The 144,179-nt window shown below is 44.5% G+C and overlaps 3 protein-coding genes across 11 annotated transcripts in view; 2 read left to right on the top strand and 1 right to left on the bottom strand.

Moving 5' to 3' along the window:
* The window catches only part of KIAA0930 (KIAA0930 ortholog), a 36,739-nt gene extending 30,645 nt beyond the window's left edge, over positions 1-6,094 (top strand). For both annotated transcript variants that reach the window (XM_069763319.1, XM_069763318.1), the window contains exons 4-10: positions 1,448-1,525; positions 2,520-2,621; positions 2,870-3,010; positions 3,195-3,389; positions 3,558-3,723; positions 4,411-4,566; positions 5,367-6,094. In XM_069763319.1, coding sequence (XP_069619420.1) covers positions 1,448-1,525; positions 2,520-2,621; positions 2,870-3,010; positions 3,195-3,389; positions 3,558-3,723; positions 4,411-4,566; positions 5,367-5,407 — 879 coding nt within the window. In that variant the 3' untranslated portion in view covers positions 5,408-6,094. The remainder of the gene's footprint in view (positions 1-1,447; positions 1,526-2,519; positions 2,622-2,869; positions 3,011-3,194; positions 3,390-3,557; positions 3,724-4,410; positions 4,567-5,366) is intronic.
* A 16,042-nt stretch (positions 6,095-22,136) lies between these two features.
* NUP50 (nucleoporin 50) lies at positions 22,137-75,248 on the bottom strand. Of its 8 annotated transcripts, none has more exons than XM_069763325.1 (8): positions 75,086-75,244; positions 70,843-70,922; positions 28,879-28,962; positions 28,626-28,800; positions 27,552-28,190; positions 27,045-27,132; positions 25,305-25,423; positions 22,137-24,310 (listed from the first exon to the last, which is right to left on the bottom strand). In XM_069763325.1, the coding sequence occupies exons 2-8, from the start codon at positions 70,909-70,911 to the stop codon at positions 24,108-24,110; spliced, it is 1,377 nt and encodes a 458-aa protein (XP_069619426.1). In that variant the 5' UTR covers positions 70,912-70,922; positions 75,086-75,244; the 3' UTR covers positions 22,137-24,107. The 8 variants fall into 8 exon arrangements, with proteins under 8 accessions (XP_069619426.1, XP_069619430.1, XP_069619423.1 ...); XM_069763329.1 differs by having other exon boundaries at positions 75,046-75,244; XM_069763322.1 differs by lacking the exon at positions 75,086-75,244 and adding an exon at positions 72,566-72,635.
* On the top strand, positions 32,591-37,198 carry LOC138675259 (uncharacterized protein KIAA0930 homolog). Its single transcript, XM_069763320.1, has 7 exons — positions 32,591-32,776; positions 33,772-33,873; positions 34,064-34,204; positions 34,389-34,583; positions 34,752-34,917; positions 35,605-35,760; positions 36,467-37,198. The coding sequence occupies exons 1-7, from the start codon at positions 32,606-32,608 to the stop codon at positions 36,505-36,507; spliced, it is 972 nt and encodes a 323-aa protein (XP_069619421.1). The 5' UTR covers positions 32,591-32,605; the 3' UTR covers positions 36,508-37,198.
* Positions 75,249-144,179: the final 68,931 nt, after the last annotated feature.

A 144,179-nucleotide genomic window follows, 5' to 3' on the forward strand; every position in this document is an offset into this window, starting at 1 on the left:
TGAAAATTGCACTGTGTGACGGTACCCTAAAGGCCCCTTCACATTAAAGGTACCTTCACACATAACGATATTGTTAACGATATCGTTGCTATTTGTGACGTAGCAACGATATCGTTAATGAAATCGTTCTGTGTGACAGCGACCAACGATCAGACCCCTGCTGGGAGATCGTTGGTCGCTGAACAAAGTCCAGAACTTTATTTCGTCGCTGGACTCCCTGGAGACATCGCTGGATCGGCGTGTGTGACACCTATCCAGCGATGTCTTCACTGGTAACCAGGGTAAACATCGGGTAACTAAGCGCAGGGCCGCGCTTAGTAACCCGATGTTTACCCTGGTTACCATCCTAAAAGTAAAAAAAAAAAAACACTAGATACTTACCTACCGCTGTCTGTCCTCCAGCGCTGTGCTCTGCACTCCTCCTGTACTGGCTGTGAGCCGGAAAGCAGAGCGGTGACGTCACCGCTCTGCTTTCCGGCTCACAGACAGTACAGGAGGAGAGCAGAGAAGCAGAGCGCAGCGCTTGAGGACAGACAGCGGTAGGTAAGTATCTAGTGTGTTTTTTTTTTTTTACTTTTAGGATGGTAACCAGGGTAAACATCGGGTTACTAAGCGCGGCCCTGCGCTTAGTTACCCGATGTTTACCCTGGTTACCAGTGAAGACATCGCTGGATCGGTGTCACACACGCCGATCCAGCGATGTCTCCAGGGAGTCCAGCGACGAAATAAAGTTCTGGACTTTATTCAGCGACCAACGATCTCCCAGCAGGGGCCTGATCGTTGGTCGCTGTCACACAGAACGATTTCATTAACGATATCGTTGCTACGTCACAAATAGCAACGATATCGTTAACAATATCGTTATGTGTGAAGATACCTTAAGGCAATACTACACTGTGTGAAAGCTGCTCATCTTTAGTTGGGCAATACTACACTGTGTGGATGCTGCTCATCTTGACTCAGGCAATACTACACTGTGTGAGAGCTGCTTATCTTGACTCGGGCAATATTACACTGTGAAATCTGCTCATATTGATTCTGGCAATACTACACTTTCATATTTGCTCATCTTGATTCTGGCAATACTACACTGTGTGAAAGCTGCTTATCTGGACTTGGGAAATACTAGACTGTGTGAAAGCTTCTCATCTAGAGTTGGGCAGTACTACACTTTGTGAAAGCTGCTTATCTTGACTCAGGCAATACTACACTGTCTGTGAATTTGGATGCTTTTACTGGAGAGGAACCTAACAGTTTGTGTCGCCAATGTAATAACGCTGATATTTCATAACTGATTATTAGGGCTAGATCCCCAAACGATCACCTGAGCTTCCCTACCATTTCCCTAGTAGTTATGACTCAGCTGTTCTTGACTCCAGAAAGGCAGAATATACAGCGATGGCGGATGGATGTATCATCATTTCTGTGTATTTTCTTTTCCCCACAGCTGGACTACATGGTGACATGTGCAGTGTGCACACGTTCTGATGCTGGAGACATCCACATTCATAAGAAGAAATCCCAGGTGGGTGAGCAGTCTACCAAGATGCTGCCTAAATGTTGATTTACTTTGTATTCGCGCATGGGCACTACCCATCTATGCACTGGGCTGTGGATATTTCTTTGTGTGCTATATGTACATGTGTGTAAAATATATACCGTATACACTCGAGTGTAAACCGACCTCCCCCCAAACAAACAAACTGGGAAAACTTAATGACTCATGTATAAGCCTAGTGTGGGAAATGCAGCAGCTACTGTTAAATTTCATAAATAAAAATAGATACCAATAAAAGTAACCTACTGATATCTCAATTAATTTTAAGTGTTTTTGAATATCCATATTGAATCAGGAGCCCCATATAATGCTCCATACAGTTCATTATGGCCCCATAAGATGCTCCATACAAAATACGCCCCATATAATGCTCCATACAGTATGATGGGCCCCATAAGATGCTCCATATTAAAATATGCCCCATGTAATGCTGCACAAAGGTTAATAATGGCCCCATAAGATGCCCCATAGAGATATTTGACCCATATGCTGTTGCTGCGATTAAAAAAAACAAACAAAAAACCATACTCTCCTCTTGTCGCTCAGGCCCCCTGCACTTGCAATATTCACCTGTCCTCATTCCACCGCCGGGTGCCGCTGTGTCTTCAGCGTCCTCTGCACTGACGTTCAGGCAGAGGGCGCGCACTAACCACGTCATCGCGCCCTCTGACCTGAGCGTCACCAAGAGTGTGCAAAGCAGTCATCAAAGCAAAAGGTGGCTCCTTTGAAGAACCTAGAATATAAGACATAATTTCACTTGTTTCACACTTTTTTGTTAAGTATATAATTCCCCATGTGATAATTCATAGTTTTGATGCCTTCAGTGTGAATGTACAATTGTCATAGTCATGAAAATACAGAATAATCTTTAAATGAGAAGGTGTGTCCAAACTTTTGGTCTGTACTGTATATATACATTTTTTTTTTTTTTCCTCTAAAATTAAAATGTTTGTTCTTTCAGCAAGTATTCGCTTCTCCAAGCAAACACCCCATGGACAGTAAGGGAGAAGAGTCGAAGATCAGTTATCCCAATATCTTCTACATGATAGACAACTTTGAGGAGGTACGGTGGGTGTGTATATAGTGAGGGTGTGTGTGTATGTATATGTATGTATGTATATGTATGTATATATATATATATATATATATATATATATATATATATATATATATATATATATATATATATATATATATATATATATATATATATATATATATTATATTTTTTATTTTTTTTTTTTTGAGGGTGTGTGTGTAATACTTATATATGTTACCGCATGGTCACTATGGAGCGTTCTTGTCTTCTAGGTGTTCAGTGACATGGCCGTAGGGGAAGGGGAGATGGTTTGTGTGGAGCTTGTGGCAAGCGACAAGACAAACACTTTTCAGGGAGTCATATTCCAGGGATCCATCCGATACGAGGCTCTAAAGAAAGTGTACGACAATCGGGTAAATATGTGATTAAGAAAAAGCCTGCCAGGGTGGGCTCTCCTCACTCCACAGACCCCCATTTGTGCTGACTTTTTCGCAATCCTTCCTATGAGGAAGCAGATATGTGGAAAACCTCTTTAATAAACATGACTGTCCTGTAATGTAATGGGTAATGAATGGATTTCTCCTATTTCGGGTCCAGGTCAGCGTGGCGGCAAAGATGGCCCAGAAGATGTCGTTCGGCTTCTATAAATACAACAACATGGAATTTGTGCGAATGAAGGGGCCACAGGGTAAAGGCCATGCGGAGATGGCTGTGAGCAGAGTGTCCACCGGGGACACGTCTCCATACGGCACCGAGGAGGATTCCAACCCTGGGTCACCCCTGCTTGAGCGGGTGAGTTACGTTCTGCACCATAACTTTACAAAACTGGAGTATCCTATATGGATCTAAAATATATATATTGTTTTGCGACAATAAGGTTGTTAAGGTCTTGAGACAGTTTATATATATTTTTTGGAGTTTTATTTACATTTACCATTTTAATATCTTCCTCCCCGCCAGGTCACGTCGTTCAGCACTCCCCCCACTCCCGAACGTAACAACCGTCCTTCCTTTTTCTCACCATCCCTGAAAAGGAAAGTGCCGAGGAACCGAATCGCTGAGATGAAGAAATCTCACTCCGCAAATGACAGCGAGGAATTTTTCCGGGACAGCGATGATGGGGGAGGTATGATTGATCAGATATTGAAGTGAGAGGGGGTATTTATTTAGCTGTAAGTTAAAGGGGTTTTCTACTTTTGGCAGCCCTTGTTTGAAAGTCTCATTGAAACTTAGATTTTCACAAAGTGCTTTCCTGCTTGGAGCTCCTCTCATCAGCTGTGATTTGTGGAAACACTTGGTAGCAAGTGTTACATTTTCCTACAGTGCCACCACAGGCGAAATGAAGTATTACACAGAGGCCCATTCTTATCAGTAGTGCAGGATGGGTCCTCCAGAGAGACGCTCTTTATAGCTGATCTCTACTCTGCCTGTCAGATGAGGATCCTGAACAGAGAACCCTCCTTTAATAACCCAATATTCCTTAATAGGATGTATGGAAATGGGCTCTCTAAGCTGGACTACCCCTTTAAAGTGTATCCTACATTTTTTTAGGATTCAAAATCGATGTAACCATACTTGGTTTTCTTTTTATAGAAGTCAGAGCTGTAGAAGTGCGTAGACATAGGGATCAATAATGTAATTCTTTCTGCCTGCAGTCTCCACTAGGTGGAGCTCTCTGCATAGAGATGTATACAGACTCTATTGAAGGCAATAGGAATCTAGCTCTCCTCACATAGTGACTGATTACAGGGGAGGGTCTGTCACAATGAGCTGCCAGCCATTAAAGCAGCTGCTCTTGTGCCCCTCTCTGCAGATATCCATAATGTCACCAACCTGAGGTCGCGCTCGCTGTCTGGGACGGGGAGATCCTTGGTGGGGTCATGGCTGAAACTGAACCGAACTGACGAGAACTTCCTACTCTATGCACACCTGACCTACGTCACTTTGCCGCTGCAGCGCATCTTGTCAGGTGAGTCTTTGGGGTAAAAACTTAAGTATTACACGGTTTCTTCTGTGCCTTCTTTACAATGTGATGTGTACACTCAGTTGGTCACTGCAGCCACAGCGCCACCCTTGTCTACAGATTGTGTCTGGTATTGCAACTTGTGTTCAAGGCTTACTTTTAATTAAATATATAATCTTTTTCCCTGTGTGTGTATGTATGTGTGTGTGTGTATATATATATATATATATATATAGTGTGTGTGTATATGTATATATATGTATATATATATATATAGTGTGTGTGTATATGTGTGTGTATATATATATATATATATATATATATATATATATATATATATATATATATATATATATATATATATATATATATATATATATATATATATATATATATATATATATATATATATATATATAGTGTGTGTGTATATGTATATATAATTTTTTAACTATTTTGGGGGTCATTTTAAAATTTTAATTATTGCTGATTTCCCTGTAACTGGGGCGGGTATATTGGCTCCCAGGTACAAGGCAGATTCCAGCTCTTCACTGTACAGCAGAGCTGATCTGGGGATCTCAGGATCCTGGCACACGGTGATGAGATGATCGCTAACTCTGGAGCTATACAGCGATCAATCCTCCATCCTACAATGACACTAGCGGAGCTTATATATGGACCACCCAAGAGTTATAAACCATTGGTTGGTCTACGAGGAGTTAAAGAATAACTAATTCAGTTCCCTTGAGTGAAGGAAACAATAAAAAAAAAAAAAAAAATCTAATTTTTTTTTTCCCCCCCTGCAGATATTTTGGACGTTCGACAGAAGCCAATCCTGATGTCATAGCAGATAAAGTTGGCGCTGCCTTTGGGAAAACTGCATTTTACACTGCCATAGTGCCTAACCTGACCTGCAGTGTTTTTTGTGAGCAGCACTACCACCTAGTGTCCACCCAGTGTACCTGCACCGAACAAAGACGAGCGAGGGGACAAGCTTGTGCTTCCTACTGCCCACGACCCCGCAGTAGGAAAGAAATACCAGCCAGTCTAAAGTGCCTCTTTTTAATCCTTTCACCCAACCTCGCTGTTGCCATCTAGTGGTCCAAAAAAAAAACTAAACAAAAAAAGTCTTAACTGTGGCCCATCATGCTTTATAAACAATTTGTTATACCTTCTTTTACTGCGTGGGGTGGGGGAGGGGAGAGCAGGCTCGTCGGTATACGTACGCGGGTCCGGTCCGAGATTTTCAATGAATGTGGACACTGGACTGACTCTGTGTTTTGGTGTCTTTCGTCCGCCCTCCTGTTCTGCGAGTGATGTGTGCAGACGTCTGCGTCTGGGGATTTTTTTTTGTGTGTATTTTATATACATTTTTGTGTGTGTAAAAGGGAAAAAAAAAATCGAGCAAAAGGACAAATTTCATTCTGTGACTTTTATTTTTCTTTGTGAATTTGAAAAAAAAAAAATTGTATAGAAGTATTAATGATGTGATTGTTGTACCTTGCACAATACAGACGAGGTCCCACGACTGGAATTTGGTGGCTTTTTTTTTTTTCTTTTGGGGAGAGGCTCCTGCTGCAGTGGGGAGAGGCTACTTCCGTAGCCAGTTGTCTTACAGGGCTGTAAGGAGGAGGAGAGGTAACACAGATTTTTTTTTTTTTTTGTTTTGTTTTTCTTTATATAATTCTGTTTTTACCTCCGCCCACTAAAACACACCAGCCTTTTAAGAGCAAAGGGGATACAGGAAAAAAAACAAATGAAGTGCACATATGGGTTTTGTACAGCAGAGGGCGCTCTTCACTCTAGTAGAATGTTGAGTAACGCGGCTCCTCTGTCTTCCGCAGGTGATCGGTGCCGTCACTTCTACAGATCTGTGCCAGCTCTCACGTGTGAGCCGCAGTCTTTTCTTAGAACGTTGCCCATGTTCCTCCTGGAAAGCATTACCGTATATACCCGAGTATAAGCCGACCCCCCCCCCTAATTTTGCCACAAAAAACTGGGAAAACTTATTGACTCGAGTATAAGCCTAGGGTGGAAAATGGAGCAGCTACCGGTTAATGTCAAAAATAAAAAGATACCAATAAAAGTAAAATTAATTGAGACATCAAGTGTTCTTGAATATCCATATTGAATCAGGAGCCCCATGTAATGCCCCATACAGTTCATTATTGCCCCATAGATGCTCCATATAAAGCTGTGCCCCATATACAATGCTCTGCACCGTTCATTATTGCCCCATAGCTGTGCCATATAGTGCTCTGCACCGTTCATTATTGCCCCATAGCTGTGCCATATAGTGCTCTGCGCCGTTCATTATTGCCCCATAGCTGTGCCATATAGTGCTCTGCGCCGTTCATTATTGCCCCATAGCTGTGCCATATAGTGCTCTGCGCCGTTCATTATTGCCCCATAGCTGTGCCATATAGTGCTCTGCGCCGTTCATTATTGCCCCATAGCTGTGCCATATAGTGCTCTGCGCCGTTCATTATTGCCCCATAGCTGTGCCATATAGTGCTCTGCGCCGTTCATTATTGCCCCATAGCTGTGCCATATAGTGCTCTGCGCCGTTCATTATTGCCCCATAGCTGTGCCATATAGTGCTCTGCGCCGTTCATTATTGCCCCATAGCTGTGCCATTGCTGCTGCTGCAATAAAAAAAAAAAAGCCATACTCGCCTCTCTTGCTTGCAGCTCCCGGCATCTCGTCCCGGCGTCTCTCTGCTCTGACTGATCAGGCAGAGGGCGCCGCGCACACTATATGCGTCATCGCGCCCTCTGACCTGCACAGTCAGTGCGGAGAGACGCCGGGAAGATGGAGAGGCGCCGGGAAGATGGAGCAACGCCTAGCGTGTGGAACGGGGATAGGTGAATATGCGATACTTACCTGCTCCCGGCGTCCCGCTCCTCCCGGACAGCTGGTCTTCGGTGCCGCAGCCTCTTCCTCTATCAGCGGTCACCGGCACCGCTGATTAGAGAAATGAATATGCGGCTCCACCCCTATGGGAGTGGAGTCCATATTCATTTTTCTAATGAGCGGTCCCACGTGACCGCTGAAGAGGGGAAGAGCTGCAGCACCCGAAGACCGTGGGACGGCAGGCGGAGCGCCAGGACCGCCGGGACTAGGTAAGTATGCCTCAGCGCCCTCTCCCGCCGACCCTGCCACCCACCGTGACTCGAGTATAAGCCGAGAGGGGCACTTTCAGCCCCAAAATTTGGGCTGAAAATCTCAGCTTATACTCGAGTATATACGGTAAGTTACTTACCGGTACCAGCATTTTTCTGAGGCCCATGACAGCACCACGAGAGAGGGATCCGCCCTTCGGGAACAGGAAACCTACAGATACAAAAGTGCGGCACCTCTCCCACATATCAGTTCTATTTCAGAGCCTGAGAGGGACTATCGCGGTTAATGGCACACATATATAACCATTATATACAAATATCCTATTTTAACTGTAAACTAATTATCACACGCGATAAAATTCTTTTTTTGTTTTGAGGAAGTGTAGCCCCCACATGAAAAGGGAGGCAACTAACAGTGCTGTCTTGGGCCTCCGAAAAATGCAGTTACCGGTAAGTAACTTAACCCCTTACCGGCATCGGACGTACTATACCGTCCGATGCCGGCTCCCCTGCTTTGATGCAGGGCTCCACGGTGAGCCCGCACCAAAGCCGGGACATGTCAGCTGTTTTGAACAGCTGACATGTGCCCGTAATAGGCGCGGGCAGAATCGCGATCTGCCCGCACCTATAAACTAGTTAAATGCCGCTGTCAAACGCAGACAGCGGCATTTAACTACCGCTTCCGGCCGGGCGGCCGGAAATGACGTCATCGCCGACCCCCGTCACATGATCGGGGGTCGGCGATGCTTGTGAATGGTAACCATAGAGGTCCTTGAGACCTCTATGGTTACTGATTGCCCGTCGCTGTGAGCGCCACCCTGTGGTCAGCGCTCACAGCACACGTGCAATTCTGCTACATAGCAGCGATCAGCAGATCGCTGCTATGTAGCAGAGCCGATCGTGCTATGCCTGCTTCTAGCCTCTCATGGAGGCTATTGAAGCATGGCAAAAGTAAAAAAAAAAAAAGTTTAAAAAAAATGTGAAAAAAATAAAAAAAACATAAGTTTAAATCACCCCCCTTTCGCCCCAATCAAAATAAATCAATAAAAAAATATCAAATCTACGCATATTTGGTATCGCCGCGCTCAGAATCGCCCGATCTATCAATTAAAAAAAAGTATTAACCTGATCGCTAAACAGCGTAGCGGGAAAAAAAATTCAAAACGCCAGAATTACGTTTTTTTTTGTCGCCGCGACATTGCATTAAAATGCAATAACGGGCGTTCAAAAGAACGTATCTGCACCGAAATGCTATCATTAAAAACGTCATCTCGGCACGCAAAAAATAAGCCCTCAACCGACCCCAGATCATGAAAAATGGAGACGCTACGAGTATCGGAAAATGGCGCAATTTTTTTTTTTTAGCAAAGTTTGGAATTTTTTTTCACCACTTAGATAAAAAATAACCTAGTCATGTTAGGTGTCTATGAACTCGTAATGACCTGGAGAATCATAATGGCAGGTCAGTTTTAGCATTTAGTGAACCTAGCAAAAAAGCCAAACAAAAAACAAGTGTGGGACTGCACTTTTTTTGCAATTTCACCGCACTTGGAATTTTTTTCCCGTTTTCTAGTACACGACATGCTAAAACCAATGATGTCGTTCAAAAGTACAACTCGTCCCGCAAAAAATAAGCCCTCACATGGCCAAATTGACGGAAAAATAAAAAAGTTATGGCTCTGGGAAGGAGGGGAGCGAAAAACGAACACGGAAAAATGAAAAATCCCCCGGTCATGAAGGGGTTAATGCTGTATTCGGACTCCCATGACAGCACCACTTGAGAATTAGAGATGTAAGCCACTTTAGGGAGGGACTATAGCCCGAAGGTGAGATCTGAGGAGAACCCCAAGTCCAACCGATAGTGTTTGAAAAAGGTGGAAGGAGATGACCATGTGGCCGCCTTACATATCTGGTCGATTGACACTCCCGATCTTTCTGCCCAGGATGAAGCCATGGCCCGGGTGGAATGCGCCCTCAGATTCTGCGGAGCCGGACCCCACCTGCTGTATAATCTAGAGAGAGCCTCCCTAATCCATTTGGCTAGCACGCATTTAGATACCCTAAGCCCCTTCCTAGGACCTTGGAAGGATAAAAATAATGCATTATCCTTCTTCCAAGTATTAGTAGCCGAGATGTATTCTAGAAGGCATCTTTTAACATCTAATGTATGGAGTTTTTTCTTCCTTAGGGTTAGGGTGAAAGGATGGCAAGACTATTTCCTGCGACCTGTGGAAGTGGGATGCTACTTTAGGCAAGTAGGCTAGGTCCGGTCTCAGGACTACCCCTGTCCTGCAAGAATTCTGTATAAGGGGGAAGTCTGGAAAGTGCCTGGATGTCTCCTACTCTACGAGCAGATGTTATCGCTACCAGGAAAGCCGTTTTAAGGGCTAGCATTTTTTATTGAGGCTGACTGTAGGGGTTCAAACGGGGCCTTTGTCATGGCTGAAAGGACTAGGTTGAGATACCATGGTATGCTTTTACTTTTGTGTATGGGTCTAGCTCTACCAGCTGCCTTAATAAACCTAGAAACCCAATAGTTATTGGCAATGTTACAAGAGAACAGGGCCCCCAAGGCTGAGACCTGTACCTTTAGTGTACTGGTGGAAAGACTTAACTACACTACATACACTATAGTAACGCACAGCGCAGGCCCTATTTAACAGTATTTTTATCTCAATCTGAAAAAACGGGGTGACCGGTTCCCATTAAGGGTCTCCATATCCTCAAATTGTAGTGAGGCCTTCTTTGATGCTTTAGCCACTGCAGCATCCAATTTAAGGGCCTTGTCCCAGGTGTTAACAGCTGGATAGTCAAAGGCGTATATACGCTTAAGCGCTGGTGGTAAAGAACCCTTTTTTTTTCCAGGTTTTTTCCATTCCCGGAAAATTAGTTCCTGGATTTTTTCGTTCAATGGGAAAGACCTTTGATCCAGCCCGCTGAACGTCATCTCTCATTTGGATAGCTGCGGTTTAGGTTCCGCTATGCCCATCGTTCCTCTGACTGATTTTACTAGCTTATCTATTTGATCCAGGGCAGACAGAAACGGCGAGTCTTCTTCTGATGAAGAGGACTGAATCGTAGGAGCCCTCATCTCTTCCCCCCTCTGCTGAAGAATCAGAGTCCAAAGGGGCCTTGCATTTTGAGCTTCCTGCTTGGGATGGGACCTCAGGGTTTCCCTTACTTCCGCTCTGACCATCTCTTTCAGGCTGATTCTTCTGCTACCTGGGGGAGGACAGTAAAGGTGATATAGTCTATCTGGACCTAATGTCACTCCAGCCCTTCCATGAGACCTCACCGTCTGCTGGATACAGGGGGTGCATAGTTTTTGGGGGCATGAATCTTGTAAGGGGACTTCAGAGGGCGCACTCCTGGTTTCGCCTTACCCACACACTTTTTCACCTAAAATAAGAAAGTATAAGGGGGGGGGGGGGGACTGTGTCACTGAGTAAACATTCACATAGATCACTTACCGGTGCCTGCAGTGAAAGGGTACCGGGTTTTCAGTCGATGCTCCCGATTCCTGCCTGGAGGAGCTTTTACGACTGGACTGGTCACTCCTTCTGTCACGCTCCTTCTCCTTGTAGTACTTCTTCCAGCAGCTGAGGCTGCTGCTCACGATCACTCTCCATTATGACAATGAGGCCGGAAGCATGGGTCTGAATCTAGAGCCTGCTTAAATCCCCTTTATTCCGGTCAGCAGACGGCCATGCGCTGAACGGTCAGAGGGCCCGCGTGAATCCGGCGGGCGCCGCCATCTTGGAATCACTGCACATGTGCAGCAACTCTGGCGACCTGGAAGCGCTTGCCGGCCCTGCCTCCGACGTCACCACGGCCCAGCAACGCCTTCCAGCCTGAGTTCAGAGACCGGACGCCAGGCTGGCCAGCAGTGCTTCGAAACAGCGCCCACCATCATGTCACTGACACCACACAACCCTGCTGCACCGCACACCCGCTGGAACAGGAACTTGTGGGGCATACTCACCTAGAGCTGGCCTCCATGGAGACGGAAATCCATCGGACTCCGCTCTCTACTGCGAACGTCACCGCTGTGCAGCCCAACCAGGACCACCGTGACGTCTCCAGGAACCCTGCACCGACCGAGGTAGGAGACCACCTCACTACCGGATTCGGCCAGCCTGGGATCCATAGGAATCTTCTGTAGGATCCTGTCCATACAGGAACCCAACTGATACGTGGGAGAGGTGCCGCCCCTTTTTTTTTTGTATCTGTAGGTTTCCTGTTCCTGAAGGGCGGATTCCCTCTCTCGTGGTGCTGTCATGGGAGTCTGAATAAATGTATATTGACAATTGGGTGTTACCATTTCCCTCGTCATTCAGTTGTGTTTCTCCAATCAGAGCGTGCCATACAGACCACGCCCCACCGATGAGGGAATCCATTTAGTGGAGGAGTAATTGAGGAGCAGCCACGGACCACAGAAGGATCAATATATACTGCCTGTCCCCATTGTATGATGCTGCAGGCACAGATTTATTGCTGTGTGGTTGAATCTCCCGGGACAGGGAGGCCTCTGACTGCAGACATCTTGTTACATTAGGAATGGCGCAGTGTCTAGTCACTAACGAGGCACCAAACCTTCTCCTTCACCGTGTTGCCATTTCACCCTATATGTAGATTTCCAGTGTCAGGAACAGATCCATCAGAGACTGGAGTCTAAACACTGCCGGGTAACATAACGGGAATCTCCATGTAACAGCACTGTGTACATAAAGAGACGCCACTGTACACACATCATGTTACCTCCTGTATTATACCCCAGAGCTGCACTCACTATTCTGCTGGTGCAGTCACTGTGTACATACATTACATTACTGATCCTGAGTTATATCCTGTATTATACCCCAGAGCTGCGCTCACTATTCTGCTGGTGCAGTCACTGTGTACATACATTACATTACTGATCCTGAGTTATATCCTGTATTATACCCCAGAGCTGCGCTCACTATTCTGCTGGTACAGTCACTGTGTACATACATTACTGATCCTGAGTTATATCCTGTATTATACCCCAGAGCTGCACTCACTATTCTGCTGGTGCAGTCACTGTGTACATACATTACATTACTGATCCTGAGTTACCTCCTGTATTATACCCCAGAGCTGCGCTCACTATTCTGCTGGTGCAGTCACTGTGTACATACATTACATTACTGATCCTGAGTTATATCCTGTATTATACCCCAGAGCTGCGCTCACTATTCTGCTGGTGCAGTCACTGTGTACATACATTACATTACTGATCCTGAGTTATATCCTGTATTATACCCCAGAGCTGCGCTCACTATTCTGCTGGTACAGTCACTGTGTACGTACATTACATTACTGATCCTGAGTCACATCCTGTATTATACTCCAGAGCTGCGCTCACTATTCTGCTGGTGCAGTCACTGTGTACATACATTACATTACTGATCCTGAGTTACATCCTGTATTATACCCCAGAGCTGCACTCACTATTCTGCTGGTGCAGTCACTGTGTACATACATTACATTACTGATCCTGAGTTACATCCTGTATTATACCCCAGAGCTGCACTCACTATTCTGCTGGTGCAGTCACTGTGTACATACATTACATTACTGATCCTGAGTTATATCCTGTATTATACCCCAGAGCTGCACTCACTATTCTGCTGGTGCAGTCACTGTGTACATACATTACATTACTGATCCTGAGTCACATCCTGTATTATACCCCAGAGCTGCACTCACTATTCTGCTGGTGCAGTCACTGTGTACATACATTACATTACTGATCCTGAGTTATATCCTGTATTATACCCCAGAGCTGCGCTCACTATTCTGCTGGTACAGTCACTGTGTACGTACATTACATTACTGATCCTGAGTCACATCCTGTATTATACTCCAGAGCTGCGCTCACTATTCTGCTGGTGCAGTCACTGTGTACATACATTACATTACTGATCCTGAGTTACATCCTGTATTATACCCCAGAGCTGCACTCACTATTCTGCTGGTGCAGTCACTGTGTACATACATTACATTACTGATCCTGAGTTACATCCTGTATTATACCCCAGAGCTGCACTCACTATTCTGCTGGTGCAGTCACTGTGTACATACATTACATTACTGATCCTGAGTTATATCCTGTATTATACCCCAGAGCTGCACTCACTATTCTGCTGGTGCAGTCACTGTGTACATACATTACATTACTGATCCTGAGTCACATCCTGTATTATACCCCAGAGCTGCACTCACTATTCTGCTGGTGCAGTCACTGTGTACATACATTACATTACTGATCCTGAGTTACATCCTGTATTATACCCCAGAGCTGCACTCACTATTCTGCTGGTGCAGTCACTGTGTACATACATTACATTACTGATCCTGAGTTACATCCTGTATTATACCCCAGAGCTGCACTCACTATTCTGCTGGTGCAGTCACTGTGTACATACATTACATTACTGATCCTGAGTTACATCCTGTATTATACTCCAGAGCTGCACTCACTATTCTGCTGGTGCAGTCACTGTGTACATACATTACATTACTGATCCTGAGTTACCTCCTGTATTATACTCCAGAGCTGCACTCACTATTCTGCTGGTGCAGTCACTGTGTACATACATTACATTACTGATCCTGAGTTACATCCTGTATTATCCTCCAGAGCTGCACTCACTATTCTGCTGGTGCAGTCACTGTGTACATACATTACATTACTGATCCTGAGTTACATCCTGTATTATACCCCAGAGCTGCACTCACTATTCTGCTGGTGCAGTCACTGTGTACATACATTACTGATCCTGAGTTACATCTTGTATTATCCTCCAGAGCTGCACTCACTATTCTGCTGGTGCAGTCACTGTGTACATACATTACATTACTGATCCTGAGTTACATCCTGTATTATACCCCAGAGCTGCACTCACTATTCTGCTGGTGCAGTCACTGTGTACATACATTACATTACTGATCCTGAGTTACCTCCTGTATTATACCCCAGAGCTGCACTCACTATTCTGCTGGTGCAGTCACTGTGTACATACATTACTGATCCGGAGTTACATCCTGAATTATACCCCAGAGCTGCACTCACTATTCTGCTGGTGCAGTCACTGTGTACATACATTACATTCCTGATCCTGAGTTACCTCTTGTATTATACTCCAGAGCTGCACTCACTATTCTGCTGGTGCAGTCACTGTGTACATACATTACATTACTGATCCTGAGTTACCTCCTGTATTATACCCCAGAGCTGCACTCACTATTCTGCTGGTGCAGTCACTGTGTACATACATTACATTACTGATCCTGAGTTACATCCTGTATTATACCCCAGAGCTGCACTCACTATTCTGCTGGTGCAGTCACTGTGTACATACATTACATTACTGATCCTGCATTACCTCCTGTATTATACCCCAGAGCTGCACTCACTATTCTGCTGGTGCAGTCACTGTGTACATACATTACATTACTGATCCTGAGTTACATCCTGTATTATACTCCAGAGCTGCACTCACTATTCTGCTGGTGCAGTCACTGTGTACATACATTACTGATCCTGAGTTACATCTTGTATTATCCTCCAGAGCTGCACTCACTATTCTGCTGGTGCAGTCACTGTGTACATACATTACATTACTGATCCTGAGTTACATCCTGTATTATACCCCAGAGCTGCACTCACTATTCTGCTGGTGCAGTCACTGTGTACATACATTACATTACTGATCCTGAGTTACCTCCTGTATTATACCCCAGAGCTGCACTCACTATTCTGCTGGTGCAGTCACTGTGTACATACATTACATTACTGATCCTGAGTTACATCCTGTATTATACCCCAGAGCTGCACTCACTATTCTGCTGGTGCAGTCACTGTGTACATACATTACATTACTGATCCTGAGTTACATCCTGTATTATACCCCAGAGCTGCACTCACTATTCTGCTGGTGCAGTCACTGTGTACATACATTACATTACTGATCCTGAGTTACATCCTGTATTATACTCCAGAGCTGCACTCACTATTCTGCTGGTGCAGTCACCGTGTACATACATTACATTACTGATCCTGAGTTACATCCTGTATTATACCCCAGAGCTGCACTCACTATTCTGCTGGTGCAGTCACTGTGTACATACATTACATTACTGATCCTGAGTTACCTCCTGTATTATACTCCAGAGCTGCACTCACTATTCTGCTGGTGCAGTCACTGTGTACATACATTACATTACTGATCCTGAGTTACATCCTGTATTATACCCCAGAGCTGCACTCACTATTCTGCTGGTGCAGTCACTGTGTACATACATTACTGATCCGGAGTTACATCCTGAATTATACCCCAGAGCTGCACTCACTATTCTGCTGGTGCAGTCACTGTGTACATACATTACTGATCCTGAGTTACCTCCTGTATTATACCCCAGAGCTGCACTCACTATTCTGCTGGTGCAGTCACTGTGTACATACATTACATTACTGATCCTGAGTTACCTCCTGTATTATACCCCAGAGCTGCACTCACTATTCTGCTGGTGCAGTCACTGTGTACATACATTACATTACTGATCCTGAGTTACATCCTGTATTATACCCCAGAGCTGCACTCACTATTCTGCTGGTACAGTCATTGTGTACATACATTACTGATCCTGAGTTACCTCCTGTATTTATACTCCAGGGCTGCGCTCACTATTCTGCTGGTGCAGTCACTGTGTACATACATTACATTACTGATCCTGAGTTACCTCCTGTATTATACTCCAGAGCTGCACTCACTATTCTGCTGGTGCAGTCACTGTGTACATACATTACATTACTGATCCTGAGTTACATCCTGTATTATACCCCAGAGCTGCACTCACTATTCTGCTGGTGCAGTCACTGTGTACATACATTACATTACTGATCCTGAGTTACATCCTGTATTATACTCCAGAGCTGCACTCACTATTCTGCTGGTGCAGTCACTGTGTACATACATTATATTACTGATCCTGAGTTGCATCCTGTATTATACTCCAGATCAGCACTCACTATTCTGCTGGTGCAGTCACTGTGTACATACATTACATTACTGATCCTGAGTTACATCCTGTATTATACTCCAGAGCTGCACTCACTATTCTGCTGGTGCAGTCACTGTGTACATACATTACATTACTGATCCTGAGTTACCTCCTGTATTATACCCCAGAGCTGCACTCACTATTCTGCTGGTGCAGTCACTATGTACATACATTACATTACTGATCCTGAGTTACATCGTGTATTATACTCCAGAGCTGCACTCACTATTCTGCTGGTGCAGTCACTGTGTACATACATTACATTACTGATCCGGAGTTACCTCCTGTATTATACCCCAGAGCTGCACTCACTATTCTGCTGGTGCAGTCACTGTGTACATACATTACATTACTGCTCCTGAGTTACATCCTGTATTATACCCCAGAGCTGCACTCACTATTCTGCTGGTGCAGTCACTGTGTACATACATTATATCACTGATCCTACGTACACAGTGACTGCAGCAGCAGATTAGTGAGTGCAGCTCTGGAGTATAATACAGGATGTCACTGGGTGGCTACCAGTCCTGTCCTTGTGCACCCTTTGTATCGGAGTACTGTTGCTGCATGTTCTGATAATCTGTAACATATGGGATAGCTGACGCACCACTGCAATATGCAGATATATAGAGGGGGTGCAAGACTGATGGCTAATAATGCAAACTGACAAAAGCACAAGAAACAAGAGCCATCAAAATATCTGCACACCACCAAAGTTATGATAAAAATAATATAAGCTTTATTGGGAACATAATTAAAAACATCTAAAATCACACATAACCTCCGTGCAGATGCCCCTGTGAACACTGTATGCCAAAATATACATAGATATATAAACGTATGAAATCTTACAGACGTGTCCCTGCCCTCTGCACTTAATATTATTAATGTAACTATATATAGTCAAAATTTGGAATGAACACGCTGTATACAACCATATAACAACAATTATGCACACAGTCAAGTATAATACAAGCCACACAGCATGCAAATAGCATGCAACACCCCACCACAATATGCAGCTTCCAGCAAAAAACCCCTATGGACCCAGAGGAGCAGATAAAATAAACTGCCCTAGATATCCAGAGAAAGGGACAGGGGGGGATGTCCAAATATATACCCTGAAACACCCTGCATAGTCTGATCCTAGGAGTGGTCAAAAGGTGAAGGTAGTGCTGGAGAAAGCACCATAGGATAAATCCTGCTGCAGGAGGCTGTGAGGCTGAATAGTCACAGGGCAAATGCGACCGGAGGAGAAGCCCAACGCGTGTCGCTGTTCTAGGACAGCTTCGTCAGGGGAAGTCACTTCCCCTTCGTCACTTCCCCTGACGAAGCTGTCCTAGAACAGCGACACGCGTTGGGCTTCTCCTCCGGTCGCATTTGCCCTGTGACTATTCAGCCTCACAGCCTCCTGCAGCAGGATTTATCCTATGGTGCTTTCTCCAGCACTACCTTCACCTTTTGACCACTCCTAGGATCAGACTATGCAGGGTGTTTCAGGGTATATATTTGGACATCCCCCCCTGTCCCTTTCTCTGGATATCTAGGGCAGTTTATTTTATCTGCTCCTCTGGGTCCATAGGGGTTTTTTGCTGGAAGCTGCATATTGTGGTGGGGTGTTGCATGCTATTTGCATGCTGTGTGGCTTGTATTATACTTGACTGTGTGCATAATTGTTGTTATATGGTTGTATACAGCGTGTTCATTCCAAATTTTGACTATATATAGTTACATTAATAATATTAAGTGCAGAGGGCAGGGACACGTCTGTAAGATTTCATACGTTTATATATCTATGTATATTTTGGCATACAGTGTTCACAGGGGCATCTGCACGGAGGTTATGTGTGATTTTAGATGTTTTTAATTATGTTCCCAATAAAGCTTATATTATTTTTATCATAACTTTGGTGGTGTGCAGATATTTTGATGGCTCTTGTTTCTTGTGCTTTTGTCATGTTCTGATAATCTTGGACTGTTTATCTCCTCACTCATTTCTTCAGCGCCCACACTCGTAACTCCACTGATTGTGCAGCGGTTTTAGCCCTAGAACTCGTCAGTGTCTCTGCTCCTCGTGTACAGGGGGATGAATGATCGCAGTAACAATCATGTCTACATCGACCAGTGTATTAGGCCGTATCAATACGGGCCGAGTGGGGCTTGATCAAGCTGAAAATTTGCAAATATCAATGCTGCAAGGTAACGATGACTTCCTATGGGGAAAAGTAGTTATTTAACGGTGTTTGGGATGGAATTTATTTATTTTACATAATTACTTGGGGCTAAAAATCAGTTTTGCAATTTGATTTCATTAAACATGTTGCACACTTTGCCTATTTATAGGCTCTTTGTTTTACAGAACATTCAACTTGGATGTTGTCTGTGGTCATAAATCGGATAAAACAAGCTCAGAAAAAAAACAATTAGCGTTATAAACTCCCAGTCAGATTAAGAAAAGCAGCTCACTGATGGATTTTCAGTTTGCTCTGTCTAGTACTAGCTGCAGAATGAGCAACCACCCACCCACCGCCAGAGCCCAACTCAAAGCAGGGGGATACTGCCAGCTGACGTACTATTCCATCAGCTGGCAGAAAGGGGTTAAAGATTAACTTTTTTTTTTTTTTTTTTTTAAATAATCCCCCCTTCTTCCAAGAAGGACCAAAATGGTGGTGACTGGATCCCAGTTACAAAAGTAACCCATGTGCGTGAGTGCCAGAATGGACACCTCACTTAATAGCAGAAATTGGAGCCAGCTCGGATTGCTGCTGTCCTACCTAAACCCTACTGCGGTTAAAGCAGTTTCTGCTGGATAATCTGGTATCAGGTTATGACCTGGACCAATCAGTGGCTGCATTGGGTAACAATTCCTCGGTCACTTTGCCCTCACGACCATGTACTATATATCCACACAGATTAGTAGAATGGGGGGGGGGGGAAGGATCAAAACATAGAGACCTTCATAAGTTGCCAGATCGAGGGCAAAACTTTGCATAGTGCAGGCAAATAGAAGAAACTTTGTAAAATCAGCTCTTTCCTCACTTATGAGCCACTTCTTTATCCGTCAATGTTATCATTCGTGCTGTAAAAAAAATCTCATTAGTCGTTTCTGAGCAACTCAACTCCATCTGCCAAAACCTATAATCCTGTAGAAAGAGGGAACAGAGGATCAGAGAGAAAACAGACAGAGTGAGATCAGGCCGAGCTTTCTGACAAGTCTCTTACCTCCTCTCAGAGCTGGATTCATATCGCCACCTATCAGTACTACTGCGTACTTTCCTCCATCTTGTGGCTGGTCTCCAGGTAGGGGAAACATCATGCCAGTCGCTCTATACGCATCAACTCAGAGTCAAGTGCAAATTAGAGAGTCTGTAAAACCACAAGTCTGGAGCTGCTGCAGACCACGGTGTGCTCTTAGGCTACTTTCACACTTCCGTCTGTTCAGAGCCGTCACAATCTGTCTAATTTTGATAATGCAGGATCCTGCATTTTCCCATAGACTTGTATTAGCGACGGATAGCTATCCGTTGTGCACTGGATCCATCGTAAAATAGCGGTCCGTTGTGCAGAGAAAACGTTCATTGTAACGTTTTTTGTGCACGTTGGGGGGGGGGGGGGGAAAATCGGTCAGCGACACATCCTGCGCTGCCCGTCGTCGGCTACAATGGAAACCTATGGACGCAGGATCTGTCGCTGACCGTCACACAACGGAATCCAGCGACGGATCCACTTTTTCCCTTCTGAGCAAAACTCATTTAATAGCTCGGTTGAACAAATAATGCGGCCATTTCTCCAAAATGTACCAAGAGCAATTTTTCAACATGCCAGGCTGCATGTTGCCACTATGAGTGGCCCGTGGCTTAAGCATCCACCATGGCTGCAGCATCTCCAGACTTGTCTCCCATGGAGCACATCCAGGAAGTCATGAGGGCCAGTGATAACACAGGAGCTGCCAGCAGAGGATCTTGATGATTTGCCTAGAACCTTTCCTCAGACGACCATTAATATCCAAGGCTGCAAGTGCCAGGATTTCTCTATACTGAATTGTTTGTTTTTCATCATTTGCAAATCATGTGAAAGAAAGCACATGATGTCCAACATCAACGACAGTGTACAGTCTTCTGCAGGGTCCATCTGTTAGAACTTTACAGCTTCCACCCTCAATCAAAACTTGTACAAATATCTGCCCTCCCCAAGATTTCACCATAATGGAGTTGGGATGATAAGATTTGATTCTTTTTTTTTTTATTAATTAGATATTTTAGTATATTCCTGTGCAATCTGACAAAGGTGTAAAATACAAGGAGGGGGAAGAGGAAAAAAAAATAATTGTCAAGTAGTTGTACAAAGATGTCCATTGCTCACAGAATATAAAAGATGGTACAGGGGACGACGCGGATGTTACACCAGGAGGTCGGTATCCGCAGGCGGCTTCTCGTTTCCTACACAGATGATGTGACTAATTTCCTAATAGGCAGCAATGGTCTCTGCCAAACTACAAGTTCCAGAAGGTCAACACAACAGACTAGTCCGTCAACTCAGATGTAAGGCATGGAGAAATAAGGGGGAAAAAAAACCCTGATCCCTCAAAAGGCGCTTTATAGCTGTGGCTTTTATTTGTGGAATCCCCCCACTGGCTTACAATGTGGCTGTTATTTGTGAGGAGAGCTCTAAATGACCCTTAGTAAATACAGCCATAAGGACAACGTCCATCAGACAGTTACACGACAATCATATGTCCAAGGGCAGCCATTTCTGCAATACGTAGCTCCGGAGCACTAATGAAACTACAACTTCCAGCATGCATCAACATCCCAAGCGGTGGGCACGGACCACCGCACTAAGACACGTGATAGGGAAGGACACCCCAGACCATGAGGGTGCTCATATCATTGCTGGACCTTTTATATGAGTTTACCCCCCCTACAAGCCCCTTAAATGATTAGCCATATTTCCTAAAACTGTAAATACACCTTTCAGCACAAAGAATGGGGGGAAAAAAAAAAAAAAAATTTGAATTAGCCCATGTAGTTCCCAAAAATTAGGGAAGCACAGTGGCTCAGTTGTTAGCACTGAAGCGCTGGGGTCCTGGGTTCTAATCCCACCTTGGACAACATCTGCAAGGAGTTTGTATGTTCTCCCCGTGTTTGCGTGGGTTTCCTCCGGGTACTCCGGTTTCCTCCCACACTCCAAAGACATACTGATAGGGAATCTAGATTGTGAGCCCCATCGGGGACAGCGATGATAATGTGTGCAAACTGTAAAGCGCTGCGGAATAGGTTAGCGCTATATAAAAATAAAGATTATTTTATTATTATTAAGACTCTGGGTGTGCAGACAAACACCAAAAACCACTCTGCACCGCCGGGACCTGACAAGCGCCATTTATTTCACTGCCACTTACTCACCGTCCACTCTGGAAACCATCCAATCCCAAAAACACATTTAATCAGCACAATATTAACATGTACAAAATAGATTTAAGAGGGAAAGGTCACCAAGTTTGGAGCCACTAAAGCACCCGTCATATCAGTAAGTAAACGAGCTTATGAAATTAGTCCAGATCTCTCCTTTTCAGCACCGCCGATGAGTCCTGTGTGGGCCCGTCACCCCGCAAGAAGAGTCCCGGACTCATGGAAAGTAACCACTTCCAACCCAATACTGGAATGACACAGTTATGACAGGAAAACCAGAATCCCAAATGATGGCATCATAACCCAAAACCTAGCCACGGGTTGACTTGCAACGCTTACTTATGCTTGACAACCCCTTGGAAAAAAAAACATATCAGCCCTCATCCATTAACAAAGCAGACATAGTTGATGTCAGAATTGACAGCTTTTGCTCCTCAGATACATCCAGTTCAGACTTGTGTGTCAGTAAAAGAGGTCTGAAAATCTGAGATTTGGGGGACGGGTATGAAAACGGATCACAAATAATTTATATAAACGGAAAAAGGTACCCCCCTATCAGCGAGATTTATCCCTGGTATCGAGCACCAATGCAGTTTTAGCCTCCTCAGAAGCTTTCAAACACTCTTGCCAAAATAAAAATATATATATCATGTAATATGATGCAGCTTGTATTCATTAACTCAGCTAGTCACCCACAGGATAATCTGGGAAAAGTTGCACTAAGGGTATGTGCACACGTCAGGATTTCTTGCAGAAATTTTCCTGACAAAAACTGGACATTTCTACCAGAAATCCACATGCGTTTTTTTTTGCGTTTTTCCCAAATGCATAGAATAGCGGGAAAAACGCAGAAAATCAGCAAAAGTAATGAACATGCTACTTTTTACCGCGATGCGTTTTTTTCACACACAAAAAAACGCATCATGTGCACAAAACATGCAGAATGCGTTCTAAATGATAGGATGCATAATGTATGCGTTTTTAATGAGTTTTTAATTAGTTTTTACCGCGAAAAAACGCAAAAAAAACTGAATGTGTGCACATAGCCTAAATCTGCATTAATTGCACCCAAACAAGTGGTGACTCCAACCTTCGGCTTTGGAACAGTCCAAAACATCAATTCCTGGTACCTGGGGGCGATATGTAACGGTTTCCACATGACAATTATATTTTTTTTTTGCAAGACTGTCTTTGCTATGAAAAGGGGAAAACCAGTAGGGTTTCCCAGGAGGCTTATCCAACACTAGGGGTGGATTACTGGGGTAAATCTTTCCTCCTATAAGGGGGTATATAGTTATGGCATCACATAATTAGGGGATCCTTAACAATCCTGACAAGTGCTGGTTTAGCAACGTGTGCCAATTGGTTTCTCCTCCCCCATTGACAGGGACATTACCTTTCATCTGAGGACAGACCCCCATCGATCGTTGGGAATACCCCTTGTCATAACATTGGTCTTGTGAAGGGAGTCAGGACCAATGTAAAATAGACATTTTTGTGATTTAATGCAGAAATTGTCCACAATAAGTAAAGTGAACATCAGTCACAACGGCGTTCAGAGCGCAAACGCCGAGCGGGAAGAAGGCAACACGAGTCCTTGATCGCCGCACGATGCTTCCCATTTCCTCACAGAGCGGTTGTATGTGAGGATTGACTAAGGCTTTGGCTGTGATAATCAGCCATTCACATTGACAGCAGGCAGATTCCTTTCTTACTTGACACCTTTCCTTCCTTAAAGCTTTGTTACCATCTAAATCTTTCCTGACCCCCCAAAAAATTAAAACTTTGAAAAAAATGTTTTCAATCTTTCCGTATTGACTAAAACCAGGAGCTTGAAGAATGGCAACCCTTAAAGTGTGGTAAATGAGCAGCAACTTGGCAAAAAAAAAAAAAAAATTCCATAAAGGCATTCGGGGTGGGGTGTATATTAGGCCCCTTTTTTCTCCATTAGAATTTTGTGCAGCTCGTCAGCGTCCTCTGTGGTTTTTACTCGGATTAGCATGGTGACGGGGACGGACCGGTTCTTCTCGTCGATGGGAGGGTTGGGGACGCAGACGATCATCACATTGTTCTTTCCCATTCTTGAACACGGCAGCGAGGGCTGGACCAAAATGTTCAACAAGATGTTTCCTGAAATTATAAAAAGGGACATCTGTATTAGAAAATACAAAAAAAAATAAAAAAATTCCAGCCTCCCATTAGTGAGCGCTTCTGTATTACCCTACAAGAAAAAGCAGTCTGGAATAAATGGAGGAATACAAGGAGCCGAGTGTTACCGCAGCATCGGGCTTGGTGATCCACGTCCACAGTGATGGAAGCCATCCATTATTCTCCCCAGCGGAGAAACGCTGCAGCTGAGGTGAGGATTTTTTCAGAAGTGGTTTCTAGTGATGAGCAAACGTGCTCTGATAACATCTTATCTAAGCATGCTCGGGTGGTATACGAGCACGCCCAGACGCTCACATATGTCTGAGTCCCTGTGGCCATTAGTGAATCTATACATGTGTTCAGGTTGTCTAACAGCAGCAAATCATAGACTGACATAATATACGAGCACGGCCAGATGCTCTGATAACACCCGAGCATGCTCTGATAAGACATTACCCGAGCGCGTACACTCATCTCTAGTGGCTTGGTCTTTATTTGCCCGCCTGTCACAGCTATGTACATCCTCAGGATGCAGACATCAGTGAATACTTTGGTGGAGGACAGAGCTTCCAGCTCCTTCATCCACCAATCGGCGAGTGCAACTGAGAAAGTGGATGTGATTACGTCACTCCATCCCTCCACAGCAGTCACAGTTTCTAACGCGGCCCCTCGGGAAAGTGAATTGCCCAGTCTGCTCTCCTGAGGACTCAAGTGATTTTAGGCTGCACAGCGGGGACACCTACAGGTAAGAGTAACATCGTGAAAGACTTGCTGCACTGACACTCGAGAAATTACAGAAAATTTTTATAAAGCAATTAATGCCCTGATCTGTCATCAGAATGGAAAGTTTCACAGTAACCGAGACCTAGATCAGATCTACGTGGCATTTTCCCATATTGATATTCGGAGTATTTGACAGCACCAACGACAGGTGTGATTAAGAGCTTATATGATGTATCGAGGATCTGGTACTCACCTAGGTTGGTATCGGCACGGATCAGCAGCTGCACCTTTTTATCTCCTAACGTTTTTAGATGAAGGGTGCCGACTCCTTTCTCCTTAAATTCGTTATCTTTTTTGTAGAATAGTTTGCACCTAGAAGGAAAATTAGATTTTGAGTTTGGAGAATGAAATAACGCCGCACATCTGGTCCTCCACTATATCTAGAGGAGAGAGAGTCTGTACAGATTATCAATGAACCTTGTAATCATATGCTGGTGAAGAACCAGATTTTGTGGGTGCGATCTGAACACAAGACAGATATTGGCAGACGGAACAAAAAAATATATATATATTTTAGAGACCCCATCCTCCAAAATAACAGTGTGAGCACTAGATGGAAAACCATGGCACTTTCCATCAGGTGCGACCGTCAATTTTTATTTTTTTTCTCTCCATCTTATCCAATGCCTGTAGTAGGAGGTGATAAGTACATGGCTAGCAAATTTTACACTTACCGTATTTTTCGGACTAAAAGACGCACTTTTTCCCCCCCAAAAAAGGGGGGAAAATGGGGGGTGCGTCTAATAGTCACAATGCAGGCTTACCTAGGTGGCAGAGGTGCGGTGGCAGAGGTGCGGTTGCGGGAGTGTGGCGGCAGAGGAGGCGCAGTAAGCGGGGTCCCTTTCCCCGGTATGGTGATGCAGCAGGCCCGGTATGCAGCAGAGCCGGGTGAATCCTCTTGTTATCGGTGGTGGCGGCCATTTTCCGGAGGCCGCGCGTGCGCAGATGGAGCGCTCTGCTTCCCGGGGCTTCAGGAAAATGGCCGCCGCAATCTCCATCTGCGCACGCGCGGCCTCCCACGGCCATTTTCCTGAAGCCCCGGGAGCAGAGCGCTTCATCTGCACACGCGCGGCCTCAGGAAGATGGCCGCGCCCACCGATAACAAGAGGATTCACCCGGCTCTGCTGCATACCGGGCCTGCTGCATCACCATACCGGGGAAAGGGACCCCGCTTCCTGCGCCTCCTCTGCTGCCACACCCCCGCCACCGGACATCTGCCACCGCACCTCTGCCACCTAGGTAAGCCTGCATGGTACGCCAGGGACCCCTCTCACGCCATACCTCACAGCACCTCCTCATCCCAGCACCTCCTCATCCCAGCACCTCCTCATCCCAGCACCTCCTCATCCCAGCACCTCCTCATCACAGCACCTCCTCATCACAGCACCTCCTCATCACAGCACCTCCTCATCACAGCACCTCCTCATCACAGCACCTCCTCATCACAGCACCTCCTCATCACAGCACCTCCTCATCACAGCACCTCCTCATCACAGCACCTCCTCATCACAGCACCTCCTCATCCCAGCATCACCCCACCTTGCCTCCTGTGACCCTGCTCTGCCACCGCCATAAGATACTGTAAATTCGGACAATAAGACGGACCCCCATGTTATAAAAAAATCTTTTTTTCTGCAATTTTCACCCCAAATTTGGGGTGCGTCTTATGGTCCGGTGCGTCTTATAGTCCGAAAAATACGGTATTTAAAAAGGAGTTTTACACTCGGTGATAAAAGGGATATTTACCCCGAAATCCAGCCGGACTGGAAGTAATGACATCTCGACCACCAGTCACCAGGCCATGCGGCCAATTAGTAGCCAGGTCACTCAAGGTCACATGTCTTATCGGGGTAACATCCCATTATTAACATTTAAAGACTTTGATAACGTGCCAAAAAATTTTGTACGAAAGCCAAGAGCATTTGATACTAACTTTTTGGAATAGAAGGCATCATCTTCTTTCACTTCTTGAATAACAACTTTTGGCGGCTCTTCCACTTCTTCCTCATCACCGCCTTCACCTGAAATATTTAAAAAAAGGTGGAAGCATGAAAACAAAGGGGGAAAAAATCCAGAAAATTTGTATCAGGGTGAAGTATAGCTTTAGCGACAAACTGATTAAAAAAAAAAAAAAATAGTAGCATCTTCAGGGGCTACTTTGTATTGCTGGGACCCCCACAATCCTGAAAAGGAAGAGACGGCAGAGTGGACCGTTTTGGATAGGTCATCAATATCAGAAAGGTAGGGGGACCAAAGCCCAAAATACCAACCGGAGTGGCAGGATTTGGACCCACACCAATCTGACCATGATCAACAATCAGCAAAAAAATCTCAGTAAAAAAAAAACAATAACTGTGTACTATGTATACACAATAACAACCTATGCTCCACTGCGACGTATTCCTCAGACACAATCATTTAGGTGTATGTGCACATTTACCTGATTCTTCGCTTTTCTTGGTGGACGCTGATACAACAGGAGAGGCTCCGACGCTGCTCTTGTTTGTATCTTTACCAAAGAGACTGGCAGCCCCGGCTACAAACGAAAATCCAGCTGCAGACCCAGAGCCAAAGGAAGCAAAGCTACTAGTGTCCGCCTTTTGGCCAAATGAGAAGAGCGAAGCAGACGGCGGAGGCTTTTTTTCTGACAGCGGAGTCTTTTTTTCTGAAGGGGATCGAGCCGGCTGTTCAGATTTATTCTCTTTACAAGTAAAAGTAAAGGATGGTTTGGGCTCCACCTTAGAGGAGGCGAACGATGGAATGGTCTGGATGCCCTTGGAGTTGTCGCTCTCGGACCCACTGTCTGAACTGGTTCCGTATTTCTGCTCGATGGTGGCTATATGTTGTTCATAGTCTTTAAAGATCGGCGACAGATCACAAAGAGGATTGGAGTCCACGTGCTTCACGATCCAGTCACGGACAGAGAAGTTTAGGGACGCCAACTGTTTGTTGTAGTCGCTGGAGCCGATGGACTTGTTTGGACCAGAACCAGAGGTAGATGAAGATTTCTCACCGTTGGTTTTTGCAGCGCTGGACGCTCCAGGGGTGGAAGGTGAGGGACCATTTGCGAAGAGAGACCCTGCGGATGAAAGACGACATGGTAAGGGAACAAGGTATGAATGTACCACACCGGAATATCCCCTAAGTGATCGATAAGGGTGAATTCACCCAAGAACAAAGAGCAGCTGTTTCAAGCAGAGGAGCTGCTGGACGAAAAATATATCTGAACACTTGGCACCGGAGTCCACAGACTACAGCGGACTCCTATGGATGGTCGGGGGTTCCTAGCAGAGACCCAGTTTGTCAGTGAATGTCCAGTGTCAACTCCTGAGCAACTCCTGAGCCATTTATAGATGTGTCCTATCCAGACGACCACCTCTAAGGCTGAATGCACAAGTAGCTTATTAATTGAGCAGAATTTGTAGCGGCAATTCGGCAGCAACACAAGAAAAAACAAAACAACTCATTGGATCTGTAACGACTATTAAACAGAACTGTGACAACTCAAACTCACCGACAGACTGTTTGCTTTCCCCCAGAGGCTTTGAGGTGAACATTGATGGTGTGCGGCTCCCGTTGGTCAGACCATCGAATGATTTTGCAGTAGATTCACTTCCAAATCCACCAAAACTTGCTCCGGATGGGGCGAATAAACCTTTAAATCCTTTAAAAGCTCCACTGCTCTCAGACTAGAGGGGGAAACACAGACGCAGGTTTAGCTTCAAGTAGATGCAGGTGACAAGTTACCGACTTATCGCGGTTATTACCTCACTTCCGAGATTCCTCCTCTTCGCCTTCTTAATTTCTCTGCCCTTCAAAACGTCCTGACTGGCGACACAAAACCTTCCTGCCTGTAAGACGGACAATGAGACGGACATAGGCTATGTGCATACGTAGAAAAAGTGGTGCAGAATTTTCTGCACTAAATCCGCATCCCCTGGCGGAATCCACAGCTGCTGTTTTTATGCATAATTGATGCGGATTTTGCCACTGCGGATTTTTATCATGGAGAGGTGCAGAAACGCTGCAGATCTGCATAAAAGGGACATGCACTTCTTCAAAATCCACAGCAATTCCGCACTGATTTTTCCACACCATCTGCACAGCTATTTTTTTTTATCCCATTGATTTACATTGTACTGTACATCACAGTGCGGATCTGCAGCGTTTCTGCATGGAAAAATCCGCTGCGGATCCGCAGCATGTGCACACAGCCATACAGTATCATGGGGGAAAATTGTGCTCGTTATGCAAAGGCTAAAAGAACAAAGGGAGGAAGAACTTCACAGCATTTGTAAGATATTTCAATCCTGGCAGAACTATTGGGCCACTAAGGCTCCAAACATTGTAGCACAACAGCCTCGATTAACCCCTTTTCAACATTGAGCATAATAGTACGCCCACATCGGACTCCGCGCCGGAGCTAATGAAAAAAATATAAAAGTTCAAATCACCAACCTTCAAAATAAAAAAAAATTCAAACAAAGATATTTGGTATTGCCATGTTCAGAATCATCCAATCTATCTTTTAAAAAATAAAAAAAAGGAATTAACCCAATCGCTAAACGGCATAATGAGAGAAAATTTTTTTTTTTTTTTTTTTTAAAACGCCAGAATTACATTTTTTGGGTCGCATCTACATTGCAACAACAGGCGATCAAAAAAAAAAAAAAGAAATCAAATCTACACCAAAATGGTATCAAAACTCTGCTTGGCACGCAAAAAATAAGCCCTCCCTCAGTCCCAGATCACGAAAAATGAAGACGTTACAGGTCTCGGAAAATGGCTTTTTTTTTTTCTTCCTTTTACAAATTTTTTTAATTTTTGTTAACCACTTAAAAAAAGAACCTAGACATGTTTGGTGTCTGAAATATTAAGGTACAGTCACATTAAGTGACGCTGCAGCGATCTTGACAACGATCCGGATCGCTGCAGCGTCGCCGTTTGGTCGCTGGAGAGCTGTCACACAGACAGCTCTCCAGCGACCAACGATCCCGAAGTCCCCGGGTAACCAGGGTAAACATCGGGTTACTAAGCGCAGGGCCGCGCTTAGTAACCCGATGTTTACCCTGGTTACCATTGTAAAAGTAAAAAAAAAAAAAACTACATACTTACATTCCTGTCGCGTCCCCCGGCGTCAGCTTCCCTGCACTGTGTAAGCGCGCTGGCCGGAAAGCAGAGCGGTGACGTCACCGCTGTGCTCTGCTTTACGGCCGGCCGGCGCTGACACTGGGGGACGCAGGGAAGCTGACGCTGAGGAACGTGACAGGAATGTAAGTATGTAGTGTTTTTTTTTTACTTTTACAATGGTAACCAGGGTAAACATCGGGTTACTAAGCGCGGCCCTGCGCTTAGTAACCCGATGTTTACCCTGGTTACCAGTGAAGACATCGCTGGATCGGTGTCACACACGCCGATTCAGCGATGTCTACGGGGAGTCCAGCGACGAAATAAAGTTCTGGACTTTCTTCCCCGACCAGCGATCTCCCAGCAGGGGCCTGATCGCTGCTGCCTGTCACACTGGACGATATCGCTAGCGAGGACGCTGCAACGTCACGGATCGCTAGCGATATCGTCTAGTGTGACAGTACCTTAAAAGCTGCTTATCTTGACTCGGGCAATACTACACTGTGTGAAAGCTGCTTATCTCTACTTGGGCAATACTACACTCTGAAAGCTGCTCATTTTCAGTTGGGCAATACTACATTGTGTGAAAGCTGCTTATCTTGACTCAAGCAGCTTTCACACAGTGAAGTAATGCCCATCTTGACTCAGGCAATACTACACTGTGTGAAAGCTGCTTATCTTTAGTTGGGCAATGCTACACTTTGAAAGCTGCTCATTTTGACTAAGGGTACCGTCACACAGTGCAATTTTGATCGCTACGACGGCACGATTCGTGACGTTCGAGCGATATAGTTACGAGATCGCAGTGTCTGACACGCTCCTGCGATCAGGGACCCCGCTGAGAATCGTACGTCGTAGCAGATCGTTTGAAACTTTCTTTCGTCGTCTAGTGTCCCGCTGTGGCGGCATGATTGCATGGTGTAACATATATCGTATACGATGTGCGCATAGTAACCAACGGCTTCTACATCGCACATACGTCATGAAATTATCGCTCCAGCGTCGTAGATTGCAAAGTGTGACAGCAGTCTACGACGCTGGAGCGATATTGTTACGACGCTGGAGCGTCACGGATCGTACCGTCGTAGCGATGAAAATTGCACTGTGTGACGGTACCCTAAAGGCCCCTTCACATTAAAGGTACCTTCACACATAACGATATTGTTAACGATATCGTTGCTATTTGTGACGTAGCAACGATATCGTTAATGAAATCGTTCTGTGTGACAGCGACCAACGATCAGGCCCCTGCTGGGAGATCGTTGGTCGCTGAACAAAGTCCAGAACTTTATTTCGTCGCTGGACTCCCTGGAGACATCGCTGGATCGGCGTGTGTGACACCGATCCAGCGATGTCTTCACTGGTAACCAGGGTAAACATCGGGTAACTAAGCGCAGGGCCGCGCTTAGTAACCCGATGTTTACCCTGGTTACCATCCTAAAAGTAAAAAAAAAAAAAAAAAACACTAGATACTTACCTACCGCTGTCTGTCCTCCAGCGCTGTGCTCTGCACTCCTCCTGTACTGTCTGTGAGCCGGAAAGCAGAGCGGTAGGTAAGTATCTAGTGTTTTTTTGTTTTTTTTTTACTTTTAGGATGGTAACCAGGGTAAACATCGGGTTACTAAGCGCGGCCCTGCGCTTAGTTACCCGATGTTTACCCTGGTTACCAGTGAAGACATCGCTGGATCGGTGTCACACACGCCGATCCAGCGATGTCTCCAGGGAGTCCAGCGACGAAATAAAGTTCTGGACTTTGTTCAGCGACCAACGATCTCCCAGCAGGGGCCTGATCGTTGGTCGCTGTCACACATAACGATTTCATTAACGATATCGTTGCTACGTCACAAATAGCAACGATATCGTTAACAATATCGTTATGTGTGAAGATACCTTAAGGCAATACTACACTGTGTGAAAGCTGCTCATCTTTAGTTGGGCAATACTACACTGTGTGGATGCTGCTCATCTTGACTCAGGCAATACTACACTGTGTGAGAGCTGCTTATCTTGACTCGGGCAATATTACACTGTGAAATCTGCTCATATTGATTCTGGCAATACTACACTTTCATATTTGCTCATCTTGATTCTGGCAATACTACACTGTGTGAAAGCTGCTTATCTGGACTTGGGAAATACTAGACTGTGTGAAAGCTTCTCATCTAGAGTTGGGCAGTACTACACTTTGTGAAAGCTGCTTATCTTGACTCAGGCAATACTACACTGTCTGTGAATTTGGATGCTTTTACTGGAGAGGAACCTAACAGTTTGTGTCGCCAATGTAATAACGCTGATATTTCATAACTGATTATTAGGGCTAGATCCCCAAACGATCACCTGAGCTTCCCTACCATTTCCCTAGTAGTTATGACTCAGCTGTTCTTGACTCCAGAAAGGCAGAATATACAGCGATGGCGGATGGATGTATCATCATTTCTGTGTATTTTCTTTTCCCCACAGCTGGACTACATGGTGACATGTGCAGTGTGCACACGTTCTGATGCTGGAGACATCCACATTCATAAGAAGAAATCCCAGGTGGGTGAGCAGTCTACCAAGATGCTGCCTAAATGTTGATTTACTTTGTATTCGCGCATGGGCACTACCCATCTATGCACTGGGCTGTGGATATTTCTTTGTGTGCTATATGTACATGTGTGTAAAATATATACCGTATACACTCGAGTGTAAACTGACCTCCCCCCAAACAAACAAACTGGGAAAACTTAATGACTCATGTATAAGCCTAGTGTGGGAAATGCAGCAGCTACTGTTAAATTTCATAAATGAAAATAGATACCAATAAAAGTAACCTACTGATATCTCAATTAATTTTAAGTGTTTTTGAATATCCATATTGAATCAGGAGCCCCATATAATGCTCCATACAGTTCATTATGGCCCCATAAGATGCTCCATACAAAATACGCCCCATATAATGCTCCATACAGTATGATGGGCCCCATAAGATGCTCCATATTAAAATATGCCCCATATAATGCTGCACAAAGGTTAATAATGGCCCCATAAGATGCCCCATAGAGATATTTGACCCATATGCTGTTGCTGCGATTAAAAAAAACAAACAAAAAACCATACTCTCCTCTTGTCGCTCAGGCCCCCTGCACTTGCAATATTCACCTGTCCTCATTCCACCGCCGGGTGCCGCTGTGTCTTCAGCGTCCTGTGCACTGACGTTCAGGCAGAGGGCGCGCACTAACCACGTCATCGCGCCCTCTGACCTGAGCGTCACCAAGAGTGTGCAAAGCAGTCATCAAAGCAAAAGGTGGCTCCTTTGAAGAACCTAGAATATAAGACATAATTTCACTTGTTTCACACTTTTTTGTTAAGTATATAATTCCCCATGTGATAATTCATAGTTTTGATGCCTTCAGTGTGAATGTACAATTGTCATAGTCATGAAAATACAGAATAATCTTTAAATGAGAAGGTGTCTCCAAACTTTTGGTCTGTACTGTATATATACATTTTTTTTTTTTTTTCCTCTAAAATTAAAATGTTTGTTCTTTCAGCAAGTATTCGCTTCTCCAAGCAAACACCCCATGGACAGTAAGGGAGAAGAGTCGAAGATCAGTTATCCCAATATCTTCTACATGATAGACAACTTTGAGGAGGTACGGTGTGTGTGTGTGTATATAGTGAGGGTGTATATATATATATATATATATATATATATATATATATATATATATATATATATATATATATAATTTTTTTTTTTTTTTTTTTTTTTTTTTTGAGGGTGTGTGTGTAATACTTATATATGTTACCGCATGGTCACTATGGAGCGTTCTTGTCTTCTAGGTGTTCAGTGACATGGCCGTAGGGGAAGGGGAGATGGTTTGTGTGGAGCTTGTGGCAAGCGACAAGACAAACACTTTTCAGGGAGTCATATTCCAGGGATCCATCCGATACGAGGCTCTAAAGAAAGTGTACGACAATCGGGTAAATGTGTGATTAAGAAAAAGCCTGCCAGGGTGGGCTCTCCTCACTCCACAGACCCCCATTTGTGCTGACTTTTTCGCAATCCTTCCTATGAGGAAGCAGATATGTGGAAAACCTCTTTAATAAACATGACTGTCCTGTAATGTAATGGGTAATGAATGGATTTCTCCTATTTCGGGTCCAGGTCAGCGTGGCGGCAAAGATGGCCCAGAAGATGTCGTTCGGCTTCTATAAATACAACAACATGGAATTTGTGCGCATGAAGGGGCCACAGGGTAAAGGCCATGCAGAGATGGCTGTGAGCAGAGTGTCCACCGGGGACACGTCTCCATACGGCACCGAGGAGGATTCCAACCCTGGGTCACCCCTGCTTGAGCGGGTGAGTTACGTTCTGCACCATAACTTTACAAAACTGGAGTATCCTATATGGATCTAAAATATATATATTGTTTTGCGACAATAAGGTTGTTAAGGTCTTGAGACAGTTTATATATATTTTTTGGAGTTTTATTTACATTTACCATTTTAATATCTTCCTCCCCGCCAGGTCACGTCGTTCAGCACTCCCCCCACTCCCGAACGTAACAACCGTCCTTCCTTTTTCTCACCATCCCTGAAAAGGAAAGTGCCGAGGAACCGAATCGCTGAGATGAAGAAATCTCACTCCGCAAATGACAGCGAGGAATTTTTCCGGGACAGCGATGATGGGGGAGGTATGATTGATCAGATATTGAAGTGAGAGGGGGTATTTATTTAGCTGTAAGTTAAAGGGGTTTTCTACTTTTGGCAGCCCTTGTTTGAAAGTCTCATTGAAACTTAGATTTTCACAAAGTGCTTTCCTGCTTGGAGCTCCTCTCATCAGCTGTGATTTGTGGAAACACTTGGTAGCAAGTGTTACATTTTCCTACAGTGCCACCACAGGCGAAATGAAGTATTACACAGAGGCCCATTCTTATCAGTAGTGCAGGATGGGTCCTCCAGAGAGACGCTCTTTATAGCTGATCTCTACTCTGCCTGTCAGATGAGGATCCTGAACAGAGAACCCTCCTTTAATAACCCAATATTCCTTAATAGGATGTATGGAAATGGGCTCTCTAAGCTGGACTACCCCTTTAAAGTGTATCCTACATTTTTTTAGGATTCAAAATCGATGTAACCATACTTGGTTTTCTTTTTATAGAAGTCAGAGCTGTAGAAGTGCGTAGACATAGGGATCAATAATGTAATTCTTTCTGCCTGCAGTCTCCACTAGGTGGAGCTCTCTGCATAGAGATGTATACAGACTCTATTGAAGGCAATAGGAATCTAGCTCTCCTCACATAGTGACTGATTACAGGGGAGGGTCTGTCACAATGAGCTGCCAGCCATTAAAGCAGCTGCTCTTGTGCCCCTCTCTGCAGATATCCATAATGTCACCAACCTGAGGTCGCGCTCGCTGTCTGGGACGGGGAGATCCTTGGTGGGGTCATGGCTGAAACTGAACCGAACTGACGAGAACTTCCTACTCTATGCACACCTGACCTACGTCACTTTGCCGCTGCAGCGCATCTTGTCAGGTGAGTCTTTGGGGTAAAAACTTAAGTATTACACGGTTTCTTCTGTGCCTTCTTTACAATGTGATGTGTACACTCAGTTGGTCACTGCAGCCACAGCGCCACCCTTGTCTACAGATTGTGTCTGGTATTGCAACTTGTGTTCAAGGCTTACTTTTAATTAAATATATAATCTTTTTCCCTGTGTGTGTATGTATGTGTGTGTGTATATATATATATATATATATAGTGTGTGTGTGTATATGTATATATATGTATATATATATATATAGTGTGTGTGTATATGTGTGTGTATATATATATATATATATATATATATAGTGTGTGTGTATATGTATATATAATTTTTTAACTATTTTGGGGGTCATTTTAAAATTTTAATTATTGCTGATTTCCCTGTAACTGGGGCGGGTATATTGGCTCCCAGGTACAAGGCAGATTCCAGCTCTTCACTGTACAGCAGAGCTGATCTGGGGATCTCAGGATCCTGGCACACGGTGATGAGATGATCGCTAACTCTGGAGCTATACAGCGATCAATCCTCCATCCTACAATGACACTAGCGGAGCTTATATATGGACCACCCAAGAGTTATAAACCATTGGTTGGTCTACGAGGAGTTAAAGAATAACTAATTCAGTTCCCTTGAGTGAAGGAAACAATAAAAAAAAAAAAAAAAAAATCTAATTTTTTTTTTCCCCCCCTGCAGATATTTTGGACGTTCGACAGAAGCCAATCCTGATGTCATAGCAGATAAAGTTGGCGCTGCCTTTGGGAAAACTGCATTTTACACTGCCATAGTGCCTAACCTGACCTGCAGTGTTTTTTGTGAGCAGCACTACCACCTAGTGTCCACCCAGTGTACCTGCACCGAACAAAGACGAGCGAGGGGACAAGCTTGTGCTTCCTACTGCCCACGACCCCGCAGTAGGAAAGAAATACCAGCCAGTCTAAAGTGCCTCTTTTTAATCCTTTCACCCAACCTCGCTGTTGCCATCTAGTGGTCCAAAAAAAAAACTAAACAAAAAAAGTCTTAACTGTGGCCCATCATGCTTTATAAACAATTTGTTATACCTTCTTTTACTGCGTGGGGTGGGGGAGGGGAGAGCAGGCTCGTCGGTATACGTACGCGGGTCCAGTCCGAGATTTTCAATGAATGTGGACACTGGACTGACTCTGTGTTTTGGTGTCTTTCGTCCGCCCTCCTGTTCTGCGAGTGATGTGTGCAGACGTCTGCGTCTGGGGATTTTTTTTTTTTTGTGTATTTTATATACATTTTTGTGTGTGTAAAAGGGAAAAAAAAAAATCGAGCAAAAGGACAAATTTCATTCTGTGACTTTTATTTTTCTTTGTGAATTTGAAAAAAAAAAAAATTGTATAGAAGTATTAATGATGTGATTGTTGTACCTTGCGCAATACAGACGAGGTCCCACGACTGGAATTTGGTGGCTTTTTTTTTTTTTTCTTTTGGGGAGAGGCTCCTGCTGCAGTGGGGAGAGGCTACTTCCGTAGCCAGTTGTCTTACAGGGCTGTAAGGAGGAGGAGAGGTAACACAGATTTTTTTTTTTTTGTTTTGTTTTTCTTTATATAATTCTGTTTTTACCTCCGCCCACTAAAACACACCAGCCTTTTAAGAGCAAAGGGGATACAGGAAAAAAAACAAATGAAGTGCACATATGGGTTTTGTACAGCAGAGGGCGCTCTTCACTCTAGTAGAATGTTGAGTAACGCGGCTCCTCTGTCTTCCGCAGGTGATCGGTGCCGTCACTTCTACAGATCTGTGCCAGCTCTCACGTGTGAGCCGCAGTCTTTTCTTAGAACGTTGCCCATGTTCCTCCTGGAAAGCATTACCGTATATACCCGAGTATAAGCCGACCCCCCCCCCTAATTTTGCCACAAAAAACTGGGAAAACTTATTGACTCGAGTATAAGCCTAGGGTGGAAAATGGAGCAGCTACCGGTTAATGTCAAAAATAAAAATAGATACCAATAAAAGTAAAATTAATTGAGACATCAAGTGTTCTTGAATATCCATATTGAATCAGGAGCCCCATATAATGCCCCATACAGTTCATTATTGCCCCATAGATGCTCCATATAAAGCTGTGCCCCATATACAATGCTCTGCACCGTTCATTATTGCCCCATAGCTGTGCCATATAGTGCTCTGCGCCGTTCATTATTGCCCCATAGCTGTGCCATATAGTGCTCTGCGCCGTTCATTATTGCCCCATAGCTGTGCCATATAGTGCTCTGCGCCGTTCATTATTGCCCCATAGCTGTGCCATATAGTGCTCTGCGCCGTTCATTATTGCCCCATAGCTGTGCCATATAGTGCTCTGCGCCGTTCATTATTGCCCCATAGCTGTGCCATATAGTGCTCTGCGCCGTTCATTATTGCCCCATAGCTGTGCCATATAGTGCTCTGCGCCGTTCATTATTGCCCCATAGCTGTGCCATATAGTGCTCTGCGCCGTTCATTATTGCCCCATAGCTGTGCCATATAGTGCTCTGCGCCGTTCATTATTGCCCCATAGCTGTGCCATATAGTGCTCTGCGCCGTTCATTATTGCCCCATAGCTGTGCCATATAGTGCTCTGCGCCGTTCATTATTGCCCCATAGCTGTGCCATATAGTGCTCTGCGCCGTTCATTATTGCCCCATAGCTGTGCCATATAGTGCTCTGCGCCGTTCATTATTGCCCCATAGCTGTGCCATATAGTGCTCTGCGCCGTTCATTATTGCCCCATAGCTGTGCCATATAGTGCTCTGCGCCGTTCATTATTGCCCCATAGCTGTGCCATATAGTGCTCTGCGCCGTTCATTATTGCCCCATAGCTGTGCCATTGCTGCTGCTGCTGCAATAAAAAAAAAAAAAGCCATACTCGCCTCTCTTGCTTGCAGCTCCCGGCATCTCGTCCCGGCGTCTCTCTGCTCTGACTGATCAGGCAGAGGACGCCGCGCACACTATATGCGTCATCGCGCCCTCTGACCTGCACAGTCAGTGCGGAGAGACGCCGGGAAGATGGAGAGGCGCCGGGAAGATGGAGCAACGCCTAGCGTGTGGAACGGGGATAGGTGAATATGCGATACTTACCTGCTCCCGGCGTCCCGCTCCTCCCGGACAGCTGTCTTCGGTGCCGCAGCCTCTTCCTCTATCAGCGGTCACCGGCACCGCTGATTAGAGAAATGAATATGCGGCTCCACCCCTATGGGAGTGGAGTCCATATTCATTTTTCTAATGAGCGGTCCCACGTGACCGCTGAAGAGGGGAAGAGCTGCAGCACCCGAAGACCGTGGGACGGCAGGCGGAGCGCCAGGACCGCCGGGACTAGGTAAGTATGCCTCAGCGCCCTCTCCCGCCGACCCTGCCACCCACCGTGACTCGAGTATAAGCCGAGAGGGGCACTTTCAGCCCAAAAATTTGGGCTGAAAATCTCAGCTTATACTCGAGTATATACGGTAAGTTACTTACCGGTACCAGCATTTTTCTGAGGCCCATGACAGCACCACGAGAGAGGGATCCGCCCTTCGGGAACAGGAAACCTACAGATACAAAAGTGCGGCACCTCTCCCACATATCAGTTCTATTTCAGAGCCTGAGAGGGACTATCGCGGTTAATGGCACACATATATAACCATTATATACAAATATCCTATTTTAACTGTAAACTAATTATCACACGCGATAAAATTCTTTTTTTGTTTTGAGGAAGTGTAGCCCCCACATGAAAAGGGAGGCAACTAACAGTGCTGTCTTGGGCCTCCGAAAAATGCAGTTACCGGTAAGTAACTTAACCCCTTACCGGCATCGGACGTACTATACCGTCCGATGCCGGCTCCCCTGCTTTGATGCAGGGCTCCGCGGTGAGCCCGCACCAAAGCCGGGACATGTCAGCTGTTTTGAACAGCTGACATGTGCCCGTAATAGGCGCGGGCAGAATCGCGATCTGCCCGCACCTATAAACTAGTTAAATGCCGCTGTCAAACGCAGACAGCGGCATTTAACTACCGCTTCCGGCCGGGCGGCCGGAAATGACGTCATCGCCGACCCCCGTCACATGATCGGGGGTCGGCGATGCTTGTGAATGGTAACCATAGAGGTCCTTGAGACCTCTATGGTTACTGATTGCCCGTCGCTGTGAGCGCCATCCTGTGGTCGGCGCTCACAGCACACGTGCAATTCTGCTACATAGCAGCGATCAGCAGATTGCTGCTATGTAGCAGAGCCGATCGTGCTGTCCCTGCTTCTAGCCTCCCATGGAGGCTATTGAAGCATGGCAAAAGTTAAAAAAAAAAAGTTTAAAAAAAATGTGAAAAAAAATAAAAAAAACATAAGTTTAAATCACCCCCCTTTCGCCCCAATCAAAATAAATCAATAAAAAAAATATCAAATCTACGCATATTTGGTATCGCCGCGCTCAGAATCGCCCGATCTATCAATTAAAAAAAAGTATTAACCTGATCGCTAAACAGCGTAGCGGGAAAAAAAATTCGAAACGCCAGAATTACGTTTTTTTTTGTCGCCGCGACATTGCATTAAAATGCAATAACGGGCGATCAAAAGAACGTATCTGCACCGAAATGCTATCATTAAAAACGTCATCTCGGCACGCAAAAAATAAGCCCTCAACCGACCCCAGATCATGAAAAATGGAGACGCTACGAGTATCGGAAAATGGCGCAATTTTTTTTTTTTAGCAAAGTTTGGAATTTTTTTTCACCACTTAGATAAAAAATAACCTGGTCATGTTAGGTGTCTATGAACTCGTAATGACCTGGAGAATCAAAATGGCAGGTCAGTTTTAGCATTTAGTGAACCTAGCAAAAAAGCCAAACAAAAAACAAGTGTGGGACTGCACTTTTTTTGCAATTTCACCGCACTTGGAATTTTTTTCCCGTTTTCTAGTACACGACATGCTAAAACCAATGATGTCGTTCAAAAGTACAACTCGTCCCGCAAAAAATAAGCCCTCACATGGCCAAATTGACGGAAAAATAAAAAAGTTATGGCTCTGGGAAGGAGGGGAGCGAAAAACGAACACGGAAAAACGAAAAATCCCCCGGTCATGAAGGGGTTAATGCTGTATTCGGACTCCCATGACAGCACCACTTGAGAATTAGAGATGTAAGCCACTTTAGGGAGGGACTATAGCCCGAAGGTGAGATCTGAGGAGAACCCCAAGTCCAACCGATAGTGTTTGAAAAAGGTGGAAGGAGATGACCATGTGGCCGCCTTACATATCTGGTCGATTGACACTCCCGATCTTTCTGCCCAGGATGAAGCCATGGCCCGGGTGGAATGCGCCCTCAGATTCTGCGGAGCCGGACCCCACCTGCTGTATAATCTAGAGAGAGCCTCCCTAATCCATTTGGCTAGCACGCATTTAGATACCCTAAGCCCCTTCCTAGGACCTTGGAAGGATAAAAATAATGCATTATCCTTCTTCCAAGTATTAGTAGCCGAGATGTATTCTAGAAGGCATCTTTTAACATCTAATGTATGGAGTTTTTTCTTCCTTAGGGTTAGGGTGAAAGGATGGCAAGACTATTTCCTGCGACCTGTGGAAGTGGGATGCTACTTTAGGCAAGTAGGCTAGGTCCGGTCTCAGGACTACCCCTGTCCTGCAAGAATTCTGTATAAGGGGGAAGTCTGGAAAGTGCCTGGATGTCTCCTACTCTACGAGCAGATGTTATCGCTACCAGGAAAGCCGTTTTAAGGGCTAGCATTTTTATTGAGGCTGACTGTAGGGGTTCAAACGGGGCCTTTGTCATGGCTGAAAGGACTAGGTTGAGATACCATGGTATGCTTTTACTTTTGTGTATGGGTCTAGCTCTACCAGCTGCCTTAATAAACCTAGAAACCCAATAGTTATTGGCAATGTTACAAGAGAACAGGGCCCCCAAGGCTGAGACCTGTACCTTTAGTGTACTGGTGGAAAGACTTAACTCCAAACCCGTCTGCAGACATTCTCTGCCGTATCGGAACCCCCTCTTTGATGTTAAAATCTGAAAAGGCCAGGAACTGCCTCCAGGTCCTAGAGTTGATTTTTGTTGTAATCTGTTTTCTACTCTTCAGAAGGGTATCGACTAAATTTGGGGAGAAGCCTCTATCAACAATGACCTCTCAAACTCCATGTCGTTAAATGAAGTCCCATCACTTGTGGATGGTTGATCGGCCCCTGGTAGAGCAGGTCTGAAAGCACCCAGGGATCGCATACTGACATGGTTCTGAGCCACACGAACCAGGTCCTCCTGGGCCAATTAGTATGACTTTTGCCCGATCTTCCCTGATTTTCCTCACTACCAGAGGTAATAGCGTCAACGGTGGGAATGCGTAGGCTAAGGAGAAATCCCATTTTAGCAAGAGGGTGTCCACTACCAGAGGGTTCTCTCTGGGATTTAGGGAACAGAATTTTCTCACTTTTTTGTTTTCTCTGGTGGCAAAGAGGTCCACCTCTGGTTGACCCGATTTGCGGACAATCTGATTGAAGATGTCTATGTTCAGAGACCACTCTCCTTGCCTTAGAGCAGTGTTCCCCAACTCCGGTCCTCAAGAGCCACCAACAGGCCATGTTTTGAGGATTTCCTTAGTTTTGCACAGGTCATTGAATGATTGCTTGTCCAGGTGATGCAGTTATCACCTGTGCAATACTGAGGTAATCCTCAAAACATGACCTGTTGGTGGCTCTTGAGGACCGGAGTTGGGGAACACTACCTTAGAGTATTGCAGCTTAGAAAGTCTGCTTTTACATTTTCCTTCCCTCGGATATGAAGTGCTGTTAAAGATTGAAAATGTCTCTCTGCTGTTTGGAATAGGCGATCTTCCACTTGCATCAGAGCCTCGGAACGTGTTCCCACGTTGGTGGTTGACATAGGCTACTGCCACCTGGTTGTCCGAAATGATCTTGACATGCTGACCCTGTAGATATACGAGGAGTTTCATAATCGATAATTGAATTGCCATTAACTCCTTCTGGTTGGATGAGGCTCCCACCTGGGAGTCCCATTTTCCCTGAACCACGATGTCACCCATATGGGCCCCCCACCCCAAGAGGCTGGCATCCGTAATTATTACACAAGTTATAGGTGTTACCCAGGGAACTCCTGAAGATAAGTTGTCTTTGCTTAGCTACCATCTAAGAGACGTAAGGGTTAACGAACGTAATACTATCTGACCCTGCAGGAACCCTCCCAAGGCTCTATCCTTAGCTAGAACGTCTTTTTGTAAAGGTCTAGTGTGAAACTGAGCCCACCTGACAGCTGGGATACATGATGTCAGAGACCCTAATAGGGACAAAGCCTAAGGGTCATGGAGGGTCTATCGATTAACGCCTGTTGTTTGATGCGTATTAACTTGTCTGGTGGAACACGACACTGCTGGGCTTCAGAATCTAACAGTAGACCTAGAAATCTCTGAACGTTTAGGGGCCGTAACCGGGATTTTTCATAATTTATTATCCAGCCTAAGTGTTGTAGCCTGGCCCTAGCCGTTCCCACCTGTGATCAGGCAATGATCTACTGAATTCCCCACTATGAGAAAGTCCTCTAAATAGGGAATAATAAGAATATTGGATTCCCAGAAATGCGCCACGACCTCGGAAACTATTTTCGTGAATACCCTAGGGGCAGCTGATAGACCGAAGGGAAGCGCCCTAAACTGAAAATGGCGAACTACTCCTCCCATAAAAACAGCCACCCTTATGAATTGCTGGAAATCTCTCTGGATAGGTACAGTACATAATACGCGTCTTTTAAATCTACGACTACCATGAAACTGTTTTCAAACAGCATCTTTATTGTTGAACTGATCGATTCCATTTTAAAGCTTCGATTGACCAGAAACTCATTAAGGGACTTAAGGTTTATAACCCCTTTACCCCCAAGGGTGGTTTGCACGTCAATGACCGGGCCAATTTTTACAATTCTGACCACTGTCCCTTTATGAGGTTATAACTCCGAAACGCTTCAACGGATCCTGGTGATTCTGACATTGTTTTCTCGTGACATATTGTACTTCATGATAGTGGTAAAATTTCTTTGATAGTACCTGCGTTTATTTGTGAAAAAAACGGAAATTTGGCGAAAATTTTGAAAATTTCGCAATTTTCAAACTTTGAATTTTTATGCAATTAAATCACAGAGATATGTCACACAAAATACTTAATAAGTAACATTTCCCACATGTCTCCTTTACATCAGCACAATTTTGGAACCAATTTTTTTTTTTGTTAGGGAGTTATAAGGGTTAAAAGTTGACCAGCAATTTCTCATTTTTACACCATTTTTTTTTAGGGACCACGTCTCATTTGAAGTCATTTTGAGGGGTCTATATGATAGAAAATGCCCAAGTGTGACACCATTCTAAAAACTGCAGCCCTCAAGGTGCTCAAAACCACATTCAAGAAGTTTATTAACCCTTCAGGTGTTTAATAGGAATTTTTGGAATGTTTAAATAAAAATGAACATTTAACTTTTTTACACAAAAAATTTACTTCAGCTCCAATTTGTTTTATTTTACCAAGGGTAACAGGAGAAATTGGACCCAAAAAGTTGTTGTCCAATTTGTCCTGAGTACGCTGATACCCCATATGTGGCAGTAAACCACTGTTTGGGCGCATGGGAGAGCTCGGAAGGGAAGGAGCGCTATTTGACTTTTCAATGCAAAATTGACAGGAATTGAGATGGGACGCCATGTTGCGTTTGGAGAGCCACTGATGTGCCTAAACATTGAAACCCCCCACAAGTGACACCATTTTGGAAAGTAGACCCCCTAAGGAACTTATCTGGATGTGTGGTGAGCACTTTGACCCACCAAGGGCTTCACAGAAGTTTATAATGCAGAGCCATAAAAATAAAACAAAATTTTTTTTCCCACAAAAATTATTTTTTAGCCCCCAGTTTTGTATTTTCCCAAGGGTAACAGGAGAAATTGGACCCCAAAAGTTGTTGTCCAATTTGTCCTGAGTACGCTGATACCCCATATGTGGGGGGGAACCACCGTTTGGGCGCATGGGAGGGTTCGGAAGGGAAGGAGCGCCATTTGGAATGCAGACTTAGATGGAATGGTCTGCAGGCGTCACATTGCGTTTGCAGAGCCCCTAATGTACCTAAACAGTAGAAACCCCCCACAAGTGACACCATTTTGGAAAGTAGACCCCCTAAGGAACTCATCTTGATGTGTTGTGAGAGCTTTGAACCCCCAAGTATTTCACTACAGTTTATAACGCAGAGCCATGCAAATAAAAAATATTTTTTTTTCCACAAAAATTATATTTTAGCCCCCAGTTTTGTATTTTTCCAAGGTTAGCAGGAGAAATTGGACCCTAAATGTTGTTGTCCAATTTGTCCTGAGTACGCTGATACCCCATATGTGGGCGGGAACCACCGTTTGGGCGCATGGGAGGGCTCGGAAGGGAAGGAGCATCATTTGGAATGCAGACTTAGATGGATTGGTCTGCAGGCGTCACATTGCGTTTGCAGAGCCCCTAATGTACCTAAACAGTAGAAACCCCCCACAAGTGACACCATATTGGAAACTAGACCCCTCAATGAACTTATCTAGATGTGTTGTGAGAACTTTGGACCCCCAAGTGTTTCACTACAGTTTATAACGCAGAGCCGTGAAAATAAAAAATCTTTTTGTTTTCCCACAAAAATTATTTTTTAGCCCCCAGTTTTGTATTTTCCCAAGGGTAACAGGAGAAATTGGTCCACAAAAGTTGTTGTCCAATTTGTTCTGAGTACGCTGATACCCCATATGTTGGGGTAAACCCCTGTTTGGGCACACAGGAGAGCTCGGAAGGGAAGGAGCACTGTTTTACTTTTTCAACGCAGAATTGGCTGGAATTGAGATCGGACGCCATGTCGTGTTTGGAGAGCCCCTGATGTGCCGAAACAGTGGAAACCCCCCAATTATAACAAACCCTAATCTAAACATACCCCTAACCCTAATCCCAACGGTAACCCTAACCACACCTCTAACCCTGACACACCCCTAACCCTAATCCCAACCCTATTCCCAACTGTAAATGTAATCTAAACCCTAACTGTAACTTTAGCCCCAACCCTAACTGTAGCCCCAACCCTAACCCTAATCCTAGCCCTAACCCTAACCCTAGCCCTAGCCCTAACCCTAGCCCTAACCCTAATCCTAGCCCTAACCCTAGCCCTAACCCTAGCCCTAACCCTAATCCTAGCCCTAGCCCTAACCCTAATGGGAAAATGGAAATAAATACATTTTTTTTTATTTTTCCCTAACTAAGGGGGTGATGAAGGGGGGTTTGATTTACTTTTATAGCGAGTTTTTTAGCGGATTTTTATGATTGGCAGCCGTCACACACTGAAAGACCCTTTTTATTGCAAAAAATATTTTTTGCAATACCACATTTTGAGAGCTATAATTTTTCCATATTTTGGTCCACAGAGTCATGTGAGGTCTTGTTTTTTGCGGGACGAGTTGACGTTTTTATTGAAAACATTTTTGGGCACGTGACATTTTTTGATCGCTTTTTATTCCGATTTTTGTGAGGAAGAATGACCAAAAACCAGCTATTCATGAATTTCTTTTGGGGGAGGCGTTTATACCGTTCCGTGTTTGGTAAAATTGATAAATCAGTTTTATTCTTCGGGTCAGTACGATTACAGCGACACCTCATTTATATCATTTTTTTATGGTTTGGCGCTTTTATACGATAAACTATTTTACAGAAAAAATAATAATTTTTGCATCGCTTTATTCTCAGGACTATAACTTTTTTATTTTTTTGCTGATGATGCTGTATGGCGGCTCTTTTTTTGCGGGACAATATGACTCTTTCAGCGGTACCATGGTTATTTATATCTGTCCTTTTGATCGCGTGTTATTCCACTTTTTGTTCGGCGGTATGATAATAAAGCGTTGTTTTTTGCCTCGTTTTTTTTTTTTTTTTCTTACGGTGTTTACTGAAGGGGTTAACTAGTGGGACAGTTTTATAGGTCGGGTCGTTACGGACGCGGCGATACTAAATATGTGTACTTTTATTGTTTTTTTTTTTTATTTAGATGAAGAAATGTATTTATGGGAATAATTTTTTTTTTTTTTTCATTATTTTGGAATTTTTTTTTTATTTTTTTTACACATTTGGAAAAATTTTTTTTTACTTTTTTACTTTGTCCCAGGGGGAGACATCACAGATCAGTGATCTGACAGTTTGCACAGCACTCTGTCAGATCACTGATCTGACATGCAGCGCTGCTTCACAGTGCCTGCTCTAAGCAGGCTCTGTGAAGCCACCTCCCTCTCTGCAGGACCCGGATCCGCGGCCATCTTGGATCAGGGGCTGGAGGGAGCAGGGAGGGAGGTGAGACCCTCGCAGCAACGCGATCACATCGCGTTGCTCCGGGGGTCTCAGGGAAGCCCGCAGGGAGCCCCCTCCCTGCGCGGTGCTTCCCTGCACCGCCGGCACATCGCGATCATCTTTGATCGCGGTGTGCCAGGGGTTAATGTGCCGGGGGCGGTCCGTGACTGATAGTGACGGATGTCAGCTGCGATAAGCAGCTGACACCCGGCCGCGATCGGCCGCGCTCCGCCCGTGAGCGCGGCCGATCGGCTATGACGTACTATCCCGTCCAGGGTCAGATAAGCCCAGGGCACCTCGACGGGATAGTACGTCTAAGGTCACAGAGGGGATAATGGTTCTAAATGACCTGTCTGGTTTCTGAATAAGGAATAGAGGAGACTAGAATCCTCTACCTCTCTGATTCCTGAACCTCAATCAGGACTTTTTTTTTTTAAGACAAGCTCACAACTTCTGCTTCCAATGCCGTTTGTTCAAGGGGAGAAGAGCGCAAGGGAGTCAATTTAAAATTATCTCGTGGAAGGTGACTAAACTCAAGTCTGAGTCCATCCGATATTATGCTCCGCACTCAATCACTATTTTTGACCATGCTGGAAAGAAGGCCGACAATCTCCTTCCCTCACAGGGATTGCTAGGTCATTGGTCAGGTTTTTTACGCTCTCTTGTGGAACGACGGAACATAAAGCATCGAACCTCTTCTACGTTTATTCTCCCAACTAAACCGGTCTCTAGTAGGTGACAAAATGCCCTTCTTCCTTGACCAAATCTCTTCCTGTTGAAGGGACGATGGTAGGACACAGATGATAAGTTAGGGAATCTCTTCTTTTCATCCCCTGCTTTCTCCAGCAACTCATCCAAGGTTGGACCAAAGACATACTCCCCTTTGCATGGAATAGCACAGAGATTGGATGTCCCCCGACCAGCATTTCAACCACCTGGCTCTACGAGCCGCGTTAGAGAGTCCTGCTGCTCTGGCCGTCATTCTGAGAGAGTCAACTGAAGTATCGGATAGTACGGCAGCGGCCTCTTGAATCACTGGTAAGGCACTCAGAATTATATCTCTGGAAGCCCCTTCTTTTAGCTGGAACTCCAACTTTTCTAGCCAGATCATCAAGGATCTGGCCATACAAGTTGCTGCTACCGCTGGTCTTAGGGAATCGGCTGCCATCTCCCAGGTACCCTTGAGGAAGGTGTCTGCCTTTCTATTACGAGGATCTTTAAAGGGAACCTGTCACCCCGTTTTTTCAGATTGAGATAAAAATACTGTTAAATAGGGCCTGCGCAGATGGAGTGCTCTGCTGCACGGGGCTTCAGGAAAATGGCCGCGCGTGCTCAGATGGAGATCGCGGTGGCCATTTTCCCAAAGCCGAGTTTGCATCTCAGCTTCAGGAAAATGGCCGCCGCGATCTCCATCTGCGCACGCGCGGCATCCCGCGGCCATTTTCCTGAAGCCCCGTGCAGCAGAGCACTCCATCTGCGCACGCGTGGTCTCAGGAAGATTGCCGCCCCCACCGATGACAGGGGTAATAGCGCAGATCGCACGTTTTCTTCACCTGCGCGCAGTGGATTCGGCACTTGGACATACGCACACCACTACGCCACCAACGGAAAGCTGGGGAAGAAACAGCGATGTCACCACGCCCACCTGACCTGACCAGCCTGATGCGACTTTGGTAATGTATTTCGCAGCATAGGTGGGGAATCAGGGTACACTACATACACTATAGTAACGCACAGCGCAGGCCCTATTTAACAGTATTTTTATCTCAATCTGAAAAAACGGGGTGACCGGTTCCCATTAAGGGTCTCCATATCCTCAAATTGTAGCGAGGCCTTCTTTGATGCTTTAGCCACTGCAGCATCCAATTTAAGGGCCTTGTCCCAGGTGTTAACAGCTGGATAGTCAAAGGCGTATATACGCTTAAGCGCTGGTGGTAAAGAACCCTTTTTTTTTCCAGGTTTTTTCCATTCCCGGAAAATTAGTTCCTGGATTTTTTCGTTCAATGGGAAAGACCTTTGATCCAGCCCGCTGAACATCATCTCTCATTTGGATAGCTGCGGTTTAGGTTCCGCTATGCCCATCGTTCCTCTGACTGATTTTACTAGCTTATCTATTTGATCCAGGGCAGACAGAAACGGCGAGTCTTCTTCTGATGAAGAGGACTGAATCGTAGGAGCCCTCATCTCTTCCCCCCTCTGCTGAAGAATCAGAGTCCAAAGGGGCCTTGCATTTTGAGCTTCCTGCTTGGGATGGGACCTCAGGGTTTCCCTTACTTCCGCTCTGACCATCTCTTTCAGGCTTGCCGCATCAAGAGATTCTTCTGCTACCTGGGGGAGGACAGTAAAGGTGATCTAGTCTATCTGGACCTAATGTCACTCCAGCCCTTCCATGAGACCTCACCGTCTGCTGGATACAGGGGGTGCATAGTTTTTGGGGGCATGAATCTGGTAAGGGGACTTCAGAGGGCGCACTCCTGGTTTCGCCTTACCCACACACTTTTTCACCTAAAATAAGAAAGTATAAGGGGGGGGGGGGGGACTGTGTCACTGAGTAAACATTAATAATAAATAATAATAATTTTATTTATATAGCGCCAACATATTCCGCAGCGCTTTACAAATTATAGAGGGGACTTGTACAGACAATAGACATTACAGCATAACAGAAATACAGTTCAAAACAGATACCAGGAGGAGTGAGGTCCCTGCTGCTCGCAAGCTACAAACTATGGGGAAAAGGGGAGACACGAGAGGTGGACGGTAACAATTGCTTTAGTTATTCGGACCGGCCATAGTGTAAGGCTCAGGTGTTCATGTAAAGCTGCATGAACCAGTTACCTGCCTAAGTATGTAGCAGTACAGACACAGAGGGCTATTAACTGCCTAAAGTGTATGAGAACATGATGCGAGGAACCTTTTTTTTTTTTTTTTTTTTATTATAAATAGGCCACACAGGGATCGTTAGGTTAATGCATTGAGGCGGTAGGCCAGTCTGAACAAATGAGTTTTTAGGGCATGCTTAAAACTGTGGGGATTGGGGATTAATCGTATTAACCTAGGTAGTGCATTCCAAAGAATCGGCGCAGCACGTGTAAAGTCTTGGAGACGGGAGTGGGAGGTTCTGATTATTGAGGATGCTAACCTGAGGTCATTAGCGGAGCGGAGGGCACGGGTAGGGTGGTAGACTGATACCAGGGAGGAGATGTAGGGTGGTGCAGAGCCATGGAGTGCTTTGTGGATGAGGGTAGTAGTTTTGTACTGGATTCTGGAGTGGACATTCACATAGATCACTTACCGGTGCCTGCAGTGAAAGGGTACCGGGTTTTCAGTCGATGCTCCCGATTCCTGCCTGGAGGAGCTTTTACGACTGGACTGGTCACTCCTTCTGTCACGCTCCTTCTCCTTGTAGTACTTCTTCCAGCAGCTGAGGCTGCTGCTCACGATCACTCTCCATTATGACAATGAGGCCGGAAGCATGGGTCTGAATCTGGAGCCTGCTTAAATCCCCTTTATTCCGGTCAGCAGACGGCCATGCGCTGTCCCCTTAATTGGACCTCTGCTCCAGAATTGCAGCTGAACGGTCAGAGGGCCCGCGTGAATCCGGCGGGCGCCGCCATCTTGGAATCACTGCACATGTGCAGCAACTCTGGCGACCTGGAAGCGCTTGCCGGCCCTGCCTCCGACGTCACCACGGCCCAGCAACGCCTTCCAGCCTGAGTTCAGAGACCGGACGCCAGGCTGGCCAGCAGTGCTTCGAAACAGCGCCCACCATCATGTCACTGACACCACACAACCCTGCTGCACCGCACACCCGCTGGAACAGGAACTTGTGGGGCATACTCACCTAGAGCTGGCCTCCATGGAGACGGAAATCCATCGGACTCCGCTCTCTACTCCGCTGTGCAGCCCAACCAGGACCACCGTGACGTCTCCAGGAACCCTGCACCGACCGAGGTAGGAGACCACCTCACTACCGGATTCGGCCAGCCTGGGATCCATAGGAATCTTCTGTAGGATCCTGTCCATACAGGAACCCAACTGATACGTGGGAGAGGTGCCGCCCCTTTTTTTTTTGTATCTGTAGGTTTCCTGTTCCTGAAGGGCGGATTCCCTCTCTCGTGGTGCTGTCATGGGAGTCTGAATAAATGTATATTGACAATTGGGTGTTACCATTTCCCTCGTCATTCAGTTGTGTTTCTCCAATCAGAGCGTGCCATACAGACCACGCCCCACCGATGAGGGAATCCATTTAGTGGAGGAGTAATTGAGGAGCAGCCACGGACCACAGAAGGATCAATATATACTGCCTGTCCCCATTGTATGATGCTGCAGGCACAGATTTATTGCTGTGTGGTTGAATCTCCCGGGACAGGGAGGCCTCTGACTGCAGACATCTTGTTACATTAGGAATGGCGCAGTGTCTAGTCACTAACGAGGCACCAAACCTTCTCCTTCACCGTGTTGCCATTTCACCCTATATGTAGATTTCCAGTGTCAGGAACAGATCCATCAGAGACTGGAGTCTAAACACTGCCGGGTAACATAACGGGAATCTTCATGTAACAGCACTGTGTACATAAAGAGACGCCACTGTACACACATCATGTTACCTCCTGTATTATACTCCAGAGCTGCACTCACTATTCTGCTGGTGCAGTCACTGTGTACATACATTACTGATCCTCAGTTATATCCTGTATTATACTCCAGAGCTGCGCTCACTATTCTGCTGGTACAGTCACTGTGTACATACATTACATTACTGATCCTGAGTTATATCCTGTATTATACCCCAGAGCTGCACTCACTATTCTGCTGGTGCAGTCACTGTGTACATACATTACATTACTGATCCTGAGTCACATCCTGTATTATACTCCAGAGCTGCACTCACTATTCTGCTGGTGCAGTCACTGTGTACATACATTACATTACTGATCCTGAGTCACATCCTGTATTATACTCCAGAGCTGCACTCACTATTCTGCTGGTGCAGTCACTGTGTACATACATTACTGATCCTCAGTTATATCCTGTATTATACTCCAGAGCTGCGCTCACTATTCTGCTGGTACAGTCACTGTGTACATACATTACATTACTGATCCTGAGTTATATCCTGTATTATACCCCAGAGCTGCACTCACTATTCTGCTGGTGCAGTCACTGTGTACATACATTACATTACTGATCCTGAGTCACATCCTGTATTATACTCCAGAGCTGCACTCACTATTCTGCTGGTGCAGTCACTGTGTACATACATTACATTACTGATCCTGAGTCACATCCTGTATTATACTCCAGAGCTGCACTCACTATTCTGCTGGTGCAGTCACTGTGTACATACATTACATTACTGATCCTGAGTTACATCCTGTATTATACCCCAGAGCTGCACTCACTATTCTGCTGGTGCAGTCACTGTGTACATACAATACATTACTGATCCTGAGTTACATCCTGTATTATACCCCAGAGCTGCACTCACTATTCTGCTGGTGCAGTCACTGTGTACATACATTACATTACTGATCCTGAGTTACATCCTGTATTATACCCCAGAGCTGCACTCACTATTCTGCTGGTGCAGTCACTGTGTACATACATTACATTACTGATCCTGAGTTACCTCCTGTATTATACTCCAGAGCTGCACTCACTATTCTGCTGGTGCAGTCACCGTGTACATACATTACATTACTGATCCTGAGTTACATCCTGTATTATACTCCAGAGCTGCACTCACTATTCTGCTGGTGCAGTCACCGTGTACATACATTACATTACTGATCCTGAGTTACCTCCTGTATTATACCCCAGAGCTGCACTCACTATTCTGCTGGTGCAGTCACTGTGTACATACATTCCTGATCCTGAGTTACCTCTTGTATTATACCCCAGAGCTGCACTCACTATTCTGCTGGTGCAGTCACTGTGTACATACATTACTGATCCGGAGTTACATCCTGAATTATACCCCAGAGCTGCACTCACTATTCTGCTGGTGCAGTCACTGTGTACATACATTACTGATCCTGAGTTACCTCCTGTATTATACCCCAGAGCTGCACTCACTATTCTGCTGGTGCAGTCACTGTGTACATACATTACATTACTGATCCTGAGTTACCTCCTGTATTATACCCCAGAGCTGCACTCACTATTCTGCTGGTGCAGTCACTGTGTACATACATTACATTACTGATCCTGAGTTACATCCTGTATTATACCCCAGAGCTGCACTCACTATTCTGCTGGTACAGTCATTGTGTACATACATTACTGATCCTGAGTTACCTCCTGTATTTATACTCCAGGGCTGCGCTCACTATTCTGCTGGTGCAGTCACTGTGTACATACATTACATTACTGATCCTGAGTTACCTCCTGTATTATACTCCAGAGCTGCACTCACTATTCTGCTGGTGCAGTCACTGTGTACATACATTACATTACTGATCCTGAGTTACATCCTGTATTATACCCCAGAGCTGCACTCACTATTCTGCTGGTGCAGTCACTGTGTACATACATTACATTACTGATCCTGAGTTACATCCTGTATTATACTCCAGAGCTGCACTCACTATTCTGCTGGTGCAGTCACTGTGTACATACATTATATTACTGATCCTGAGTTGCATCCTGTATTATACTCCAGATCAGCACTCACTATTCTGCTGGTGCAGTCACTGTGTACATACATTACATTACTGATCCGGAGTTACCTCCTGTATTATACCCCAGAGCTGCACTCACTATTCTGCTGGTGCAGTCACTGTGTACATACATTATATCACTGATCCTACGTACACAGTGACTGCAGCAGCAGATTAGTGAGTGCAGCTCTGGAGTATAATACAGGATGTCACTGGGTGGCTACCAGTCCTGTCCTTGTGCACCCTTTGTATCGGAGTACTGTTGCTGCATGTTCTGATAATCTGTAACATATGGGATAGCTGACGCACCACTGCAATATGCAGATATATAGAGGGGGTGCAAGACTGATGGCTAATAATGCAAACTGACAAAAGCACAAGAAACAAGAGCCATCAAAATATCTGCACACCACCAAAGTTATGATAAAAATAATATAAGCTTTATTGGGAACATAATTAAAAACATCTAAAATCACACATAACCTCCGTGCAGATGCCCCTGTGAACACTGTATGCCAAAATATACATAGATATATAAACGTATGAAATCTTACAGACGTGTCCCTGCCCTCTGCACTTAATATTATTAATGTAACTATATATAGTCAAAATTTGGAATGAACACGCTGTATACAACCATATAACAACAATTATGCACACAGTCAAGTATAATACAAGCCACACAGCATGCAAATAGCATGCAACACCCCACCACAATATGCAGCTTCCAGCAAAAAACCCCTATGGACCCAGAGGAGCAGATAAAATAAACTGCCCTAGATATCCAGAGAAAGGGACAGGGGAGGATGTCCAAATATATACCCTGAAACACCCTGCATAGTCTGATCCTAGGAGTGGTCAAAAGGTGAAGGTAGTGCTGGAGAAAGCACCATAGGATAAATCCTGCTGCAGGAGGCTGTGAGGCTGAATAGTCACAGGGCAAATGCGACCGGAGGAGAAGCCCAACGCGTGTCGCTGTTCTAGGACAGCTTCGTCAGGGGAAGTGACGAAGGGGAAGTGACTTCCCCTGACGAAGCTGTCCTAGAACAGCGACACGCGTTGGGCTTCTCCTCCGGTCGCATTTGCCCTGTGACTATTCAGCCTCACAGCCTCCTGCAGCAGGATTTATCCTATGGTGCTTTCTCCAGCACTATTTTCACCTTTTGACCACTCCTAGGATCAGACTATGCAGGGCGTTTCAGGGTATATATTTGGACATCCCCCCCTGTCCCTTTCTCTGGATATCTAGGGCAGTTTATTTTATCTGCTCCTCTGGGTCCATAGGGGTTTTTTGCTGGAAGCTGCATATTGTGGTGGGGTGTTGCATGCTATTTGCATGCTGTGTGGCTTGTATTATACTTGACTGTGTGCATAATTGTTGTTATATGGTTGTATACAGCGTGTTCATTCCAAATTTTGACTATATATAGTTACATTAATAATATTAAGTGCAGAGGGCAGGGACACGTCTGTAAGATTTCATACGTTTATATATCTATGTATATTTTGGCATACAGTGTTCACAGGGGCATCTGCACGGAGGTTATGTGTGATTTTAGATGTTTTTAATTATGTTCCCAATAAAGCTTATATTATTTTTATCATAACTTTGGTGGTGTGCAGATATTTTGATGGCTCTTGTTTCTTGTGCTTTTGTCATGTTCTGATAATCTTGGACTGTTTATCTCCTCACTCATTTCTTCAGCGCCCACACTCGTAACTCCACTGATTGTGCAGCGGTTTTAGCCCTAGAACTCGTCAGTGTCTCTGCTCCTCGTGTACAGGGGGATGAATGATCGCAGTAACAATCATGTCTACATCGACCAGTGTATTAGGCCGTATCAATACGGGCCGAGTGGGGCTCGATCAAGCTGAAAATTTGCAAATATCAATGCTGCAAGGTAACGATGACTTCCTATGGGGAAAAGTAGTTATTTAACGGTGTTTGGGATGGAATTTATTTATTTTACATAATTACTTGGGGCTAAAAATCAGTTTTGCAATTTGATTTCATTAAACATGTTGCACACTTTGCCTATTTATAGGCTCTTTGTTTTACAGAACATTCAACTTGGATGTTGTCTGTGGTCATAAATCGGATAAAACAAGCTCAGAAAAAAAACAATTAGCGTTATAAACTCCCAGTCAGATTAAGAAAAGCAGCTCACTGATGGATTTTCAGTTTGCTCTGTCTAGTACTAGCTGCAGAATGAGCAACCACCCACCGCCAGAGCCCACCTCAAAGCAGGGGGATACTGCCAGCTGACGTACTATTCCATCAGCTGGCAGAAAGGGGTTAAAGATTAACTTTTTTTTTTTTTTTTTTTTAAATAATCCCCCCTTCTTCCAAGAAGGACCAAAATGGTGGTGACTGGATCCCAGTTACAAAAGTAACCCATGTGCGTGAGTGCCAGAATGGACACCTCACTTAATAGCAGAAATTGGAGCCAGCTCGGATTGCTGCTGTCCTACCTAAACCCTACTGCGGTTAAAGCAGTTTCTGCTGGATAATCTGGTATCAGGTTATGACCTGGACCAATCAGTGGCTGCATTGGGTAACAATTCCTCGGTCACTTTGCCCTCACGACCATGTACTATATATCCACACAGATTAGTAGAATGGGGGGGGGGGGGGGGAAGGATCAAAACATAGAGACCTTCATAAGTTGCCAGATCGAGGGCAAAACTTTGCATAGTGCAGGCAAATAGAAGAAACTTTGTAAAATCAGCTCTTTCCTCACTTATGAGCCACTTCTTTATCCGTCAATGTTATCATTCGTGCTGTAAAAAAAATCTCATTAGTCGTTTCTGAGCAACTCAACTCCATCTGCCAAAACCTATAATCCTGTAGAAAGAGGGAACAGAGGATCAGAGAGAAAACAGACAGAGTGAGATCAGGCCGAGCTTTCTGACAAGTCTCTTACCTCCTCTCAGAGCTGGATTCATATCGCCACCTATCAGTACTACTGCGTACTTTCCTCCATCTTGTGGCTGGTCTCCAGGTAGGGGAAACATCATGCCAGTCGCTCTATACGCATCAACTCAGAGTCAAGTGCAAATTAGAGAGTCTGTAAAACCACAAGTCTGGAGCTGCTGCAGACCACGGTGTGCTCTTAGGCTACTTTCACACTTCCGTCTGTTCAGAGCCGTCACAATCTGTCTAATTTTGATAATGCAGGATCCTGCATTTTCCCATAGACTTGTATTAGCGACGGATAGCTATCCGTTGTGCACTGGATCCATCGTAAAATAGCGGTCCGTTGTGCAGAGAAAACGTTCATTGTAACGTTTTTTGTGCACGTTGGGGGGGGGGAAATCGGTCAGCGACACATCCTGCGCTGCCCGTCGTCGGCTACAATGGAAACCTATGGACGCAGGATCTGTCGCTGACCGTCACACAACGGAATCCAGCGACGGATCCACTTTTTCCCTTCTGAGCAAAACTCATTTAATAGCTCGGTTGAACAAATAATGCGGCCATTTCTCCAAAATGTACCAAGAGCAATTTTTCAACATGCCAGGCTGCATGTTGCCACTATGAGTGGCCCGTGGCTTAAGCATCCACCATGGCTGCAGCATCTCCAGACTTGTCTCCCATGGAGCACATCCAGGAAGTCATGAGGGCCAGTGATAACACAGGAGCTGCCAGCAGAGGATCTTGATGATTTGCCTAGAACCTTTCCTCAGACGACCATTAATATCCAAGGCTGCAAGTGCCAGGATTTCTCTATACTGAATTGTTTGTTTTTCATCATTTGCAAATCATGTGAAAGAAAGCACATGATGTCCAACATCAACGACAGTGTACAGTCTTCTGCAGGGTCCATCTGTTAGAACTTTACAGCTTCCACCCTCAATCAAAACTTGTACAAATATCTGCCCTCCCCAAGATTTCACCATAATGGAGTTGGGATGATAAGATTTGATTCTTTTTTTTTTATTAATTAGATATTTTAGTATATTCCTGTGCAATCTGACAAAGGTGTAAAATACAAGGAGGGGGAAGAGAAAAAAATAATTGTCAAGTAGTTGTACAAAGATGTCCATTGCTCACAGAATATAAAAGATGGTACAGGGGACGACGCGGATGTTACACCAGGAGGTCGGTATCCGCAGGCGGCTTCTCGTTTCCTACACAGATGATGTGACTAATTTCCTAATAGGCAGCAATGGTCTCTGCCAAACTACAAGTTCCAGAAGGTCAACACAACAGACTAGTCCGTCAACTCAGATGTAAGGCATGGAGAAATAAGGGGGAAAAAAAACCCTGATCCCTCAAAAGGCGCTTTATAGCTGTGGCTTTTATTTGTGGAATCCCCCCACTGGCTTACAATGTGGCTGTTATTTGTGAGGAGAGCTCTAAATGACCCTTAGTAAATACAGCCATAAGGACAACGTCCATCAGACAGTTACACGACAATCATATGTCCAAGGGCAGCCATTTCTGCAATACGTAGCTCCGGAGCACTAATGAAACTACAACTTCCAGCATGCATCAACATCCCAAGCGGTGGGCACGGACCACCGCACTAAGACACGTGATAGGGAAGGACACCCCAGACCATGAGGGTGCTCATATCATTGCTGGACCTTTTATATGAGTTTACCCCCCCTACAAGCCCCTTAAATGATTAGCCATATTTCCTAAAACTGTAAATACACCTTTCAGCACAAAGAATGGGGGGGGGGGAAAAAAAAAAAATTTGAATAATTAGCCCATGTAGTTCCCAAAAATTAGGGAAGCACAGTGGCTCAGTTGTTAGCACTGAAGCGCTGGGGTCCTGGGTTCTAATCCCACCTTGGACAACATCTGCAAGGAGTTTGTATGTTCTCCCCGTGTTTGCGTGGGTTTCCTCCGGGTTCTCCGATTTCCTCCCACACTCCAAAGACATACTGATAGGGAATCTAGATTGTGAGCCCCATCGGGGACAGCGATGATAATGTGTGCAAACTGTAAAGCGCTGCGGAATAGGTTAGCGCTATATAAAAATAAAGATTATTTTATTATTATTAAGACTCTGGGTGTGCAGACAAACACCAAAAACCACTCTGCACCGCCGGGACCTGACAAGCGCCATTTATTTCACTGCCACTTACTCACCGTCCACTCTGGAAACCATCCAATCCCAAAAACACATTTAATCAGCACAATATTAACATGTACAAAATAGATTTAAGAGGGAAAGGTCACTAAGTTTGGAGCCACTAAAGCACCCGTCATATCAGTAAGTAAACGAGCTTATGAAATTAGTCCAGATCTCTCCTTTTCAGCACCGCCGATGAGTCCTGTGTGGGCCCGTCACCCCGCGAGAAGAGTCCCGGACTCATGGAAAGTAACCACTTCCAACCCAATACTGGAATGACACAGTTATGACAGGAAAACCAGAATCCCAAACGATGGCATCATAACCCAAAACCTAGCCACGGGTTGACTTGCAACGCTTACTTATGCTTGACAACCCCTTGGAAAAAAAAACATATCAGCCCTCATCCATTAACAAAGCAGACATAGTTGATGTCAGAATTGACAGCTTTTGCTCCTCAGATACATCCAGTTCAGACTTGTGTGTCAGTAAAAGAGGTCTGAAAATCTGAGATTTGGGGGACGGGTATGAAAACGGATCACAAATAATTTATATAAACGGAAAAAGGTACCCCCCTATCAGCGAGATTTATCCCTGGTATCGAGCACCAATGCAGTTTTAGCCTCCTCAGAAGCTTTCAAACACTCTTGCCAAAATAAAAATATATATATATCATGTAATATGATGCAGCTTGTATTCATTAACTCAGCTAGTCACCCACAGGATAATCTGGGAAAAGTTGCACTAAGGGTATGTGCACACGTCAGGATTTCTTGCAGAAATTTTCCTGACAAAAACTGGACATTTCTACCAGAAACCCACATGCGTTTTTTTTGCGTTTTTCCCAAATGCATAGAATAGCGGGAAAAACGCAGAAAATCAGCAAAAGTAATGAACATGCTACTTTTTACCGCGATGCGTTTTTTTCACACAAAAAAAAAACGCATCATGTGTACAAAACATGCATAATGCGTTCTAAATGATAGGATGCATAATGTATGCGTTTTTAATGAGTTTTTAATTAGTTTTTACCGCGAAAAAACGCAAAAAAAACTGAATGTGTGCACATAGCCTAAATCTGCATTAATTGCACCCAAACAAGTGGTGACTCCAACCTTCGGCTTTGGAACAGTCCAAAACATCAATTCCTGGTACCTGGGGGCGATATGTAACGGTTTCCACATGACAATTATATTTTTTTTTGCAAGACTGTCTTTGCTATGAAAAGGGGAAAACCAGTAGGGTTTCCCAGGAGGCTTATCCAACACTAGGGGTGGATTACTGGGGTAAATCTTTCCTCCTATAAGGGGGTATATAGTTATGGCATCACATAATTAGGGGATCCTTAACAATCCTGACAAGTGCTGGTTTAGCAACGTGTGCCAATTGGTTTCTCCTCCCCCATTGACAGGGACATTACCTTTCATCTGAGGACAGACCCCCATCGATCGTTGGGAATACCCCTTGTCATAACATTGGTCTTGTGAAGGGAGTCAGGACCAATGTAAAATAGACATTTTTGTGATTTAATGCAGAAATTGTCCACAATAAGTAAAGTGAACATCAGTCACAACGGCGTTCAGAGCGCAAACGCCGAGCGGGAAGAAGGCAACACGAGTCCTTGATCGCCGCACGATGCTTCCCATTTCCTCACAGAGCGGTTGTATGTGAGGATTGACTAAGGCTTTGGCTGTGATAATCAGCCATTCACATTGACAGCAGGCAGATTCCTTTCTTACTTGACACCTTTCCTTCCTTAAAGCTTTGTTACCATCTAAATCTTTCCTGACCCCCCAAAAAATTAAAACTTTGAAAAAAATGTTTTCAATCTTTCCGTATTGACTAAAACCAGGAGCTTGAAGAATGGCAACCCTTAAAGTGTGGTAAATGAGCAGCAACTTGGCAAAAAAAAAAAAAAAATTCCATAAAGGCATTCGGGGTGGGGTGTATATTAGGCCCCTTTTTTCTCCATTAGAATTTTGTGCAGCTCGTCAGCGTCCTCTGTGGTTTTTACTCGGATTAGCATGGTGACGGGGACGGACCGGTTCTTCTCGTCGATGGGAGGGTTGGGGACGCAGACGATCATCACATTGTTCTTTCCCATTCTTGAACACGGCAGCGAGGGCTGGACCAAAATGTTCAACAAGATGTTTCCTGAAATTATAAAAAGGGACATCTGTATTAGAAAATACAAAAAAAAATAAAAAAATTCCAGCCTCCCATTAGTGAGCGCTTCTGTATTACCCTACAAGAAAAAGCAGTCTGGAATAAATGGAGGAATACAAGGAGCCGAGTGTTACCGCAGCATCGGGCTTGGTGATCCACGTCCACAGTGATGGAAGCCATCCATTATTCTCCCCAGCGGAGAAACGCTGCAGCTGAGGTGAGGATTTTTTCAGAAGTGGTTTCTAGTGATGAGCAAACGTGCTCTGATAACATCTTATCTAAGCATGCTCGGGTGGTATACGAGCACGCCCAGACGCTCACATATGTCTGAGTCCCTGTGGCCATTAGTGAATCTATACATGTGTTCAGGTTGTCTAACAGCAGCAAATCATGGACTGACATAATATACGAGCACGGCCAGATGCTCTGATAACACCCGAGCATGCTCTGATAAGACATTACCCGAGCGCGTACACTCATCTCTAGTGGCTTGGTCTTTATTTGCCCGCCTGTCACAGCTATGTACATCCTCAGGATGCAGACATCAGTGAATACTTTGGTGGAGGACAGAGCTTCCAGCTCCTTCATCCACCAATCGGCGAGTGCAACTGAGAAAGTGGATGTGATTACGTCACTCCATCCCTCCACAGCAGTCACAGTTTCTAACGCGGCCCCTCGGGAAAGTGAATTGCCCAGTCTGCTCTCCTGAGGACTCAAGTGATTTTAGGCTGCACAGCGGGGACACCTACAGGTAAGAGTAACATCGTGAAAGACTTGCTGCACTGACACTCGAGAAATTACAGAAAATTTTTATAAAGCAATTAATGCCCTGATCTGTCATCAGAATGGAAAGTTTCACAGTAACTGAGACCTAGATCAGATCTACGTGGCATTTTCCCATATTGATATTCGGAGTATTTGACAGCACCAACGACAGGTGTGATTAAGAGCTTATATGATGTATCGAGGATCTGGTACTCACCTAGGTTGGTATCGGCACGGATCAGCAGCTGCACCTTTTTATCTCCTAACGTTTTTAGATGAAGGGTGCCGACTCCTTTCTCCTTAAATTCGTTATCTTTTTTGTAGAATAGTTTGCACCTAGAAGGAAAATTAGATTTTGAGTTTGGAGAATGAAATAACGCCGCACATCTGGTCCTCCACTATATCTAGAGGAGAGAGAGTCTGTACAGATTATCAATGAACCTTGTAATCATATGCTGGTGAAGAACCAGATTTTGTGGGTGCGATCTGAACACAAGACAGATATTGGCAGACGGAACAAAAAAAATATATATATTTTAGAGACCCCATCCTCCAAAATAACAGTGTGAGCACTAGATGGAAAACCATGGCACTTTCCATCAGGTGCGACCGTGAATTTTTATTTTTTTTCTCTCCATCTTATCCAATGCCTGTAGTAGGAGGTGATAAGTACATGGCTAGCAAATTTTACACTTACCGTATTTTTCGGACTAAAAGACGCACTTTTTCCCCCCCAAAAAAGGGGGGAAAATGGGGGGTGCGTCTAATAGTCACAATGCAGGCTTACCTAGGTGGCAGAGGTGCGGTGGCAGAGGTGCGGGTGCGGTTGCGGGGGTGTGGCGGCAGAGGAGGCGCAGTAAGCGGGGTCCCTTTCCCCGGTATGGTGATGCAGCAGGCCCGGTATGCAGCAGAGCCGGGTGAATCCTCTTGTTATCGGTGGTGGCGGCCATTTTCCGGAGGCCGCGCGTGCGCAGATGGAGCGCTCTGCTTCCCGGGGCTTCAGGAAAATGGCCACCGCAATCTCCATCTGCGCACGCGCGGCCTCCCACGGCCATTTTCCTGAAGCCCCGGGAGCAGAGCGCTTCATCTGCACACGCGCGGCCTCAGGAAGATGGCCGCGCCCACCGATAACAAGAGGATTCACCCGGCTCTGCTGCATACCGGGCCTGCTGCATCACCATACCGGGGAAAGGGACCCCGCTTCCTGCGCCTCCTCTGCTGCCACACCCCCGCCACCGCACCTCTGCCACCTAGGTAAGCCTGCATGGTACGCCAGGGACCCCTCTCACGCCATACCTCACAGCACCTCCTCATCCCAGCACCTCCTCATCCCAGCACCTCCTCATCCCAGCACCTCCTCATCCCAGCACCTCCTCATCCCAGCACCTCCTCATCCCAGCACCTCCTCATCCCAGCACCTCCTCATCCCAGCACCTCCTCATCCCAGCACCTCCTCATCCCAGCACCTCCTCATCCCAGCACCTCCTCATCCCAGCACCTCCTCATCCCAGCACCTCCTCATCCCAGCACCTCCTCATCCCAGCACCTCCTCATCCCAGCACCTCCTCATCCCAGCACCTCCTCATCCCAGCACCTCCTCATCCCAGCACCTCCTCATCCCAGCACCTCCTCATCCCAGCACCTCCTCATCCCAGCACCTCCTCATCCCAGCACCTCCTCATCCCAGCACCTCCTCATCCCAGCACCTCCTCATCCCAGCACCTCCTCATCCCAGCACCTCCTCATCCCAGCACCTCCTCATCCCAGCACCTCCTCATCCCAGCACCTCCTCATCCCAGCACCTCCTCATCCCAGCACCTCCTCATCCCAGCACCTCCTCATCCCAGCACCTCCTCATCCCAGCACCACCCCACCTTGCCTCCTGTGACCCTGCTCTGCCACCGCCATAAGATACTGTAAATTCGGACAATAAGACGGACCCCCATGTTATAAAAAAAATCTTTTTTTCTGCAATTTTCACCCCAAATTTGGGGTGCGTCTTATGGTCCGGTGCGTCTTATAGTCCGAAAAATACGGTATTTAAAAAGGAGTTTTACACTCGGTGATAAAAGGGATATTTACCCCGAAATCCAGCCGGACTGGAAGTAATGACATCTCGACCACCAGTCACCAGGCCATGCGGCCAATTAGTAGCCAGGTCACTCAAGGTCACATGTCTTATCAGGGTAACATCCCATTATTAACATTTAAAGACTTTGATAACGTGCCAAAAATTTTTGTACGAAAGCCAAGAGCATTTGATACTAACTTTTTGGAATAGAAGGCATCATCTTCTTTCACTTCTTGAATAACAACTTTTGGCGGCTCTTCCACTTCTTCCTCATCACCGCCTTCACCTGAAATATTTAAAAAAAGGTGGAAGCATGAAAACAAAGGGGGAAAAAATCCAGAAAATTTGTATCAGGGTGAAGTATAGCTTTAGCGACAAACTGATTAAAAAAAAAAAAAATAGTAGCATCTTCAGGGGCTACTTTGTATTGCTGGGACCCCCACAATCCTGAAAAGGAAGAGACGGCAGAGTGGACCGTTTTGGATAGGTCATCAATATCAGAAAGGTAGGGGGACCAAAGCCCAAAATACCAACCGGAGTGGCAGGATTTGGACCCACAATCTGACCATGATCAACAATCAGCAAAAAAAGCTCAGTAAAAAAAAATCAATAACTGTGTACTATGTATACACAATAACAACCTATGCTCCACTGCGACGTATTCCTCAGACACAATCATTTAGGTGTATGTGCACATTTACCTGATTCTTCGCTTTTCTTGGTGGACGCTGATACAACAGGAGAGGCTCCGACGCTGCTCTTGTTTGTATCTTTACCAAAGAGACTGGCAGCCCCGGCTACAAACGAAAATCCAGCTGCAGACCCAGAGCCAAAGGAAGCAAAGCTACTAGTGTCCGCCTTTTGGCCAAATGAGAAGAGCGAAGCAGACGGCGGAGGCTTTTTTTCTGACAGCGGAGTCTTTTTTTCTGAAGGGGATCGAGCCGGCTGTTCAGATTTATTCTCTTTACAAGTAAAAGTAAAGGATGGTTTGGGCTCCACCTTAGAGGAGGCGAACGATGGAATGGTCTGGATGCCCTTGGAGTTGTCGCTCTCGGACCCACTGTCTGAGCTGGTTCCGTATTTCTGCTCGATGGTGGCTATATGTTGTTCATAGTCTTTAAAGATCGGCGACAGATCACAAAGAGGATTGGAGTCCACGTGCTTCACGATCCAGTCACGGACAGAGAAGTTTAGGGACGCCAACTGTTTGTTGTAGTCGCTGGAGCCGATGGACTTGTTTGGACCAGAACCAGAGGTAGATGAAGATTTCTCACCGTTGGTTTTTGCAGCGCTGGACGCTCCAGGGGTGGAAGGTGAGGGACCATTTGCGAAGAGAGACCCTGCGGATGAAAGACGACGTGGTAAGGGAACAAGGTATGAATGTACCACACCGGAATATCCCCTAAGTGATCGATAAGGGTGAATTCACCCAAGAACAAAGAGCAGCTGTTTCAAGCAGAGGAGCTGCTGGACGAAAAATATATCTGAACACTTGGCACCGGAGTCCACAGACTACAGCGGACTCCTATGGATGGTCGGGGGTTCCTAGCAGAGACCCAGTTTGTCAGTGAATGTCCAGTGTCAACTCCTGAGCAACTCCTGAGCCATTTATAGATGTGTCCTATCCAGACGACCACCTCTAAGGCTGAATGCACAAGTAGCTTATTAATTGAGCAGAATTTGTAGCGGCAATTCGGCAGCAACACAAGAAAAAACAAAACAACTCATTGGATCTGTAACGACTATTAAACAGAACTGTGACAACTCAAACTCACCGACAGACTGTTTGCTTTCCCCCAGAGGCTTTGAGGTGAACATTGATGGTGTGCGGCTCCCGTTGGTCAGACCATCGAATGATTTTGCAGTAGATTCACTTCCAAATCCACCAAAACTTGCTCCGGATGGGGCGAATAAACCTTTAAATCCTTTAAAAGCTCCACTGCTCTCAGACTAGAGGGGGAAACACAGACGCAGGTTTAGCTTCAAGTAGATGCAGGTGACAAGTTACCGACTTATCGCGGTTATTACCTCACTTCCGAGATTCCTCCTCTTCGCCTTCTTAATTTCTCTGCCCTTCAAAACGTCCTGACTGGCGACACAAAACCTGCCTGCCTGTAAGACGGACAATGAGACGGACATAGGCTATGTGCATACGTAGAAAAAGTGGTGCAGAATTTTCTGCACAAAATCCGCATCCCCTGGCGGAATCCACAGCTGCGGTTTTTATGCATAATTGATGCGGATTTTGCCACTGCGGATTTTTATCATGGAGAGGTGCAGAAACGCTGCAGATCTGCATAAAAGGGACATGCACTTCTTCAAAATCCACAGCAATTCCGCACTGATTTTTCCACACCATCTGCACAGCTATTTTTTTTTATCCCATTGATTTACATTGTACTGTACATCACAGTGCGGATCTGCAGCGTTTCTGCATGGAAAAATCCGCTGCGGATCCGCAGCATGTGCACACAGCCATACAGTATCATGGGGGAAAATTGTGCTCGTTATGCAAAGGCTAAAAGAACAAAGGGAGGAAGAACTTCACAGCATTTGTAAGATATTTCAATCCTGGCAGAACTATTGGGCCACTAAGGCTCCAAACATTGTAGCACAACAGCCTCGATTAACCCCTTTTCAACATTGAGCATAATAGTACGCCCACATCGGACTCCGCGCCGGAGCTAATGAAAAAAATATAAAAGTTCAAATCACCAACCTTCAAAATAAAAAAAAATTCAAACAAAGATATTTGGTATTGCCATGTTCAGAATCATCCAATCTATCTTTTAAAAAATAAAAAAAAGGAATTAACCCAATCGCTAAACGGCATAATGAGAGAAAAAATTTTTTTTTTTTTTTTTTTTTTTAAAACGCCAGAATTACATTTTTTGGGTCGCATCTACATTGCAACAACAGGCGATCAAAAAAAAAAAAAAAAAAATCAAATTACACCAAAATGGTATCAAAACTCTGCTTGGCACGCAAAAAATAAGCCCTCCCTCAGTCCCAGATCACGAAAAATGAAGACGTTACAGGTCTCGGAAAATGGCTTTTTTTTTTCTTCCTTTTACAAATTTTTTTAATTTTTGTTAACCACTTAAAAAAAGAACCTAGACATGTTTGGTGTCTGAAATATTAAGGTACAGTCACATTAAGCGACGCTGCAGCGATCTTGACAACGATGCCGATCGCTGCAGCGTCGCCGTTTGGTCGCTGGAGAGCTGTCACACAGACAGCTCTCCAGCGACCAACGATCCCGAAGTCCCCGGGTAACCAAGGTAAACATCGGGTTACTAAGCGCAGGGCCGCGCTTAGTAACCCGATATTTACCCTGGTTACCATTGTAAAAGTTAAAAAAAAAAAAAAAACACTACATACTTACATTCCTGTCGCGTCCCCCGGCGTCAGCTTCTCTGCACTGTGTAAGCGCGCTGGCCGGAAAGCAGAGCGGTGACGTCACCGCTGTGCTCTGCTTTACGGCCGGCCGGCGCTGACACTGGGGGACGCAGGGAAGCTGACGCTGAGGAACGTGACAGGAATGTAAGTATGTAGTGTTTTTTTTTTTTACTTTTACAATGGTAACCAGGGTAAACATCGGGTTACTAAGCGCGGCCCTGCGATTAGTAACCCGATGTTTACCCTGGTTACCAGTGAAGACATCGCTGGATCGGTGTCACACACGCCGATTCAGCGATGTCAGCGGGTGATCCAGCGACGAAATAAAGTCCTGATCATTCCCCAGCGACCAACGATCTCCCAGCAGGAGCCTGATCATTGGTCGCTGTCACGCATAACGATTTTGTTAACGATATCGTTGCTACGTAACAAAAAGCAACGATATCGTTATGTGTGACGGTACCTTTAATGACATGGAGAATCATAATGGCAGGTCATTTTTAGCATTTAGTGAACATGGCAAAAAAACAAAACAAAAAAAAAAAACAAGACTGTGGCCTTGCACTTAGAATTTTATTCCAGTTTCCCAGTACACAATATGTTAAAGGGACTGTCGCCCCCTCCAGCCGTTAGAAACTAAAAGCCACCTTGTGCAGCAGTAATGCTGCATTCTCACAAGGTGGCTTTTTTAGTAATTGGTGCAGTCAAAGCAGAAATAAAGCGTTTTATAATTTCGCAAAAATACATGTCTTTAGTCCTGGAGGCAGGTCTTAACCCCCCTGCTGCACACGCCACACTGCCGTCACTCAAGGCTTCTTCGGCGCCGGGCGCCGCCCCCTCCGCGCTGTTTTCAAATCAAATCCGGCACCTGCACTGTTTTGTTCTGCCTGGGGCAGGCGCAGTGAGCGCTGCCCGTCTGACCTCAGATGCAGTCTCGCTGACTGCGCCTGTGCAGCCACCCAGCTTGTGAATCCCAGCCCCGCAGTGTAAATTATGCATAACACACTGCGGGGCTGGGATTCACAATCTGGGTGGCCACACAGGCGCAGTCTGCGAGACTGCATCTGAGGTCAGACGGGCAGCGCTCACTGCGCCTGCCCCAGGCAGAACAAAACAGCGCGGCGCCGAAGAAGCCTTGAGTGACGGCAGTGTGGCGTGTGCAGCAGGGGGGGTTAAGACCTGCCTCCACGACTAAAGACAGGTATTTTTGCGAAATTATAAAACGCTTTATTTCTGCTTTGACTGCACCAATTACTAAAAGAGCCACCTTGTCAGAATGCAGCATTACTGCTGCACAAGGTGGCTCTTTTAGTTTCTAAGGGCTGGAGGGGGTGACAGAGTCCCTTTAAAACTAGTGATGAGCGAATATACCTGACCGCGACGTCATTGAAGGTCCTTCACTCACTGCATTCTTAGGAACGGAGGCAGACGCTTGCAGCGCTGAGAGCCAGGGTCCTTTGGAGGGGTGAGTATATCCATATATTTTTTTATTCTTTATTTTTTACATGAATATGGATCCCAGGGCCTGAAGGAGTCTCCTCTCCTCCAGACCCTGGGAACCATCAAGGATCGCTCCGTGCACCCGGCGTATAAGACGACCCCTGACTTTTGGGACAATTTTTGGGGGTTAAAAAGTTGTCTCTACGCCGGAAAATACGGTACTCGTTACTCGAGATTTCTCGAGCATGCTCAGGTGTCCTCCGAGTATTTTTTTAGTGCTCGGAGATTTAGTTTTTATTGCCTCAGCTGATTGATTTATATCTGTTAGCCAGCATAAGTACATGTGGGGGTTGCCTGGTTGCTAAGGAATCCCCACATGTACTTATGCTGGCTAACAGATATAAATCATTCAGCTGAAGCAATAAAAACTAAATTTCCGAGCACTAAAAAAATACTCGGAGGACACCCAAGTATATTCGCTCATCACTCATTAAAACCCAATGGTTTTGTTCAAAAGTACAACTCATCGCGCAAAAAAACAAACCCTCAAACGGCCATATTGACCAAAAACTGGAAAAAAAAAAAGTTAGGGCTCTGGGAAGAAGGAGAGCAAAAAACAGAAGTTCAAAAACTTAAATACATCTGGTTGTTAAGGGGTTAAAGGGGATTTAAGCTAAATACATTTATTGCTGATACATACCATAAATGATCATTATGATTTTCATTAACCATAAAAAGCACTGAAGTGGGAAAAACCAAAAAAGCCTCAAGTGCAAAAAAAAAAAAAAAAAAAAAAAAACCTCCACAACACGTTGGGAAAGTAATAACATAATAGTTGCCATTTTGAGAGCACCAAGTTTATTTTTCAGTTGATGGAGATTGTGTTTGTTTTTTTTTATAACGTTCTGGGGTCGATACGACTTGCTTATCTTTCTTTATTCTTACTTTTTCTGGGAGGCAAAGTGAGAAACTCCTGCCATATCCATTTTTTGTAAGTTTCGATGTCTACAGGTACGGAATAAATATGACATTTTAGTGGCTTGGAAAGATATTTGATTATTAGGGTCAATTTGAACATGAATAGTGAACATTTGACCTAATCAATATTTTATACACACAGGCACCTGCTAAGCGCTTATACAATACACTAATACTGTAAAAGTTACAATTAAAAGGTTATTCCCTGTCCATATGATAGGGGATGACGTGCTGATAGCTGGGGTCAGATCTCTAGTACTGTCTGCAGTCAGGGTTCTGGAGCAATAAAGAACAAGGGCTTCAGACTCTGATAAAAGTGGACGACTTTTATGGGAGTGCAAACTTCTGCCAGCAGGAAAAAAAAAAAAACACCAACAAAAAAAGAAAAACTAAGATAACCCCCCTCAAAAACAAACAAAACAAACACTAACAAAAAAAAAAACTCCACCCAAAAAAAAGTGGACAACCTCCCAATACTGAGCTTCAGGGTATGTGCACACGTCAGGATTTTTTCCTGACCAAATCCTGAGATTTCTGCCAGAAATCCGCATTTTGTTTTTTTTGCGCGGATTTCTCGCGGAAATTGCGCTTTTTTTTGCGGATTTTTTTTTTCCGGAATGTCATTTTGGCTTAGAAATCCGCAAAAATTCCGGAAAAAGATAGAGCATGTCCGGATTTTTAGCGGTAAGCGTTTTTTTTTGCAGAAAAAAACGCTTACATCTGCACAAAAAATCCGGAATGCATTCTAAATGATAGGATGCATAATTTTAGCGTTTTTAATGCGGAATTATAGCGTTTTTATAGCGAAATTCCGCAAAAAAAAAAAACGCTAAAAATCCTGACGCGTGCACATAGCCTCACTCAACTTCCCCAGGTGAAGCGCTGAGTCTTCACACCTGAGCCAGTCTCTTGTTTGGCTACAAAGTTGATGTCATGTCAACAGCGCTGCAGCCAGTCGCTGAGCTTAGCTAATGATTGAAACTATGGGAAGATGTTTGGAGAAAGTAGACAACCTCCTTAGTGGTGCGACAAGCTCCTTGTACTGGTGTGGCAAAAAGTCCTGACCGATCACAAGGTCGCAGCAACACAACGGGGTAAAAAAAAAAAAAAAAAATTAATTGAAGTGACAATATTTGGTTTCATAGACCGAGAAGAGGACGCAGAGCGGACACAACACTCACATCCTCAGTCTCTTCCTCTTGGTCCCAGTTCCGGTCCGTCAGCTCCTTGTCTGCTACTCTCTTGGCCATTTTCGCCTGCACTGAAAAGACAAGAGGATAAAGTTTATTATTGTGGGTCGTGCAATAAACACATTCAGAGATTCACCGTCCTGTAGAAAACATGAGCTGCTCTCCGGCCGTATCCACATCTGTCAATGTTCTCTCCGGTTTCCAATTTCCCTTACTATAGCAGAAAGCAGAATTTGGAAAGTCCGGGGTGACGATGTGACCACGTGTGATCTGATCAGTACTGAGCGGACGTGTCCAATCTGTGCAAGCAGAAGACGTGCCCGATTCCTGCATAGAGGCAGCCACGCCATTACAGCATTGCTTTTAATGCAAATAAACACCAGCGGCTTTTAGGAAACAATGGTGCTGATTTGCAGCGGATTCGTAAGAAAGAGCACAACAGGGTCACATACACAACGATGCACAAGGGATTTAGTTTCTCTAGCTAGCATGTATCTTCTTAATGGTAAACCACAAGCCTTGACCTGTGGGGGTTATCGGAGGATTGGGAAATCCCACCGTAGATAATGACTTCTATACTGCAGGTATAGTACAGGCTGGAAATTGCGCTACAATCATAAAAACTCTGCATTATTGCATCCATGATATTCAGAGTTCATCAGGGTATTAATAAGAGGGCCGTCCGATATTCACCCCCTATACTATGGCATCAGCGCTGCCACCCATCAGCTGTTAGCGCCTCCAGTGTTGGCAGGATATATGAAGAACGCCGTTCAGTGGCCATTGTCGGGTACTGCAGCTCAGATACCAGTCACTTTAATAGGAGCTGAGCTGCAGTACTTGAGGACGGCCACTACGCGGAGTATGACGCTGAGGTGTTCTGCTCCATATAGCACAAATCTGGCCATCCTAAAGCCACATACAACATCCCGCCGAGCTCGTCTCCTCTATGCGAGTCACCAGATGACAAGTCAGCCAGCAGCTCATCTCTGGGAGAACAATGATCGGCAGTGCAAATTCTAACATGCCCCATCACCATCCCTCCCGACCACTCACACATTAGGTATAGGTGGGATAAGCAGACATTACCCTCCCAACGTGTATTGGGAGGGGACGACAAACCTTATGACTAATGTTCTTATTATCCTTGACGCTGATCTCTCCTTCAAACCACATATCCAAGCCCTTTCCACTTCGTGCCAACTTCAACTCAAAAATATTTCACGGATCCATACATTCCTAACCCAAGAATCTGCAAAAACCGTAGTCCATGCCCTAATCATCTCTCGCCTTGACTACCGCAACCTCCTGCTCTGTGGCCTCCCCTCTAACACTCTCGCACCCCTCCAATCTATTCTAAACTCTGCTGCCCGACTAATCCACCTGTCCCCCCGTTATTCCCCGGCCTCTCCCCTCTGTCAATCCCTTCACTGGCTCCCCATTACCCAGAGACTCCAGTACAAAACCCTAACCATGACATACAAAGCCATCCACAACCTGTATCCTCCATACATGTGACCTCGTCTCCCGGTACCTACCTACACGCAACCTCCGATCCTCACAAGATCTCCTTCTCTACTCCCCTCTTATCTCCTCTTCCCACAATCGCATACAAGATTTCTCTCGTGCATCCAGTCTACTCTGGAACTCTCTACCACAACACATCAGACTCTCGCCTACCATCGAAACCTTCAAAAAGAACCTGAAGACCCACCTCTTCCGACAAGCCTACAACCTGCAGTAACCACCGATCGACCAAACCGCTGCATGACCAGCTCTATCCTCACCTACTGTATCCTCACCCATCCCTTATAATAATTATTAAAGGGATCTCTGACACAAAGTTTAGAAACAATCCCCGCTGGCACACCTGTGAAGGCTGCACCCAGCTGCACCACATGGAGACTAAAGGTCGCCCACAAGTCCCTGCCAACGACAAACATCCTCACAACGATTACATCAGGCCAAGTCTTGCAACATCTCTCCCCCACAGAGAACAGGAGTCACATTGCATCAGATCCCGATGTGCCTGGCGTCTGTATAGCCCCTTATCAGCCTCCGCACCCTTTCTGAAGATCTACTGACCCTGTAGGACGCTGTCCATAACCATAAAATCTGTCCGAACCTGTGGAGAACACCCATCTGTAACGTGTATGTGGGGGCAACCTGACAATACGTTCTGGGACCCCCACTTATTTTGAGACGTGTCCTTGCACAGCTACATCTCCATCCATGAAGGGGACGTGGAAGGACACCAGACCCGACCATAAAGTGATCGTAGTGGTTAGAGTTCCCCTTTAAGCATGATTCTGTAGACCTGAGGGACATCAGGGGATTTGGGTTGTAGGACAGATTGTATCCCAACTCTGTTAGATCCACCTTGGAGTATTGCCCCGAATACCAAGAGGGGAGATAAGTGGCTGCCAGACAGGGTCACCGTCACGGTTCAGATACGGACAAGCGCCAGGGCCACAATGAGGGCGATCATTGCACCAGCACATGCTTTTACCCCAACTCGACAGGTTGAATTACTTTTTGCAGGAAATCCTGGATAGGATTAGGAACCTGTGGTCGGTCCGGTGATCGTCCCTGGTTAAAACAAAAAGGACCTACGGGTGCGTCCTAAGTCGGACGTGTGTATAAAGCTGGCTCGGGAGCAGCGATCAGAGCTGAGCGCCGATTGCTGCTGTTTAACCACTTAAAAAAAAAAAAAAAAAAAAAAAGTGTCAGCAGGATTTATCCCCATGAACTAAGGACCTATAATGACGCCGTGATGCCAATTAATCGGATGTGAACGGTTCTGCTCAATGGCTGATGAATACTCACCTTGTGTGCGGGACGTGGGGGCAGGGTCTTCCTCTGGTTCTTCAGCCCCACCTCTGATTTTTGTACAGGTCACTGATTATTCAGTGACCTGACTTTTTTTTGTTAAAAGACCATTCTCCCATCGAGTCGGTGTCCTGAGCGCAGGACTTCAATAACATGGCGCTGAAATCTCAATCTGCGCATGCGCTGCATCCGGCGCCATTATGGCCTTACATTTATTTCATAGGGCTTAATCCTGCTCTGACAGGTTCTCTTGAAAGGGGCTCTGTCAACTTTGGAAATTATCCCCCCCCCCAAAAAAAAAAAGTGTAGGAGAGAACTACTCAATCACTGGTGGAGCTGTGAACCAGGGCTCTTGTGAATACAGCCAGTGGTCGGTCACGTGCCATTCATTCCTATGGGGGTGCTAAGGGCAGTGGACACAAATGGTCAACCATCAAGTGTCCTAATTATTGGGATGGGGGGGTCAGAGAGATGACATTAACCTCCAAATGTAACACCCTGTTAAATGCCTTAGTGTCCAACGGTGGCATCTAAAGGGAGTCCGAGACCGACACGATACAATCAGAGGGTACTCATGGGCAGCCGTGGCAGCTGAGGACTCTGGGAGGACGGATTTCTCTACCATGCAAAAAAATAAATATAATATATATATATATATATATATATATTATTAAAATCTATAATTATATTCATATATATATTAGTAAAATATATATAATTTTTTAATATAATGCATATATATATATGCATTAAAAAAATTATATATATTTTACTAATATATAAAATTATATAATTATAAATTTTAATCATAAAAATAAATAAAAAATAAATATGATATATATAGTATGCATTATATTAAAAAATTATATATATTTTACTAATATATATTAATATATTATATAATTATAGATTTTAATCATAAAATTATATGAAAAATATATACGTTAAAAAAAAAAATCTGGGTAAAAAAAGGTGATTAAAAAAAATAGACAATTTTTATCGCCGTGATCTGTCAAAATAGAAAAAATTTTTACCCGCTGAATAAATAAATATAAATAAAAATAAACTGCTATTTTTTGGTGACTGAACCTCCGCCCGGCCGACAAGAATATGCAATAAAACGCGATGAAAATGTCGCACGGACCCAAAAGTGACGTCGATAAAAACTACGGTTCGGTGCGGAGAAGTAGAGACGCCGTACGGCTTCCTAGTTGGAAAATAAAAAAATACAAAAAAAAAAAAAAAAGTAACAGCCCTTGGAAGAAGGCGAGAACATTAATGGAGGCAGAAGAGTGAAAAGGGCTCCACAGGAAAGGGTTAATGCACGGCAACACGCGGTATAACGCCCGGCACACGGTCACATACCGGCCCAGGACTCCTCCGTCCCCTCAGCCTCCACATTTACCTCCACAGGACACGAGTGAGGCCCGCTCGCTCCACAGACGCGCACACGACACCCGCCGTCACCGGCTCACACGTACATTCCGCCCGGCAACACGAAGAAGGCGGGAAACGTCTTCAGGCCGCCATTTTGTAAGAGCGCCGACAGGTCCCAGCGCCAGTGCGCAGACTCCGGCAGCAACGGCCGGAAGGAGGTGTTGGAGTGAGGGGAACATGGGCGGAGCCACGGCGGCTCCATTCATGAAAAAAGATAAGTTTCGACTACGCATGCGTTGCCGGAGTGAGAGAAGTCATTGCCCATTGAGCGAAGCGAGGCGCATGCGCGGTTTCTTCTTCGTTCCAAAACAGTGAAACGCTGAAGTCATTCTGCTTTCTGTGGAACTAAAAGTCCCAGCTGTGGGTTTCTGAAGAGATTTTGTAGCTGCTGGATTATTTCACTTGTATGGTTGGAGGAGCCAGCGTTGACCTGCACCCTCCACTAGGTGGAGCTCACTTCCCATTCCTATGTACAGATCACACATGTGCTGAGCTCCCCCTAGTGGTGACTATAAGCAGACAGAATGTTTGTCATTTATCAAGTCACTAAAACCCCCCTGAGTTATTATACAATTAACCCCTTCACTTTCAGGCAGATTTTAATTTTTCGTGTTTTTTACCCTTTTTTTTATTTTTTATTTATTTATTTATTTATTTTTTTGCAGGAACAGTTGTAGTTTCTGAATGACACCGTTCATTTTACCAGATGGGGGAAAAAAAATCAAATTGGTAAAAAAAATATATATTTTTTATTTTTTTTTATTTATTTTTTTTACAGTGTTTATTGTGCGATAAAAGTGACCCGAGAAGGCGATTCTCCCAGTCACTGCCATTACAGCGATACCAACAGCAAGGGTAGTGAGCAAATAACTCAAATTCCATTGTTTCAGTTTTTTGACTATTTTTTTCTCACCAACCCTGTGGGTCGGCACGTTTACGGTAACGCCGAAAGAATAGGTTGTTTTATTACTTTTTGCACAATAAAAATATTTAAAAATAAATATATATATTTTTTGGTTTTCTTCATGAAGAAAAATGCATAAATGGAATAATTTGTTCTTAAGCCTCTGTATCCTGAGATCCATCATTTTTCTTAGATGGAGCCATGCAGTGGACTGACTAGAGTTCGATGGGTCCCAGTGCAAAATTTAGACCTGAGCCCCCACCTGCATAGTCGTCAGATGTATGGGCATTTGTAGTGAGATCCGATGAAGACATTCATGTCCCCCCCACACAATCGTAGCCCCTTCCTGAGTCATGTCCCCATCCTGAGTCCGTTCCTGTCCCCCCATCGTTGTCCCTTTCCTGGTATAATGTCCCCCCATCTTGGGCCTCTTCCAGTAATATCCCCATCCTGGGCCTTTTCTTGGCATAATGTCCTCCATCCTGGCCCCTTCCAGTAATAATGTCCCCCATCCTGGGCCACTTCTTGGTATAATGTCCTCTATCTTGGACCCTTACAGTAATAATGTCCATTACCCTGGTCCCTTCCAGGTATAATGTTCCCTATCCTTTGACCCTTCCAGGTAAAATGTCCCCATCCTGTGTCCCTTCCAGGTATAATGTCCCCATCCTGTGCCCCTTCCAGGTATAATGTCCCCATCCTGTGCCCCTTCAAAGGTATAATGTTCCTCATCCTGTGCCCTTTCCAGGTATAATGTTCTTCATCCTGTGCCCCTTCCAGTAATAATGTCCCCCATTCTGTGCCACTTCCTGGTTTAATGTCCTCTATCTTGGATCCTTCCAGGTATAATGTCCCTCACCCTGGTCTCTTCCAGGTATAATGTTCCCTATCCTTTGACCCTTCCAGGTATAATGTCCCCATCCTGTGTCCCTTCCAGGTATAATGTCCCCATCCAGTGCCCCTTCCAGGTGTAATGTCCCCATCCTGTGCCCCTTCCAGGTATAATGTCCCCCATTCTGTGCCACTTCCTGGTATAATGTCCTCTATCTTGGATCCTTCCAGGTATAATGTCCCTCACCCTGGTCCCTTTCAGGTATAATGTTCCCTATCCTTTGACCCTTCCAGGTATAATGTCCCCATCCTGTGTCCCTTCCAGGTATAATGTCCCCATCCTGTGCCCCTTCCAGATATAATGTCCCCATCCTGTGCCCCTTCAAAGGTATAATGTTCCCCATCCTCGGGCCCCTTCAAGGTTTAATGTTCCCTATCCTTTGACCTTCCAGGTATAATGTCCCCATCCTGTTCCTCTTCAAAGGTATAATGTTCCCCATCCTCGGCCCCTTCCTGGTATAATGTTCCCTATCCTTTGACCCTTCCAGGTATGATGTCCCCATCCTGTGCCCCTTCCAGGTATAATGTCCCCATCCTGTGCTCCTTCCAGGTATAATGTCCCCATCCTGTGCCCCTTCAAAGGTATAATGTTCCCCATCCTCGGGCCCCTTCAAGGTTTAATGTTCCCTATCCTTTGACCCTTCCAGGTATAATGCCCCCATCCTGTTCCTCTTCAAAGGTATAATGTTCCCCATCCTTGGCCCCTTCCTGGTATAATGTTCCCTATCCTTTGACCCTTCCAGGTATGATGTCCCCATCCTGTGCCCCTTCCAGGTATAATGTCCCCATCCTGTGCCCCTTCCAGGTATAATGTCCTCATCCTGGGCCCCTTCCAGGTATAATGTCCCCATTCTGTGCCCCTTCCAGGTATAATGTCCCCATCCTGTGCCCCTTCAAAGGTATAATGTTCCCCATCCTCGGGCCCCTTCAAGGTTTAATGTTCCCTATCCTTTGACACTTCCAGGTATAATGTCCCCATCCTGTTCCTCTTCAAAGGTATAATGTTCCCTATCCTCGGTCCCTTCCTGGCATAATGTTCCCTATCCTTTGACCCTTCCAGGTATGATGTCCCCATCCTGTGCTGCTTTCAGGTATAATGTCTCCATCCTGTTCCCCTTCCAGGTATAATGTCCTCATCCTGTGTCCCTTCCAGGTATAATGTCCCCATCCTGGGCCCCTTCTATGTTCTATCATTATGTCCCTGGAGCTTCTTATTTTTTACAGGAGATGCAGTACTTTCTATTGCAATAGCAAAAAGAACAAATGTGCCAGGACAAAAGTATTAACATGAATTAATTAAAAATGAATAAACTTTATTGAATACAGAATATAAACACATGCAGTTAAAGTCCCAAAATACAAACAATTTTCAACAAAGTTAATTTTTAATTAATTCATGTTATTATTTTTGTCCTGGCACATTTTTTGGTGTTGCTATGGCTGCTAGTGCCTTTCGGGACAGCTTACACCTATCTTTTTAATGGCGAGTCGATGAGGTAATAAATGGAGCCGCTTCTCTCTGTCTAACCGCTTAGATGCCGGTGGCTGTTAATCACAGCGTTTAGGGGTTAACCGCCTGGGATCAGAGTTATCTGGAATATTACAGCTGTGGATGGTGCGGGCTCAGCTCCTACACCTGCGCCATTATTGTGCTGTACATACATACCCCACAGCTACCCATGCCCAGGTACCCCACTGATCTCTTACCTTTCTCTTCCAGTGGGCACCCAGGTATAAGTGGGGCCCGGTTGAGTTAAAGAATCTGTACATTTTGCAGAGCTGTCATTCTGTGTTTAGCAGTGGGGCCCTTATTTCCTGTGTTTGGCCCCGTGATAAAAGCACCACCATTATTGCCAATAAGGCCAACATAGGGAGCTGTCAGACAGCTAATTTTTTGCATCACAAACATCACAAAAAGCAGAGACGGCTGAGTCTACAAGGACTGGACATAAGGATTTAGCATAAATAAAGGAAGCATAAACCATCCCTGTCCTTTCACATAAAAGCTGTAGAAAAGACAGACCTGCTGCCCTCCTCCATCAATCATAATCTATTCTGCCAGCACTATAGGTGTTGGAACTTTCCTTCCCCTCACTTTTCAGTATACATCACACCTATTATTGACAAATTACTTGCCTGCCCTGAACAGAATTATAGACAAAAAGCAAGAGTGGAAAGACAAACACCCTCCTCCACTTCCTGTAGAGAGACAAAGACCCTCCTCCACTTCCTGTAGAGAGACAAAGACCCTTCTCCACTTAATGTAGAGCGACAAAGACCCTTCTCCACTTAATGTAGAGCGACAAAGACCCTCCACCCTCCTCCACTTCCTTTAGAGAGACAAAGACCTTCCTCCACTTCCTGTAGAGAGACAAAGACCTTCCTCCACTTCCTGTAGAGCGACAAAGACCCTTCTCCACTTAATGTAGAGCGACAAAGACCCTTCTCCACTTAATGTAGAGCGACAAAGACCCTCCACCCTCCTCCACTTCCTTTAGAGAGACAAAGACCTTCCTCCACTTCCTGTAGAGAGACAAAGACCTTCCTCCACTTCCTGTAGAGCGACAAAGACCCTTCTCCACTTAATGTAGAGCGACAAAGACCCTTCTCCACTTAATGTAGAGCGACAAAGACCCTCCACCCTCCTCCACTTCCTTTAGAGAGACAAAGACCTTCCTCCACTTCCTGTAGAGAGACAAAGACCTTCCTCCACTTCCTGTAGAGCGACAAAGACCCTTCTCCACTTAATGTAGAGCGACAAAGACCCTTCTCCACTTAATGTAGAGCGACAAAGACCCTCCACCCTCCTCCACTTCCTTTAGAGAGACAAAGACCTTCCTCCACTTCCTGTAGAGAGACAAAGACTTTCCTCCACTTCCTGTAGAGCGACAAAGACCCTTCTCCACTTAATGTAGAGCGACAAACACCCTCCACCTTCCTCCACTTCCTTTAGAGAGACAAAGACCTTCCTCCACTTCCTGTAGAGAGACAAAGACCTTCCTCCACTTCCTGTAGAGAGACAAAGACCATCTCCCACCTCCTGTAGACAGACAAAGGTCCTCTGCAGCTTCCTGTAGACAGACAAAGGTCCTCTCCAGCTTCCTGTAGACAAACAAAGGTCCTCTCCCGCTTCCTGTAGAGAGACGACAAGTCCCCTCTCACTGTATAGAGAAAAAGACCCTCCTCCATTTCCTGTAGGCTTTCTGTCTCTCTAGAGGAAGTAGTAGAGTGTCTCTGTCTCTCAACAGGAAGTGGTAGAGTCCCTCTGTCTCTCTCCAGAAAGTAGGGGCAAATCTTTGTCTCTCTACAGGAAGTCATAGTTTCTCTGTCTCTCTACAGGAAGTTTTGGAGTGTCTGTCTCTCTACAGGAAGTGGGAGCAGATTTTTGTCTCTCTACAGGAAGTAGGGGAGTGTCTCTGTGTCTCTCCAGGAAGTGGAAGCAGATCTTTGTCTCTCTACAAGAAGTGGGGGAGAGTCTCTTTCTCTCTCCAGGAAGTGATTGAATTTCTCTGTCTCTCTACAGGAGGTGATGGAGTGTCTCTGTCTCTCTCCAGGAAGTGGGAGCAGATCTTTGTCTCTTTACAGGAAGTGGGGGAGAGTGTCTCTCTCCAGGAAGTGGTGGAATGTCTCTGTCCCCAGGAAATGGTGGAGTGTCTCTGTCTCTCTCCAGGAAGTGGTGGAATGTCTCTGTCTCCAGGAAATGGTGGAGTGTCTCTGTCTCTCTCCAGGAAGTGGAAACAGATCTTTGTCTCTCTACAGGAAGTGGTGGAGAGTCTCTATCTCTCTATAGGAAGTGGGGGCAGATCTTTATCTCTCTACAGGATGTTGGGGAGGGTTTCTGTCTCTCTACAGGAAGTAACGGAGTGTCTGTCACTCTACAGTAAGTGGGGGCAGATCTTTGTCTCTATACAGGATGTTGGGGAGGGTCTCTGCTACAGGAAGTAATGGAGTTTCTCTGTCTCTCTACAGGAAGTGGTGGAGTGTCTCTGTCTCTCTACAGGAAGTAACGGAGTGTCTCTGTCTCTCTACAGGAAGTAATGGAGTGTCTCTGTCTCTCCTACAGGAAGTAATGGAGTGTCTCTGTCTCTCTACAGGAAGTAATGGAGTTTCTCTGTCTCTGCTACAGGAAGTGGTGGAGTGTCTCTGGATCTCTACAGGAAGTAATGGAGTGTCTCTGTCTCTCTACAGGAAGTAATGGAGTTTCTCTGTCTCTCTACAGGAAGTAATGGAGTGTCTCTGTCTCTGCTACAGGAAGTGGTGGAGTGTCTCTTTCTCTCTACAGGAAGTAATGGAGTTTCACTGTCTCTCTACAGGAAGTAATGGAGTGTCTCTGTCTCTCTACAGGAAGTAATGGAGTTTCTCTGTCTCTCTACAGGATGTAATGGAGTTTCTCTGTCTCTCTACAGGAAGTGGTGGAGTGTCTCTGGCTCTCTACAGGAAGTAATGGAGTGTCTCTGTCTCTCTACAGGAAGTAATGGAGTGTCTCTGTCTCTGCTACAGGAAGTAATGGAGTGTCTCTGTCTCTCTACAAGAAGTAATGGAGTGTCTCTGTCTCTGCTACAGGAAGTGGTGGAGTGTCTTTGTCTCTCTACAGGAAGTAATGGAGTGTCTCTGTCTCTGCTACAGGAAGTGGTGGAGTGTCTCTTTCTCTCTACAGGAAGTAATGGAGTGTCTCTGTCTCTCTACAGGAAGTAATGGAGTGTCTCTGTCTCTCTACAGGAAGTAATGGAGTTTCTCTGTCTCTCTACAGGAAGTAATGGAGTTTCTCTGTCTCTCTACAGGAAGTGGTGGAGTGTCTCTGTCTCTCTACAGGAAGTAATGGAGTGTCTCTGTCTCTCTACAGGAAGTAATGGAGTGTCTCTGTCTCTGCTACAGGAAGTAATGGAGTGTCTCTGTCTCTCTACAAGAAGTAATGGAGTGTCTCTGTCTCTGCTACAGGAAGTGGTGGAGTGTCTTTGTCTCTCTACAGGAAGTAATGGAGTGTCTCTGTCTCTCTACAGGAAGTAATGGAGTGTCTCTGTCTCTCTACAGGAAGTAATGGAGTTTCTCTGTCTCTCTACAGGAAGTAATGGAGTTTCTCTGTCTCTCTACAGGAAGTAATGGAGTTTCTCTGTCTCTCTACAGGAAGTGGTGGAGTTTCTCTGTCTCTCTACAGGAAGTAATGGAGTTTCTCTGTCTCTCTACAGGAAGTAATGGAGTTTCTCTGTCTCTCTACAGGAAGTGGTGGAGTGTCTCTTTCTCTCTACAGGAAGTAATGGAGTTTCTCTGTCTCTCTACAGGAAGTGGTGGAGTGTCTCTTTCTCTCTACAGGAAGTAATTGAGTTTCTCTGTCTCTCTACAGGAAGTAATGGAGTTTCTCTGTCTCTCTACAGGAAGTGGTGGAGTGTCTCTTTCTCTCTACAGGAAGTAATGGAGTTTCTCTGTCTCTCTACAGGAAGTGGTGGAGTGTCTCTGTCTCTCTACAGGAAGTGGTGGAGTGTCTCTTTCTCTCTACAGGAAGTAATGGAGTTTCTCTGTCTCTCTACAGGAAGTAATGGAGTTTCTCTGTCTCTCTACAGGAAGTGGTGGAGTGTCTCTTTCTCTCTACAGGAAGTAATGGAGTTTCTCTGTCTCTACAGGAAGTAATGGAGTTTCTCTGTCTCTCTACAGGAAGTGGTGGAGTGTATCTGTCTCTCTACAGGAAGTAATGGAGTGTCTCTGTCTCTCTACAGGAAGTAATGGAGAGTCTCTGTCTCTCTACAGGAAGTAATGGAGTTTTTCTGTCTCTGCTACAGGAAGTAATGGAGTTTTTCTGTTTCTGCTACAGGAAGTAATGGAGTGCCTCTGTCTCTCTTGAGGAAGTGGTGGAGTGTCTCTGTCTCTCTACAGGAAGTAATGGAGTTTCTCTGTCTCTACAGGAAGTAATGGAGTGTCTCTTTCTCTCTACAGGAAGTAATGGAGTTTCTCTGTCTCTCTACAGGAAGTAATGGAGTTTCTCTGTCTCTCTACAGGAAGTGGTGGAGTGTCTCTTTCTCTCTACAGGAAGTAATTGAGTTTCTCTGTCTCTCTACAGGAAGTAATGGAGTTTCTCTGTCTCTCTACAGGAAGTGGTGGAGTGTCTCTTTCTCTCTACAGGAAGTAATGGAGTTTCTCTGTCTCTACAGGAAGTAATGGAGTTTCTCTGTCTCTCTACAGGAAGTGGTGGAGTGTATATTTCTCTCTACAGGAAGTAATGGAGTGTCTCTGTCTCTCTACAGGAAGTAATGGAGAGTCTCTGTCTCTCTACAGGAAGTAATGGAGTTTTTCTGTTTCTGCTACAGGAAGTAATGGAGTTTCTCTGTCTCTCTACAGGAAGTAATGGAGTTTCTCTGTCTCTCTACAGGAAGTGGTGGAGTGTCTCTTTCTCTCTACAGGAAGTAATGGAGTGTCTCTGTCTCTCCTACAGGAAGTAATGGAGTGTCTCTGTCTCTCTACAGGAAGTAATGGAGTGTCTCTGTCTCTGCTACAGGAAGTGGTGGAGTGTCTCTGGATCTCTACAGGAAGTAATGGAGTGTCTCTGTCTCTCTACAGGAAGTAATGGAGTTTCTCTGTCTCTCTACAGGAAGTAATGGAGTGTCTCTGTCTCTGCTACAGGAAGTGGTGGAGTGTCTCTTTCTCTCTACAGGAAGTAATGGAGTTTCACTGTCTCTCTACAGGAAGTAATGGAGTGTCTCTGTCTCTCTACAGGAAGTAATGGAGTTTCTCTGTCTCTCTACAGGATGTAATGGAGTTTCTCTGTCTCTCTACAGGAAGTGGTGGAGTGTCTCTGTCTCTCTACAGGAAGTAATGGAGTGTCTCTGTCTCTCTACAGGAAGTAATGGAGTGTCTCTGTCTCTGCTACAGGAAGTAATGGAGTGTCTCTGTCTCTCTACAAGAAGTAATGGAGTGTCTCTGTCTCTGCTACAGGAAGTGGTGGAGTGTCTTTGTCTCTCTACAGGAAGTAATGGAGTGTCTCTGTCTCTGCTACAGGAAGTGGTGGAGTGTCTCTTTCTCTCTACAGGAAGTAATGGAGTGTCTCTGTCTCTCTACAGGAAGTAATGGAGTGTCTCTGTCTCTCTACAGGAAGTAATGGAGTTTCTCTGTCTCTCTACAGGAAGTAATGGAGTTTCTCTGTCTCTCTACAGGAAGTGGTGGAGTGTCTCTGTCTCTCTACAGGAAGTAATGGAGTGTCTCTGTCTCTCTACAGGAAGTAATGGAGTGTCTCTGTCTCTGCTACAGGAAGTAATGGAGTGTCTCTGTCTCTCTACAAGAAGTAATGGAGTGTCTCTGTCTCTGCTACAGGAAGTGGTGGAGTGTCTTTGTCTCTCTACAGGAAGTAATGGAGTGTCTCTGTCTCTCTACAGGAAGTAATGGAGTGTCTCTGTCTCTCTACAGGAAGTAATGGAGTTTCTCTGTCTCTCTACAGGAAGTAATGGAGTTTCTCTGTCTCTCTACAGGAAATAATGGAGTTTCTCTGTCTCTCTACAGGAAGTGGTGGAGTTTCTCTGTCTCTCTACAGGAAGTAATGGAGTTTCTCTGTCTCTCTACAGGAAGTAATGGAGTTTCTCTGTCTCTCTACAGGAAGTGGTGGAGTGTCTCTTTCTCTCTACAGGAAGTAATGGAGTTTCTCTGTCTCTCTACAGGAAGTGGTGGAGTGTCTCTTTCTCTCTACAGGAAGTAATTGAGTTTCTCTGTCTCTCTACAGGAAGTAATGGAGTTTCTCTGTCTCTCTACAGGAAGTGGTGGAGTGTCTCTTTCTCTCTACAGGAAGTAATGGAGTTTCTCTGTCTCTCTACAGGAAGTGGTGGAGTGTCTCTGTCTCTCTACAGGAAGTGGTGGAGTGTCTCTTTCTCTCTACAGGAAGTAATGGAGTTTCTCTGTCTCTCTACAGGAAGTAATGGAGTTTCTCTGTCTCTCTACAGGAAGTGGTGGAGTGTCTCTTTCTCTCTACAGGAAGTAATGGAGTTTCTCTGTCTCTACAGGAAGTAATGGAGTTTCTCTGTCTCTCTACAGGAAGTGGTGGAGTGTATCTGTCTCTCTACAGGAAGTAATGGAGTGTCTCTGTCTCTCTACAGGAAGTAATGGAGAGTCTCTGTCTCTCTACAGGAAGTAATGGAGTTTTTCTGTCTCTGCTACAGGAAGTAATGGAGTTTTTCTGTTTCTGCTACAGGAAGTAATGGAGTGCCTCTGTCTCTCTTGAGGAAGTGGTGGAGTGTCTCTGTCTCTCTACAGGAAGTAATGGAGTTTCTCTGTCTCTACAGGAAGTAATGGAGTGTCTCTTTCTCTCTACAGGAAGTAATGGAGTTTCTCTGTCTCTCTACAGGAAGTAATGGAGTTTCTCTGTCTCTCTACAGGAAGTGGTGGAGTGTCTCTTTCTCTCTACAGGAAGTAATTGAGTTTCTCTGTCTCTCTACAGGAAGTAATGGAGTTTCTCTGTCTCTCTACAGGAAGTGGTGGAGTGTCTCTTTCTCTCTACAGGAAGTAATGGAGTTTCTCTGTCTCTACAGGAAGTAATGGAGTTTCTCTGTCTCTCTACAGGAAGTGGTGGAGTGTATCTGTCTCTCTACAGGAAGTAATGGAGTGTCTCTGTCTCTCTACAGGAAGTAATGGAGAGTCTCTGTCTCTCTACAGGAAGTAATGGAGTTTTTCTGTTTCTGCTACAGGAAGTAATGGAGTTTCTCTGTCTCTCTACAGGAAGTAATGGAGTTTCTCTGTCTCTCTACAGGAAGTGGTGGAGTGTCTCTTTCTCTCTACAGGAAGTAATTGAGTTTCTCTGTCTCTCTACAGGAAGTAATGGAGTTTCTCTGTCTCTCTACAGGAAGTGGTGGAGTGTCTCTTTCTCTCTACAGGAAGTAATTGAGTTTCTCTGTCTCTACAGGAAGTAATGGAGTTTCTCTGTCTCTCTACAGGAAGTAATGGAGTTTCTCTGTCTCTCTACAGGAAGTGGTGGAGTGTCTCTTTCTCTCTACAGGAAGTAATGGAGTTTCTCTGTCTCTACAGGAAGTAATGGAGTTTCTCTGTCTCTCTACAGGAAGTGGTGGAGTGTATCTGTCTCTCTACAGGAAGTAATGGAGTGTCTCTGTCTCTCTACAGGAAGTAATGGAGAGTCTCTGTCTCTCTACAGGAAGTAATGGAGTTTTTCTGTTTCTGCTACAGGAAGTAATGGAGTGCCTCTGTCTCTCTTGAGGAAGTGGTGGAGTGTCTCTGTCTCTCTACAGGAAGTAATGGAGTTTCTCTGTCTCTCTACAGGAAGTAATGGAGTGTCTCTGTCTCTCTACAGGAAGTGGGGCAGGTCTCTGTCTATCCAGAGGAAGTTGAGGTGGGTCTTTGTCACTCACTAGGAAGACTGACTTTCCCATTATAATTTTCAACCGCAGAAATATTCTCCTGCTTGCTTAGGTCTCCGTCAGTACTTTACAGCTGATATCGACAATGATAATGAGATGACTTTGCTGATAGTGTCCCAGTCTACACAGCAAAGCTACATATTGTCTAATGTGAGTTATTCTGATTTTCTTTAACAAAAAACCTGTAGTGAGCTATGTTTGTAATAGAAACTTGTCTTTCCTGACATGATTTTCTAAAGTAGAAATGTGCTCAGAGCAGTAGTCACTTCCCCTCCCCCACTAAGCAACGAGGTACGAGAAAGCTCTTTTCTGGCATAAATAGGAATGACCCTAAGCAATGTAATAACTTGAAGCTCATGGGCCCCAATGCAAAATCTCCAAAGGGCCCCCGGGTCCTTAATAGTACTGATCTCTAGGGACCTTTTGGGCTCCATGGCCTGGATGTGACTGTAACTCCGGCACCCTCTATAGTTATAGCCATGATTCCTGGACTGTAATACCCCTTAAAAGTTAGTCTGTCATCAGATATTTGCTATGAAATATGAGAGCAGCATAATGTAGGTGCAGAGACCCTGATTCCAGTGATGTAACACTTACTGGGCTACTTGCTGTAGTTTTGAGAAGATCGCTGTTTTATTTGTCGCAGATCTAGCAGAGCTCGAATGCTGAGGCCTGTATAACCCCGCCTCCAGCACTGATTGGCAGCTTTCTGTGTGCACTGTGCATAGGCAGAAAGCTTCCAATCAGTGGAGGGGCGGAGTTATGGAGAGCAGGAGGACTAGAAGGCATGGGAGTACTGATAATTTCCTGCTGATAAAACACTAATTTTATTGAAATAACAACACACAGCCCAGCAAGTGACACATTGCTGGAATCAGGGTCTCTGCCCCTACATTATGCTGCTATCCGAAACTTGATGACAAATTCCCTTTAAAAATGAGAGCAGAGTCTTTGTGTTTTTTTAAGACCCATACTGTTCACTTTAGTGGCACTACTCTGCAATACCACTCACAGCCTATAGTCAAAGGGGGCACTGTATATGCCAAAGCAATCATGATTAACTAGACACCTGGTCACACACCGTATCCTTCGTGTTGTATCGCCATTATCCCAATTCTGCCATTACAATTATCCCACCTCTCCAGTAGAGGACCCCCGGCTGTGAATAAGAGCTGCCCCCAAAAAAGATAGATTATAATACCGTAGCTTTTTTTTACAAAGAGGTTGTAAAGAATAAAAAAAAACAAGGCTGCTATTGCAGATCAGCCCCACTCACTTCTATGGAGCTGCAATACCAGACACAACCAGCAGACGGGCGTGGCGCTGTTTCTGGAAAAATAAGGCGTCTTTATTTTTTCTTCTAAATTGGAAAATGATATACTGTCTATACCACTGACAACGCCCCTATATATGCATGCTCCATTTCAGGGCTCTATGTCAGGTCCGATGGAGGCTTGGGTGATTACAACTGATCTGTGATAGCGCTGAGGACATGATCTCGGCCTTCTATTAACACGAGGCAGCAGATATAAGTGGCGGCATTAGCGCAGAGCTGTCCGTCATCACATGTTCAGACTGTTAAACCCGTAATGAATGATAGACACTTGATATCCCGGGCAAATCTATAATAGGATCTGCTATAACAGAGGAAGAGACATCGGGAAATATCCAGGAACGGCCCATGAATGAGAATGAAGTCCTCGGGTATTCACGCAGGAGCACAATACGTGCGGAATTGAGAATTGCAGGACTTTTAGCAGAGATGCATAAGGGCGTTCATGATTAAAGGGGCTGTCCAGGCTCGGGGCTCAAGTTCGCAGCCACTTTATGTGACCGTAGACTTGTGAATCCTCATGGCGCGCAGTTTGTGAACCTGTCAGGATTCCCCAGTCCTGGGAGTGGAGCACGCGTAACCGCAAGAATGCGATCTACATACATGCGGTCACATACCGACTAGACGCGTGCAGCAGTGAACTGATCAAGGTCGGACAAGTCTAGTTGGAATGTGGCCGCCCGCTTTATATTAGTTTCTTCAGTGAACTAAAGCTTCATTTTAGTTCACCAGTGTGACTTCTGTGACCAAAATGTGGGTTCAAGATCCAAGATGTCACACTGGTGTTTAGGGTCACTGCTGCGGACTTCGGCCTGTGTGATCCTTGAACAAGCTTTCTCCCATTCATTTGTATGGCAGAGAAATTGCAGGACCTCCTGTGGCCTCTACACCATGTACAGAGCTACGTCACCTATGGTGCGCTGCAGCGCTTTCAGTCAGCTGATGTCTTCTAGGTTCTCGAAAATCCTCTTAACTTTGTGACTCCTGAAGGGAAGCAACAGGAGCAATACAGTATGGGGCCCATAGCAGCATGTAAGGGGTAGCTCCAAAAATCCCTTGCATGCTTCTATGGGCCCCATACTGTATTGCACACCTGTCCCGGATCCGGACTCTGCTCCCTTCTACTCGATCTGCTGAACTCTGTTGCGCTCCACGTTAGGCTTTGCAGATGGCCTGGTGTGATCCCATGTAATCATCTGCCTGGGCCTGAGCCTACCAGATCACACACCTGTGTATTGGCATTAAGACTTCTAAGTGCTCCAGAGTCCTGCCTGCCTGCAGCTTTCAGGTCCTCTGCTGCCTCTTCCCAGTCATTTGTCCACCTGAGGTCTCCTGGATTTCTGCTACCTGTCTGCGGTCTCCATGACCTCTGCCACCTGTTCCCAGTGTCCTGTCCTCCTGCAATCTCCAGGACCTCTTCTACCTGTCTGCAGTCTCCAGGACCTCTGCCACCTGTTCCCAGTGTCCTGTCCTCCTGCAATCTCCAGGACCTCTTCTACCTGTCTGCAGTCTCCAGGACATCTGCCACCTGTTCCCAGTGTCCTGTCCTCCTGCAATCTCCAGGACCTCTTCTACCTGTCTGCGGTCTCCAGGACCTCTGCCACCTGTTCCCAGTGTCCTGTCCTCCTGCAATCTCCAGGACCTCTTCTACCTGTCTGCAGTCTCCAGGACATCTGCCACCTGTTCCCAGTGTCCTGTCCTCCTGCAATCTCCAGGACCTCTTCTACCTGTCTGCAGTCTCCAGGACCTCTGCCACCTGTCCCCAGTGTCCTGTCCTCCTGCAATCCCCAGGACCTCTTCTACCTGTCTGCGGTCTCCAGGACCTCTGCCACCTGTTCCCAGTGTTCCGTCCTCCTACAATCTCCAGGACCTCTTCTACCTGTCTGCAGTCTCCAGGACCTCTGCCACCTGTCCCCAGTGTCCTGTCCTCCTGCAATCTCCAGGACCTCTGCTACCTGTCTGCGGTCTCCAGGACCTCTGCCACCTGTCCCCAGTGTCCTGTCCTCCTGCAATCTCCAGGACCTCTGCTACCTGTCTGCGGTCTCCAGGACCTCTGCCACCTGTTCCCAGTGTCCTGTCCACCTGCAATCTCCAGGACCTCTTCTACCTGTCTGCGGTCTCCAGGACATTTGCCACCTTTGCCACCTGTCCCCAGTGTCCTGTCCTCCTGCAATCTCTAGGACCTCTGCTACCTGTCTGCAGTCTCCAGGACCTCTGCCACCTGTCCCCAGTGTCCTGTCCTCCTGCAATCTCCAGGACCTCTACCGGTCTGCGGTCTCCAGGACCTCTGCTGCCTGTTTCCAGTCTCCTATCCACCCGCTGTCTCCAGGACTTCTCTTACCTCTCTGCGGTCTCCAGGACCTCTGCTATGTTTTCCTGGCTCTCCTGCTCACCTGCGCTCTCCAGGACCTCTGTCACCTGTTCCCAGGGTCCTGTCCACCTGCAATCTCCAGAACCTCTGCTACCTGTGTGCGGTCTCCAGGACTTCCGCTACGTTTTCCCAGTTCTCCTGTCCGCGTGCGGTCTCCAAGTTTCCTGTTTCCTGCACACCTCACCTGCCTGCTGCACCGATGCCCGTGGTCTGTAAGCCCACCTGGACCTTGGGCTTTGAGGATTCACCTCACTAGGCAGCCTAACATTCCCATATTCATTTTTCCTGTTGTTATGTTCCTGTTTTCTTACTTTATGTGCTTGTCTCTTTTTGTGCTGCATACCTTCATTGGTATTTTGGATGCCGATGTCCTGTGGGCCACAGTATATAGTTCTGCATTTATTCCCTTACATGAAAGCAGGGTCTTTGGCTGTTAGTCTGTAGGAGGTGTAGCAAGGGCTGAGGCAAGGCTTGACGCTGATTCAGGGACAGTGTTATGGCACTGTCTGTTCCTGGTAGCCTGGCAGATCTTATCATGGCCTGCTTTGCACAAGGCCATCCATTTCACCGGTCCCAGGGTAACCCAATCCATTTCACCGGTCCCAGGGTAACCCAATCCATCACCCTTTAACCGCTATACAGGGATTTGTACTTATGTAGGGCTCCTTGGGTTACAGCCGTGCAGTGGCTGCTGGACGGTGGAACGAGTTGGCAGAGAAAAGGGTGGTCAAACCTGGTCATAACCAAGAGGTCAAAGTCAAGGACAGAATCAAGAGGACGTCAGCTGTGAAATGGCAGCGGGATTAGACACACACATAGACATGAGAGAGTCCTGTTCTTCTGTCCCTATGTTGCAGATGATCAGAAACAACAGTATCGTGGAAGACATCATATAGCAGTATTTAATAGTGTAGCTGTGATTCCAGAAAGCAACAGCAAGGAGGACATTATACTGCAGTACTGATTAGTGTAGCTGTAAATCCAGCTCTGGGGTTAGAAAAATACTTACTAGAAAACAGTAGCACAATCTGGCCATCTTTCTTTTTCGCTCTTTCCCTTTCCTCTTGATATACCAACGCAGGGCTGCCACCAGGAATTACAGGACCCCATACTGGCAAAAATGTCAGGCCCCCTTGAGATTCCACCCCAGCTCCACTTCCATCGCTCAAATCTTCCACAGTCCCACCACCCACTTTTGAGAAAACTCTACTTATTCACCACATCTTCAGCAATCACACATTAACAGTTCCCATCGAACACCATATCACAGGCGGTACATAGCCATCAGCTTTTGCTTTGCCCAAAAGATTTTTTTAAGCAGCCACCATGACAAGGTAGACCATCACACCATGACCAGAGCACATATTACCACCACACAGTGACTGAATTATACCACATACGAGGAAATAATACCACCATTCCATGACCAGAGCACATATTACCACCACATAGTGACCGAATAATACTACATACAAGGAATAAATACCACCATACCGTGACCAGAGCACATATTACCACCAAATATATTATCATATGTGCCATTATACACAGGAGCTCTGTATATACTGTAAGTGTACTGATAATACAGTGATAACCAGTGACATACACAAGAGCTCTGTATATAGTGTATAGTGTACAGATAATACAGTGATTACCAGAGACATTATACATAGGAGCTCTGTAAATAGTGTCAGTGTACCGGTAATACAGCGATCACCAGTAACATTATACACAAGAGATCTGTATATAGTGTATAAGGTACAGATAATACAGTGATCAACAATGCCATTATACACAGGAACTCTGTATATAGTGTCAGTGTACAGATAATACAGTGATCAACAATGCCATTATACACAGGAGATCTGTATATAGTGTCAGTGTACAGGTAATACAGTGATCACCAGTGACATTATACAAAAGAGCTCTGTATATAGTGTATAGTGTACACAGGTAATACAGTGATCAACAATGCCATTATACACAAGAGCTCTGTATATAGTGTATAGTGTACAGATAATACAGTGACTCACCAGTGACATTATACATAGGAGTTCTGTATAAAGTATACAGTGTATAGTGTAAGTGTACAGGTAATACAGTGACCGCCGGTGACATTATACACAGGACCTCTGTACATAGTATACAGTATATAGTGTCGGTGTACAGGTAATAGACATACTTACCGGTGATGTCTCTAGTTGAAGTCCTTCATCTTCATTTTTCTTCTTCATCCAGCACACACCTCCATCACTTTTTCCAGCCATGTGTCTATATAGGTTCTGCACCTATTGCCGAGCAGGAACCTAATCCCTGCCTGACCCTTATCGATAGGCCTTGGATAGGGAGAGGACAGCGTAAGCACTAGTCAGTCCCCACTACAACTAAATACAGAGAGTGTAGACGAACAAGGGGAACACTTATCTTGAGCAGACTCAGAGAGGCAACACTAGACATCCCCCAACAGCACCAGAGAGGAAGATAGCCGACTGCTATTGCTCCAGGCCTTCACAAGGGAGAAATGTGAATATCACCAGCGAGTCCCAGAAGCAGACTGGGAGTCTATAAACACCCAAGTCCAGGTGTGTCATTTAGAGCCGGAAGGAGTTTGCCGCTGGGTCCAAGAGTAAGAAGGATTAAGAAGACGTCTGCAAAGCCAAACGCAGAGACCTTCTGCAGCAAGATTCAGAGCGACTGTCTGCAGCATCTGACACACCCGTGACACATACGTGGAGAAAGAAGACCATTTTTCTGATTTTTCTGACATTTTTTCATTGCAGTCTGCTTTACGATGGAGCTTCCTTAAATCCTTTCAGACAATGAGCGCTCATTCATTTGTGTTCCCATCTATAGGCGTATAAATAAGGCTGACTTCTCACTTTGCGTATATCTGGAGTACATTTTGCTTTGATTACACCATTGAAGACGTTGTCGCACAGGAGAAGTCATTATCTGTCACATTTATAATCCAGTAATGGCCTGTAAACAGCTCGGTACTGCAGCGCCTTCTCCAATAATCACTATCTGATGGTTATAATCCCCCCACTCACCGCAGCTTTACAGTGCAAACACTTAAAGTCTCGCTCTTGACGTTCTGATCAAATGATCCTTGAAAGATTAAGGGAGGAATGGAAAGAGTAAGGTGTTCGGCCCACATAGACTTCATCATATTCCGTGTGGGATAAAGACCAGCTCTTGTTATGGTCAAGTATTGGAAAGTTGACCCTCTAAACCACAATCCGCTTGGCGCAGGTTAATCCAGGGTGTGTAATCTAAGGAATCCCAAGGTTTTCTTCTTACTCAAGAAGGTGCAGACTTTTTTGCAAGACGTTGAGGTCCATGAGATAGCCACAGATTGGTGGTGGTAACACTACCGGGGCGAAACGGTCTAAGGGTCAACAACCACCTGAATGTGTGTTTCGATGGTGGAAACTGTCTCTTCAAAGAGGAAGAGGACTTGAACTCTAGTGTCATGTATTGGAAGTAGCAATCCTAACAGTCAACATCATCTCGAAACTTGACACATGACTTAGGCCAAACTAGAATCTCAATATGTAGACATGTGTTTCGGTGTGTTCCAACTCATCAGTGTAAAGCATGAGATCTGATTTGGCTGTATTAGAGGTCTCTGACTGGGGTCTAAAGGGTAACTTTTCTCCTTATAAAGAGGGACATGTCTGACATGCCAGGGTGAGGAGGCTTACAGGCTATGCAATGCCTCCTTACCCTGGAATATCAGGCATGTCACTCTCCATAAGGAGGAATGGGATCCCTTTGAAAGGTGGGGAAAAGGAAATCTTCAAGGAGGACTGCTTTCCGAGAAGTTTTGGTATCGCCAAGAGGACTCTCCATCATCCAGTTGCTTCACGGATGTATCGGGAAGTTTAGCAAATATGGTCGATCACCCACCGGTTAGGCCGCCTAGCTGATATTAGGACATGATATTGGTCATGACAACCTGATGCCAAAAATCAGGAGGAGAGCCACTGCCTGGAGCAGGAGGAAGAAGACTAGGCTACCCAACAACCCAATCTAGATGACCCTGTGCTGGAGTGAGGAGTCATAAGTATATTTAATTCTAGATAGCATTTGTTTATAAGGCAAATGCCACCTTATAGCGCCTCCTCATGGTTCTGAAGGTGACTGTCTGGAGTAATGTACCTACCAGGCTACGGCTGAAACAATACCCGAAACAAAACTGTTTTCAGACTACCTGCCTCCACCACTAGGTGGAGCTCACTGTATACAGATTTATGAGGGGGTTTTTTTTATACTGTATGTTTACATCTCCACACAGTTGACTCCCCCTAGTTGTGGCTGCATGTTGCCAAAACTCTATCATTTATCAAGTCTGAGCTTATTTATCAACACAGCTCGTCCGTACAGATATATTACCAAACTATTTTGGACCTAAAAATTAAATATTAGACATTAAATTTAATACTGGAGTATCAAATTTGTCGACGCTTATGGATCCTATGAGTTCTGCGTGGTCTTCATTACTTTAGGCAGAAACTCTAACAGTGAGTCACAGGTTTACTGCTGGTGTTTCTGTCTTCTGTTTCCTGTAGGTCCCTTGTGTAACTGCTCATAAATAATTACATGCATCTGCCACTAGGTGGCGCTCACTGCATGCAAGATTTCCAATATTGGAGGTATCAATACACATACAGATAGCTCCCCCTAGTGTTGACTGCATACTGCTAGAATTAAATAATTTATCATGTATCAACAAAGCTTCCTGATAAATATATCTCATGAATTTAATCACATAATTGTGAACCTAAAAATGGAATAGAGAATATAAACTTTAATACTAGTATAGTGAATTTGTTGGCGCTATGACACTTTATGATTTCTATGTGGTTCACATTTCTTTAGGCAGAAACACTAAGAGTGAGCCACAGGCTTACTGTTAGTGTTTTTGCCTTCCATTTCCCTTAGTGCTTTTTAATATTGGCGTTGCAAATTTGACAATGCTAAGGGATCCTATGATTTTTGTATAGGCCCCATTTCTTTAGGCATTTAGGCAGAGACACCAAGAGCGAACCACAAGATTACTGTTAGTGTTTCTGCCTTCCATTTCCCTTAGGGTTCTGTAATATTGGCATTTGAAATTTCTCAAAGCCAAGGAAGCCTTTGATTTCTGTGTGTGCTTCTCATATCTTTAGTCAGAAACACTAAGAGTGAGCCCCAGGCTTACTGTTAGTTTTTCTGCCTTCGATTTCCCATAGTGCTTTTTAATATTGGCATTGTATATTTCTCAAAGCTAAGAAATCCTATTATTTTTATATGGTCCCTATCAATTTAGGTAGAAACACTAAGAGTGAGCCGCAGGCTTACTATTAGTGTTTCTCCCTTCCATTTCCTTTAGTGCTCTTTAGTCAAAGCTAAGGGATCCCATGACTTTTGTATAGAGCACCTTTTCTTTAGGCAGAAACACTAAGAGTGAGCTACAGGCTTACTGTTAGTGTTTCTCCCTTCCATTCCCTTTAGTGATCTTTAGACATTGCTAAGGGATCTTATGATTTTTCTTTAGACAGAAACGCTAAGAGTGAGCTACAGGCTTACTATTAGTGTTTCTCCCTTCCATTTCCTCCAGTGCTCTTTAGTCATTGGTAAGGGATCCCATGATTTTATATAGGGTACCATTTCTTTAGGCAGAAACACTATGAGTGAGCTACAGGCTTACTGTTACTGTTTATCCCTTCCATTTCCTTTAGTGCTCTTTAATCATAGCTAAGGGATCCTATAATTTTTATTTAGACAGAAACACTAAGAGTGAGCTACCGGCTTACTATTAGTGTTTCTACCTTCCATTCCCTTTAGTTTCTCTTTAGTCATAGCTAAGGGATCCTATGATTTTATATAGGGTACCAGTTCTTTAGGCAGAAACACTAAGAGTGAGCCACAGGCTTACTATTAGTGTTTCTCCCTTCCATTTCCTCCAGTGCTCTTCAGTCATAGCTAAGGGATCCTATGATTTTTATAGAGCACCAATTCTTTAGGCAGAAACACTAAGAGTGAGCTACAGGCCTACTATTAGTGTTTCTACCTTCCATTTCTTCTAGTGTTCTTTAGTCATAGCTAAGGGATCCTATTATTTTATATAGGGCACCAATTCTTTAGGTAGAAACTCTAAGAGTGAGCCCCAGGCTTACTATTAGTGTTTCTGTCTCCTGTTTCCTTTAGGACTTATTTCTACATGGATAATAACATAAATTTAATGCTGATACATGGGTCACCTACAGATTTCTAGAACCGAGGGGTTGCATTTTTTTTTAACTTTGGATGTGAATTGGGAAGAAAAATGAATGAGAAAGAATAAGTGAAAATATAAAGCCTCTACGTGAAGGATCTCCGCAGCTCCTAATAGAGGAGTAATGTCGCGTTGGCGGAGTATACGGTTTATTTTACTAGGCGGTGTGAATTTCATGCACTTTTCATTCGGCGTTCTTTACGCGGCCCATCACAAATAAAACTTTTTTTTCGAATGTTAAACCTTTACCGTCGCCGAGAAGAGATTCACCTTCTCCTGTCGTATCAGACGCAGATAAATATCATTTTATGGACGGCCGACATAAAGTAAGAGGCAGTATCTTTTCCGAGGAGCTCGGCCGGCATCATAAACCATAAGAGGGAGATGTGCCGCTCTAAATGTCACCGCCAGACAGATAGAAACGTTTCCTTTTTTTTTTTTATTTATTTTTTTTTATTTTATCTCTGTCTTTCATATCGGTCGCATTATGTACGGAAAATTTCCAAAAGGAGAAGGAAACTGATAAGGGAAGCAAAGATATGCAAAAATGATGGGATGTCTGGCGAGACGACAGGGAGAAAATATTCGTCCTGTTGTGTGAAGTCTATTACAAAGAGATATAGTCGAATATACCCTTAAAGGGGAGAATCATTTATAATTACTGTATAGAATATGCTAATACCCACCATTCTATATACTTTTATATAGGAATTTTTAATGACTGCCCCCCCCTTTAACTCTATTTTCCATTTGCTGACCAATTTTATATCATTTTTAGGGGGTTTAGAGCTCACTAGAACTGATGAAGGTCAATTTTTGGCTATCTCAAGCCACCACTAGGGGGAGCCGACTGCCATAGAATCAATGGCGTTGCGAACATATACAGTCAGCTCCCCCTAGTGGAAGCTGATGGGAAATCATCGGCAGCATGGGAGTCGTGTCTTTTGTTTTTGAGTGCCGGGGGTCTATAATAGAAATATGGGGACCTGTTTGGTGATAAGGGGACCTGTTTGGGGACTGAATGGTTAAAAAAAGGGCAGATGTAACAGGCTGGGGCCGGGTAAAGACAGTTTTCAATGACACCATTCATTTTACCATATAAAGCAGGATCCATCCCGCAGAGAAGACCCCAGACAACAACAGCCAGGAGACCAGGCATCTCCCCCTGGCCTCCTGCCTGGACAAATCTGTCGAGAGCATCCTGATTTTTAATACCAGTCTTATGAACCGTTGGGGCTTAGCTTAAAACCATGCTCAAAAGTTTTGGTCACGTTTCTGTTGCGTTCCTCAGGACAGGGTCTAAATGTGGCAAATATTGCACTGTAAATGATGGTAGATATGCGTAAGGACTAAACTCAGAGGTCTAGTAACATCCTCCATAATTCCAACCTTCTAATCCAGTCTCGAAAAAAATTTCTCTTGTGCTGCACCATTTCTCTAGAATGCGCTACCCCAGGCAATCAAATTGATTCCTATCATTATTTCCCATCTAAAGGGTTCTAAAAAAACCCACATCATATTTTCTAACACGATTCCTGTCCTTTTAACCCCTTCCACTTTTTCATCATTCCTTTTACAACCTATGAAGGTTCCTTCCCTTCCATACGTCCTGCAATGATAGGAGTCACCCAGTTTTTTTTTTCCGAGCCTTCTCTTCAAAATAGGACAAGAAATTAAGTAAGAAGTGATGTGCAAGTGCTCATAAATTATCCTGTTATCACCACCTGAGAAATACTTATCTCAGTTATTTAATTCCTGGTCTCCCATGCAATATTATTCTAATTTTATTAATTACTTATACTATAACATTTGACAATTATTGTACAGTATTAGCTCCCCCTAGTGGTGACTGCGTCACCCTGAATTTTGTCGCTTACCCCTAAAAGCTGGTGGTGAAGAGGCTTGTATTTAAAAGGGTTGTATAGTATGGCGATTTATTTTTATGGTGCCAGGGGTCTATAATAGAAATATGGGGACCTGTTTGGGGACTGAATGGTTATAAAAAGGGCAGATGTAACAGGCTAGGGCCGGGTAAAGACAGTTTTGAATGACACCATTAATTTTACTATATAAAAAACCCCTGAAATGAATTGTGCCATTGTTTTTATGGAGGGGTTCTGTTTTTCCATCTTCATTTGTGCAGATCAGATATGATTATTCCGATACCATACTTGTATGATCTTTTTTTATTTTAGTACCTCAAAAAAATTCAGAACTTTATAAGAAAAAAAAAATAATAATAATTGGTGTTTCACCATTTTCCAAGATCCAAAATGTTATTACATTTCCACAGATGAAGCTGTTTGAAGTCTTGTATAATAAGTGAGTATACAGAAAAAACAACTGCGGCTTTCTGTGGTAAAACATCTCCCTACTTGTTTTATCACAGGAGCCAGTGTTTCAGCTGCGTCTCCAGTCTTCTGAACTCATCATATAAGTTTCCAGCTGAGCTCCAACTGCCGGTGAGTTTATAAGTCACAGATTTAATTTATGACAAGGGCAGAGGTTTGGAAACGTGGCAGAAACACTCATTCCTATGATAAAACAAACAATCAGGGATATGTGTTCACTCACACAAACAGATGCAAGCCTTTGCTGTTTCTTCTCTTACCCACTTATTATAAGTGACTTATGCTTCCCTCCCTGGACAGGAGCTGCGGTATATGCCGACTATCAACTGGTCAAGGTCACACACAGTCATAGGAGTGGCACATTTATAATATTATTTCAGCACTGGAATATTTTTTTTTTACCACATCTAATTGTGAAACTTATTATTATTCCAAGATCTATTAATTAAAATGTACCGTGTTAGTGGGACAACCCAATTAAATGCCACTGTCAGTAGAGCAGAGATTGGCGCCAACTCCGATCACTGTTGTTAGAACAGGTGCCGTCTGTATAGCACAGCCAGCATTCCATGTACTTGCATGTGCCGTATTTGTAAAGCAAATGTCAAGAAAGGGTCTAATGGAATTAATAGGAAAGAGATACAATACCACGTACAACCTGTGGACAAGTGGGGTGCTGTTTCCGTTTTTTTTTTTTTCTAATCCTTTAAAGCAGTTATCTACATTGAATCACCTCTAGAAAACAAAACAACTTCCGAGTATTCGTAGCGGTGAATTAATTGCTGACTCGGCTGGATGTATCCACAGAACGAGAATCCCCCCTCGTTTCGAAAATCCACAAAGCTCGGAGCCAGCGCCGCACGTACCAAAGTCATTTGTAAATCCTCCAGATAGCTGGCAAGCTGACTTCCATATGGCCGGGAACAGCAGTTGTTAACTACGGGGCGCCGGGATCACGCAGGCAGGCGACACGACAATTATGCCAACCTCTTCTTCAGGGTGTGTGACAAATGAAACAAATTAGATTTGAAGGTTCAATGTGTCTCGCGGAAGTTTCTTTCTGTAATTAACATCGAAGGCTTTAATGTCGCCACTTGCTCTTTTTTCCCAGCGGTGGATAATCAGCCGCCATTCCTCAGGTGCTAAACTTGACCCCGGCGTTCTTGTATTACAAGATTATTTGTGTCGGCGTAGAAAACTGAGACATGGTGAATTCAGACGAGAAACACACAGAGGACACAAGTGCGATGATGTCTGCGTTACTCGGCCATGTGAACTGTAAGCTCTTGGGTCAAGGGGAAAAAGTCACATGGAGGCCGAGCAAAATAATCATATTTTGGTTGTAGAGCAGACAACCGAGTTAATTTAATAATTAAAGACATCCTTGGATATCTACGGTATCTGCACCTGATCCTCCTGTGCATCTACATGCCAGCGCAGCAGGCACAATGATGTGAATAGATGGCGCCGGCTGAGCAGAGTCTCGGTCCACGCAATGCACAGACCATACTGCTCATCAGAGGAATGGGGCTAGGTAAGTAGTTTTTTTTTATTGTCAGACAGTACATCATAATGTGTGTGTGTGGGGGGACTATGGGGACATCACAATGTGTGGGGGGCTGTGGGGCCATCATATTGTGTATGGTGTGGGGCTATGGGAAACTCATGCTGTGAAGGTGGCTTTGGAGATATACCGTGTGGTGGAACTGTGGGGATATCATACTGTGTGGGTGGCTGTGGAAATATAATGCGTGGGGAGATGTGAGGACATCATGCTAGGTGGGGGCAACATGCTAAGTGGGGAGACTGTGGGGGGCTTCATACTGTGGGGGGTGTGGGGCCATCAAACTGTGTGGGGGACTGTAGAGGCATCATACCCTGTGGGAAGCAGGGAGGCCAACATAGTATGTGGGGGGCTGTGGGGCCATAATACTGTGTGGAGATCTGTGCGTCATCAAACTACGTGGGGGTCTGTGGGACGATCATACTAGGTGGAGGGCTGTGAGGAGATAATACTAGGTTGGGGGGCTGTGGGGCCATCACAACGAGTGGTTGGCTGTGGGGCCATCATACTGTGTGAAAGGGCTATGGGGACATCATACTGTGTAGAGGCTGTGGAGGCATCATACTGTGTGGGGGCAGTGGAGGCATCATACTGTGTGGGGGCAGTGGAGGCATCATACTGTGTGGGGGGCTGTGGGGCCATCATACTGTGGGGGGCTGTGGTGACATCATACTGTGTAGAGGCTGTGGAGGCATCATATTGTGTGGGGGCAGTGGAGGCATCATATTGTGTGGGGGCAGTGGAGGCATCATACTGTGTAGAGGCTGTGGGGACATCATACTGTGTGGGGGCTGTGGTGATATCATACTGTGTGGGGGGCTGTAGGACCATCATACTGTGTGGGGGGCTGTGGTGACATCATACTGTGTAGAGGCTGTGGAGGCATCATATTGTGTGGGGGCAGTGGAGGCATCATACTGTGTAGAGGCTGTGGGGACATCATACTGTGTGGGGGGCTGTGGAGGCATCATACTGTGTGGGGGGCTGTGGAGGCATCATACTGTGTGGGGGGCTGTGGAGGCATCATACTGTGTGGGGGGCTGTGGGGATTTCATACTGTGTAGAGGCTGTGGAGGCATCATACTGTGTAGAGGCTGTGGAGGCATCATACTGTGGGGGGAGCTGTGTGACATCATACTTGAACAGAGGGTAGGGTAAGAGGAGGAGAGCCCAATTAGAACTTTTGCTAATGGGTTCTATGATATCTATGTACACTGCTGTCTTTTTGTACTAGGGAACAAATCACAATACATTGGGGAACTAGCAGTTTTTAAAAGGATTGTTCATTTTCATATACCCTGTTCACCATCTCTTGGAGTAGAGAGCACTTATAAAGGTCATGTCCTGCTTTGGAGGACCTATCTTCTTCTACTTTACACAACCTATTAATCTGAATGTAATACTTAATTTCTCCTGTAGGGGAACTGCAGAGAAAGGATGCACTTGCTGCCAGGTTGTTCTGCAGATTGAAATGCATTAAAACACGATCAAAATATCATATGTACCCCAAGATGGCATGAATAAAAACATCAGCTCAGCTTGTAAAAAACAAGCCCTCAATCAGGTCTATAGAAAAAAAAATGCAAGTTTCACAAAATTGAGATAGAAGCCAAAAATATTTTATACAAATTTCAGATTTAATTTTCACCCATATAAAAAAATAAATAAATAGAAAGGCAAGATAATAATAATAATAATAATAATAATAATAATAATAATAATATAATAAAAAAGAAAGGGGTTAATAAAGTCTAATTCGATCCCATTTTAGTCATTGATACTTGTACAAAATATATAAAATAAATATTTAAAATATATATTAAAAGAAATCTGTATGTATTATTTCCTGCCTGCTCTTAATCCTCTGCCTGGCAGTAAGATAACTGACTGCAGCAGGAGCCTCTCCCTTAAGATTCTGATGGAACACCACCTCAAATAAGGCCCGCCCCTTGGCTACCTGTCAGCTAAACATGGGGTCAGTTTATTTAGAATTAACCCTTGTGTACTCTGCAAAATCGACAGAAAATCCTTCAGTCTGAGTAAAGTGATAACAACAACAACAATAATAATAATAATAGGGAAGGAGTTAAAAAAGAACAATTGGATAAACAAAATACACAAAATCTCGTTTGATCCCATTTTATTCACTCATACATGTGTAAAATAAATATATAAAATATATAATTATAAACAATTTCTATATATGTCTCAGCTACTTCCTGCCTGCTCATGTACCTCTGCCTGGCTGTAAGGCAACTGCCTGCAGCAGGAGCCTCTCCTATAATGCTCCATTGGAACACCACCTCAAGTAAGGCCTGCCCCTTTGCTACCTGTCAGCCAAATATGGAGTCAGTGAAAAATTAACCCTTGTGTTCTCTGCAAGATCGACAGAAAATTAATCAGTCTGCAAAAGTAATAACAATTATATTATTAATAATATAAATAATAACGATAATATTACTAATACAAATAATAATAATATCAATAATAATATTGGTAATATATTTTATTTGTATTATTATTGATATCACTATCAACCATAATAATTCTGTGTTCTCTAAGAAAGCAAATATAACAACAACTGATCTTTACGGTCCCATCGAAGAATTCAAGAATCCACATAACCAGGGAGATGGTGAGGGAACACTTAGCTAATTTACATGAATTTAAATCTCCTGGCCCAGATGAATTACATCCTAGGGTACTGAAAGAGTTAGCAGAGGAAATTGCAGAACCACTAACTAGAATCTTTGAAAAATCCTAGAGAACAAGAGAACAAGTTCCAGAAGATTGGAGAAGGGCACATGTTGTCCCTATCTTCAGAAAAGGAAAGAAGATGGAGACAGGAAATTACAGGCCAGTGAGTCTTACTTTTATAGCATAAAAGATCTTTGAACAAATTATTATACAGCGTGTAAGTACCTGGATAAGAATACAGTAAATAACCAAAGCCAGTATAGGTTTGTATCAAACAAGTCATGGCAGACCAATCTAATTTCCTTCTATGATGGAATCACTGACTGGGTGGATCAGGGAAATGCGGTAGATATTGTATATCTTGACTTCAGCAAAGCATTTGATAAAGTATCTCATACTATCCTTATTGAAAAAATGACCAAGTATGTGATTGACAAGGCAACTGTTAGGTTGATTCATGACTGGCTCAGTGATAGTACTGAAAGAGTGGTAATAAATGGTTGCACATCCAGTTGGGAGAATGTTTTAAGTGGGGTACCACAAGGCTCTGTCCTGGCCCCAGTGTTGTTCAACATTTTTATAAATGATCTAGATAAGGGAACTGAAGGTAAACTGATCAAATTTGTAATGATGCAAAGCTAGGAGGGATAGCTAACACTAGAGAAGACAGAGAAAGGATTCACAGAGATCTACAAAAGCTTGAACAATGGGCATCGATTAATACAATGGTATTTAACAGGGAGAAATGCAAGATTCTATATCTCGGCAAGAAAAATAAAAATGATTTCTCTAGAATGGGAGGAATAGAACTAAGCTACAGCAGGTGTGAAAAAGAATTGGGTAAACTAATAAATCACAGACTGCACATGAGTCAACAGTGTGATGCAGCAAAAGGCAATCATTGGTCTAGGATGTATTAAGAGAAGCATAGAGTCTAGATCATGTGAAGTAATTACCCCCCTCTACTCCTCCTTGGTCAGGCCTCATCTGGAATACGGTGTCCAGTTCTGGGCACCACATTTTCAAAAAGACATTGAAAAACTGGAGCAAGTTCAGAGAAGAGCGACCAGAGTGGTGAGCGGACTGCAAAGTTTGCCCTACAAGGAACTGTTAAAGTATCTGGGAATGTTTTGCTTGCAAAAAAGAAAGCAAAGAGGAGACTTAATAGCTGTCTACAAATATCTGAAGGGATGTCACAGTGTAGAGGGATCATCATTGTTCTCATTTGCAGATGGAAACACAAGAAACAATGGAATGAAACCAAAAGGGAGAAGATACAGATTAGAAAAAACTTTTTGACAGTGAGGATGATCAATGAGTGGAACAGGCTGCCACGAGAGGTGGTAAGTTCTCCTTCAATGGAGGTCTTCAAACAGAGGTTGGACAGATATCTGTCTGAGATGGTTTAGTGGATCCTGAATTGAGCAGGGAGTTGGACACGATGACCCTGGAGGTCTCTTCCAACTCTAAAATTCTACGAATTTCAATAATAATTTCAATAATAATGCAAATAATACCACTGATAATAATACCAATACTACTACTACTAATAATATCAATAATAATAATAGTAATGATGATACTAATAATATCGGTATTTTTATTTCTGTTAGTTTATTTTTATTGTTATTGCTATCGTTATTAAAATTATCACTAATAATAATAATACCAATAATAAACTAATAATTGCGATAAAAATAATAATAATGATATTATTATTGCTATTATTACTATAATTTTTATTATTATTGTCAATAATAATATAAATAACAGCAATAATAATAGTATAAATAATAACAATACTTCTAATAACTGGACTAATAATATTATTAATAATAATAATAATAATAATATTGGTATTATTGCTATTTTATTTTAATTATTATTGCTATTATTATTACCAATAATTATTCCAATAACAATAATATTGATATCAATAATAATAAGAATAATACCACTAATAACAAAGCTAATATTTCTACTACTACTAATACCAATAATAATGCTACCACTAATATTGTCAATAATAATAATAATACTACTAATAATAATAATATTGCAATTATTATTGCTATGAATTTATTTTTATTATTATTGATATTATTAATATTAGCACTAGTAATAACAATAATACCAATAATAATAATAATTCCAATAATACTAATAATAATACCATCAATAATAATACTAATAATATCAATAATATAAATAATAATAATAATAGTATAACCCATATAGGCACTAATAATATTAGATCTGCCATTAATTCATGATGACGTTTGTCGCAGTGGCAGAATTATTGCAGCTTCCGACAATATAAAAATTCCTAAATTATCTGCAACGAAAATTCTATTTCATTTTGCTTGCGGTAAACAAGCAATCATCGTATTTGCTGATTTATAGTCGTAGTTGTGTTTTCTGTATTACTATGGAAATATCCGGATTGCAGATCCCTGCCTTTCTGGGTGTTATAAAAGTCTGACAAAGTCCCTGCGAATTAACATACGAGGGAGCGGAATAGGAAAGTGAAGGCTGATCTGAATTGTAAAAAAAACCCAAGAAGATGCCCGGTAACAGCTTGCCGAGCAGATGAGCAGAAAGATTTATCTATCCCACACCAAGGAAAACCTTGCCGCTTCATGCTGTTATTTTATTTCCTGACAAGGACCCTGTATATGTGAGACGCAATCCAACGCCTTGGATCCAAAATCTCTGGTCATTATTACTTTCATTTTTATTAAATGCCTAAAAACATCCTCATCCTTACTACTAATATTTTTGAGGAATAGTGAGTAGGGATGAGCAATCGTGCTCGGTGATACTCGGTTATCAGTTAAGTATCACGGTGCTCGGATGTGCTCATCACTGGGCGAGTAATGGTCGATAAGGCATGTGATCGTGCCGCCGAATTCCCGCTCTCCCTTTAATGTGGGCATAATGCTACTCAGACAACACAGGGTGAAGGTAAAAACAGTGTGCCATTGCTTTTTTGAACCACAAAACAAGACGATAACACGTAGAACAGTCCCGGCTAAGTAACCCAAGATGGTGCACATTACAGAGTCTCACTCTCCCGTTGACTCGCCAGGATAATGGCAACTGTTAAGTCAGAGCTCCCAGGGTCGACTACCCCACCTGAGGCATGCACACAGAGAGGAGGTAACGACAAGCGTAGGAAGATGACAGTCCATTGAGGTACAAGGCCAGTTGACCTGAGGGTCACAACCTGGCTTCTCCGAACATCTCCATGGTTCAGTGATGGTCAATGGAGCGGATCTGAATTCTTCCAACCAGGGCCGAGGTCCCCTAGGTTGTTTTCTGTAGAGTGATAGATCCGTGCCCCTTTTAATGGAGCCATGATATATAGGCAGCTGTTCTGTAGGGTCCTCTGGATGTTTGGATATCTTGGCAGAATCTCTGGCTGTCTCTCTCTCAGAAAAGCATATCATCTCTTTTTTTATGATTGTCCTTCAATCCAGCATCCCAGATAAGGGGAAGATTGGTGCCGACCAAGTCACATTGTTTGATTATGTAATCTATTTGTATAGAGTTTCCTCCTCTGTTATTAAAATCAACAAACTACCTGGCCTAGAGAATGTATAATTAGCATATCAGTACACATCACTAGTCATCCAGGATAGCACAATATGTTATATTAAATGACAACATACAACTCAATATTACAGGCTTATACAAGCAAAAGTCTGTTTTCTTGACCAACACATAAATTCAAAAGCCAACATATAGATAACAATCTATTCTTGGCATGCTAAAAATAATCATCTGAATAATTAAGATACAATGCTGTTTCTCCACATTGTGCTTCGCTGTTTGCATATGATACAATCTGCATTTAGCCTAGGGAGGGAGAGAGGCTTGCAGGAGCAGGGAGAGTGGCTGAATACAGTCTGTTGGCAAAGATTAGAGCTTTGAAGTCCGTTGCTAAATATATAGCTGTGGCAATTTACCAAATTTTTATTTTTTGGGTGAAAAAATTGACTTTATTGTCATCCATAGGTGCTTTGCAGTATATTTCGGTGTTATATAACACTCCCAAAATGTGTTAAAACATTTTTCTGTGTTCAATTATTCAACCATATACTATTACGTGGTCTGTGATAGATTTTGGAGGCATATAACACTCCAAAAAAGCGTAGATACATTTTTGTGGATTCAATTATTCATCCATATGCTACTACATGGTGTGTGTTAAGGGAAGTTGAAGTGCGGATGCTGGTGCACACAGACACTGAGAAGGTGGGGCATGTACGACTACACCTGTTGCTGGGGGAACAAGAAACACGCCCATCCATGAAACATAGCTTCCTGTCCCACTATGCAGGGAGGTACACCACTTTTCAAGCTAGAGCAGTGCGAACAGGTGGCCGGTTGGAAAGTAGATAATGCTTACTGTAGGTTTGCCAGCACCACCCAGTCTTCCACATGGTCCAGTTTCACAAACCAACTTTCTGGATCACTTAATATTCACCCTGATCCTCATTTCTCCCGCCATGTTGAATCACTCCAAGAAGCTCTTTACAACATCAATTCTTGATCGTGGCTTCTCACCCTGCATGTTCCAAGAGGGACAGGAGTAGATGCTGTTTAGTGAAGCACAAAACTTAGAGCAATCATGGCCACAAGAAAATGACAGCGTGGAATAGCAAATTTTTTCAAAGGAGGAAAATGATGATGAAACACAGTTGTCGACAAGTCTTGTTGTTGTTAAGTCACGAAGTTAGGCGGGCAAGAGTGCAGCAGTGGAAGATGAGGTGGTGGATGACAAAGGAAATTACCCAACGTGGGAATCTGGCAGGCAGAGCAAGGCCAGCAGCGTGGAGGAGGAGGGAGCTGCAGCTCCAAAACAGGCAGAAACAGGCAGTGGGGTGACCAGAGGGAGTAGGCAGGAAACTGTTCCACAGAGCACCGAGACTCGTGAGTGCCAAGATCAGCAGGAGCCTGACCACTAAAAGCCTAACCACCACTAGCATGATCAGTCCGTACCCCAGATCTTGGAACGAAAAAGAAAGTTTCCAGCCACCCACCTACAGGCCCAAAGGCTAAACAGTCACATTTCCACGCTGCTTGCCATGGGAATGTTGCCGTTTAGTCTTGTTGACATGGAGGATTTTCGCAGACTCATGGGAGCAGCCGTCCCTTAATACTCGGTCCACAGTCACCACTTTTTCTCATGGTAAGGCATCAAACTAACCCAGCCTCATCTCATGTGCTCAGTGCGAATTGGGTAACAATGAGGAGATGGAGGCTGAGAATAAGGAGGAACAGTAGCTGTTCGCTAGCGCAACAGCAGCTAGTACCCACACAACCTTAATCCTATCTCTCATATGTGGATGGGCTGAGGATGGAAATGAGGAGGAAGAGAGGGAGGAGGAGGAGAGTCGTCATCATGGTGGCGACAAGGAAGTGTTGGCTTTAGGGAACTTGGCACATATGGCCGACTTTATGTACCGCTGCCTTTCCCGTGACCATCCTGTTATATACATCTTGGCCAAAAAAGAGTACTGGTTCTTCACCCTGCAAGACCCACACTACAAGGAGAACTTTGCATCTCTCCTTCCTGATGTTATGGTGTTATACAAGAAGTCCTTTGTGGAAAATATGTTGGAAAAATTTCCGTCAAACAATGATAGCAGCAGGTGGCAAGCTTCCTTTAAGAGTCAATGGTACACTTTCAAAGGCCTGGGCCAATTTCATGACACCACCCTAGCATCTAAGCCATGATGGCCAAGTATTTTTGGCAAGGAGGGAAAAGTTTTAAAATATGGTGAAGCAATAACTGGCTGACATAAACAGGTTACTCCCTAATTCCTCTGCGATCTTCAGCTATTGGCTCGCAAAGCTAAACACCTGGCATGAGCTGTCCCTCTATGCCTTGGAGGTGTTGTGCTGCCCTGCTGCTATTGTCTTGTCTGAATGGGTTTTTAGCACCATCGGTGGGTCATAATAGACAGGCACTTTCACTTGTCATCAGAAAGTGCTGACAGGCTCATTCAGATAAAAATTAACAAAGCTTGGATTATCCCCAACTTTTCCACACCACCAGATGACAGCAGCACATAAAGTGTATTTAATCTTCAACATTTGAATGAGGCCCACCAATTTTGCCTTCAAGGGTCTATGGATGATTGGATGACCATACTTACAATTTTTTCCTGACTTTGCACTTTTTGCAAAGCATTTATGAGTGTAGGAGTACATCAACTACACTTTCAACATATTTTAATGAGGCCCTCCGGTTTTTGCCTTCAATGGTCTATGGATGACCCTACTTGTAATTTTTGGCAGGCTTTGCACTTAATGCATAGCCTGTATGAGTCTAGGAGTACCACTACATGACAATTTGAACAGAATGTGTAAGAGTCCCTCCTTTATGTCTATTACAGGGTGTATCTGAGTTCCTCTTCCATCAAATGTTTGGCATTTCTTGCTTCCTTCATAAATTACATTGAAATTTCCAATTTTGTAATAAAAATTTCAATTTTGGTTTACTTAAATTATAATTTTTTAAAATCCTTTTTAAATGTACCTTTATATACAAGTCATTATACAGGAAATAATGTTTCTTAATACTTTTTTTTTTTACTGTAAACTCCAATGTCTCATTGGAGTAAAAGTGTGACAACATTGATCCCAGCAGCGATCTGAGAGTCAGAGATGCTTCCAGGGGTCTTCCCCATCCTGTTCTCCTTCCATTCAGCACTTTTCCCATCCATTTCAGCATTTTCACTGCCCCCCAGACCACCTTGTATCCTTGTAGGGTCTGCTGGAAAAATACTCGGATTTCCTATTGACTCCCATTATACTCATTACCCGAAATGAGCATCCGAGTATTAGGAATTGCTCAGTTCCAGTAACGATCATTCGAGCATTTTAGTTCTTGCTTATCTCTACTGATGATTCATTTTAGAATTTTTTGGGAAATTTTACATTTGGCCACTAGGTGTCACTGTTTCCAATGGAAAAAATGCAAAGTGTTAGTGGACCAGCAAAAACACCAGTGTACTGTTATGTTGAGTGTGGGGCCTAAAAGGGGCGGTGCATGTCACAAATATAAACATGTCATGTATCATGCTCCGACCCCTCACACTGGGCAGAATACAGTATAATGGTGGCCCCTCCACCATTGATAACGAGCCTCTCTCATCCTTTAAAGAATGCCATATATTAAATAATACTGACATACAATGCATATGTAAAATCTCTATCTATAATAATAGATACAGAAGCAATGCTCTCATACAGTGCCCCTGTATCACTGCCACACATTGCCAACCCAACATAATACTTCCAGTCAATGCCAAAATAATATAGTGGTCTAGAGCCTTAATAGTGCTGCCATACAATGCCTGAAATAATACCCCCATGAAGAATTCATAGAGCTCCACTATACAGTGCCTAAAATAATGTTCCATACAGTTTCTAAATCACCATTATACAATGCCCATAATAATACTTCTATGTACTTTCTAAATTGCAACGCCATGAAATACCTGAAATAATGCTTCCAAATAGTGTCCAAATAGCAGATCCATGCAGCGCCCAAAATAATACTGTGTTCAAATAGCACCGCCACATAATGCTTAATATAATGCTCCCATAATATGTTCATATAGCATTGTATGCAATGCCTAAAATAATACTCCCATACAGTGTCCAAATTGCAGCTCCATACAGTGCTTACAATAATACTCCCAAACAGTGTCCAAATAGCAGCTCCATACAGTGCTTAAAATAATACTCCCATACAGTGTCCACATAGCAACTCCATACAGTGCTTACAATAATACTCCCGTACAGTGTCCAAATAGCAGCTCCATACAGTGCTTACAATAATACTCCCATACAGTGTCCAAATAGCAGCTCCATACAGTGCTTACAATAATTCTCCCGTACAGCGTCCAAATAGCAGCTCCATACAGTGCTTACAATAATACTCCCGCACAGTGTCCAAATAGCAGCTCCATACAGTGCCTACAATAATACTCCCATACAGTGTCCAAATAGCAACTCCATACAGTGCTTACAATAATTCTCCCGTACAGCGTCCAAATAGCAGCTCCATACAGTGCTTACAATAATACTCCCATACAGTGTCCAAATAGCAGCTCCACATAGTGCCTACAATATTACTCCCATACAGTGTCCAAATTGCAGCTCCATACAGTGCCTACAATAATACTCCCATACAGTGTCCAAATAGCAGCTCCATACGGTGCCTACAATAATACTCCCATACAGTGTCCAAATTGCAGCTCCATACAGTGCTTACAATAATACTCCCATACAGTGTCCAAATTGCAGCTCCATATAGTGCCTACAATAATACTCCCATACAGTGTCCACATAGCAGCTCCATAAGCTGCCTACAATAAAACTCCCATACAGTGTCCAAATAGCAGCTCCATACAGTGCTTACAATAATACTCCCATACAGTGTCCACATAGCAACTCCATACAGTGCTTACAATAATACTCCCATACAGTGTCCAAATAGCAGCTCCATTCATTGCTTACAATAATACTCCCATACAGTGTCCAAATAGGAGCTCCACACAGTGCCTACAATATTACTCCCATACAGTGTCCAAATAGCAGCTCCATACAGTGCCTACAATAATACTCCCATACAGTGTCCAAATAGCAGCTCCATACAGTGCTTACAATAATACTCCCATACAGTGTCCAAATTGCAGCTCCATACAGTGCCTACAATAATACTCCCATACAGTGTCCAAATAGCAGCTCCATACAATGCCTACAATAATACTCCCATACAGTGTCCAAATAGCAGCTCCATACAGTGCTTACAATAATACTCCCATACAGCGTCCACATAGCAACTCCATACAGTGCTTACAATAATACTCCCATACAGTGTCCAAATAACAGCTCCATTCATTGCTTACAATAATACTCCCAAACAGTGTCCAAATAGGAGCTCCACACAGTGCCTACAATATTACTCCCATACAGTGTCCAAATAGCAGCTCCATACAGTGCCTACAATAATACTCCCATACAGTGTCCAAATAGCAGCTCCATTCATTGCTTACAATAATACTCCCATACAGTGTCCAAATAGGAGCTCCACACAGTGCCTACAATATTACTCCCATACAGTGTCCAAATAGCAGCTCCATACAGTGCTTACAATAATACTCCCATACAGTGTCCAAATTGCAGCTCCATACAGTGCCTACAATAATACTCCCATACAGTGTCCAAATAGCAGCTCCATACAATGCCTACAATAATACTCCCATACAGTGTCCAAATAGCAGCTCCATACAGTGCTTACAATAATACTCCCATACAGTGTCCACATAGCAACTCCATACAGTGCTTACAATAATACTCCCATACAGTGTCCAAATAACAGCTCCATTCATTGCTTACAATAATACTCCCAAACAGTGTCCAAATAGGAGCTCCACACAGTGCCTACAATATTACTCCCATACAGTGTCCAAATAGCAGCTCCATACAGTGCCTACAATAATACTCCCATACAGTGTCCACATAGCAGCTCCATACGCTGCCTACAATAAAACTCCCATACAGTGTCCAAATAGCAGCTCCATACAGTGCCTACAATATTACTCCCATACAGTGTCCAAATTGCAGCTCCATACAGTGCCTACAATATTACTCCCATACAGTGTCCAAATTGCAACTCCATACAGTGCTTACAATAATACTCCCATACAGTGTCCACATAGCAGCTCCATACGCTGCCTACAATAATACTCCCATACAGTGTCCACATAGCAACTCCATACAGTGCTTACAATAATACTCCCATACAGTGTCCACATAGCAACTCCATACAGTGCTTACAATAATACTCCCATACAGTGTCCACATAGCAACTCCATACAGTGCTTACAATAATACTCCCATACAGTGTCCACATAGCAACTCCATACAATGCTTACAATAATACTCCCGTACAGCGTCCAAATAGGAGCTCCACACAGTGCCTACAATATTACTCCCATACAGTGTCCAAATTGCAGCTCCATACAGTGCCTACAATATTACTCCCATACAGTGTCCAAATTGCAGCTCCATACAGTGCCTACAATATTACTCCCATACAGTGTCCAAATTGCAGCTCCATACAGTGCCTACAATAATACTCCCATACAGTGTCCAAATAGCAGCTCCATACAGTGCCTACAATATTACTCCCATACAGTGTCCAAATTGCAGCTCCATACAGTGCCTACAATATTACTCCCATACAGTGTCCAAATTGCAGCTCCATACAGTGCCTTCAATAATACTCCCATACAGTGTCCAAATAGCAGCTCCATACAGTGCCTACAATATTACTCCCATACAGTGTCCACATAGCAACTCCATACAGTGCTTACAATAATACTCCCATACAGTGTCCACATAGCAACTCCATACAGTGCTTACAATAATACTCCCATACAGTGTCCACATAGCAACTCCATACAGTGCTTACAATAATACTCCCATACAGCGTCCAAATAGGAGCTCCACACAGTGCCTACAATATTACTCCCATACAGTGTCCAAATTGCAGCTCCATACAGTGCCTACAATAATACTCCCATACAGTGTCCACATAGCAGCTCCATACGCTGCCTACAATAATACTCCCATACAGTGTCCACATAGCAACTCCATACAGTGCTTACAATAATACTCCCATACAGTGTCCAAATTGCAGCTCCATACAGTGCCTACAATAATACTCCCATACAGTGTCCACATAGCAACTCCATACAGTGCTTACAATAATACTCCCATACAGTGTCCACATAGCAACTCCATACAGTGCTTACAATAATACTCCCATACAGTGTCCACATAGCAACTCCATACAGTGCTTACAATAATACTCCCATACAGTGTCCACATAGCAACTCCATACAGTGCTTACAATAATACTCCCATACAGTGTCCAAATAGCAGCTCCACATAGTGCCTACAATATTACTCCCATACAGTGTCCACATTGCAGCTCCATACAGTGCCTACAATAATACTCCCATACAGTGTCCAAATAGCAGCTCCATACGCTGCCTACAATAATACTCCCATACAGTGTCCAAATTGCAGCTCCATACAGTGCCTACAATAATACTCCCATACAGTGTCCATATTGCAGCTCCATACAGTGCCTACAATATTACTCCCATACAGTGTCCAAATTGCAACTCCATACAGTGCCTACAATATTACTCCCATACAGTGTCCAAATTGCAGCTCCATACAGTGCCTACAATAATACTCCCATACAGTGTCCACATAGCAGCTCCATACAGTGCTTACAATAATACTCCCACACAGTGTCCAAATAGCAGCTCCATACATTGCTTACAATAATATTCCCATACAGTGTCCAAATTGCAGCTCCATACAGTGCCTATAATAATACTCCCATACAGTGTCCACATAGCAGCTCCATACAGTGCTTACAATAATACTCCCATACAGTGTCCAAATTGCAGCTCCATACAGTGCCTACAATATTACTCCCATACAGTGTCCACATAGCAACTCCATACGCTGCCTACAATAATACTCCCATACAGTGTCCACATAGCAACTCCATACAGTGCTTACAATAATACTCCCATACAGTGTCCACATAGCAACTCCATACAGTGCTTACAATAATACTCCCATACAGTGTCCACATAGCAACTCCATACAGTGCTTACAATAATACTCCCATACAGTGTCCACATAGCAACTCCATACAGTGCTTACAATAATACTCCCATACAGTGTCCACATAGCAACTCCATACAGTGCTTACAATAATACTCCCGTACAGCGTCCAAATAGGAGCTCCACACAGTGCCTACAATATTACTCCCATACAGTGTCCAAATTGCAGCTCCATACAGTGCCTACAATAATACTCCCATACAGTGTCCACATAGCAGCTCCATACGCTGCCTACAATAATACTCCCATACAGTGTCCACATAGCAACTCCATACAGTGCTTACAATAATACTCCCATACAGTGTCCAAATTGCAGCTCCATACAGTGCCTACAATAATACTCCCATACAGTGTCCACATAGCAACTCCATACAGTGCTTACAATAATACTCCCATACAGTGTCCACATAGCAACTCCATACAGTGCTTACAATAATACTCCTATACAGTGTCCACATAGCAACTCCATACAGTGCTTACAATAATACTCCCATACAGTGTCCAAATAGCAGCTCCACATAGTGCCTACAATATTACTCCCATACAGTGTCCACATTGCAGCTCCATACAGTGCCTACAATAATACTCCCATACAGTGTCCAAATTGCAGCTCCATACAGTGCCTACAATAATACTCCCATACAGTGTCCACATAGCAGCTCCATATGCTGCCTACAATAATACTCCCATACAGTGTCCACATAGCAACTCCATACAGTACTTACAATAATACTCCCATACAGTGTCCACATAGCAACTCCATACAGTGCTTACAATAATACTCCCGTACAGCGTCCAAATAGGAGCTCCACACAGTGCCTACAATAATACTCCCATACAGTGTCCAAATTGCAGCTCCATACAGTGCCTACAATATTACTCCCATACAGTGTCCAAATTGCAGCTCCATACAGTGCCTACAATAATACTCCCATACAGTGTCCACATAGCAGCTCCATACGCTGCCTACAATAAAACTCCCATACAGTGTCCAAATAGCAGCTCCATACAGTGCCTACAATATTACTCCCATACAGTGTCCAAATTGCAGCTCCATACAGTGCCTACAATATTACTCCCATACAGTGTCCAAATTGCAACTCCATACAGTGCTTACAATAATACTCCCATACAGTGTCCACATAGCAGCTCCATACGCTGCCTACAATAATACTCCCATACAGTGTCCACATAGCAACTCCATACAGTGCTTACAATAATACTCCCATACAGTGTCCACATAGCAACTCCATACAGTGCTTACAATAATACTCCCATACAGTGTCCACATAGCAACTCCATACAGTGCTTACAATAATACTCCCATACAGTGTCCACATAGCAACTCCATACAATGCTTACAATAATACTCCCGTACAGCGTCCAAATAGGAGCTCCACACAGTGCCTACAATATTACTCCCATACAGTGTCCAAATTGCAGCTCCATACAGTGCCTACAATATTACTCCCATACAGTGTCCAAATTGCAGCTCCATACAGTGCCTACAATATTACTCCCATACAGTGTCCAAATTGCAGCTCCATACAGTGCCTACAATAATACTCCCATACAGTGTCCAAATAGCAGCTCCATACAGTGCCTACAATATTACTCCCATACAGTGTCCAAATTGCAGCTCCATACAGTGCCTACAATATTACTCCCATACAGTGTCCAAATTGCAGCTCCATACAGTGCCTTCAATAATACTCCCATACAGTGTCCAAATAGCAGCTCCATACAGTGCCTACAATATTACTCCCATACAGTGTCCACATAGCAACTCCATACAGTGCTTACAATAATACTCCCATACAGTGTCCACATAGCAACTCCATACAGTGCTTACAATAATACTCCCATACAGTGTCCACATAGCAACTCCATACAGTGCTTACAATAATACTCCCATACAGCGTCCAAATAGGAGCTCCACACAGTGCCTACAATATTACTCCCATACAGTGTCCAAATTGCAGCTCCATACAGTGCCTACAATAATACTCCCATACAGTGTCCACATAGCAGCTCCATACGCTGCCTACAATAATACTCCCATACAGTGTCCACATAGCAACTCCATACAGTGCTTACAATAATACTCCCATACAGTGTCCAAATTGCAGCTCCATACAGTGCCTACAATAATACTCCCATACAGTGTCCACATAGCAACTCCATACAGTGCTTACAATAATACTCCCATACAGTGTCCACATAGCAACTCCATACAGTGCTTACAATAATACTCCCATACAGTGTCCACATAGCAACTCCATACAGTGCTTACAATAATACTCCCATACAGTGTCCACATAGCAACTCCATACAGTGCTTACAATAATACTCCCATACAGTGTCCAAATAGCAGCTCCACATAGTGCCTACAATATTACTCCCATACAGTGTCCACATTGCAGCTCCATACAGTGCCTACAATAATACTCCCATACAGTGTCCAAATAGCAGCTCCATACGCTGCCTACAATAATACTCCCATACAGTGTCCAAATTGCAGCTCCATACAGTGCCTACAATAATACTCCCATACAGTGTCCATATTGCAGCTCCATACAGTGCCTACAATATTACTCCCATACAGTGTCCAAATTGCAACTCCATACAGTGCCTACAATATTACTCCCATACAGTGTCCAAATTGCAGCTCCATACAGTGCCTACAATAATACTCCCATACAGTGTCCACATAGCAGCTCCATACAGTGCTTACAATAATACTCCCACACAGTGTCCAAATAGCAGCTCCATACATTGCTTACAATAATATTCCCATACAGTGTCCAAATTGCAGCTCCATACAGTGCCTATAATAATACTCCCATACAGTGTCCACATAGCAGCTCCATACAGTGCTTACAATAATACTCCCATACAGTGTCCAAATTGCAGCTCCATACAGTGCCTACAATATTACTCCCATACAGTGTCCACATAGCAACTCCATACGCTGCCTACAATAATACTCCCATACAGTGTCCACATAGCAACTCCATACAGTGCTTACAATAATACTCCCATACAGTGTCCACATAGCAACTCCATACAGTGCTTACAATAATACTCCCATACAGTGTCCACATAGCAACTCCATACAGTGCTTACAATAATACTCCCATACAGTGTCCACATAGCAACTCCATACAGTGCTTACAATAATACTCCCATACAGTGTCCACATAGCAACTCCATACAGTGCTTACAATAATACTCCCGTACAGCGTCCAAATAGGAGCTCCACACAGTGCCTACAATATTACTCCCATACAGTGTCCAAATTGCAGCTCCATACAGTGCCTACAATAATACTCCCATACAGTGTCCACATAGCAGCTCCATACGCTGCCTACAATAATACTCCCATACAGTGTCCACATAGCAACTCCATACAGTGCTTACAATAATACTCCCATACAGTGTCCAAATTGCAGCTCCATACAGTGCCTACAATAATACTCCCATACAGTGTCCACATAGCAACTCCATACAGTGCTTACAATAATACTCCCATACAGTGTCCACATAGCAACTCCATACAGTGCTTACAATAATACTCCTATACAGTGTCCACATAGCAACTCCATACAGTGCTTACAATAATACTCCCATACAGTGTCCAAATAGCAGCTCCACATAGTGCCTACAATATTACTCCCATACAGTGTCCACATTGCAGCTCCATACAGTGCCTACAATAATACTCCCATACAGTGTCCAAATTGCAGCTCCATACAGTGCCTACAATAATACTCCCATACAGTGTCCACATAGCAGCTCCATATGCTGCCTACAATAATACTCCCATACAGTGTCCACATAGCAACTCCATACAGTACTTACAATAATACTCCCATACAGTGTCCACATAGCAACTCCATACAGTGCTTACAATAATACTCCCGTACAGCGTCCAAATAGGAGCTCCACACAGTGCCTACAATAATACTCCCATACAGTGTCCAAATTGCAGCTCCATACAGTGCCTACAATATTACTCCCATACAGTGTCCAAATAGCAGCTCCATACGCTGCCTACAATAATACTCCCATACAGTGTCCAAATAGCAGCTCCACACAGTGCTTTCAGTAATGCTCCCATACAGTGTCCAAATAGCAGCACTATACAGTGGTTACAATAATACTCCACTCCCATACAGTGTCCAAATAGCAGCTCCATACAGTGCCTACAATAATACTCCCATACAGTGTCCACATAGCAACTCCATACAGTGCTTACAATAATACTCCCATACAGTGTCCACATAGCAACTCCATACAGTGCTTACAATAATACTCCCGTACAGCATCCAAATAGGAGCTCCATACAGTGCTTACAATAATACTCCCATACAGTGTCCAAATAGGAGCTCCACACAGTGCTTACAATATTACTCCCATACAGTGTCCAAATTGCAGCTCCATACAGTGCTTACAATAATACTCCCATACAGTGTCTAAGTAGCAGCTCCATACAGTGCCTACAATAATACTCCCATACAGTGTCCACATAGCAACTCCATACAGTGCCTACAATAATACTCCCATACAGTGTCCACATAGCAACTCCATACAGTGCTTACAATAATACTCCCATACAGTGTCCAAATTGCAGCTCCACACAGTGCTTACAATATTACTCCCATACAGTGTCCACATAGCAACTCCATACAGTGCTTACAATAATACTCCCATACCGTGTCCAAATTGCAGCTCCATACAGTGCCTACAATAATACTCCCATACAGTGTCCAAGTAGCAGCTCCATACAGTGCCTACAATAATACTCCCATACAGTGTCCACATAGCAACTCCATACAGTGCCTACAATAATACTCCCATACAGTGTCCACATAGCAACTCCATACAGTGCTTACAATAATACTCCCATACAGTGTCCAAATTGCAGCTCCACACAGTGCTTACAATATTACTCCCATACAGTGTCCACATAGCAACTCCATACAGTGCTTACAATATTACTCCCATACAGTGTCCACATAGCAACTCCATACAGTGCCTACAATAATACTCCCATACAGTGTCCAAGTAGCAGCTCCATACAGTGCCTACAATAATACTCCCATACAGTGTCCAAGTAGCAGCTCCATACAGTGCCTACAATAATACTCCCATACAGTGTCCAAATTGCAGCTCCATACAGTGCCTACAATAATACTCCCATACAGTGTCCAAGTAGCAGCTCCATACAGTGCCTACAATAATACTCCCATACAGTGTCCAAATTGCAGCTCCATACAGTGCCTACAATAATACTCCCATACAGTGTCCAAATTGCAGCTCCATACAGTGCCTACAATAATACTCCCATACAGTGTCCACATAGCAACTCCATACAGTGCCTACAATAATACTCCCATACAGTGTCCACATAGCAACTCCATACAGTGCTTACAATAATACTCCCATACAGTGTCCAAATTGCAGCTCCACACAGTGCTTACAATATTACTCCCATACAGTGTCCACATAGCAACTCCATACAGTGCTTACAATATTACTCCCATACAGTGTCCACATAGCAACTCCATACAGTGCCTACAATAATACTCCCATACAGTGTCCAAGTAGCAGCTCCATACAGTGCCTACAATAATATTCCCATATAGCATCGAAATAACAGGCCATACATTGCCTAAAGTAATACTTCCAGAATTCTTAAAGGAGCCATGACCAATATATGCCAACTACTGACTGATCCCCTTACCTAAAGCTCCATCCGGGTTCTGCTGGTTTTGATGCTCTTTTTTTAACTCTATGTCTGCCTGATTTTACACTTAGCGGTCCTTTCTCTTAATACATCATAACTAATATATCGCACCGCACATATACAAAGAAGAAAAAGATGATGATGAGTTTATAGTGTAAGAACTGAGAGCTGATGCCCACTGCATTCAACTCACTGTAAGTCCCCAGTAATGCCGTATACTTAGACGGTAATGACTATATTGAATATGTAACTCCGTGGACTCCAGGGTCATTTATGGCTAATGGCCACTGCATGAAGACACTTACTACCCCACCCCCATCCCGTATATCTCATCTTTTCAACTGCTGAGGTCTATAATCACACAACCATAAAGTTTGCAATTGGTAGAGCAGAATTTATTACAAAAGTCATCCTCCGCACTAAGCAGGTCAGAAACATTGGAAAAAAGAATGGTAGATCATGAACTATGGGGAACTATTTCAGCTGATGCCTTATTTACAGTTTGGGGGACTTAGTACAAGCAAATGATTGTGGCCGAACAATTTACATAGTAGCGGGCAGAAGCCTTTAACAGTGCGACTAGAGATAGAGATCCAAGCCTACAGCATGACCAGTGGTTGCCAGATGCATTTTTGTGAGCGGTCTTATAACCATCAAGTTGTGTGCCAAAGAGTGTAACTGACAAACTATGTATCAAAGACTGTAACCTGAAACCATTTGTGCCAAAGACAGCAAGCAACTGTGCCAAAGACTGTCACCGATAAACACCTGTGCCAAAGATAGCAAGCACCTGTGCCAAAGACTTTAACCACCAAGATATGTTCCAAACACTATAACCACCAAGCTGTGTGCCAAACACTGTAACCACCAAGCTGTGTGCCAAACACTGTAACCACCAAGCTGTGTCCTAAACACTGTAACCACCAAGCTGTGTGCCAAACACTGTAACCACCAAGCTGTGTGCCAAACACTGTAACCACCAAGCTGTGTCCAAAACTGTAAACACCAAACTGTGCCTCAAACACTGTTACCACCAAGCTGTGTCCCAAACACTGTAACTACCAAGCTGTGTCCCAAACACTGTAACCACCAAGCTGTGTGCCAAACACTGTAACCACCAAGCTGTGCCCCAAACACTGTAACCACCAAGCTGTGTGCCAAACACTGTAACCACCAAGCTGTGTCCCAAACACTGTAACCACCAAGCTGTGCCCCAAACACTGTAACCACCAAGCTGTGTCCCAAACACTGTAACCACCAAGCTGTGTCCCAAACACTGTAACCACCAAGCTGTGCCCCAAACACTGTAACCACCAAGCTGTGTCCCAAACACTGTAACCACCAAGCTGTGTCCCAAACACTGTAACCACCAAGCTGTGTCCCAAACAGTGTAACCACCAAGCTGTGTCCCAAACACTGTAACCACCAAGCTGTGCCCCAAACACTGTAGCCACCAAGCTGTGTCCCAAACACTGTAACCACCAAGCTGTGTGCCAAACACTGTAACCACCAAGCTGTGCCCCAAACACTGTAGCCACCAAGCTGTGTCCCAAACACTGTAACCACCAAGCTGTGTGCCAAACACTGTAGCCACCAAGCTGTGTCCCAAACACTGTAACCACCAAGCTGTGTGCCAAACACTGTAACCACCAAGCTGTGTCCCAAACACTGTAACCACCAAGCTGTGTCCCAAACAGTGTAACCACCAAGCTGTGTGCCAAACACTGTAACCACCAAGCTGTGTCCCAAACACTGTAACCACCAAGCTGTGTGCCAAACACTGTAACCACCAAGCTGTGTGCCAAACACTGTAACCACCAAGCTGTGCCCCAAACACTGTAACCACCAAGCTGTGTGCCAAACACTGTAACCACCAAGCTGTGTCCCAAACACTGTAACCACCAAGCTGTGCCCCAAACACTGTAACCACCAAGCTGTGTCCCAAACACTGTAACCACCAAGCTGTGTCCCAAACACTGTAACCACCAAGCTGTGCCCCAAACACTGTAACCACCAAGCTGTGTCCCAAACACTGTAACCACCAAGCTGTGTCCCAAACACTGTAACCACCAAGCTGTGTCCCAAACAGTGTAACCACCAAGCTGTGTCCCAAACACTGTAACCACCAAGCTGTGCCCCAAACACTGTAGCCACCAAGCTGTGTCCCAAACACTGTAACCACCAAGCTGTGTCCCAAACACTGTAACCACCAAGCTGTGTCCCAAACACTGTAACCACCAAGCTGTGTCCCAAACAGTGTAACCACCAAGCTGTGTCCCAAACACTGTAACCACCAAGCTGTGCCCCAAACACTGTAGCCACCAAGCTGTGTCCCAAACACTGTAACCACCAAGCTGTGTCCCAAACACTGTAACCACCAAGCTGTGTCCCAAACACTGTAACCACCAAGCTGTGTCCCAAACACTGTAACCACCAAGCTGTGCCCCAAACACTGTAACCACCAAGCTGTGTCCCAAACACTGTAACCACCAAGCTGTGTCCCAAACACTGTAACCACCAAGCTGTGTCCCAAACAGTGTAACCACCAAGCTGTGTCCCAAACACTGTAACCACCAAGCTGTGTCCTAAACACTGTAACCACCAAGCTGTGCCTCAAACACTGTAACCACCAAGCTGTGTGCCAAACACTGTAACCACCAAGCTGTGTCCTAAACACTGTAACCACCAAGCTGTGTCCCAAACACTGTAACCACCAAGCTGTGTGCCAAACACTGTAACCACCAAGCTGTGCCCCAAACACTGTAGCCACCAAGCTGTGTCCCAAACACTGTAACCACCAAGCTGTGTGCCAAACACTGTAGCCACCAAGCTGTGTCCCAAACACTGTAACCACCAAGCTGTGTGCCAAACACTGTAACCACCAAGCTGTGTCCCAAACACTGTAACCACCAAGCTGTGTCCCAAACACTGTAACCACCAAGCTGTGTCCCAAACACTGTAACCACCAAGCTGTGCCTCAAGCACTGTAACCACCAAGCTGTGTCCCAAACACTGTAACCACCAAGCTGTGTCCCAAACACTGTAACCACCAAGCTGTGTCCCAAACAGTGTAACCACCAAGCTGTGTCCCAAACACTGTAACCTCCAAGCTGTGTCCCAAACACTGTAACCACCAAGCTGTGTCCCAAACAGTGTAACCACCAAGCTGTGTGCCAAACAGTGTAACCACCAAGCTGTGTCCCAAACACTGTAACCACCAAGCTGTGTCCCAAACACAGTAACTACCAAGCTGTGCCCCAAACACTGTAACCACCAAGCTGTGCCCAAAACACTGTAACCACCAAGCTGTGTCCCAAACATTGTAACCACCAAGCTGTGTCCAAAAAACTGTAACCACCAAGCTGTGCCCCAAACACTGTAACACCACCAAGCTGTGCCCCAAACACTGTAACCACCAAGCTGTGTGCCAAACACTGTAACCACCAAGCTGTGTGCCAAACACTGTAACCACCAAGCTGTGTGCCAAACACTGTAACCACCAAGCTGTGTGCCAAACACTGTAACCACCAAGCTGTGCCCCAAACACTGTAACCACCAAGCTGTGCGCCAAACACTGTAACCACCAAGCTGTGTCCCAAACACTGTAACCACCAAGCTGTGTCCCAAACACTGTAACCACCAAGCTGTGTCCCAAACACTGTAACCACCAAGCTGTGTCCCAAACACTGTAACCACCAAGCTGTGTCCCAAACACTGTAACCACCAAGCTGTGTCCCAAACACTGTAACCACCAAGCTGTGCCCCAAACACTGTAACCACCAAGCTGTGTCCCAAACACTGTAACCACCAAGCTGTGCCTCAAACACTGTAACCACCAAGCTGTGTGCCAAACACTGTAACCACCAAGCTGTGTCCTAAACACTGTAACCACCAAGCTGTGTCCTAAACACTGTAACCACCAAGCTGTGTCCTAAACACTGTAACCACCAAGCTGTGCCTCAAACACTGTAACCACCAAGCTGTGTGCCAAACACTGTAACCACCAAGCTGTGTCCTAAACACTGTAACCACCAAGCTGTGTCCCAAACAGTGTAACCACCAAGCTGTGTCCCAAACACTGTAACCACCAAGCTGTGTGCCAGAGACTCCAACCTGATCCTTTTTTCTCAGAGCAAATCATCACTCCCTTTGTTTGTGCCGCATCTCTACGCCCTACTCTGCGACACTTCACCGTAATGCCGCAGCGCTGAAGCTAGGACAGGTAATAAATTAGCCAAGAAGAATTTAAAAAAAATGTAACTAAAGAGGGCGACTCGGGGACGTGCGCATCCTTGTGGGATCTTTCACATGTTCCTGGGTCCATTTGTTTTTCTCCTGACTTTTTCATAAATTCTTACTATTTGACATTGATTGCAGGGGGTGGGGAATCTCTCCCTCATCCATCTTTACCTGGATTTCTTTGGTAAGTTATTTCCCCTGCTGTGCCGCAGACAACAACACTGCAATCTTTTCACAGTGGGGATTAATTGTGCTGCTTGTGTTGTAGTATGTGGGTCTCAGCATGGGGGGCCAGGAGTGCCCCTACAGACTGAATCAGGGAGGATGGGGGAAGTGTTTAGGGAATAGCTCAGTTCTTGGCTAAGAAAAAAAGGAGGGTATTAGTTAACAAAAAGGAGGGTATTAGAGGCGACTATTACCAGATGTCCCACCGTATTTATTCTCGGGGTGTATTTTTGGAAATATTTGAAGCATACATATATTACATATATAGAGTTTCTCCCCTTATTACAGTCCTCAGTCAGCGCTGCCTTTAATACTATGATTCCCCTTTGCGCAGCAAATGATTGTGAGCAGCAGAAAAAAAAAACAACAAAATATAAGTCACCATCCCTTTAAACGGAACTTCCTGCATTACTGCTGATCGGTGGGAGTTCATTCATTCAAACGAAAGTTATTACCAGAAAATGACCTGTTGTTTAAATCATACTTATGTGTTGCATGTATTTTTCCTTTACATTTTGATGTTTTTTTTTCTTTTACCAGATCATGATCTTTGTTAAATATAAAATTAGTAATCTTGCAATTTTCACACTGGCTACTGCTTTTCTTTTAATTTCATACTGTTTGTGCTTTCTTAGGAATAGTTTTCAGCAGTTTCCTTACTAGCAAAGGCCGAATTGCAATGACGGGTAACAGCTCCGAATACACAAGATCCACCAATCACAAGAGGTGATGTCACAGCTCACCTCCTCCTCCTGTACAGTGACTGTTAACACCTCTATATACAGTAGATAACACAGGATCCACCATTCACATTAGGTAATGTCGCAGCTCACCTCCCCCTCCTGTACAATGACTGATAACACCTCTATATACAGTAGATAACACAGGATCCACCATTCACAACAGGTGATGTCACAGCTCACCTCCCCCTCCTGTACAATGACTGATAACACCTCTATATACAGTAGATAACACAGGATCCACCATTCACATTAGGTAATGTCACAGCTCACCTCCTCCTCCTGTACAATGACTGATAACACCTCTATATACAGTAGATAACACAGGATCCACCATTCATAATAGGTAATGTCGCAGCTCACCTCCCCCTCCTGTACAATGACTTATAACACCTCTATATACAGTAGATGACACAGGATCCACCATTCACAATAGGTGATGTCACAGCTCACCTCCCCCTCCTGTACAATGACTTATAACACCTCTATATACAGTAGATGACACAGGATCCACCATTCACAATAGGTGATGTCACAGCTCACCTCCTCCTCCTGTACAATGACTAATAACACCTCTATATACAGTAGATCACACAGGATCCACCATTCACAATAGGTCATGTCACAGCTCACCTCCTCCTCCTGTACAATAACTGATAGCACCTTTATATACAGTAGATAACACAGGATCCACCATTCACAATAGGTGATGTCACAGCTCACCTCCCCCTCCTGTACAATGACTGATAACATCTCTATATACAGTAGATAACACAGGATCCACGATTCACAATAGGTGATGTCACAGCTCACCTCCTCCTCCTGTACAATAACTGATAGCACCTCTATATACAGTAGATAACACAGGATCCACCATTCACAATAGGTGATGTCACAGCTCACCTCCTCCTCCTGTGCAATGACTGAAAACACCTCTATATACAGTAGATAACACAGGATCCACCATTCACAATAAGTGATGTCACAGCTCACCTTCTCCTCCTGTACAATGACTGATAACACCTCTATATACTGTAGGTAACACAAGATCCACCATTCACAATAGATGATGTCACAGCTCACCTCCTCCTCCTCCTGTACAATGGCTGATAACACCTCTATATACAGAAGAAAACATAGGATCCAACATTCACAATAGGTGATGTCACAGCTCACCTCCTCCTCCTGTACAATGACTGATAACACCTCTATATACTGTAGGTAACACAAGATCCACCATTCACAATAGATGATGTCACAGCTCACCTCCTCCTCTGGTACAATGACTGCTAACACCTCTATACACAGCTGATAACACAGGATCTATCATTCACAATAGGTGATGTCACAGCTCACCTCCTCCTGTACAATGACTTATAACTCCTCTATACACAGTAGATAACAGAGAATCCACCATTCACAATAGGTGATGTCACAGCTCACCTCCTCCCCCCTGTACAATGACTGATAATACCTCTATATATAGTAGATGTCATGCACTTGGGTGGTGCCGCCAGTTTAGGTGCCGCCAGAGCAGCTTCATGATTTAGGTGCCGCCAGAGCGGCTTCATTTTTTAGGTGCCGCCAGAGCGGCTTCATGGTTTAGGTGCTGTCGGAGCGGCTTCATGGTTTAGGTGCCGTCAGAGCAACTTCATGGTGTAGGTGCTGTCGTAGCGGATTCATGGTTTAGGTGCCATCAGAGCGGCTTCATGGTTTAGGTGCCGTTGGAGCGGCTTGATGGTTTAGGTGCCGTTGGAGCGGCTTGATGGTTTAGGTGCCATCAGAGCAGCTTCACGGTTTAGGTGCTTTTGGATCAGCTTCATGGTTTAGGTGCCGCCGGAGCGGCTTCATAGTTTAGGTCATCCCCCTGCTGGACATGGCTGGAACTGCACCACTATAGATGCTGGTAACTGCTGCCTTCTAGCTATAACCCCTGGTCTGTGACTCGTGCACCCACTGTGAACTTACCCAATATTTCGGGAACCTTAGTGTGAATCACATTGTAGCGTTAGGCGTTCTTACAAGTCTCTGGTGACATTTTATGAAAGCCGCTAATTGCTGCATTCCTAGGGTCTATTTCCAGAATCTATAGCTACTTTAGTCTCATTTGCAGGTTCGTACGTTCGTAAACAACACATTTACATGGACGGCTATTTTAATATCATGTCAGGCTCACTGATTTCAGCTTATTAGGATAGTTCCCCTGATGATCCTCCAGGAAATTTATAAATAACAGGATGGGCGCGTCTCTAAAACTGTCCAATCAGGATTGACTATGTCAAACTTGTGCAGGGAGACACACCTTATTGTCAAGTAGAATAACAACTCCCAGTTGTATTTGAATTCAGAATTTCCCAGGAGGATTAACAGAGGAACAGCACAACACATAGTTCTAAGAAAAGATGCATCAGAAATGTTATTTCTTAAGAAATTCACATATTTACTGAAGCAGACATGTCAGGAGAGTGGACAGGTTCTTTTTAAAGGAGTATTTCCCCTCTGAGAAATGTACGTGATTCCTGGCGGATATATACGCAAAATGTTTGAGTTTTTCATTACTTGCATAGATTTAAAGGGAATGTTTCCATTTTCAGAGGTTTATAATTTCGGATAGAGCTTGTAAAAAGAAGCGTTTTTGCAATTTACTGTTTATTAATATTTTCAGCCGTTATTGAGATATTAACACTTTTACTTTCTTTTGTTTATAGTTTGTTGCCTAGGAGACCGACCACTGTTGCTCTTTAGTTTATACGTTTGAGGTCACTACTTTGAAGTTTGGCGAGATTAAGAGGTGTCATTTCCTGGCCAGCTTCAAAACGGTGCTTACAAGCTCAATAGACGTTCCTTAGAAAAGAACTCTTAAAGGGAAGGTGCCATAAAAAAAAAAAAATTTTCAGAAATTGTAAAAATGTAAAGAATTAATGATTACATTTTCTTAAAAAATATTATCATTTGTTTATAATTTAGTAAAATATGAAAAATAATTTGAAAAGTTTTGGAATTTCCACTTTTCAACACTAGGGGGAGCAGCTGCTGAAATTTCAGAAAAACCTAGTGTACAACTAGCTCACATTACAGCACTGCAGTAATTCTGGGCGGAGTCTGCTGACCTGTGTGATGTCTCCTCTCCTCCCCTTCTGGGTGTTTGCTAAGGGATTAGAGAGGATGATATTCAGGAACCCAGTGAGCAGCCATTTTGTTGGTGACTGCAGAGTATGGCTGCCGTCACACTATCAGTATTTGGTCAGTATTTTACCTCAGTATTTGTAAGCCAAAACCAGGAGTGGAACAAATAGAGGAAAAGTATAATAGAAACATATGCACCACTTCTGTATTTATCACCCACTCCTGGTTTTGGCTTACAAATACTGAGGTAAAATACTGACCAAATACTGATAGTGGACGGCAGCCTCATACTGACAAGTAGACAGTCACCAAGGATGGCAGGCAGCAAGGATTCTGGGAGATATGTGGTGGAGGGAGCAGGATGACAGCAGCACAGAGTATTTCAGGAGAGCAGTGTGCTGGTCTATAGGGGCCCCCTGTTTGGTGCGCGGAGCAGCCAGGGATTGTACATAGAGCGCTGTCTTATACACACCTGGATGGACCGTCTGCTCCACAGAAATCCAGGAAACATTTCTGCGGATTGATGGCCTGGTCTGATCCAGACTTTGCATGCAGACCCCATTCCCCTCCTCAGATCCTGTCTTCCCCATCCTGTCCTGGTGATGTGTGAAAGCGGGGTGACAGGCGAAGTACGGGGTGACGCTGGGAAGGAAATGTAGCCATATAGTAACGATAAAAATGAGACCCCTCTCTTCAGCTGCCTCACCAGCCCTGACTGCACCTAACTGGAGGTCATGCTGCCCCCTCTGTTACCCCAGACCCGCGTGCAGGTGCTCAGCCAGAACCACCATAGAATGGGTCCGCTTTCTGAAGATAATACTGCCATAGTGTTCTCACATAATACCCAGGGGCGGATTATAAGAGGGTCAATCTGGGCGGTAGCCCAGGGCCCAGTGGTGTGGGGGGGCCCTGGGCTACCGCACACAGATTGCCCGCTGGCCGCCGCCATCATCAGGGCACTCGCAGCAAGTCTCATCATCATATGACAGTGACTCAGCACAGTGCACACAGTGAGTCACTGTCTCACTGACACAGTGCAGTGGCACCCCCGGCCGTGACCCACCCACCCAGCCGCCCGCCTGCTGCCCCTGTCAGAAGACTGGTTTGTTTGTATGTGTTGCCGCCGCCGGCGCGAGTGCCGGGCCCGTGCGGCCGGCCGCCGTGCCCCTGCCGTGCCGTCACTCTCGATCACTGAGGACACTGCCCATGCCGTGCCGGGAGCCCCCCCGGACCCGGTGGGCAGAGAGAGGGGGCCCGCATCGGGCCCCGTCTCATCTGCTCACCGGGCCCCTAGCGGCGCTGCCTGCGTCGGTTAGTTTCCTATTGCCGTGCGGGCGCGCCCGCACGGCAATAGTTAACGTCGGCCGCAGGCGCAGCGCACACGTCGCCGGCGTCTGACGTCATTGTCAGTCGCCGGCGAGTGCGCGCTGCTGGAGGGGAGGGAGCTCACCGCCTGGATCGTTGGTAAGGTGAGGACTGGAGAATTTTTTTTTTTTTAATAATCTGAGTGGAGATATAATAAATATAACGGTGGAGAAGTCGGGAGTGGGGGTGATGGGGGTGTGTGATTGGGGGGGGGGGGTGGCAGGTGCAGAATGCTGGGAGCAGGAGGACACAGTCTGTGACTGGGGCAGTCTGATATCTGGACACACTGGGTCTGGGGGGGCAATGATGCTGGAGGAGGAGGGGACACAGTCGGGACTGGGGGGGCCTCAAATGATTGCTATTTCTGGACACTGGGGCCTGGTGGGGGGCAATGCAGGAGACACTGGGGGGGGGGGGAATGCTGGAGGACACAGTCTGGGGACTGGCTGAGCTGTGGGCAGATGATTGCTGGACATACTGGTCACGGTGCAATGATGCTGGAGGAGGAGGACACAGTCGGGACTGGGGCCTGGGGCCTCAAATGATTGCATTGCTATTGCTGGACACACTGGGGGGGGCAATGCAGGAGACACTGGGGGGGAAATGCTGAAGGACACAGTCTGGGGACTGGCTGGGCAGATGATTGCTGGACATACTGGTGCAATGATGCTGGAGGAGGAGGACACAGTCGGGACTGGGGGCCTCAAATGATTGCATTGCTATTGCTGGACACTGGGGGGGGGGGGGGGGGGGCAATGCAGGAGACACTGGGGGGGAAATGCTGGAGGACACAGTCTGGGGACTGGCTGGGCAGATGATTGCTGGACATACTGGGGCAATGCTGGAGGAGGACACAGTCTGGGGCAGATGATTGCTGGAGACACTGACTGGGGCAATGCTGGAGCCTGAGGACACAGTCTGGCTGGGGCAGATGATTGCTGGACATACTGGGGCATATTGCTGGACAGGACACACTGGGGGCAATGCTGGACATACTGGGGCAGATTGCTGGATACACTGTGTGGAGGTAATATGCTGGACACACTGGGGGTAATATGCTGGACACACTGGGGCAGATTGTTGAACATACTGTCATGGGACAGGATGGAGACAGATGGGGCAGGATGGGTAAATCATATGGGGCAGGATGGATACTCATGAGTGCAGGATGCGAGAATATATTGCAGGAGCCAGGAATGAGATAAACGGGGCCAGGGTGGGAAATATTATTTCCGTAGGGGCTAATTAAGGGATATTATTACTGCAGTGATGTATTTATTTTATTTTTTGCGTATACTTTTTTTAAATGGGGGGGCGGTCCTGTTACTGTGCAGAGTGACACTATATTGCCTTTTTCTCTTCATGTGGTGTAATGTTGAAATTGTGAAAATTTAAGTAATGTGTTCTGCAAGCGGAGCTCGAGATAACTGTGTTATTTCCTGCAGAAACAACAAACAAGCCCTGGCTGGAATAAATGATGGCGGTCTGTGCTTCATGACAGATGAAGGACTTCACCGCAAGAGACGTCACTGGTGAGTCAGTGTTATCTATACACTGACACTATACACTGTAAACCAGGGGTGTCAAACTGCATTCGTCGAGGGCCTCAGCTCAGACCGTGCGTGTTTTCAAGATTTCCTTTGCGTTACACAAGGCGCTGGGATCATTCTGTGCAGGTGATTAAATTATCACCTGTGCAATACAAGGAAATCCTGAAAACATGACCTGTTTGCGGCCCTCGAGGAATGCAGTTTGACACCTCTGCTGTAAACCATATACAGAGCTCCTGTGTATAATGTCGCCAGTGATCGCTGTATTACCTCTACACAGACACTGCATACTAAGTACAGATCTCCTGTGAATACTGGCACTTATGGTGATAGTATTGTGTTTTTTTATTTATTTATTACTGTCAGGATTGTAGTATTCAGTCACTATGTGGTGGTAATATGTGGTCTGGAAATGGTGTTGTGGTATTTGTCCCTTGTGTGTGCTATTTGGTCACCAAGTGGTGGTAATATGTGCTCTTGACATGGTGTAGCGGTATTTGTTCCTTGTATGTGATATTATTCGGTCACTGGTGTTAATATGTGGTCTGGCATTTGTTCCTTGTGTGTGATATAATTTGATCACTGTGGTTGTAATATGGTGTCTGGTCATGGTGCGGTGCTATTTGTTCCTTGTATGTGATATTATTCGATCACTGGGGTTGTAATTTGTGGTCTGGTCATGGTGCGGTGGTATTTGTTCCTTGTATGTGATATTATTGGTCAAAATATACCTAAATTGTATTGCAGATTTTAACAAATATTTAATAGGTTACAGTAGAGTAGGACCCGGCCATTTTTCTGGAATAATCTGGCTCGGGTATGTCACATGACCCCCGTCACATGACCCCCGGGCCCCGTCACATGACCCCCGTCACATGACCCCCGTCACATGATCCGGGGGGCCCACAGTGTCTGAACAGCCCGGGGCCCTGGCTACCCTTAATCCACCCCTGATAATACCGCCATATAGATCACACACAATACTATCAAATAGATCACACAATACTGTCATACAGTTCTCACATAATACCACCATATAGATCACACATAATACCGCCAGTGTTCTCACATAATACCGCCATATAGATCACACATACCGCCAGTGTTCTCACATAATACCGCCATATAGATCACACATAATACCAGTGTTCTCACATACCGCCATATAGATCACACATAATACCGCCAGTGTTCTCACATACCGCCATATAGATCACACATAATACTGCCATAGTGTTCTCACATACCGCCATATAGATCACACATAATACCGCCAGTGTTCTCACATACCACCATATAGATCACACATAATACCGCCAGTGTTCTCACATACCACCATATGCTTCTCACATAATACCGCCATATAGATCACCCATAATGCCGCCACATAGATCTCACATGTATTGTAAATAAAGACTCGGCCAGAATAAAGTCCTTTATTAATCTTTTTTATACCATACCGAATGCATAATCCTCGACTCCCTCATCTCCCACAACAAAAATAATAAACCACAATGGGGAAAGACACGCAGGGGGGAGAGGAGTGCATAGGAGAGGATTAGATACTGACTGCTGAGCCGTGTATCTAATCCTGTCCTGTGTGATACTGTGCTGCGCCATGTATCTAATTCTATCTTGTGTGATACTGTACACAGGACAGGATTAGCTACACAAGACTAGATTAGCTACACAGGACAGAGGTAGCAGTGGTAGATGGTATATAGAGGCAGGCAGCAGTGGTATATAGGGGCTAGTAGCAGTGGTATATAGGGGCTAGTAGCAGTGGTATATAAGGGCTAGTAGCAGTGGTATATAAGGGCTAGTAGCAGTGGTATATAGGGGCTAGTAGCAGTGGTATATAGGGGCTAGTAGCAGTGGTATATAAGGGCTAGTAGCAGTGGTACATAGGGGCTAGTAGCAGTGGTATATAGGGGCTAGTAGCAGTGGTATATAAGGGCTAGTAGCAGTGGTATATAAGGGCTAGTAGCAGTGGTATATAGGGGCTAGTAGCAGTGGTATATAAGGGCTAGTAGCAGTGGTATATAGGGGCTAGTAGCAGTGGTATATAGGAGCAGGTAGCAGTGGTATATAGGGACTAGTAGCAGTGGTATATAAGGGCTAGTAGCAGTGGTATATAGGGGCTAGTAGCAGTGGTATATAGGGGCTAGTAGCAGTGGTATATAAGGGCTAGTAGCAGTGGTATATAGGGGCTAGTAGCAGTGGTATATAAGGGCTAGTAGCAGTGGTATATAAGGGCTAGTAGCAGTGGTATATAGGGGCTAGTAGCAGTGGTATATAGGGGCTAGTAGCAGTGGTATATAAGGGCTAGTAGCAGTGGTATATAGGGGCTAGTAGCAGTGGTATATAAGGGCTAGTAGCAGTGGTATATAAGGGCTAGTAGCAGTGGTATATAAGGGCTAGTAGCAGTGGTATATAAGGGCTAGTAGCAGTGGTATATAAGGGCTAGTAGCAGTGGTATATAGGGGCTAGTAGCAGTGGTATATAGGAGCAGGTAGCAGTGGTATATAGGGGCTAGTAGCAGTGGTATATAAGGGCTAGTAGCAGTGCTATATAGGGGCTAGTAGCAGTGGTATATAGGGGCTAGTAGCAGTGGTATATAAGGGCTAGTAGCAGTGGTATATAGGGGCTAGTAGCAGTGCTATATAGGGGCTAGTAGCAGTGGTATATAGGGGCAGGTAGCAGTGGTATATAGGGGCTAGTAGCAGTGGTATATAGTGGCTGGTAGCAGTGGTATATAGGGCCTAGTAGCAGTGGTATATAGGAGCAGGTAGCAGTGGTATATAGGGGCTAGTAGCAGTGGTATATAGTGGCTGGTAGCAGTGGTATATAGGGGCTAGTAGCAGTGGTATATAGGGGCTAGTAGCAGTGGTATATAAGGGCTAGTAGCAGTGGTATATAGGGGCTAGTAGCAGTGGTATATAGGGGCTAGTAGCAGTGGTATATAGGGGCTAGTAGCAGTGGTATATAGGGGCTAGTAGCAGTGGTATATAGGGGCTAGTAGCAGTGGTATATAGTGGCTGGTAGCAGTGGTATATAGGGGCTAGTAGCAGTGGTATATAGGAGCAGGTAGCAGTGGTATATAGGGGCTAGTAGCAGTGGTATATAGTGGCTGGTAGCAGTGGTATATAGGGGCTAGTAGCAGTGGTATATAGGGGCAGGTAGCAGTGGTATATAGGGGCTAGTAGCAGTGGTATATAGGAGCAGGTAGCAGTGGTATATAGGGGCTAGTAGCAGTGGTATACAGGGGCAGGTAGCAGTGGTATACAGGGGCAGGTAGCAGTGGTATATAGGAGCAGGTAGCAGTGGTATATAAGGGCTAGTAGCAGTGGTATATAAGGGCTAGTAGCAGTGGTATATAGGGGCAGGTAGCAGTGGTATATAAGGGCTAGTAGCAGTGGTATATAAGGGCTAGTAGCAGTGGTATATAAGGGCTAGTAGCAGTGGTATATAAGGGCTAGTAGCAGTGGTATATAGGGGCTAGTAGCAGTGGTATATAAGGGCTAGTAGCAGTGGTATATAGGGGCTAGTAGCAGTGGTATATAAGGGCTAGTAGCAGTGGTATATAAGGGCTAGTAGCAGTGGTATATAAGGGCTAGTAGCAGTGGTATATAAGGGCTAGTAGCAGTGGTATATAAGGGCTAGTAGCAGTGGTATATAAGGGCTAGTAGCAGTGGTATATAGGGGCTAGTAGCAGTGGTATATAAGGGCTAGTAGCAGTGGTATATAGGGGCTAGTAGCAGTGGTAGATGCATAAGAAAATAATAACTCTGTACTTACCTTCTGTCCTCTCCCAGGAAGTGCTGAGTCATGTTCAGGGCAGAGCAGTGTGACGATCTCCCTGCTCTGCTCTGAACAGCAGTGAGCAGTGATTGCAGCCTGTGCTGTAATACTAAGTACAGGCTGCAATCACAGCTCCCGGCTGCAGATACTCACCTCAGACCCTCGCTCCCAGAGTCCCAGCAGCAGCTTCTCCCTGGCAGCTCCTGCTATGATCGCACACACTGAGCTGTGTGTGCGATGACAGAGGAAAAAAACAAAATGGCCGCGATCTCCTCTCACAGCTGTGATGTAGCAGCCCAGGGGGCGTGCCCAAGTCACAGCTGAGAGGCAGGAGGAGCGGTCGGAGCCCGACTGTTGGCTTCTATGCCCATGGCTGCCGTAAGTGAGGTGTGCAAGTGTCGTGCCCAGACACTTACACCCACACTAATGAAAATGGCGGCCTCCAGTGGCAAAAGTAAAAATGAATAAATAAAAAAGTATTAAAGTAGTACATTTACTTTTGTATTAAAAATAATTGATTATATAATCAATAATTATTAATACAAAAACTAAAATCACGGCACCCTCCCTTTAAGCGCTGGTCATGTTCTGTTGTGCAGCTGAGGTGGTCGGTCTCCAAGGTAACAAGCTGTAACCAAAAAGAAAAGTGTCAATATCTCAAGAGCGGCTGAAAATTTTAACACGCAACAAATTGCAAAATTACTTGTACTTAGAAGCACTATCCGAAGATACCCATTCCATAAAAATGGAAATGACCCTTTAAATGGGGAAATCTTTCTAAATAGACCCTTTTGTCATGATGAGTGTCAGAATTAGGACCTCCACCTTTCAGATATACAGTACATGGCAGAGCTACTTAAGATATTTTAATAGCTACACCTTTCATGTTCGCTAGTGATATGTGCCATTCTGGACTCTGGAAAGCTGGATGACAACCCTGTGGTTGTTATAATGGGGTCCACATTAGTTATCAGACAGCTTTCCCAGAAGCAGATACGACTAAGCAACAGCTGAACAGAATTTTTAACAATTTTAGTGTTATTCCTAAACTATGGGGTCTCACGGTGCTTCTTAGTCTCTGATATGCTTGGAGTCTCCAGCAGGAGCTGCCCGATGTACAGCCTGTGCACCATAGTGGCCGCTTAGCAATTCTTTGAGGAAATTTGTATTTAATGTAGACAGGGGGATTCAAGTCTTTCTGGAAACCCATGCCCTTGGAAATAGATGCATCCCCTCATTGTACCGGAGGATGATAAGTATGTCACAATCCTCTGCCAAAAAGTCTCTGCTACGCCTACGCTATGCCACCCACAGAGATGTAATATGGATGTGTAAGACCCTGTAACAATGTGCCCATCCTAGAAACCCCCATAACAATGTTTCCATTATAGAAGCCCCAATAACAATGTACCATCATAGAAGCTCCAATAACAATGTGCCCTCATAGAAGCCCCCATAACAATGTACCACCATAGAAGTCCCCATAACAATGTGCCCATCATAGAAGCCCTCATAATAATGTGCCCATCATAGAAACCCCAATAACAATGTGCCATCATAGAAGCCCCCATAACAGTGTGCCATCATAGAAGCCTCCATAACAATGTGCCATCATAGAAGCCCCCATAACAAAAAAAGTGCCATCATAGAAGCCCGAATGACAATGTGCCATCATAGAAGCTTCAATAGCAATGTTCCATCATAGAAGCCTCCATAACAATGTGCCGATCATAGAAGCCCCAATAACAATGTGCCATCATAGAAGCCCCATAACAATGTGCCATCATAGAAGCCCTTATAACAATATGCCATCATAGAAACCCCTATAACAATGTACCATCATAGAAGCCCCAATAACAATGTGCCATCATAGAAGCCTCCATAACAATGTGCCATCATAGAAGCTTCAATAGCAATGTGCCATCATAGAAGCCTCCATAACAATGTGCCATCATAGAAGCTTCAATAGCAATATGCCATCATAGAAGCCCCCATAACAATGTGCCATCATAGAAGCCCCATAACAATGTGCCATCATAGGAGCCCTTATAACAATGTGCCATCATAGAAACCCCTATAACAATGTGCCATCATAGAAACCCCAATAACAATGTGCCATCATAGAAGCCCCATAACAATGTGCCATCATAGAAGCCCTCATAACAATGTGCCATCATAGAAGCCCCCATAACAATGTGCCATCATTGAAGCCCCAATAGCAATGTGCCATCATAGAAACCCCCATAACAATGTGCCATCATAGAAACCCCCATAACAATGTGCCATCATAGAAGCCCCATAACAATATGCCATCATAGAAGCCCTCATAACAATGTGCCATCATAGAAGCCCCCATAACAATGTGCCATCATTGAAGCCCCAATAGCAATGTGCCATCAAAGAAGCCCCATAACAATGTGGCATCATAGAAGCCTCCATAACAATGTGCCATCATAGAAGCCCCAATAACAATGTGCCATCATAGAAGCCCCAATAACATTGTGCAACCATAGAAGCTTCAATAGCAATGTTCCATCATAGAAGCCTCCATAACAATGTGCCATCATAGAAGCCCCCATAACAAAAAAGTGCCATCATAGAAGCCCGAATAACAATGTGCCATCATAGAAGCTTCAATAGCAATGTTCCATCATAGAAGCCTCCATAACAATGTGCCGATCATAGAAGCCCCAATAACAATGTGCCGATCATAGAAGCCCCAAAAACAATGTGCCATCATAGAAGCCCTTATAACAATGTGCCATCATAGAAACCCCTATAACAATGTGCCATCATAGAAGCCCCAATAACAATGTGCCATCATAGAAGCCTCCATAACAATGTGCCATCATAGAAGCCCCATAACAATGTGCCATCATAGGAGCCCTTAAAACAATGTGCCATCATAGAAACCCCTATAACAATGTGCCATCATAGAAACCCCAATAACAATGTGCCATCATAGAAGCCCTCATAACAATGTGCCATCATAGAAGCCCCATAACAATGTGCCATCATAGAAGCCCTCATAACAATGTGCCATCATAGAAGCCCCCATAACAATGTGCCATCATTGAAGCCCCAACAACAATGTGCCATCAAAGAAGCCCCATAACAATGTGCCATCATAGAAGCCTCCATAACAATGTGCCATCATAGAAGCCCCAATAACAATGTGCCATCATAGAAGCCCCAATAACAATGTGCCATCATAGAAGCCCCAATAACAAAGTGCCACCATAGAAGCTTCAATAGCAATGTTCCATCATAGAAGCCTCCATAACAATGTGCCCATCATAGAAGCCCCAATAACAATGTGCCATCATAGAAGCCCCATAACAATGTGCCATCAAAGAAGCCCCATAACAATGTGCCATCATAGAAGCCCCAATAACAATGTGCAATCATAGAAGCCCCAATAACAATGTGCCATCATAGAAGCCCCATAACAATGTGCCATCATAGAAGCCCTCATAACAATGTGCCATCATAGAAGCCCTCATAACAATGTGCCATCATAGAAGCCCCAGTAAAAATGTGCCATTATAGAAGCCCCAATAAAAATGTGCCATCATAGAAGCCCTCATAACAATGTGCCATCATAGAAGCCCTCATAACAATGTGCCATCATAGAAGCCCCCATAACAATGTGCCATCATTGAAGCCCCAATAGCAATGTGCCATCATAGAAACCCCCATAACAATGTGCCATCATAGAAACCCCAATAACAATGTGCCATCATAGAAGCCCCATAACAATGTGCCATCATAGAAGCCCTCATAACAATGTGCCATCATAGAAGCCCCCATAACAATGTGCCATCATTGAAGCCCCAATAGCAATGTGCCATCAAAGAAGCCCCATAACAATGTGCCATCATAGAAGCCTCCATAACAATGTGCCATCATAGAAGCCCCAATAACAATGTGCCATCATAGAAGCCCCAATAACAATGTGCAACCATAGAAGCTTCAATAGCAATGTTCCATCATAGAAGCCTCCATAACAATGTGCCATCATAGAAGCCCCCATAACAAAAAAGTGCCATCATAGAAGCCCGAATAACAATGTGCCATCATAGAAGCTTCAATAGCAATGTTCCATCATAGAAGCCTCCATAACAATGTGCCGATCATAGAAGCCCCAATAACAATGTGCCGATCATAGAAGCCCCCATAACAATGTGCCGATCATAGAAGCCCCAATAACAATGTGCCCATCATAGAAGCCCTTATAACAATGTGCCATCATAGAAACCCCTATAACAATGTACCATCATAGAAGCCCCAATAACAATGTGCCATCATAGAAGCTCCATAACAATGTGCCATCATAGAAGCCCTTATAGCAATGTGCCATCATAGAAACCCCTATAACAATGTACCATCATAGAAGCCCCAATAACAATGTGCCATCATAGAAGCCCCATAACAATGTGCCATCATAGAAGCCCTTATAACAATGTGCCATCATAGAAACCCCTATAACAATGTACCATCATAGAAGCCCCAATAACAATGTGCCATCATAGAAGCCCCATAACAATGTGCCATCATAGGAGCCCTTATAACAATGTGCCATCATAGAAACCCCTATAACAATGTGCCATCATAGAAACCCCAATAACAATGTTCCATCATAGAAGCCCTCATAACAATGTGCCATCATAGAAGCCCCATAACAATGTGCCATCATAGAAGCCCTCATAACAATGTGCCATCATAGAAGCCCCCATAACAATGTGCCATCATTGAAGCCCCAACAACAATGTGCCATGAAAGAAGCCCCATAACAATGTGCCATCATAGAAGCCTCCATAACAATGTGCCATCATAGAAGCCCCAATAACAATGTGCCATCATAGAAGCCCCAATAACAATGTGCCACCATAGAAGCTTCAATAGCAATGTTCCATCATAGAAGCCTCCATAACAATGTGCCCATCATAGAAGCCCCAATAACAATGTGCCATCATAGAAGCCCCATAACAATGTGCCATCAAAGAAGCCCCATAACAATGTGCCATCATAGAAGCCCCAATAACAATGTGCAATCATAGAAGCCCCAATAACAATGTGCCATCATAGAAGCCCCATAACAATGTGCCATCATAGAAGCCCTCATAACAATGTGCCATCATAGAAGCCCCAATAAAAATGTGCCATCATAGAAGCCCTCATAACAATGTGCCATCATAGAAGCCCCAATAAAAATGTGCCATCATAGAAGCCCTCATAACAATGTGCCATCATAGAAGCCCCAATAAAAATGTGCCATCATAGAAGCCCTCATAACAATGTGCCATCATAGAAGCCCTCATAACAATGTGCCATCATAGAAGCCCTCATAACAATGTGCCATCATAGAAGCCCCAATAACAATGTGCCATCATAGAAGCCCTCATAACAATGTGCCATCATAGAAGCCCCTATAACAATGTACCATCATAGAAGCCCCAATAACAATGTGCCATCATAGAAACACCAATAACAATGTGCCATCATAGAAGCCCCTATAACAATGCACCATCATAGAAGCCCCAATAACAATGTGCCATCATAGAAGCCCCAATAACAATGTGCAATCATAGAAACACCAATAACAATGTGCCATCATAGAAGCCCCTATAACAATGTGCCATGATAGAAGCCCCCATAACAATGTGCCATCAGAGAAGTCATTATAACAATGTGCCCATAATAGAAGCCCCAATAACAATGTGCCATCATAGAAGCCCCAATAACAATGTGCCCATAATAGAAGCCTTTTTAACAATATGCCATCATAGAAGTCATTATAACAATGTGCCATCATAGAAGCCCTCATAGCAATGTGACCATCATTGAAACCCTTTTTACAATGTACTATCATAGAAGCTCCAATAACAATGTGCCATCATAGAAGCCCCCATAACAATGTGCCACCATAGAAGCCCCCATAACAATGTGCAATCATTGAAGCCCCAATAACAATGTGCCATCATAGAAGCCCCAATAACAATGTGCCATCATAGAAGCCCCAATAACAATGTGGCTTCATAGAAGCCCCAATAACAGTGTGCCATCATAGAAGCCCCAATAACAATGTACCATCATAGAAGCTTCAATAACAATGTGCAATCATGAAAGCCCCCATAACAATGTGCAATCATAGAAGCCCCTATGACAGTGTGCTCATCTAGCTTGTCTAGGTGTAGTCCACATCTAGTATTTTGCAACCCAGATTCCAGATTATGAACTTCTGTTCTCTGCGCTGTTCACGCCTTAACTCTGCTATCAAGGTACAAGATCTCTGCCAGCAAGTTACCTGTTAGCCAATACATTTCTGCTATTTGTATGCACTATGCATACTTAACCTCTGCAAGCAAGTTACTAGTTCACCAAAACATCACAGATATCCTGCAGTTATCTATGTGCCTGCATACATCTATGCTATTAACCATATCCCTGCTGCAAGTTTCACAATGCATGTCCTGTTTCAGAGTGTGACTGGCCTCCAGCAGCATCTAGTTCATCCAGCTTCACTTGCTCATCTGCTGTCCCTCATACCCTGCAGTCCCATTCCTTACTGACCTATGTACTGCCCTTTTCCGCTGCACTATCATCTCTGGTCTGCACTGCAAAAGCTGATCTATGGCTCAAAGAATCCACCTTACCAGATAGCAAATAAATATCAAAATTGCATAGTACTTTATTTATGCAAAATTATGTTTTCAGCCCATAAAACAATAATGTCAACGTTTTGGGCACTAGGTGTTTCCAGCTTCTGTCCAATTTGATGTCTTTACAGGAAGTGTGGGCAGATCTTTATATCTTTAGGGGAACTGGTGTATTTTTCCCTCTGTTCCTACACTCTGTTAAACTGCTTACAAGCATAACAGAATAATGCTCTTTGTTAAGAACAAGTCAAAGACAGAACAATGATGTAGTATGAAATGGGAAGTGAGAGAAAGTTCCAGACCCTACAGTGCTGGCAGAATGGTGAAGCAGAACCACCCACTGAAAAAGAGTGAATGGAAAGTTAATGTGTTATGTCTCACAGGGTGAGGTGGATTCTCAAAGCTTTTGATCGTTATGGCAATCTTGTGTGCAATACTGAAAGGTGGTGATGTTGCTGCACTGCAGCTGAGCTGGAACAGGGTTGGCTGATGTAGCAAAGCTGGAATAATGACAAGTGGTGTAGCGGAACTGGGACAATAGCAAATGATGTAGCAGAGCTAGAACAACGGCGATTTATGTAGCAAAGCTGGAACAATGGCAACTGATGCAGCAGAACTGGAACAATGGCAATGGATTTGGCAGAATTAGGAGCATGATGTAGCAGAATTGGCATAACGATGTAGCAAAGCTGGAACCACGTTGTAGCATAGCTGCAACCATGATGTATCAAAGATGGAGCCATGAGGTATCAACGTTGGAACCACGTTGTAGCAGAGCTGAAACCATGATGTATCAAAGATGGAACCATGATGTATCAAAGATGGAACCATGATGCAGCAAAGCTGGAACCACGTTGTAGCTGAGCTGGAACCATGATGTATCAAAGATGGAGCCATGATGTAGCAAAGCTGGAACCACGTTGTAGCAGAGCTGGAACAGTGATGTCTCAAAGATGGAACCATGATGTATCAAAGATGGAGCCATGATGTATCAAAGATGGAACCATGATGTAGCTGAGCTGGAACCATGATGTATCAAAGAAGGAACCATGATGTATCAAAGATGCAGCCATGATGTAGCAAAGCTGGAACCACATTGTAGCAGAGCTGGAACAGTGATGTATCAAAGATGGAACCATGATGTATCAAAGATGGAGCCATGATGTGGCAAAGCTAGAACCACGTTGTAGCTGAGCTGGAACCATGATGTATCAAAGATGGAACCATGATGTATCAAAGATGGAACCACGTTGTAGCAGAGCTGGATCCATGATGTATCAAAGATGGAACCACAATGTGGCAGAGTTGGAACCACGATGTAACAGATTTGGCACAATGATGTAGCAAAGTTGGAGACTCAATGAAATGTAGCTTCCTGAGCCAGGTTTAATGACCTAGATGGATGGACATCACTGGAGCAGAAGTTGGGTTGCAGTAGGGGAGACATGACAGGCCAAGGAGGTAAAGTAATACAATCCTGGGCATTGACAAGGAGATGGATGAATAACCTAGAGCATGAGAATCGGGGCAGTTCTAGAAATATTAGACTGGTATATGCTCCAAAAGTAGTTTTAGCTAGATGAGGGCAGCCTCCTCAAATCAGCAGGAACAGAACCTCTAATAAATACAAAAGTAAAAGAAACATAAAAAAGTAACTTAAAAAAACTAGAATCTCACCATATAAATCGCCATTTAGGTCCCTTTTTTGAGTGTAGTTCTGATCTGCATAGCAGCCAGTGACTCAGAACGTGTTATTGGGACGGCGGTCTATCGTCTGCGTCAGTCCGGAGAATGATTAGAGCGTTCATTGACAATCTGAGAACAAGACAGTATTTGTGAGCGGAAGATAATGTCCTGCAATGTTCTCCTGCCTTTTCCAATGTAGCAACGTGTGAAATTCTATTATGAAGCATATTGGTCTTCTACGCTCCCGTCTAACACTTCCGAAATAACGATTTGCTGACACCTCCAGACATTGAGCGCCAACTCCGCGGCAGGTGAAGAGTTAAGCAATTTTAGTTTAATTTCACATGGGAGGAAAAAGAAGATTAAACTGCAATGTTTGGGCCGTTTTCGGTTTGTACTATTGAACTGACGTTCCCATTGGACTTACAGTTCTGAATATATCAGGTAGGACCATAAAGGGAGTTGTCTTATCAAGAGA

The sequence above is a fragment of the Ranitomeya imitator genome, chromosome 4, assembly GCF_032444005.1.
Source record: "Ranitomeya imitator isolate aRanImi1 chromosome 4, aRanImi1.pri, whole genome shotgun sequence".
Lineage (NCBI taxonomy): Eukaryota > Metazoa > Chordata > Amphibia > Anura > Dendrobatidae > Ranitomeya > Ranitomeya imitator.

Coding starts and splice junctions, on each gene's coding strand:
- LOC138675259 (XM_069763320.1), top strand. CDS start 32,606: ATGACTCAGCTGTTCTTGACTCCAGAAAGGCAGAATATACAGCGATGG. Junction 32,777..33,771: donor TTCATAAGAAGAAATCCCAG/GTGGGTGAGCAG, acceptor TTGTTCTTTCAG/CAAGTATTCGCTTCTCCAAG. Junction 35,761..36,466: donor GCTGCAGCGCATCTTGTCAG/GTGAGTCTTTGG, acceptor CCCCCCCTGCAG/ATATTTTGGACGTTCGACAG.
- NUP50 (XM_069763322.1), bottom strand. CDS start 72,620: ATGCAGCGGTTTGGTCGATCGGTGGTTACTGCAGGTTGTAGGCTTGTC. Junction 70,923..72,565: donor TTGTAGGCTTGTCGGAAGAG/GTGGGTCTTCAG, acceptor TTGTCTTTTCAG/TGCAGGCGAAAATGGCCAAG. Junction 27,133..27,551: donor CAAGAAAAGCGAAGAATCAG/GTAAATGTGCAC, acceptor TAAATATTTCAG/GTGAAGGCGGTGATGAGGAA.